At 38.4% G+C, this 131,841-nt stretch overlaps 1 protein-coding gene and 1 long non-coding RNA gene across 5 annotated transcripts; one reads left to right on the forward strand and one right to left on the reverse strand.

Moving 5' to 3' along the window:
- Nucleotides 1–67,882: 67,882 nt before the first annotated feature.
- zbbx (zinc finger, B-box domain containing) lies at nt 67,883–119,830 on the reverse strand. The gene is made up of 18 exons (XM_058386899.1): nt 119,758–119,830; nt 119,385–119,474; nt 119,002–119,115; nt 115,681–115,759; nt 114,233–114,284; nt 113,501–113,604; nt 104,495–104,590; nt 99,279–99,461; nt 94,536–94,713; nt 92,929–93,040; nt 86,384–86,496; nt 83,954–84,072; nt 83,735–83,790; nt 81,407–82,815; nt 79,147–79,364; nt 77,247–77,412; nt 74,242–74,388; nt 67,883–70,573 (listed from the first exon to the last, which is right to left on the reverse strand). Exons 2-18 carry the CDS (start codon nt 119,438–119,440, stop codon nt 70,344–70,346), a joined length of 3,432 nt encoding a protein of 1,143 aa, XP_058242882.1. The 5' UTR covers nt 119,441–119,474; nt 119,758–119,830; the 3' UTR covers nt 67,883–70,343.
- LOC131351493 (uncharacterized) lies at nt 90,791–107,718 on the forward strand. Of its 4 annotated transcripts, XR_009204412.1 has the most exons (6): nt 90,822–91,154; nt 94,618–94,728; nt 95,681–95,893; nt 97,419–97,689; nt 99,311–99,447; nt 104,299–107,714. It is a non-coding gene; the product is annotated as an uncharacterized LOC131351493 (long non-coding RNA). The 4 variants fall into 4 exon arrangements; XR_009204411.1 differs by having other exon boundaries at nt 90,791–91,154; nt 95,681–95,900; nt 97,419–99,447; nt 104,299–107,718; XR_009204410.1 differs by having other exon boundaries at nt 90,791–91,154; nt 97,419–99,447; nt 101,853–107,718.
- Nucleotides 119,831–131,841: the final 12,011 nt, after the last annotated feature.

Below are 131,841 nucleotides of genomic sequence, written 5' to 3' on the forward strand. Positions count from 1 at the left end.
ATATTTTGATATTTGAATATAATTAAAGTTGGCATAATAATAATTATGTTACTATCCTTGAAAAAAAAAATTACAGATTAATTTTTATTTGTTGAATTTATTTATTTTCAAAACATCATCTCACTATTCACTTTGAACCCACTATCATGTTTGATGGTAAAATTATAAAACTTTTGCACTTTTACATGTTTCCCCTTTCAAGCAGTAAACATATTTTGTATACATTTTTGTACATGATTACATCATCAATTTGTCATGGATAGGACACCTGCAGGCAAAGTACAGTAAAAGGCCAATGAAACTGTATTCATGCATTCATCTATGATATGGCTGGGTTACCTTTATCCTGAGCACCAGAAATCAAAAGTTTATGCATAGTGTCAACTGACTTTATTGTTGCACATTGTGATTTCAGAAGAGCATCTAGTGTCAAATAGGACATAAAGAAATATAGTAGGTAGAATTTTCATGAAGAAACACACACCCCTTCCTTTTCTGCTTATGCATTCTGTTAGTGTGAGACCAAGCTGCATGAGTTTTTTAACATGGTATGGGACACTGGGTAGTAATGAATGTATGACTAACACGACAAGTCAATTCAGTGCAATTCAAAAGCATACTGCCTGTCTCATGTCATTCCTGACTTCATCTGTGAAATAGCCATTATAAACTACAGTTCCCAGGAGCCCCCAAAAAATCAGATGACCTTGTCATATGCTATTACTCACACCCATTTATACAAGTTCTGAGTTTTCACCCCTTAGTTTCTGAGCATTTGGTGTATTTTACTCATGCTCTGTTCTGGTTTTGCTTACAGTTCTCACTTTGCTTATTCTGTGGTTCATGTCTTGACTTTGCTTGTTGGATTTTCAATAATATAGAAAGGTTGCACAAGCACCTCTCAGTATCTGACTAAAAGGTTTGTTTTTTCCACCTTCTTTCTTAGCCTTTGCTGTTTTGTTTTTGAATGTAGTTGTTTTGTGTTCTTGATCTGTTCTGGTTTTCATCACAGTTCTCACTTTGCTAGTTTTATAATTTGGCTTATTTATTTATTTTTTTGGGAAAATTTTGTTCATTTTATTCAGAGTTTTGCTAATAAAGAAAGGTTGTTGTGCATTTGACTAGGTTGCAGTGCATTTGACTAGTGATATTTGCACTTCTTTGAGCCTTTTGTATAGGAGGAAGACAAGACTAACCACATGATATATATGATATTGGTTGAAATACTAGGTGTAGTGTTTGTGACAGACCTTGGCAAGACTGTGGAGCCAGGCCTTATGGAAGAAAAAGTGATTGCCTGTAAGGTGTTATAACTTGGAGTCAAATAGATTAGGTGTGCCTCTTCCTCCTTGGTATTTTATTCCAGTTCAGGGTAATGCATGGATGGATTTTCCTTAGACAAATTTCAAGCTCCATTTGGTATTCTTTTCTTGGAAGGTAGAATAATGCCAAATCATATTGGTTGAAGGATTGTGTCCTTAAAGACATTTATCCACATGGTTTGGTTACTTACTGTCTCAGACTGGGTTTTTACCTCAGTTATTCATAGGAACAGGATGGTGAACAATAACATCATTCCTGGCAATAGAGCTTCTGTTTTGTTCTTGTAATCATTATCCTGTCCTGGTTATCAAGAGTGGCCTTGCCATAAAGTGGTCATTATGTTTTGGATTACTTGGATACAACGGGATTGAGGTTTGATGCCATGCAGTCAAAGGAGTAGACCCATGAAATTCGCATTGGTCTTGCACTATTGTTCATTGTTGAATCATAGTTCCAGCCATGTTCAGCAGATTTAGGACATTCTATTTCTTTCAGGTGGTCACCTTTCGTGTTTTCTTTTTTGTGTTGTATTTTGTAGTATAGGACATAATCTGTGTAGATCAGATTGCTCCTTGTTCTAGCACCAGGGTACACTTTGTTCAGGAATATGTTGAACTGCTTGTAAGTTGGAATAACCAGAGGTACATCTTTTAATTGATGGTTGCTTAGTCTATGTTGTTGGGGACCATGACATGCAGCAACATCAAGAACATCAAATGCATAGTGCCAGACTTCCACCAATTCATTACATGGCACACCAAGGGTAAAAGGATCCTAGACCGTTACTAAACTCTGTTTAAAGACTCGTTCAGGTACAGCTCTGATGATCTCAACATTTATGGAAATGGTTGTAGGATTTATCTGCAGCTACCAGTGCAAACGGCAGCATGCATGCAGAGAGCGCCATAGTATGAAAAATGTTCATCATTTCTGAATACGACTTGAGAAAGGCTTTCAGCAATGCACCTGCATTGACCAGCTAGCATGGGTGTTCTGAGATATATTCATCTTCTCCCTGGAAGACTTAGTTATCCCAACATTCCTCCTTCTGATATTTGATGTGAACATCATCTAGACCCGATCTGCTTGATCTGTATCTGCATGACCTGTATATGCATTTTGCTGCTGCTAAATGATCACATAATTGCCTAAATGAGAAGGTGTATAGATGTTTTTATTAAATTGGATGGTAAATATCAATAAATAAAAGTCTTTTTTCTTTTCTTTTTTTTAAATATCTGCTAATTTGACTAAGGACATATAATTTATAAGCATATTGCATAAAGCAAGCACAAGATTTATGGTCAAATGTAACAGGGTCAGCCCCATTACTATTCTCATTTTCATCATTTGACTTAATGGAAGCAATACATTCACAGATGGAGTGGCATGGCCTCCACAGGGTGCAGTAATGCCTGAGCACTCTTACTGTAATTAGTCATCATGTTCTTGCCATTCTGTGCTGACACCTGTTCCTGTTGTACTACTGGAACAGAATGAGTGATCCAGTGTGTCACAGTCAAATCTTTCCCGTGGGCTTCACCATCTATCTGTCCAGTTAATATTGTGGTATGATAGATAATGCAATATATATTTCTGTATCTGCAGTATATACTATAATACTAACTACTAATAGTGTACTATTTTTATACAATCTCTATCTATCTATCTATCTATCTATCTATCTATCTATCTATCTATCTATCTATCTATCTATCTATCTATCTATCTATCACCAGATATTAGTAACAACCTATGCAATCCACTAATGCAAAGAAATCAAATCAAACCATAGATGTCCATAAATTATGTATAATAATGTGAAATGACACAGAGAAAAAGTATGAAACACGCTTACTGAAATTTAATTAATACTTCATACAAATGCCTTTGTTGGTAATGACAGCTTCAAGACACCTCCTGTATGGAGTAACTAGTTGCATGCATTACTCAGGTGTGATCTTGGCCTATTCTTCCACACAAATAGTCAAGTTTTCAATTGGATTCAAGTGATTTGATCGGCTGGGCCATTCTAGCAGTTTTATTTTCTTTTTCTGAAACCAGTTGAGTTTCCTTGGCTATGTGTCTGGGATCATTGTCTTGCTGAAATGTCCACCCTCATTTCATCTTCATTATCCTGGTAAATGGCAGCAGATTTTTATCAAGTCTCGGGACATTTTTCCCTTCCTTCAATTATATGAAGTTTGCCAGTATCATATGCTAAAAACAGCCCCACATAATGACGTTCTTACCTCCAAACTTCACTGTTGGTATGGTACTGTTGCCATTTGTTCCCCAAACATGGTGTGTATTATTATGACATCCAAAGAGTTGGTTTCATCTGACCAGACGAATTCATGAATATATATTCTTCCAATATTTCATAGGCTTGTCCAAATATTATGCAGCAAACTTTAAACAAAGTTTTTTCTTCACATGTTTTTTCTTCAGTCTTGCATGCACACAGGCCATGGTGGTTGGGTGCATTACTTATTGTTTTCTTTGAAACAATTATACCTGCTAATTCCAGGTGTTTCTGAAGCTCTCCACAAGTGGTTCTTGGCTCTTGGACTTCTGATAATTTCTTCACTCCTCTGTCAGAAATCTGTTGAGGAGCACCTGGGTGTGGCCAGTTTTTGGTGAAATGATGTTCTTTCTACTTCCAGATTATGGCCCCAACAGTGCTCACTGGACATTCAGAAGTTTTGAAATCCTTCTGTAACAAATGTCATCAGTATGTTTTGCAAGAATAAGGTTGCAAAGGTCTTGAGAGAGCTCTTTGCTTTTACCCATCATGAGATGTTTCTTGAGTGACACTTCAGTAATGAGACACATTTTGAGGTAATGAGATCTGGGGAATTTGGAGGTCAAGTCAACACCTCAAACTTGTCATTGTGCTCATAAAAACATTCCTGAACCATTTTTGCTTTGTGACATGGTGCAATAACCTGCTGAAAGAGGCAACAGCCATAAGGGAATACCTGAAAAGAGTGTGCAACAATGCTTAGGTAGGTGGTACATGTCATCTATGGTGGTACAAGTAACATCTATATGGATGAAATGACCCAAGGTGTCCCAGCAGAACACTGCCCAAAGCATGACACTGCCTCCGCCAACTTGCCTTCTTCCCATAGTGCATCCTGGTGCCATGCGTTCCCCTGGTAAGCAACGCACATGCACCTGGCCATTCACCTGATGTAAAAGAAAACGTTATTCATCAGACCAGTCCACCTTCTTCCACTGCTCCATGCATTATAGCATGGAGCAGTGGAAGAAGGTAGTGTCAGAATTTCACATCATGATATATATATATATATATATATATATATATATATACAGTATATATATATATATATATATATATATATATATATATATATTGCCAAAAGTATTCGCTCACCTGCCTTGACTCGCATATGAACTTAAATGACATCCCATTCCTAATCCATAGGGTTCAATATGACGTCGGTCCACCCTTTGCAGCTATAACAGCTTCAACTCTTCTGGGAAGGCTGTCCACAAGGTTTAGGAGTGTGTTTATGGGAATTTTTGACCATTCTTCCAGAAGCGCATTTGTGACGTCACACACTGATGTTGGACGAGAAGGCCTGGCTCTCAGTCTCCGCTCTAATTCATCCCAAAGGTGTTCTATCGGGTTGAGGTCAGGACTCTGTGCAGGCCAGTCAAGTTCATCCACACCAGACTCTGTCATCCATGTCTTTATGGACCTTGCTTTGTGCACTGGTGCACAGTCATGTTGGAAGAGGAAGGGGCCAGCTCCAAACTGTTCCCACAAAGTTGGGAGCATGGAATTGTCCAAAATGTCTTGGTATGCTGAAGCATTCAGAGTTCCTTTCACTAGAACTAAGGGGCCAAGCCCAGCTCCTGAAAAACAACCCCACACCATAATCCCCCCTCCACCAAACTTTACACTTGGCACAATGCAGTCAGACAAGTACCGTTCTCCTGATAACCGCCAAACCCAGACTCATCCATCAGATTGCCAGATGGAGAAGCGCGATTCGTCACTCCAGAGAACACATCTCCACTGCTCTAGAGTCCAGTGGCGGCGTGCTTTACACCACTGCATCTGACGCTTTGCATTGCACTTGGTGATGTATGGCTTGAATGCAGCTGTTCGGCCATGGAAACCCATTCCATGAAGCTCTCTGCGCACTGTTCTTGAGCTAATCTGAAGGCCACATGAAGTTTGGAGGTCTGTAGCGATTGACTCTGCAGAAAGTTGGAGACCTCTTCGCACTATGCGCCTCAGCATCCGCTGACCCCGCTCCGTCAGTTTACGTGGCCTACCACTTCGTGGCTGAGTTGCTGTCGTTCCCAAACACTTCCACGTTCTTATAATACAGCTGACAGTTGACTGTGGAATATTTAGGAGCGAGGAAATTTCACAACTGGATTTGTTGCACAGGTGGCATCCTATCACAGTTCCACACTGAAATTCACTGAGCTCCTGAGAGCGACCCATTCTTTCACAAATGTTTGTAAAAACAGTCTGCATGCCTAGGTGCTTGATTTTATACACCTGTGGCCATGGAAGTGATTGGAACACCTGATTCTGATTATTTGGATGGGTGAGCGAATACTTTTGGCAATATAGTATATATATATATATATATATATATATATATATATATATATATATATATATATATATATATATTTATATATATATATATATATATATATATATATATATATATATATCTTGATTTTGTACTGTTTTGGTGAACTTGTAACCTCTGTATCCCCAGATTCCTAATCTTGGCAGATGGGAATGGAACTCAGAGAGGTCTTCTGATGTTGTTGCCCATCCACCTCTAGGCATCCACCAGATTATTCTCTGCTCACCATGGCTATAAGTCTACCTGTAAACCTGAACTCATTTGTCCATTCTCCATTGACCACTCTCATCCACAATGTGTTTCCTCCTGCAGAACTGCCACTCATTAGTTGTTGTTTTTTTGTTTGTTTTTTTTTGCTCCATGTGTGTAAACTCTAGAGACTATTGTTTCTTTTGTGTCAACTAGAGATCAGCAGTCTAAACACTTCAATATGCCTGGTACCAACAATCATGCCACAGTTGAAGTCACTGAAGTCACATTTTTAATGTTCCCCTTATGATTTGTGATCTATATATCAGCTGCAGCTGCCTCCAGAGCTGAATTCAGGGAAGAGATGCTAAAGAACCATGCAGAGTCAGTGACTGAATAGCAGAACTCTTCGAAATTCAATGAGTTGAACAGGGAGTATTTATACAAAAGAAAGGTATAACCTTCATTATTATCTATAGGTAAACAAAAGACGTCAGCAGAAACAGACATGGTGGTTTACTGGCAGTTTTGCAAGTTTACTATCAAAATGATAAGATATGGAAGATGGAACTGTCACTGTGTGTCTGTGTTTGGCACAGTACTCAAAACAAAATTTCTAGGACAAACATATCAGTTATAAAAAAAAAAGAAGAAGAAGAATTCCACTAATGAACTCTATATCCTACTCGAAAAAGTATTGAGAAAGGTAGAAGACAAACAGAAAGACAAACAGAAATTAGGCATGTTAAAGTGTTTCAGATGAGGAGACTGTTACCACCTATTAAATATGTTGTGAAATGCATTTTTAGTGATTAGCAGACTGAAGCATATGAAAGCTTATAGTTCAATTTCAGTGCTGCGGGAACCCTTCACAGAACCAGTGTCTGAAGCATGTGTGAATACAAGGTAATATTATTGGCTAATTTCTTAGGTATCCATGACAATATTCTATTACTACATTAAACATTGTAGGTTTAAATGTACTGTGTAATTAAATTACCTTCCTGTAAAGAAGCAATATTCTCTTAAGGGCATTAGCAGTACCTTCCAGAATGTAACAAAACAACTGTGTTCTATGTGCTTGGATCTCAGATTATGTATGCCAACAGTATATACTGTAAATGTCAGTGACAGTATGTTGAGCTGACATGAGAGTCAGCTGCAGTAGTGTTGCTGGTGTTTTAACACGTGATGACACTTCTGGTTATAATACGGTCTACCAAATAAAAATATTTAATCCAATGTGGTGCTATTGTCAGAAACTGACAATAATTAATGCTAATGGATTATTAGCTATAGTCCTAAACAATACATTATGAAAGTTAGATAGGATAAAAACCTTTCATGAACCTTCCAACAGGACCAAGGCAAAGCCAAAGGATGGTTGTTGTGTGGCAGGGAAGCCAGGCATTTTCAGGACTAGCATTCTCTCATGGAAGTGGTAGTACTAATCTGAAACCTTGAGGAGGCACAGGCCTCTTCCATTTGAAAAGAAATATACTGTGTGTCAGTGAGTATCCACATCAGGCCATAGTGGAATCAGAGTGTAACCAGACCACCATTCACCAAAGGCAAATTAAATTGTAATGCATGTAAGGTGTGTGAACATGGATGTTTGAGTAACCACTGGTGCCAAATATTTCAGAAACAAAAGAGATAATGTAGAAGCAGTGGTTAGTCCTTACCTCCCCCATTCAATTCATGGGATGAATTGACCCAATTTTCAGATATTAGACAATGTAACAGTACCCAGGGAATTCCCATTGAAGTTATGCAATAATATTTACTTGGGCTCCTGTTTACCTACACACAATACTCAGTGGTTCTATTGTATGAAGGATACCAATGTGTGGATTACATGTTGGTTCACGGGCTGGTGGCACAGATGTTGGTGGCCGATTATCTTGCAATAGTGGGAGTGGGAATTGGCTGCAGGCTGAGCGGTGGTGGGGTACTTGGTTGAGCATCAGCTGCAGACAGAGAGGAGGCAGGTTGACCTGGGAGGTAGTTCATGATGATTCTCGCCTGTGTGTAATCATGGTTAGTCAAATGAACGTTCCTGTCAAAATTTATTGTTTCTTCAGTGCAACTATGAGTTACTGTTGATATATTATAATTACTTAAAGCAAAGTACTTTTACTCAGTCATGTTTGTCCACTTGTCCTGCAGATTTCAGCTCCAGCCCTGAAAAAAAAAAACTCACCTGCCTGTAGCCTTAGTGATCCTGAAGTCCTTGATTAGCTTGTTCAGGTGTGTTTGATTAGGGTTGGAGCTGAACTCTGCAGGATTGCGGCTCTCTAGGACCGAACTTGCCTACCCCTGCTGTAGAATCAAGTGAATGAAGCCTGGATGGATTTTATCTAGCATGTAAGGCTACACTGAGATCAGAATTGAGTCACTGACCTTGACTTGCAATTTAAAATAAAAATGAAACACCCAAGTTGACCTGTCTCCCAACTGAAAGCTCTTATTTCCACACAAGACTTGTTTAATGCGATACTTACAACATTGTGATTCCCAGTAGTTAGATGGATTAAGAGAGCTGAATGGTGACTGTCTGGGCCTCACATCATAAAGCTTCAAAGGCATTCAAGTATCCAAGGAAGGATAGGAAGTGCTTTCTTTATTTTTATGTTTTCACAATATCTGTGCATGCTTTCAATTGTTTGTACTTACATTTGCCTGATATTCTTATTAGTACAATATTTCAAGAACAAATGATCAAATGTAACTAACAGATTTTACACTCTTGACATGTTGTGCCGGTTGCCTTGTATAATAGTCAGTGTTTTACTTATTCAGGACTTGTCACTGTGTACTCAAGATTCAAGATTCAAGATTCAAGAAGCTTTTATTGTCATTTCAACCACATATAGCTGGCGCAGTACATAGTGAAATGAAACAACGTTTCTCCAGGACCTGGTGCTACATAAACATACAACAACACGCTCAACAACAACATGCTCAACGCAACAACAACTCACGCTTACTCTGTAATAATAGCTGGTTAAAATGAAAGAAGGAGAGACAAATATACATATTAAATTGTTCCATGTTGTTTCAAGTTGTGTCATGTTGTTATATGAAAGTAATCAATCCTTGGTGTGATGCTGATACAATTTGTCATGTTAAGCCCTGCACCCTAAAAACCTGTCTATAGCTTTTCTTCTGATGGTTATAAACCTGTGATACTGGAATCTCCTTCCAAAACTTCCAAAGAATTATAAAAGCTTGAACACAGCCCTAGTTTGTACATTTTTACCTAAAAGATTATTCCCAGAATCAGTAAATACATGTATAGAACACAACATTTTTTTCATACATATGCAGGTTTTATTTTATTTTGAAAAAAACATATTTAAAGTAATAATATAAATAATACATATAACGGGAAGAGATAACCAGTTCATATACAAATGTAATAAATAGAAATACTTTTAAGTCAAAGTGTTTGCATAGTATAATTTTAGCTTTATGCTCATGTATGTTATATTAACATTCTGTCTGGCACACACACGCATGGGTGTTGAGCTTGGACTAATTACTGAGGCAAAGGCCACAAGCTTATTATTATTATTATTACCACTTGAATGAAGATCAGACATGTTATTAGTGATACAGTAATCACTAAGGAACACAAACTTTTCTTGCATCTGCACTTGTGATGTGTAAGGATGGAATGCTAGAGCATGGGGTATTAAGATGAAGAGATCTTTGGAAGGGAGCAGATATATACTGGTAAAAGTGCACTGGAAAATCATTACTGCATTTCTATTGGTACAAACTATATTGTATTCGGTTTTATAGGAAACATCTGCAAAATTTCTATGACACCATATAATTCATTCATTTTATTATTTCTATTAAAGAAGAAGGATACCTTTCATTCAACAATTAAGAAGAATATGTGATTAAATTAATGTGATTGAACATGTGATTAAAAGTAATCTCACTTAAAGTATGTGCCCGTTCATGTTAAACTTGTTCATTCAAATGGTAAAGGACAATTCACATAAGACACAAACCAATGCTTGACCCAGAGAAACCATCATGTTAGACCATATTTTTGAGTACATATTCTCATTACAATAGGTTGTTCTGCACATTTCTGGTTTGACTTTTACATGCTGCTTTTATTGTTTGTTTTTTAATTTGCATTTTTTAAGTCTAGGTTGCCAGTGTAAGAACTGGTCAGGGACAACAGATGAAAATTCAGACTAACTCTGACTCATTTACAGCTCTAAATAAATAAAGCTATTTTTCTAACATTAAAGCACATTTGGCTTTTTCATATTTCATACATTACTGAATTTCTGATTATTTTTGGAAAAGCCATGGATTCTAGATATTGTAGAATTTGTAAACTAGAAACAGGCATTTTGGTAAGAAAATGCAATACTGCTTTTCCTAGGTTGCCTCCCATCCCCTTTTCAAGGCGTGAGGCTGTTTCAGCCCTGGCTCAGGAGCAAGGGTTATGCATTGTGGGCTTCATACACCTATTATGTGGAGAAGACACTGATTTTTCACCTTGGGTTGTTGCAAAACTCTTTCAACAGACACCTCTCTCACAGGTTGGAGCACGGTCATAGATAGCCACCCAATTCATTGTGTGTGGGAATGCAGTCATTTCACATGGCATATAAATTGCCTTTAAAATGAAGTCTGCATTTCTGGCATTGAAATAATTTATCCCACAACTGGTGCTATTATGTGTTGGTCTATACAGACAATGCTACAGTGGTCTCCTACAACAATCATTCATGGCCTCTGTTCAGGTTGGCACAGCAGATCCTGCTCCAGTCAGAGAGCAGGCTTTTATCACTGAGAGCATTTTACATCCTGGGGTGCATGAACCAGGATCTAAGGCCCAGGGAATGGTGTCACCACTTGCAGGTGGTGCAACTCATATGACAGATTTTGGCCAAGCAGAAGTTGAAAATCTGTTTGGAGTTGGGCCACAGTCCCCTATGGTTCTTCCTCTACCCTCCAGCCCCTCTAGAGCTAGACACCATGGTATAGATGTAACCGTTGCTCTGCATGTACAACCATTGCCAAAAGTTTTGAGAATGACACAAATATTAATTTACACAAAGCCTGCAATGTTTTTAGATCTTTTTGTCATGTGTTACTATGGTATAACACCATAAGCAGCCCATTCTTGCATACTCAATGCTTGGCATTTGTCAGCATTTGTGGGTTTTTGTTTGTCCACCTGCCTCTTGAGGACTGACCACAAGTTTTCAATGGGATTAAGGTCTGAGGAGTTTTCTGGCCATGGACCCAAAAGTTCAGTGTTTTGTTAACTAAGCCGCTTAGTTATCACTTTTGCCTTATGCTAAGGTGCTCCATCAAGCTGAAAAAGGCATTGTTCTTCACCGAACCATTCTTGGAGGATGTTTTTGTACAATTCTTTATTCATGGCTGTGTTCTTAGGCAAAATTGTGAGTGAGCACACTCCCTTGTCTGCAACCCCACACATGAATGGTCTCAGGATGCTTAAAAACTGTTGGCATGACACAGGACCGATGGTAGTGCTCACCTTTTATTCTCCAGACAAGCTTTTTACTGGATGCCCCAAATAATCAGTAAGGGGATTCATTAGATAAAATGACTTTACCCCAGTCCTCAGCAGTTCAATCCCTGTACCTTTTGCAGAATATCAGTCTGCGCCTGATGTTTTTCCTTGAGAGAAGTGGCTTCTTTGCCGCTCATCCTCCAAAAGTCTTTGCCTCACTGTGCTTGCAGATGCACTCACACCTGCCTGCTGCCATTCCTGAGCAAGCTCTGCACTGGTGGTGCCCTGATCCCACAGCTGAATCAACTTTAGGAGATGGTCCTGGCACCTGCTTGACTTTCTTGGGCACCCTGCACCCTTCACAACAACTGAACCTCTCTCCTTGAAGTTCGTGTTGATCCGATAAATGGTTGATTTTACTAGCAACAATATCCTTGCCTGTGAATCCCTTTTTGTGCAAACCAATGATGACAGCATGTGTTTCCTTGCAGGTCAACAGAGGAAGAACAATGATTTCAAGCACCACCCTCCTGTCAGTTATTCTAACTCAATCAGCATGACAGAGTGATCTCCAGCCTTGTCCTCATCAACACTCATAAGTATTAATGTGAGAATCACTTGATGTCACATGATGTCAGCTGGTCCTTTTGTGGAGGGCTGAAATGCAGTGGAAATATTTTTTGGGGGATTAAGTTCATTTTCATGGCAAAGGTGGACTTATCAATTATAATTCATCTCTCTTCATAACATTCTGGAGTATATGCAAATTGCCATCATAAAAACGGATGCAGAAGACTTTGTGAAAATTAATATTTTTGCCATTCTCAAAACTTTTCACCACAGCTATACACCTTACACAGGAGCCCTAGCCAGAGTGCACCAGGATGGTCCTGCAGGGGTTGCTAGAAGCCCCAATTCAGCACATGGAGTCTCTGAGAAATTTCTTGACATCTTTTAAAAAGGTTGGGGACCTGCAGGACCTTTCAGTTACTGCCTCCTGTGTGGAGTTGCTCCTGGAATGGTCAAGGCTAATTTTTATCCCAGGGTGGGATATGTTTCCTAGGTGTCCATAACAATCCAACAACAATCATGATCATATTGTATGTGTGGTGACCTGAGAAAACTCTTCAAGTGCTGAAATTTGAAATTATCTACTGTATGAAGTTTTTAAAGCTACTTAATCTTACTTAAGATCTGTGAAAGTTAAAAGAGAGCAAATGCATAGATTGTGGAGTATATGCTTAAAGTTTACCTTCCAATTACAGTCAGAGACACCAAGACACTAGTTGGATAAGCCTAACTGCTTAATTTGTTTTTCATTTAAAATTATAAATATTAATAGAAATTATATACATTTGGTTTATAGAGAAATGCATCTAATTTAATTGAGAGAGACTTGCATAATACATCAAGGCAATGACAGAAAACATACAACACAACAAATGACTTAATCTGAGAAAAGAGTGAAAGTTTTTAGACTGTTCCCATACTTTTGCTCATCTATATTTTGGTCTATATTTTGCCACTAAATGTCATATTCATGTTTAAAACTTCTAAATATAAATATCAGGAAAAGAAACCTAACATTCTGATGTATTGCCTTATATTTATCTCAAACCTGCAATGTATAGCAAAACCAAAAGAATTGGCCTTGTAATACTTTCAGAGAGAACTATATGTGGTCCTGCCCTTATTTTGAAATGACAAAAGATAAAACAATTGTTTGTTTAGTTGTTTCATGGCTAAACAGTAAGCAGATAAAAGGTCTAGAGTTGATTCCAAGTGTAACAATTGCTTTTGGAATTTCTTACTGAACTCTTGTTCACTGCTGGTAAAGTAAGTCATTGTTAGGCTGAAAAATGAAAAGAAACCCAAATAAGCAATTAAAATATTAGGTGTTGTCAAATCAACTATTTGGAACACAAGAAAGAGCTCATTATTGGTGAACCCAGGATTGCCAATAGACCATGTAAAGCAGCTATTATAGAGGACACAGACTATATGACTTCATGTTTTGACCTTGTAGGGACATTGGCTGCTACACAAGCAGATTGTTTTCTGCAACTTTTATTATCTTAAAATGTTTCCTTCTGGTTAATGGGGTTACACTCTTAGGATTAGGGCTAGAGTTACACTCTAAGGTTAGGGCTAGAGTAAGGGATAGATATAGCATTAATTAACCACATTAATAATTATGTCAATGAAAGGTCATCACAAGGATAGTATGAAAATTTTGAGAGATGATGAGAAAAAAACGAATGCAAGTCCACCAAACAATCAGACCAGGCTTTAAATGCAACATTAAATTTGTTAATTTCATGATCCAGTGGCATCACAAAAATCAGTGCATTTGTCCTAAATTGATGTTATTTAAGGGCAGCCATTAACATACAGCAGAATTAATTGCAATATCTGCTGGACAGAACAGATGGGAAGAAGGTTCAGGCAACAATTCAAAGCATTAAACATTTTTCATCACCAGATGCCAGTGAGGGGGTCTATAAATGCCTTTATATCAAAAACATTTTGTGTTTCTAACTTCTTCATTCTTTCCCTGTAATTCAATTCAGATTAGCTGTACTGGTATGACTATTTTGAGTTGTTTTATTATCTAAGCAACATTATCCACAGCTCCACCACCTAGGTGTAATTCAAGATGTGAATGTGTTTAAATATACAGTATATGCTCCTCAGTCACCCTGAGAAGGGCTACCCAAATATAGCAGTTTGTTTGTAGTTTGTTGTGAATGCTTACAGGTGGTGCACACATGCTCACACACACAGACACATTACGTTAGCCAAATGTTGCAATATTAGTGCAATGTCTTGTGTATTTGACACATACTATTTGGTGAATAGAGCACACTGTATATCTTTTTGTTACACCATTCACTGGCCGTAAGTGTAACTTGGTGTACACTGCATTCTTTTTTTTTTTAAATGCTAATAGACTAATATGTCAGCAAGCTAATATGCTAGCATTCTGTCTGGTGAAAACAGCATGATTGGAAAAGAATGTTTTTAACCCCCATAGCCTCTCCTGAATTCATATAAAGAGGAATGGAATGTGGGCTTCATTAAGTTCACACATTTATATCACCACATGTAATTTAACCTCCTACAACCTGGCGTCCGCATATGCGGACATCACATTTTTGGTTGTGTGCAACATAATACTTAATTCTTTGTAACTGGAACCTGTTGTACATGAAAGAAGTGGCTTCATGTTCAAAGATAATATCTGGTTATTATAATTATTGGTTCCTCCTGACCCCAAATAGGTAGAATAAATCTAAAATGCAAGCTCAGGTCTTATGAGGATAAGCAGTATTTTATGGAAAAAAAATATATATATATATTAAAGAATGTATTTATTATTGAATGTATTTTGATGCAAGATGCAAATATATTGAATCAAGAGTCCTATGTTGAATGAATGGAATGATGTGTATCATTACACCTATAGTACCTGCCTGGCTCATGTGATCCTGGCTCATTGAGTAAACAATCGAAGTGCATCATGTGTTATAAATAGATGACATGTAAAGCTGTCCTTTTTGACCTCCAATTTGTTTAACATTTATTCCATTTTTCCCTTGACATGGTTATACATATAAATGTGACTGTTTTATAATGTCAGCCCATTGATGCAAATACACATTCAAAGACACTTAATGGAATCTCATTTAAAGTGCGGACTTGTATTTCTCATATTAAATATTCATAAACTGACCTCAAAATGAAGAATGATGAATCACCTAAGGTTAGAAAATAAATCAAACTCATTTATTCCTAAGAAGTCAAGAAGCACTTTAGCAATATTTCATCAAACATTAATTTCTGAATCCAATGTAGAGCGGTGTTCGTAATTCTGGTTGCAGAGAGCACTCTGGTCTTTTTACAAGAAAACGAGGAAAAATGACACTGAAGGATATTTGGAAGCCAATTCACACAGTTAATCCCTAATGAATGGGACCTGTCCTCTTTATTTCTGAAGATTCCCTAAAGAAAGTCAAAAAAGTGTGTGTACTAATCAGCTCCTTTTCTGGTGAATATTCTGAAGAAGGCAGATACAGTGCTTCATAAGGTATTGTTACCAGCTCGAAATTAATGTCCAGCTTAATGTCTTGAATCATGCAGTTTCTCTGACTAATACTCACCATGCCCAGTCAGTCAAATTTTGTCAGAAAGCCTGAGACCATGTCATAGCATATGTTCCATTTTATTTTGTATTTTGTCCAGAGAGAGCAAATTCCTTTTTCATATTCCTGTGTCCTTTCAGATTAAGGTTGTTTTTGTTAACAAAGTAGTCATAACTACATAACTATTTAACATAACTCATATACAGTATAATTCATAACTATGTAGTGCAGAGATGGATTTTGCACAGCTCGAAACCAAATTCAAGAGTTTTGGACATAAGGTCTTTAAATATAAAGTCTTTTCACTAAGCAAATGAAAGAAAAGAAAATCTAGTATCAGTGAAAGGGGTCTTTAGAATGTGTTGATTCCATGGTGAAAGCCTCTACTCCTGAAAGAGCACTTTGTCCTCCTCATTTACACAAAATTGTGAAATGCTTTTCTCTACATAGCACTTTAGTAACCACTAATCTCAGTGGCCACAAACAACAGCTAGAGTCACACACGCACACCATCTCTGTACTGTTTCATATTTTTTAACCTTATAAGGTAAAAGCAAAAGAGAAAGCAAAGGAGAAAGTCTGAGAGCCAAAGTAGACTCCCTTTTGAAACAAAACCTTTGAACTCTAACTTAGAGACAGGACAAAAACTCTTTTGCCCTCACTCTATGAAGAACACAGAGACCAGTTTTTATGTGTATCATTGTATTAGATCACTATAATCTGGCCATGAGGGTCATAGTCCAGTGACTTCTGTGCCGGTTCCACGCCTGGATAAATAGAAAGGGTTGCATCAAGAAGGGCATCCGGCATAAAACAATTTAACCATAAAAACCATAAAAAAATTTAACCATGAGAATTGTCAGTACTCTGAATTTCATACTAAATCAGTCAAGGCCCAGGTTAACAATGACTGCCATCGGTGCCATTGACCTACAGGGCGCCAGTGGAAATTGGGCTATTGTTGGTCGTAGAGGAGGGAGGAGAATGCATAGTCAGAGAGAGAAGACAAGAGGTAAGAGTGTAGGATAGATAGATAGATAGATAGATAGATAGATAGATAGATAGATAGATAGATAGATAGATAGATAGATAGATAGATAGATAGATAGATAGATAGATAGATAGATAGATAGATAGATAGATAGATAGATAGATACTTTATTGATCCCAAAGGAAATTCCAGATAATTTCCAGATAAATTCCAGGACTGAGAATAGGAACTCTGAATGTTGGTACTATGACAGGGAAAGGTAGAGAGCTGGCTGATATGATGGAGAGAAGGAAGATGGATATACTGTGTGACCAGGTGGAAAGGTAGCAAGGCTCATAGTAGAGGAGCAGGATTCAAGTTGTTTTATTATGGTGTGGATAGTAAGAGAAATAGGATAGGTGTGGTCCTGAAGGAGGAGTTTGGGGAGAATATTCTGGAGAGTCAGACTAGGTGATGAGTCTGAAGTTAGAGATTGAAGGGGTGATGTTGAATGTTGTTAGTGGTTATGCTCCACAGGTAGGTTGTGAGAAAGAGAGATTCTGGAGTGAATGAGATGAGGTGATAGAGAGTATTCACATGGCTGAGAGTGTGGTGATAGGAGCAGATTTTAACGGACATGTTGGTGAGGGGAACACAGGTGATGAGGAGGTGATAGGCAAGTTTGGAGTTAAGGAAAGGAACCTTGAAGGACAGATGGTAGTGGACTTTGCTAAGAGGATGGACATGGCTGTAGTTAACATATATTTTTTCTGTTTTAAAGAGGGAGGAGCATAGTTTGACTTACAAGATTGGAGTTAGGAGCACACAGGTAGACTACATCCTATGTAAAAGAGGCAATCTGAAAGAGATTAGTGACTGTAAAGTGGTAGTGGGAGAGAGTGTAGCCAGACAGCATAGGATGGTGGTGTGTAGGATGACTTTGTCTGTAAGAAGAAGAGGTCACAGATGAGGATAGATAAGAAAATCAAGTGGTGGAAGCTGAAAAAGGAGGAATGTTGTGAGGACACAATGTCTTGTGATTTAGACAGATGTTGAGGCAGGCTCTGGGTGGTCAGGTAGTGTTGCCAGATGACTTGGAAACTACAACAGAAGTGATCAGGGAGACAGGAAGAAAGGTGCTGGGTTTGTCATCTGGAAGGAGGAAAGAAGATAAGGAGTCTTGGTGGTGGAATGAGTAAGTTCAGGATAGTATTCAGAGGAAGAGGTTAGCCAAGAAGAAGTGGGACATGGACAGAACTGAAGAGAATAGACAGGAATATAAGGAGTTACAGCCCAGAGTGAAGAGGGAGGTGTCTAAGGCCAAGCAGAAGGCATATGATGAGTTGAACACTAGGTTAGACACTAGAGAAGGAGAGAAGGACTTGTACAGGTTAGCTAGGCAGAGGGATTAAGATGGGAAGGATGTGCAGCAAGTTAAAGTTATTAAGGATAGAGATGGAAAGGTGCTCACAAGTGAGGAGAGTGTACAGAGGAAATGGAAGGAGTACTTTGAACAGCTGATGAATGAAGAAAATGAGAGGAAAAAAAGAGTAAAAGGGATAAAGTTGATGAGCCATACAATGAAGCTATGTGTAAGGATGCACTCGAAACAGGTGTAGCTGAATCCATATGCAGATCTTTATTATCCAAAATGGCAGGCAAGAATCAAAAGTCAATGTGGCAGGCAAAAAGGGTCAAAACTGGTAAACAAACACTATAGGACCAAAACCGAAACACAAACCGAAACTCTAGGTTAACCAGGAACAGGCAAGGGTCATACACGGAATAATCAAGGCAATCAATGGAGAAACGCTCTCTATGCAATGCAGAGATCACGATACTTCGCAGTGAACAAAGCGCAGCATGCTGTTTAAATACCCGAGTACACCGGAAGTCAGTTCATACTCGGGCGATGGCTCCCTCTGGTGTTCTGGTTCAGCATGCTTCGTTACACTATGGGAAAGAGTAGTGGAAACTAGCTTAAGGAAGGTAGTGGAAATTTGTGAGCAGCAGTATGGCTTCATGCCCAGAAAGAGCACAACAGATGCAATTTTTGCTCTGAGAATTTTGATGGAGAAGTATAGGGATGGTCAGAGAGAGTTGCACTGTATGTTTGTAGACTTGGAGAAAGCATATGACAGGGTGCCAAAAGAAGGTGCTGACTTAAATTTTTAATGTTAACACAGTTGAAAAAAGTAGGCTAACAAATGTATGTTGTATTAAAATGGAGGCCCACTGTCTTTGATTCTGAAAAAACCCTGACATAAAGACCCTTTTGAATATTATTCCATACCCAATATGTACAAAAGCCTTAAATTAAATAACCCTAAAGATACACTATATTGCCAAAAGTATTTGCTCACCTGCCTTGACTCGCATATGAACTTAAGTCACATCCCATTCCTAATCCATAGGGTTTAATATGACGTCGGTCCACCCTTTGCAGCTATAACAGCTTCAACTCTTCTGGGAAGGCTGTCCACAAGGTTTAGGAGTGTGTTTATGGGAATTTTTGACCATTCTTCCAGAAGCGCATTTGTGAGGTCACACACTGATGTTGGACGAGAAGGCCTGGCTCTCAGTCTCCGCTCTAATTCATCCCAAAGGTGTTTTATCGGGTTGAGGTCAGGACTCTGTGCAGGCCAGTCAAGTTCATCCACACCAGACTCTGTCATCCATGTCTTTATGGACCTTGCTTTGTGCACTGGTGCACAGTCATGTTGGAAGAGGAAGAGGCCAGCTCCAAACTGTTCCCACAAAGTTGGGAGCATGGAATTGTCCAAAATGTCTTGGTATGCTGAAGCATTCAGAGTTCCTTTCACTGGAACTAAGGGGCCAAGCCCAGCTCCTGAAAAACAACCCCACACCATAATCCCCCCTCCACCAAACTTTACACTTGGCACAATGCAGTCAGACAAGTACCATTCTCCTGGCAACCGCCAAACCCAGACTCGTCCATCAGATTGCCAGATGGAGAAGGGCGATTCGTCACTCCAGAGAACGCATCTCCACTGCTCTAGAGTCCAGTGGCGGCGTGCTTTACACCACTGCATCCGACGCTTTGCATTGCACTTGGTGATGTATGGCTTGGATGCAGCTGCTCGGCCATGGAAACCCATTCCATGAAGCTCTCTGCGCACTGTTCTTGAGCTAATCTGAAGGCCACATGAAGCTTGGAGGTCTGTAGCGATTGACTCTGCAGAAAGTTGGCGACCTCTTCGCACTATGTGCCTCAGCATCCGCTGACCCCGCTCCGTCAGTTTACGTGGCCTACCACTTTGTGGCTGAGTTGCTGTCGTTCCCAAACACTTCCACGTTCTTATAATACAGCTGACAGTTGACTGTGGAATATTTAGGAGCGAGGAAATTTCACGACGGATTTGTTGCACAGGTGGCATCCTATCACAGTTCCACGCTGGAATTCACTGAGCTCCTGAGAGCGACCCATTCTTTCACAAATGTTTGTAAAAACAGTCTGCATGCCTAGGTGCTTGATTTTATACACCTGTGGCCATGGAAGTGATTGGAACACCTGATTCTGATTATTTGGATGGGTGAGCAAATACTTTTGGCAATATAGTGTATATCTATATAAAATATAAACTGTTAAAGTGCTAAGACATTACAGTCTGAACATCATGACTTTCTATTATTCAACTAATGCAGTATTTAAGTTAAAATACAGACATGGCTTAAGCGAACAATGGGCCAGAACAGACTCAATCATTCAGCTGTTCTGTCAATTAAAAAAGGAATTCTCAGCACAATAAATACTAGTATAGTAATGAACCATTTTGCTCAAGTCAAGTGTCAGAGATACTCTGTGATTCCACCCTCAAATAAATAGGATAGAAAAGTCACCAAGAGCATGAAGTAGACAAGATACAAGTAGCATGGCAGATGAGAGATGAGAGAACAACAAGAGGAGAGAGGCTGTAAAATAAATAAACAAACAAAGAATAATACATACAGTAGTGACAGCATAAATGAGGAATGAAATAAGAGGTGCAAGTATAATGTAGATTATTGTAAAATGATAATAATAAAAAAAAAGGATCTACATGGCACTGATTCACACACAAGCTGTAAAAGAGATAATATTGCATGGCATACCTGTGTGTGAGAGAAAAAATGTAATGAATTTAATGAACTCCTTTTTTAGTAGCAAGAAGCTGAGTCTGCTGGGCATCAACACCTCCCTCTGCAGTTGGATCCTGGATTTCCTGACTGGAAGACCTCAGTCAGTCCGGATCGGGAACAGCATCTCCAGCACCACCACACTGAACACTGGAGCTCCTCAGGGCTGTGTGCTCAGTCCACTGCTGTTCACTCTGCTGACTCACGATTGTGCAGCAATGCACAGCTCCAATCACATCATCAAGTTCGCCGATGACATGACCGTGGTAGGTCTTATCAGCAAGAACGATGAGTCAGCATACAGAGAGGAGGTGCAACAACTAGCAGCCTGGTGTAAAGTTAATAACCTGTCTCTGAACGTCGACAAGACTAAAGAGATGGTTGTTGACTTCAGGAGAACAAAGAGTGACCATTCTCCACTGAACATCAATGGGTCCATCATAGAGATCGTCAAGAGCACCAAATTCCTTGGTGTTCACCTGGCGGAGGACCTCACCTGGTCAATCAACACCAGCTCTATCACCAGAAAAGCCCAGCAGCGTCTCTACTTCCTGCGAAGGCTGAGGAAGGCTCATCTTCCACCTGACCACCTTCTACAGAGGGACGATCGAGAGCATCCTGAGCAGCACTACCTTGTTTGGGAATTGCACTGTCTCGGATCACAAGATTGTGAGGACAGCTGAGAAGATCATCTGAGTCTCTCTTCCCTCTATTACAGACATTTACTCCACACGCTGCATCCGCAAAGCTAACAGCATTGTGGATGATCCCACACACCCCTCAAACACACTCTTCACCCTTCTGCCATCCAGAAAGAGGTACCAAAGCATTTGGACCCGCACAACCAGACTGTTAAACAGTTTCTTCCCTCAGGCAATCAGGTACCTCAACAGAGAACTGAACTGAACTGGTCACACACACACGCACTCGCACACACACATCCATGATCTGATCTCAACAGGAGAACTGAACTGTGCTGGACACCTGGACACGTACTCACACACACATACATAACACACATGCACAAAAGCTGAGAACTGTGTTCCAAGAAGAACTGAACTGTGCTGGACACACACACACACTAAATTGTCCTGTTTGCATGCACATGTCACTTTACATTTTTTTTATATTAATCCTGTTTATGTGTCACTTTAATATTTGCATTCACTGTATACACTGTCCTTTGCACAAAATGTCAATTTCTTATTTGCACACACTGTATACATTGCTCTCTGCACAAAAGTCTACATTTTGTTTGTCTGCACTGTCTTGTCTTGTCATCCTGTGCACTTCTGTTGTATGTCTAGTTATTTATTGCACCTTATATATAGTATAGTTTAGTTTTTACTGCACCTTAAGTATAGTTTAGTTTTTATCTCTATGTTTAGCTCTGTGTTTGTCTGTAAAGCATCCTTTCATGCTCTGTGGTGTATTGTGGTTGTATGAGTCTGTCACTGAACGTGCTCCTCAGACTGACCAGCATGTTATGGAGTGGATGGAAGGAGTTGCCCAAGATGGAACATACTTTGGTCAGCATCCTCCTTTCGGACACTATCATCAGAGAGTCCAGCTACTCCCCAACAGCATCGCTGGCCTAGCAGTCTGTTGAGGCTGTTGGTGTCTGCCCCTGCCATAGCACACAGGAGAGCACTGGCCCCCACAGACTCATAAAGCGTCCTCAGCATCATCCAGCAGATGTTGAAGGGCCTCAGCCTCCTCAGAAAATAGAGGTGGCACTAGTCTATTCTGTAGAGTACTTTGGTGTTCTCAGTCCAGTCAAGTTTGTCTATGTATACCCCCAGGTATTTGTAGTTCTACATTATGTACACAATGACACCTGGAATGGAGACAGGTGTCACAAGTGACTTCCTCCTTCTCAGGTCCACAACAAGCTCCTTTCTCTTTGTCACATTTAGCTGCAAAAAATTGTCCTCACACCATGTTACAAAATTCTCCACCACTGTCCTTTACTCACTCATCACTGTCACTGATACATCACCCACTACCGCAGAGTCATCTGAGAACTTCTGTAGATGGCAAGACTCTTCACTATTATCACTTCGTAAAATATCACCAATTTAAAAATCCTTGTGTGCAATATTACAGTTCTACACTATTATTTGTACAGTATTTGTATTTACTTATTCCATTTTATGGTTTATTTTTACTTGTTTTTTTCTTCTCGTATAGAGTATATATTTCTTTCTCTCTTCCATCTTTATTAGAGCATGGCAAAGAAATATCCCCCTGGGATTAATAAAGTTCTTTGAATCTTGAATCTTAGCTCAAGTGTTGCGGTTGTCCGCCAGAAGCGGAAGCGGCCGGATCCATGAGCAGGGGGGCAAGCTAAAGGCGTAGTAGAAGACAGGCAGAAAAGTTGAAACCGGAAAAATCAGACAAACGGGCAGATAATCCAAAGGGGAAAAGGCAAAGTCACTAATGAGAAAACAGTCCAGGGTCAGAATAACTAGAACAAGCAATATCAGAGTCTAGGCAGAAAATCGTAACGAGAAACAGTCCGGGTAATCCACAAAAAGTAATCCACAATGAATGAACACAATGCTTAGTAAGTCCATCAGAGACAATACCTCGCGTCATACCAGGTGTGTATTGTCCTTTTATGTCTGAGCGGAAAAGGAAGTGGATTAGAATTTGGGTGAGGGCTCCCTCTCATGACCAGCCCTAGGAGGTGATGTGATAGAGCCCCCCCCTCTAGGAACCCCTCCCGGGGTTCTACGACATGGACGCCCCCTAGTGCGTGGAGCGGGTCTATCCGGGTGGGAGCAGTGGAAGTCCTTCATAAGCGATGGGTCCAGTATGTCAGCCGTGTCCACCCAGGAGCGTTCCTGAGCGGTCTGTATCCCTCCCAGTTCACCAGGTACTGAAGATGACACCTGACAGGTCTGGAGTTCAAGAGAGCACTCACTCTATAGGCAGGAGACCCATCAACATCCAGAGGAGGAGGAGGTTCGCAAGCCGGCGGGGCCCCACGGTGAGAATAAGCAGGCTTGAGAAGAGACACATGGAAGGTGGGACATATATGGTAAGATGCAGGGAGCTGTAGCCAAAAGCAGACAGGGTTGATCTGATGGATGATAGTAAAAGGTCCAATGAACTTGGGACAAAGCTTATGGCACAGCAGTTTAAGCTTCAGATTTCGGGTGGAGAGCCAAGCACTTTGCCCCACTGTAAATGAAGGGTGAGGACATCGGCACCGATCAGCCAATCAGTCTCCTGATAACCCTCTGCAGGCACACATGCGCACGTTCCCAAACCTCCTGACTAAGCCGAGACCACTCTGCCACTGCTGGGACGTCAGCGGGTTGACTGGACCATGGGAACAGCGGAGGCTGGTACCCCAACACACACTGGAATGTGGTCAGGCCCATGGAGGAGTGGGTCAATGAGTTCTGGGCATACTCAGCCCATGGTAGAAATTCACTCCACCGTTGTTGTTCCCAGCTGCAATAGGGCCTGAGGAACCGGCCGATGTCCTGATTCAAGCGTTTGGCCTGGCCGTTGGACTGGGGGTGATAGCCCAAACTCAAGTTCACCTTGATGCCCAGATGGTCACAGAAAGCCCGCCATACCCTGGAAGTAAACTGAGGGCCTCTGTTGGACACGATCTCTTCCGGTAACCCAAAATTACGAAACACATGCTGAAACAGGGCATTAGCTGCAGGGCCGTGGTTAGCCCTTTCAGAGGTATAAGCTTACAGGCTTTGGAAAACCAGTCGATAATCACTAAGATGGTCGTGAATCCGTCAGAACTGGGCAGGTCCGTAAAGAAATCCATGGAAAGGTGGGACCAGGGCCGTTGGGAAACTGGTAAAGGTTTGAGTAATCCTTCAGGGAGCTGGCGATTGACATGAGCCTGGGCACACGTCGGGCATGACCTCACATAATCCTCACATATCCTGTCTCAGAGCGGGCCACCAGAAACTACAGTGGAGAAGCTGCATCGAGCGAATAATTCCAGGGTGCCCTGAGCTTGGGGATTCATGAACCCACTGAATGACTCACTGACGAAAAGTGGTAGGGACATACACTGTGGCAGAGGGGCAGTTCACTGGTGAGGGCTCGACTGGTGTGGGCCTGTTGGATCTCCTCCACCAGATTCCATAGAACCGGAGCTAATATGGCAGTCTGAGTCTGGCAGAGGTTTCGTGGTCTCGAACCATGTTGAGAGGGCATCCGCCTTACCATTCCTGGAGCTGGGACGATAGGTCACCAAGAAATTAAACCTGGTGAAGAATAATGCCCACCTGGCTTGACGTGAGTTCAGGTGTTTGGCTCCTCTGAGGTACTCCAGATTGCGGTGGTCAGTAAGTACTAAAAATGGATGACGTGCTCCCTCAAGCCAGTGTCACCACTCCTCCAATGCGACTTTTATGGACAAAAGTTCTCTATTGCCAACGTCATAGTTTGCTTTAGCTGCCGTGAGCTTTCTGGAATAAATGGCACACGGATGAAGTTTGTTGGAAACTCCATGTCGCTGGGAGAGCACCGCTCCGATACCACAGCTGGACGCATCCACCTCCACCACGAACGGCAGATCGGGGTCAGGGTGTAGCAGTATAGGGGCTGTGGTGAAGCTAATTTTTAGTCCGGCGAACGCAGCCTGAGCTTGATCTGTCCATGCCAGTTTCTTAGGTTTGTCCCTCAATAGGGTCATAAGCGGGCTAGCTACGGAGCTTTAATTTCTAACGAATCTCCGGTATAAGCTGGCAAAGCCCAGGAAGCCGCAGTTCCTTAACTGTGGCGGGCTCAGGCCATTCAGTGATGGCACGAACTTTCGCCTGATCCATCTCTACCCCCTGTTGTGAAATCACATATCCGAGAAACGTTATGGTGGTGCGGTGAAACTAACATTTTTCCAGCTTTATATACAGACAATTGCGGTGTAGGCAGGTGAGCATGGCTCGAACATGACGTACGTGCTCGTCAAATGAGGAGTAGATTAGTATGTTGTCGATATATGCAATGACATATTTGTCGAGCATGTCTTGAAACACATTATTAATGAGACACTGAAATACCGTCGGGGCGTTAGTTAGTCCGAAGGGCATCACTAAATACTCATAGTGTCCACAAGTGGTATGAAAGGCAGTCTTCCACTCATCCCCCTCCTGAATTCGGATCAAATTATAGGCACTACACAAGTCCAGCTTCGTGAAGAACTTTGCCCCTCTTAGCTGTTCCAAGGCCACAGGTACAAATAGCAGATCGTGATGGCATTAAGGCCCCGGTAATCAATACACGGACAAAGACCCCCACCCCCAACTCACCGCTGCCGGAGACATTGACAGTTGAATATGACCCGCGGCGAGAGCTTCATCAATATACTCATCCATGTCTCTCGATTCTGGTAACGAGAGAGGATAGATCCGGCCTTTGGGTGGCATGGTGTTGGGAAGGAGGTCAATGGCACAATCCCATGGTCGATGCACAGGGAGGCGGGTGGCCTTCTCCTTACTAAAAACCTTGTGGAGGTCCAAATAGCAGTGAGGTATGTGAGTGGGTGTAACATCGTCATGACTTTCAGAAGTCATGGTCATACATGTGCATGGAGGAAGGCCGTGGAAACACTTATTAACACAGTGCGGAACTAGCTCTCCCTGATTCCATGAAATTTGAGGGTCATGCTGCCGGAGCCAAGGAAATCCCAGTATAATAGGGTTAGCAGGAGAAGAAGTAACATAAAAAGCCAGGGTTTCACTGTGAAATAATCCCACTCGTAACTCCAGCAGCACAGCTGGTGTTCTTGTTCAGACACCCGTGACCCGCCATTTCCGCCTGGAGAGCAGGATTAAGTTCTGCTCAAAACACGGCCCACAGTGCTGTATCATTCCATCCAGACTGAGCCGCCAAGGTGCAAAACTTAATAGTGTAGTTAGCAGCCGTATCAGAACCCCGACGTAACTCCATTAGCTGAATGGAAATGTCCTTACCTCTGGCCAGGTATTCAAAAACTTCACACACTGTTCTTGTGAAGTAGGTGAATGAAGTGCAAATCTTGGGATCCACGTCCCACACCGCAGAAGCCCAATCTAGCGATTTACCTGTAAGTAGCGAGAACATGAACGCGCATTTTACGTGCTCTCCTCACAATATACATTGGGCTGATGAGCAAAGAAGATTTCACACTGGCGCAGGAAGCCACGGCAGTGATCAGCTGAGCCATCATATTTTTCTGGTAGTGCCATTCTCTGTGACTCACCGCGAGATGCGGGCGGGGCTACAGGTGGAGCGGGCGGGACGACCGGCGTTGCCAAGGCAGCCTGGCTTTGTAGCTCCTCAACTTGATCCTGAAGGGAGCGAATGAGAGCTCCTTGTTGTATGATGATGGTACGCAACTCTGCTGGATCCATAGGAGGCGAGGTATTCTGTTGCAGTTGTCCGCCGGAAGCGGAAGCAGCCAAATAAGCAGAGAAGAGGGGGGCAAGCTAAAGGTGTAGTAGAAGACAAGCAGAAAAGTCAAAACTGGGAAATCAGACAAATGGGCAGATAATCCAAAGGGGAAAAGGCAAAGTCACTAACGATAAAACAGTCCAGGGTCAGAATAACAAGAACGAGCAATATCAGAGGCTAGGCAGAAAATCGTAATGAGAAACAGTCCGGGTAATCCACAAAAAGTAATCCACAATAAATGAGAACAATGCTTAGTAAGTCCATCAGAGACAAATACCTCACGTCATACCAGGTGTGCGTTGTCCTTTTTATGTCTGAGCAGAAACGGAAGTGGATTAGAATTCGGGCAAGGGCTCCCTCTCATGACCAGCCCTAGGAAGTGATGTGACATCAAGGCAGACAGTACAATTTGGAACACCAATCCCATTTTTACTGTTTTCATTCTTTAAGTTCATCTGCAGAGAAGCTCACATTCAGAATGACCCTAGCTTCATTCTTAGCTCATCTTAGGGGTAGCAGCTGAAGCAGTGCACTCCCAAAAACTCCCAAAGAGGCTCATCGTCTCACAACAGAGCTTTCTCCATCAATTTTCTACCACTGTAGGGTTTGCCAGCAACAAGCCATATGCTAATAGTCTGCTCAAGTAGAACTATTTTTATCTTTCTAATGTTTTCATACTAATGTTACTAATGTAACTTTTATCTTAATAACAATTTCTGATTCTCTAACCACCTCTGACAATGTTTTTTTTTTTTTTTTAACAACACTGCAACATTAAAGCGCACATTTATAGTCTGACATTAATCTGCTATTTTAATATCAAAGGTGACAAGACATGAACCAAATCAAAATGTACATGGCTATATATAGAACACAAAAAACCTGGAAGCATTGCCATTCCAACTGACAGCACACTGAGATTTGAAGGATGCAGTGAGATGCACAGTGTGTGCTGAAAAGAGTAAAACAGTTTGCAAAGCACCAAACAGCTGGGACCTTTAAAATGACAGTTTAACATTTTCTTTTTTTCATCAGTAAGAGACCATTTACTCATTGACAAATCCCTGCTATTGTGAAGACATTGTTTGATGCCTCTTGTAATTCACATTACTATCCAAAGAAATTTAGTGAGCTTACTAATTATTGTTTTCCAACTGCCTCTAAATGTTGGTTTACTAGTTAATAAAATACATATTAACATCTATTGAGTATAGAGTAGTTTTAATGAAAAGTGCTTCAAGGCACAGCAACAGAGTCATGGGTGCCCAAGGCTCCTTGATGCATGTGGGGAGTGAAGGCTAGCCTGTCTGCTCTGAAAAAGTGTTACTGTGTCACAAATTTATGAGAAAATGGTGTCTGTGATATATAGGCTGCACATGGGTCTGCAGAGCCACAGACCAGTCAGAGTCATGATCCCTGTCCATAGCTAAAAGTACCCACAATAATGGGCATGTGAGCATCAGAAAAGGACCATGGAACAATGGAACAATGAATCCTGGTCTGATAAATCACATTTTCTTTTACAACATGTGACTGGTCATGTCTTTTAGCTGGGGAAAAGATGGCAGCACGACACATGTTGGAAGAACACCGGTCGGATGAGAGAAATGTTCTGCTGGTAAACCTTGGCTCCTGGCATTCTTGTGGATGTTTGATTGACATGTATCACTGACCTAATTATTATAAATTTGCAGTTGACTCTGTTGCTGATGTGTGTTTTCATGTGTTTGTCATCTCATTTATTATTGTAGTCTGGTGGTGGCTTTCTGGACCAGCAATTACCATAATATGGGTTTTACAATTAGATAACAATTTTAGATAATGTTTTGTCGAGTGAACAGATGAATGCTATTCAAACATGAGCGCTTGACGTGAATGCTGCTCTATTAGTGTTCTCTCAAAGGATTATTAAACTCTTTCACTGAGTTTAATTATTCTCCAGCTCCCCATGGTCCTAATTAACTAGCATTAAAATGAAGAATATTTGATGTGCTCTTGCTTTCTCTCTCACTTCTAGCATTTCCATTGCTTTCTTTTTATATAAAAAATAAATAAATAAATATCCACTCTCCTTCCTAAGATGGTGGATGACCTTGTTCCTGAGGTTTTTGCACACCATGAAATTTGCGAATTACCATGAAATGCATGATATATAAAAGATAGAAATTTGCAGCAAGGGTTTTCTACTGCTCCTTCAAGTCACTTGTGTATGAAAAAGTTAATTTAATCCCAGTGGGTAAGAGCTGCACACATGCTGGTAGTAAATGAAGCATGAGAGATATTCTATGCAATGATCATATGTGTTGAGCTCATATAAATATAAATGCTCCCTGAATGCCTTCTCATGAGAGCAACAATGAATCATTTATTAAAATAGATCTTCAAAGCTCTCCAGTAATCTGAAATCCAGACTGCATTTTTACCTCAGACACCCTTAAATCACAACAAAACATCTTCCATTAAAAATAAGATAGAAACAAGGTCTAAAAAGCAAGGTCTAAAACATACATGCACACACACACACACACAAAATGAAATTAAAAAATAAATAAATAACATTATACAAAATGGGGATCTCCTACCAGACCTGGTTTAGGGCATCAGTGAGCTCCCGGACAGTCTGTGGTACTACTTGGTGGTTTCACATGCTCTGAAACATAATGTACCCAGTTGGATTCAGGTCTAAGGTGCCATCATGGAGGAGCTGGGCTACCTGTGCAACCTCATACTACAAGTAGTAACAAGAACCCTAGCAAAACACAAAACTGCCTGCTACAAAACCATTTGCTTTTGGGAGGTTGTCTTGCTGTTGCCTCTCCAGTGCATCTGTGGTCATGTTCATTAGCACCAAAGCAGGTGAAACTAATTCATAATCATAAGTCAAAATCTAACTGAAAGATTGCTATCCCTGAAGAGTAAATGACTTGGTGTTTTACTGTGTTTGCTCCAATGAGCAAACACAATGAACAAAAGTGCCACTGTGCTATGAAAAAATTGTGTTTTTATTTTATTATATTTTATTTTATTTTACACTTTCTACAGCTGTGTCTCCCATGGTAACATGCTAAAAATGGAACTCTGTTGTTGATCTACAGTACACCTGCTAGACTTCTGATCAGTATTTGCAGTATACCATCCTGTCCTAAATTCACTAGCTGACAGTGAGTTAAATGTTTTATTATTTGTTTTTAAAGCAAATTGTATGGTATCAAGTGTTAATTCTTATTGTATCTCTTCCAAATTTATTCTGTTTTGTCCTGTCTTGTAATCTGTATTTTTTGTTTCCCTTTTATTGTTTTGTTCTTGAATTAGTTATTTCATTTTTAGACTTTTTTTAATTGTGCAGCACTTTGGCTGACACTCGCCTTATAAATGTCCTGTGAGAGATACTGGTTCTACTAGAATCATACTAATGTGTTCTACAGAAATAAGTTATTCTTGCCTTAATTTACAATGCATGATACATGATATGCTTGTCAGAAATGGGTCTTCAATTCAATTGTTATTTAATGTTTTGTTATGTGAATGTTATTTGTATAGCAATTTTTACAGATATTTTACACTGTCAGGTTTCGTTTTCAAAATCTTTACTTGCATACTGCAGTTAATTGTTCTTTTGTTTTCTCTCGGGAGAAGCTTTATTTTCCCGGTTTTCAAACAGCAATTGGAGGAAAATCCTCAGGATCTCTTTATTATCCGGGATAAATTCACTCAAATGTATGTAATCATACAGTATGACTAACTTTCAGCATGTACAGTGTGTGAGCTGCAGGATGTTTAGTAATTCTTCCTCCATCATTAGTGTTAATTTTACTTGTGATAAGTGTATGCTAGTTAGCTCTCTGTCTGAGAAGATATTAGCTTTAGAGGTGCGCATCCAGACACTAGAGAGGGTTATTGATAGTGAGAGCAGTGTAGTATTTGTGGGGGGAAGTCTGGATGCCTTATGTGGAGTTAGTAATCCCCCAACTCCTGCATTAGAGCCCTCACAGCGGGGTGAATGGGTGACGACTCGGCGGCATAGTCGCAAAGCCAACGCTAACACTAAGGCTTGCCCACGGATGCACCACTCCTCTCCGCTTCACATGACCAACAGGTTTGCTATCCTCAGTGAAGCACTGGCTGAGAAACCTGAAAGAGCTCTGGTTATAGGAGACTCCATTTTAAGGCATGTGAAATTAGCTAGGCCTTTAGTGGCTCCAGCAGCACAAGTTAGGTGTATACCAGAAGCCAGGGCCCCAGACATAACAGGTAATCTTAGGGTCCTAGGCAAGCACAGGTTCTCAAAGATAGTCTTCCATGTAGGAGCTAACGATATACACCTTTGTCAGTCTGAGGTTACTAAGAGTAATATTTTAGAGGCGTGTAAATTAGCGAAGGCGATGTCCGATGCTGGATGTCCAACTGCTTGATGTCCAAGTGGTGTTCCGAAAACAATGTGGGCTTCATAGACTCTTTTGCTCTTTAGCTCTTTTGAGGGCAAGGCTGGCCTGTTAGGACGGGACGGTGTCCATCCCACTTGGGAAGGTGCTGCCCTCGTTTCTTGCAGCATAGCACATAGTCTTAGAGCAGGTCTAGTTAATTGGTGACAATCTAGGGCCAGGGAGCAGACAAGCAGGTTAATCCAACCATCTGCTAGCTGCAGTGAGTCGTCACCCAGGATTCATAACATTGAGACTGTGTCTGTTCCCCGAGCCAAATAAGGTTGTTTTAGTAACCTTATTAACATAAAACTAGATCATAGTGAATGCACAGCCAGCACCTTTGATCTGAAGCTAGGACTGTTAAATATAAGATCTCTTTCAACTATAGCACTTATTATTAATAAACTGATTACTGATCAGGAGTCCAGTGTCCTTTGTTTAACAGACACATGGATGAAATGAAACGAGTACGTAGCATTAAATATAGCTTGTCCGCTTGGTTTTAGCTATATACATCAACTGTGTCTAACAGGCATGGGTATTGCAGTAATTCATGATAATAAGCTAAGTGCCACACAAAAACCCAAACATCAATTCAACACTTTTGAAGTTCTTTATACTAACCTAACTACAAATAATAAGTTCACAGAGTCAATTCCACTAATTGTTACAGACCCCCAGGGCCAAATTCTGAATTCCTCAGTGAATTTGGAGATTTTACTTCAAACCTTGTTGTTTCTTTAGACAAAGCATTCATAGAAGGAGACTTCAACATTCATTTTGATAAGCTAGAAGACCCTCTGAGAACAGCAGTTGTGTCCATCTTAGATTCATTAGGTGTTAATCAAAATGTAGGACCCACTCATAATGGAGGTCACACTCTGGATCTCATTTTTACATTCGGATTAAATATAGAAAACGTAGTCACTCTTCCACAGTCAGAAGCTATCTCTGATCACTATCTTGTTTCATTTTAAATGCGTCTTAGACACGAGATGTGCAATTTGCCACTGTATTAAGTGTACATTTACGTCTGCTACTGCAGAGAGATTTACCAATAGTCCCCCAGAATTATCACGCATGATTGGTTCACCGTCTGACCCCACAGAACTTGATCGGGCGACTGATTACCTGGAGTCAATGTAATTGACACACCCTAGACACTGTAGCTCCACTTAAAAGGAAAATAATTAAAGAGAAGAAACTAGCAACCTGGTACAATGACCACACACGAGCTTTAAAACAATCAGCTAGGAAACTAGAACATAAATGGTGTCAAACTAAATTGGCAGTATTTCAGTTAGCGTGTAAGGAAAGCCTTCTGAGATACAAAAATTCTCTTAGTGCTGCTAGATCAGCATATCTCTCTGCCCTAATTGAAGATAACATAAACAATCCTAAATTTTTATTTAGTACTGTAGCAAAACTAACTTGCAGTAAAACCACTGTTGAAAAGCGCAAACCATCTATATGTAGCAGCAATGACTTCATGAATTTTTTCAATGACAAAATTGACAATATCAGGCAAAAAATTCAGGCTATTAATTTAAAATCAAATTATTTGATAGATAATTGTTTAGATAATATAACTATTTCTGATCAGAGCTTAGAATCCTTTACTCCACTTCAAGAGCCTGATCTAATTTCACTAATTTCCTCTTCAAAACTTTCAACCTGCATTCTAGATCCTCTACCCATGTCTTTCCTTAAACAGATATTACCAGTAGCTACCGAACCCCTTCTAAAAATCATTAATTCTTCCCTTAGCACTGGCTATGTGCCTAAATCTTTTAAGCTAGGAGTTATCAAACCCTTGATTAAAAAAACGGACCTTTGACCAATATCAAACCTGCCCTTTATTTCCAAGATCCTAGAACAATTTCATTGCCACTTATTTTAAGCTAGTGCGCCTGCACTATTGATTCTGAAGGCCTTAAGGCAGATTTTCACTCTGGCAACACATGATGTCAGCCACTGGCTGAATTATGATTGGATAAATACTCTTATCTTAAATATTCACTACTGGAAGCAGCGCAACCAAGAGTAAAGCTATGAAATGTAGAGAATAGACTATTGGGAGTAATTTAATACACATTCATGGATGAAATATATTAAATATATTAAAATGCAAGTCAGTGATTCTGATCACTGCTGTTTAGGCCAGCAGAGAAGGCCTTGCTGGCCCTGATGGCCCACCACTGCCCAAATGAGGATGCGTTCCCTTCTGAGCCTGGTTCCTCTCAAGGTTTCTTATTCATATCATCCCAGGGAGTTTTTCCTTGCCATCATCGCCACAGGCTTGCTCATTAGGGATAAAAGAGTTTAATAATTTAATTTAATAATTTACTTTTATTTCTAGTTATTTAGTTATTTTTTATTTTCATTTTTTCCCCTCCCCTTTCTCCATTTCTCTTCTTTTGTAAAGCTGCTTTGAGACAATGTTCACTGTAAAAGGTGCTATACAAAATAAATTGACTTGAATTGAATTGAATTGAATTTTAATAATATACTTTGGCACAGGACAGCTTTACAAAAATTCAAATGTAGATTTATCAGGAAGAGATAAAACATTAGTCATTTTAAATCTGCAGTGTCCAGGTGTGATTAGCCTCTGTACAAAGTTAGGGGCCAGTATTTATTGTGTGTGATCCATGTGATTTACATTTAGGGTAAGTGGAAAATTCTGGTGGGTATTTCTTTTTTTTCTTTTTTTTTTTTACTGTAGCTTTAAATCATTGTTGTTTGAAAAATACAGTCCCAAATAGGTAAAAATAGCTAAATTCCAGTTGAACATCAGTTGATTTTACAACCATGTTTACAGAAAATAACAGAAAGCTTATTAATTATTTTCTGGAAGATGGTTTTAAAGAATTTGGATAATATTAAAACAAAGCAACCAAGGTATGCTAAATGGCTCACCATATTTTTCCATCTTTTCTCATCTCAAATATGCTAGATTTTGCAGTCCAGCACAGATAATACTAGTGTTAAATTGTTATTGTCTCAATAGAATGTCCTCAGGAGTTGTCAAGTTTAAATGGTTGTACCAAACCTCACCATTTCTTTTTGTGGTACCATAAAGAGTACTATATACATTACACCATTTAATATGTTTATTTTACATGTGAGCAAAGCTTTGAACATTCATCAGTGAGCTTTAAGGTGTAATTATTTACCCTGAATTAATTTCAGAATCAGAATGTGCTTTATTGCCAAGTATGTTCACACATAAAAGGAATTTTCTTTGGTGCTGGAGAATACATAGACATAAATTATAGAAAAATATAGAAATACAGATATAAGCAGGGTGAAAATATAAATAGGGTACTCATGTACAGGATACATATACATGTGCAAAATGGGCAGCTCAGGACTAAGGTATGAAGTGTGGTTCAATGAAATAAGATGTAACAGTATTGCACTTGTGCCTATATACATACATGTATATATAGATTATTATATTGCACTGGGGGAGATGGCAGACAGATTAATTGTTCAGGAGATGAATGGCTTGAGGGAAGAAGCTGTTCTTGTGTCTGGATGTCCTGGCGTTTACTGCTCTGTAGCACCGGCCAGAGGGCAAAAGTTCAAAGAGGGGGTGGGCCGGGTGTGTGGGGTCCAGAGTAATTCTACCTGCACGTTTACTCATTCTGGATGTACAAAGCTCTTGGAGAGTGGGCAGGTGGGCACCAATAATCCTCTCAGCTGTCCTGACTATCCATTGTAGTCTTCTTATATCTGATTTGGTGGCTGAGCTGCACCAAAAAGTAATAGACATACACAGGACAGACTCCATGACAGCTGAGTAGAACTGTGTTAAAAGCTCCTGTGGCAGGTTGAACTTACTCAGCTGGCGAAGAAAGAACAACCTCTGCTCCACTTTTTTGACAATGAAGTCAATGTGTGTTTCCCACCTCAGGTCCTGGGAGATGGTAGAGCCCAGGAATCTGAATGACTCCACAGTAGCCACAGTACTGTCCATGATGGTGAGGGGGGGTAATGCTGGAGGGTTCCTCCTGAAGTCCACTACCATCTCTACTGTTCTGAGCGTGTTCAGCTCAAGGTTGTTGAGACTGCACCAGACAGCCAACTGTTCAACCTCCTGTCTATACGCAGACTCGTCACCATCGCTGATAAGGCAGATGACCGTGGTGTCATCTGCAAACTTAAGGAGCTTGACAGAGGGGACTGTAGCAGTGAAGTCATTCGCATACAGTGAGAAGAGTAGTGGGGATCCCTGAGGAGTGCCAGTGCTAATGGTGAGGGAACCAGATGTAAGCTTCCCCAAACTTGCTTGTTGCCTGTCTGTCAGGAAGTTGGTAATCCACTGACAGATGGGGTGGGCACAGAAATCTGCATCAGTTTGGTCTGGAGAAGATCAGGGCTGATGGTGTTGAAGGCCAACCTGAAGTCCACAAACAGTGCCCTTGCATAATTTCCTGATCTGTTGAGGTGTTGCAGAATATAGTGCATTTCCATATTGACTGCATCATCCACAGACCTGTTTGCTCGATAAGTAAACTGATGGGGGTCCAACAGGGGTCCCATGGTGTCCTTCAGGTTTGCCAGAACCAAATGACTTCATGACCACTGATGTGAGGGCGACAGGTCTGTAGTCATTGAGTCCTGAGATTTTGGGTTTCTTGGGGACCGGAATGATAGCGGGGCATTTGAAGCAGCAGGGGACTTCACACTGCTCAAGTGATCTGTTGAAGATCTGTGTGAAGATGGGGGCCAGCTGGAAAGCGCAGACTTTCAGACAGGCAGGTGAGACACTGTCTGGGCCTGAAGCTTTCCTTGTCTTCTGTTTCTTGAAGACCTGACACACATCCTCCTCACAGAACTTAAGAATAGGCTGTGTAGCAGGAGGGAGGCAGATGGGGTTTGCAGGAGGTGTTAATGGATGTGAAGGGTGTAGATCTGGGTGGGTGAGAGGTGTGATACTGGGCTTTTCAAACCTACAGTAAAACACATTTAGCAAGGTGCTGATGTCTTGTGGTTGGTGATGTTCTTCAGTCCACTCCACACAGCTGCCAGATCATTAGCTGAAAACAGTTTTTTCAGCTTTTCAGTATACTTTCTTTTAGCCACTCTGATCTCCTTATTCAGTGATTTTCTGGCGTGATTTTACAAGATTTTGGAATGTCCTGGTAGGGATGCACATATCCTCACAGAAGCTGATGTATGATGTTACTGTATCTGTGAGCTCATCCAAATCTGTATCTGCAGCTTCAAAACCATCCTAATTAGTGCATCAAAGCAGGCTTGTAGTTCCCACTCTGCTATGTTGGTCCATCTTTTAACAGATTTAACAACAGGCTTAGCTGTTTTAAGTTTCTGTCTGTAGGTTGGAAGGAGATGAACCATGCAGTGATCAGAGAGTCCTAAAGCTGCACATGGGACAGCACGATATGCGTCCTTTACAGTGGTGTAACAGTGGTCCACTGTAATAGTTGTCCAGTGTAATAGTGTCTTTGGTTGCACATGAGATGTGCTGTCTGTATTTTGGAAGTTCACGGGTGAGGTTAGCTTTATTAAAGTATCACATAATAATAATAAGTGAATCTGGGGGTTGTTGATCCGAGTCTGCGATGTGATCATCAAGCTGTTGCAGCATAGTGTTTAGGCATGCTTGTGTTGGGATGTAAACACTCACCAGAATAATTGAGGAAAACTCCCGCAGCAAGTAGAAAGGCCTGCAGTTAATGAAGAGCGTTTCTAAGTTTGGACAGCACTTCTTCATCAACGTTGTTACATCAGTAAACCAACTTGATGTAAAAACACGTTGCAATGCCTCTCGTTTTCCCCAATGATTCAGCGTCGCGGTCCGCTCTGAACAGCTGGAAACTCAGCAGATGTAGTGCGCTGTCTGGAATGGCTTTGTGCAGCCAAGTTTCCGTGAAACATAAAGCAGCGGAGTTAGAAAAGTCCTTGTTAAACTGTGTCATGACAAGTAGTTCGTCAGTTTTGTTAGAAAGAGAGCAGACATTCGCCAGATGTATGCTCGGCAGCGGAGATCTAAAGCCACGTTGATGGAAGCTGCGCCTCCAATTAAGATGTCCAACAAAACATCTGAATAGTCAAAAACCGGTGTAAAATCATCAGGTATGCTCTGCTGAAGGTACAGCAGTTCTGTAACTGATCGGGAAAGAGAGACATGCCATCCGCCATCAGCCATCTCGGAAAGATTTTAATGTTATAAAGATACATACTAATGGTACAAAAATATACTATTGATAGAAAGAACACAGAAAAAATGACTGTTCGGTACCTTTATTTCTGAGTCTAATTCCAAATTTCAATTTTTTCTGTTCACTATCAACCTTTCACAGTGACCTCGTTTAACTTACTTATAAATGTAGCAGAATAAATGTCTGCAGTCTCAAATGTCAGAGGGACATGTAAATGAATTAATATATTTCCAGACACAAAAGTCTGACTGAACATGGAGGAACTTGTAGAAGCTTATAAAGAGACAACAGAAAAATGTGACAAATTTGAACAAAAACCACAGAGGCCTGTCGAATGGTTTCACTGTTTAAAAGCAGTACATTTGAAAATCAAAACCAAAAAGTCTGTAAGTAGATGCTCCATTCCCACACATCTTTGATTCACTCACACTTCCACACAGACCCCTGCTTGCAGGAGGAACATGAGCATGGTAAAGACTTTTGGACCTCCAGTTCCAGCAATATTGTTGTAAATGGGGTACAGACATGGAAAAATATCATGACCTGGAAAATGTCATACATATATCACATCAATATAAACTGCAATAGAATGCAGTCAAATATTCCAGACTAGTCTGATTATGCAAAAGAAAGGAAGCACATTTTCCCCTCTTTGTTCAGAAGCTTGATTTTGTAGCTGCTCCAGCATTATTTACAAGTCATAATTAAAGGATTTGCACCATGTGACAAATGCCAAGGTAGTTTTTCAGCCTTTCAGTTGAAACGCCTTGCTGTCAGTACAGAGAAATAAATTAACTCAGAGCAAAAGCTAATGGCCACTGTGTCGCAATAGATCATGCCTATAAATGTCAAGTTTCATCCAATATCCAATTGGTGTTGTATTGTCATATAATAATTTAGTGGCGTTATAGTAACTGTTGTTAGGGTGATATTGAGTGAGACTACTGGAGGCATGATGCTGTCTATTGTTAGTGCAAGTAATCAGCATGGCAAGGACTCACAAATACAAAATCAACCATGAACTGGAAATGTTGCCAAACAAGGTGATGAAATATTGTCTTATGCAAATGTTTTTATCTGCCCTGAAAAAAGTGGGTTTGGATAAATAAAAAAAAACTGATATATTCCTGGAAAACAGCAGCAGTCTGGGAAAGAAGAATGAATCTGTCAAAGTATCCAATTAGTCTAAGTGATGCAGCATGCTGGACTGAACTGAACTGATTGTTTACTCCTGAAGGTTTTTTTTGTTTGTTTTTTTTTACTGCATAACCTACCAGGCCTAATGGAAAACTAAATGAGAGATGATAACAGCCCAAAATTGCATTCATGCTTTCAATACGGACTTTCGTGTTCAGTAAGATTTTTTTTCGTAGCACTGTCAGCTTTTCTTTTTCTGATCAGGAAGAGTTAACTGAGCAGTCTTCCTGTCTCCCCTTGAATTTCAATTACTTCCTGTAGTTTCTTGTCCTGCCACAATGGGATCCATTATCAATGCTGTAGGGACCTGCAGGACGTTTAATGACGCTTAACAATCCTTCTCACACACCAACATACCAAAGTTGGGAAGATGGCGAAAGGGTGTATCAGTAATTGTACTGCTATGAGGAAAACTGCAATAAAGAGCTCTAATTACTAGGTATACAAGGACTTTCTCTAGGAACAGTTATTTAAGAAATTTAAATATATGTAATAATAATATTCATAGATTAATCACAGATGAATAAAGATGGTATAAAACAAAAGAATAAAGGCATAACAGATTTTTAAAACCAGAGCTACATATGGTTGATTAGGTCAAGTCAAGTGACTTTTATTGTCATTTCAACTGTATTTAGGTGAGGCAGTACATAGTGAAATGAAAGCAGGTTTCTCCAGGACTATGCTGCTACATAAAACAACACAGAGCTATGGACTAAAGTAAGTTATCTTATTCACATAAAGTGCATAGTGTGCAACCTAGTTGCTTCTTCCTGATGAGACTGACTGTGTTCATGTCATTTGCGATCACTGCACCTCTGCAGCAAATGCAGGACCCAAACCATAAGGCACAGATGCCCGAATCACTTCAGATTCATTTTGCAAGAACAAAGCCATGCGGAAACAAAGCTTTTTTAAAGAAAAGCTTGCAATGCACGCATCAGCCCCTTCAAGGAATGACCATCTGTGCTCCACTCCCAAATAAACAACACAAAAATTATGTGAGTCATCCCCAAAAGAAAGTAGGGACATGGGAGCACACATCTTCTAAATCGTTTGCTTGCCGTAGTAGTGATAAATCGCACAAGATAGATGGAAAAACACTAAATAAACTAATAATTCACAGAGACAGACAAATGGCATAATAAAGACAAAGAAGCTGGGGACGTAGATTCCATTTTAAAGTCTCACTGACATGCACCACTTTGAATTGTTGTGTTTTCACACAAGCTTTAGACACCAGTCCCTTGAAATGGAACCATTAGATAACATTTGCCGCAGCTAGAAGATGGCAGGGCTTTGCTTAGTTTACATGGATGGATTTTAAAAAAACTATTACTGTGGGTATATCTACTTAAGGTAAACTTATAGTTTAAATCATTTAAATCAACAAGAAAACTGGCAATTGGTGGTATGAATATGGTATAAACTTTTTCACTGTACTGAACATCATATGGTGACTGTGTGAAACACAGTAGATATTACTTATATGCCTTTAGTGTGAACTTAAATATTTTTTATATCAATGCATGTTTATTGAAACCAGGTACCGCCAGCAACCTCGAAGTGCAATATGAATGCCCTAACCCGTGCTGAAAAAATATGCACAGCTTCTGCACTGCTAATGTGACCAGTGTTAATCAGTAATGCCGGGTTCATACTGCACGACTTTTCAGTCAGCGACTAGTTTTGCAAATCAAGGCAAAGCGGAGCGCGTGCACACCAGAGACAGTTGCGCAGTGTGAAGGACCAAAAACTCGATCTGACTGAGTCACCGATGCACTGCTGATGAGTCCTGTGAAATATTTGGCATGCTAAATATCTGGACCTGTCAATGACTCAAAGTCATGCAGTGTGAAAGGAGCTCAGACTGAAAAATACAGTGAGGGAAAAAATTATTTGATCCCCTGCTGATTTTGTATGTTTGCCCACTGACAAAGAAATGATCAGTCTGTAATTTTAATGGTAGGTGTATTTGAACAGTGAGAGACAGAATAACAACAACAAAAAAATCCAGAAAAAAGCATTTCAGAAAAGTTATACATTGATTTTTATATTAATGAGTGAAATAAGTATTTGATCCCCTATCAATCAGAAAGATTTCTGGCTCCCAGGTGTCTTTTATACAGGTAATGAGCTGAGATTACAGTAGGAGCACTCTCGGGGAGTGCTCTTAATCTCAGCTCGCTAACTGTATGAAAGACACCTGTCCACAGAAGGAAGCAATCAATCAGATTCCAAACTCTCCATTATGGCCAAGACCAAAGAGCTGTCCATGGATGTCAGGGACAAGATTGTAGACCTAAACAAGGCTGGAATGAGCTACAAGACCATCGCCAAGCAGCTTGGTGAGAAGGTGACAACAGTTGGTGCGATTATTCCCAAATGGAAGAAACACAAAAGGACTGTCAATCTTCCTCGGTCTGGGGCTCCATGCAAGATCTCACCTCATGGAGTTTCAATGATCATGAGAACGGCGAGGAATCAGCCCAGAATTACACTGGAGGATTTTGTCAATGATCTCAAGGCAGCTGGGACCATAGTCACCAAGAAAACAATTGGTAACACACTACACCGTGAAAGACTGAAATCCAGTAGCGCCCGCAAGGTCTCCCTGCTAAAGAAAGCATATGTACAGGCTCATCTGAAGTTTGCCAGTGAACATCTGAATGATTCAGAGGAGAACTGGATGAAAGTGTTGTGGTCAAATGAGACCAAAATCAACTTTGGCATCAACTCAACTCACCGTGTTTGGAGGAGGAGGAATGCTGCCTATGACACCAAGAAGACCATCCACACCATCAAACATGGAGGTGGAAACATTATGCTTTGGGGGTGTTTTTCTGCTAAGGGCACAGGACAACCACACCACATCAAAGGGACGATGGACGGAGCCATGTACCGTCAAATCTTGAGTGAGAACCTCCTTCCCTCAGCCAGGGCATTGAAAATGGGTTATGGATGCAAAGAGGAGTGGGCCCAAATTCCTTGAGATGTGAGATGTGTGCAAACCTGGTGGCCAACTACAAGAAATGTCTGACGCCTGTGATTGCCAACAAGGGTCTGCCACCCTTGTACTAAGTCATGTTTTGCAAAGGGGTCAAATACTTATTTCACTCAATAAAATGCAAATCAATGTATAACTTTTTTGAAATGTGTTTTTCTGATTTTTTTTTGTTGTTATTCTGTCTCTCACTGTTCAGATAAACCTACCATTAAAATTACAGACTGATCATTTCTTTGTCAGTGGGCAAACGTACAAAATCAGCAGGGGATCAAATAATTTTTTCCTTCACTGTACCTCAGCAATGACCAACAGCCAATGAGAGAGCGAGATACAGGGCAGTGGGCAGTTCGGGGAGGAGTTATAGACCACAATATTAGCAAGCATGGCTTCGGTTGGAGCATAATATTATAGTTTAACAGAGTTTATAGGTTTTTATTTTTGTGGGATAACATTTCCAGTCCTGGCATAAGTTATACCAAAATACAATACAAATTTGAAAAATAGTTACAATTTTACAATGTAAAATTATTTTTGGGGAGTTCAGGATGATAAGGAAATTAAAATCCAAAGAGGAATAATTAATAAAACACAAAAGAATCTGATTAATGTATCGTTTTAATACCTATCAAAGCACTCAGAGAAAAAAAAGATACCTTCTGGTCTACTGGCACTTTAGAGTGTTAAAATTTGCATGACATGGTACAATACATTAATATAAAAGCAATATTATCAAATACAAATATGTGATTCACTGAGCTATGGATACATCAATAGCTAACAATAGAGTCCTGAGTAAAGAGATTAATAATTCTAGAGAAGTTATGGCATACAGAAATGTCACTTTTATGTGCTTTTCAGGTTTAAAAGAAAAAGCAAAAAGTTTAATTGTTCTAATTTTGCATTCTGAATTCTGTATAACATTAACAAATACATTTAGAGTTCAAAGAGAATAGTTAAGAAGTTCACTATAGACTGAGGTTATGAGATTGTGTTTAGAATCTTAGTGTCTGGTAGTTCTTGTTTTGGTCATTTTGTATTATTATTATCTGTAATATACTGTAACATTGGTAATGAAGCTTGTGATCCAGTTGCAGGTGGATGCTGGTACAGAGAGTTGACTGAGTTTGTAGTGAAAGATGTCTGGACTGATCATATTAAAGGCTGAGCTGAAGCCCACAAAAAGATTTGTGTGTATGTCCATGGTGAATCAAGGTGTTCTAGGATGTAGTGCAAACCCATGTTCACAGCATCTTCCACAGACCTATTTGATCTGTAGACAAACTGGAAGGAGTCCAGCAGTGAGCCTGTGATGATCTTCGAGTGTGCTAGCACCAGTCTATTAGAGGATTTCATTACTACAGAGGTAAGGGAAACTGGTCTATAGTCATTCAATCATTCAGTACTTTTTAATTTATTTTTTTGGGGGGGGAGATTATGGTGGAGTGCTTGAAGCATGATGGGACAATGGTCATTTCCAGTGATCTAATGAAGACCTTTCGACACGGATGCTGGATCATTCGCTGAGACGTTTCAGCTTCTCTGGGTAGTGTTGTTTGGCAGGTTTGATCTCCTTTTTTAGCATGTTTCTGGCTTTGGTGTATAGTGACCTGTCTCCACTCCTATAAGCTGCACCTTTATCCTTCTGGAACATCTCTGCTTCACAGTAAACCATGGTTTGTCAATGTTGAATGTTCTGCAAGTAGTGGTAAGGATGTAAATGTCTTCACAGAAACTTATGTATGTGATAGTCGGTGAAAATACACTGACTAAAAAAAGCCAACTACACTCCAATCTGTGCAGTCAAAGTAGTCCTGTAGTTCAAATTTGGCTTCATCTGTCCAACTCTTCACTGTGTTGACTGTGGGTTTGGCAGGTTTTAGTTTTATGTTTGTATGTAGGAAGTGTGCAAACCAAGCAGTTAATAAATAGTGCATCCAGAGAAGGTTCACACACTGATTTTAAAACAAACACATCTGAAGGCAAATCTATGTACTGATGGACATGATAGGTGTAGATAGGAGGAGATGAGATGAGGAAGAGGAAGAGATGAAATGAGAAATAAAAATGGAACTATAAAAGAATAGAGACTAAATTAAAACAGACATTTCCTAACATCCAAAACACATTAAACAGACTTTTGTGACACTGACAATTGTACAAAGATGGAATGGAATGGAATGCTATTGTCAGTTTAATTCCATACTTTTATAAATTAGATACCTTTACCCATCCATCTTATTTATGAGCTAAGCTATTAATGGTGAAGAGAACCTGCTCCTCCAGTCTGTGGGAGAATATTTTGATAGTATATGGGAACACAAGTCCAAAGAAAAACAGTGGCTAGAGTTCCTACTGTACTGCCTCATGGGCCAAGCCCGCTGCTTTGCAGAGATCCATTATGGAAAGTCCTCGTGTAAGCATGATGTTTGGGAGACAAGGAATGAACCTAGAGAAGTTACTGGGGAGCCAAGTTACAACACCTGTTCCAAGGCAAGGCCAATGTGGCAGCCTCCCAAGCCCTGCTCCCTGCTGAGGTTGACAGGGTGGCATCCCAAATCCTGATTCATGCCCTGCCGTATGTCCTGCTCCTCATCCGGCCCCATGCCCTGCTTCGGCCACCCAATCTTGTCAAGTCTGCCTCTGATTCACCCACTTCTTCTAGACCAGAAACCCCATATGAGCAACTATGTGTGCCTTGTAACATTGAGTTCAGTGAGTACATTCTGCCCACAGAATTGGATTTAATAAGAAAGATAAGCTTTCCTGCACTATACCAGCCTCCACCTTTTTTTACTGCATTATTATGAGCCCCTAGAAGTAATGTATGGCAATTAATTTGAGTGCAATTGGATGGTAGTCATTGAGGCATGACACTGACAGACTTCTTCAGCACAAAGATGATGGTAGTGGTCTTGAGGCATGTTGGAACAGCAGTGCTGCTCAGGGAAATGTTCAGATGTCAGTGAAGACATCCTTTAGTTGGTCTGCACATTCTCTTAGCTCTTTGCCAGGAATGCTGTTTGATCTAGCATCCTTCTGTGGGTTAACACTGTGTAGAGTTTTTCTCATATCAGCCTTAGTACAACAACACACCTGGTTGTTTGGGATGAGGGGTATTCTTCCCATGTCTCAAACCAAGTGTAAAAGTTGTTCAGTGCACCTGGAAGGGAGACATCACTGTCACAGGTAGGTGAAGTTGTCCTGTAGTTAGTGATGACCTGGATGCCCTCCCACACACAGCAGGTGTTGCTGCTGTTTTTGAAGTAGCTGTGGATTTTCCTGGCATGTGTGCACTTTGCCTCTGCCCCACACCCTGATCTACGTCTTGCTTCAATTATCCAACCTTGGCAAGCCTCTAAAAGAGTATGCTTGCCTTGTGTGCTCATTGAGTACATTTTGCCCACAGTTTTGAGCACATTGAGCTACTCTAATAGTCAGTTTGAAGCAGTGATGTGTAGCCTCAAAAGATATGGAATTGGCACTATGCATGAGAAGTGTGTCATTGACTGAAAAAAACTTTTTTAATATTAAATTTAATTTTAATATACATCCACTATCCACTACTTCCAAAGAGAATGGCAATATACTTGTGTGCTCTCAGCAATGTGGTCTAAAGGGGCAGTATATTCCTTGATAGGAGAATGCATGAGGTACACTATATAGCCAAAGGTGGCCATATGTGGACACCTGAGAATCAGACCCATATGTGGGCCTTCCCCAGACTGTTGTCACAAAGGTGTAAGTACACAGTTGTGAATGTATTTGTATGCTATAGCTTTAAGCTTTCAGAAGACAGGGATTGCCAAAGTGGCCATAGCTGAAGTGGCCGAGCCCCCAATCTCAGCTCCAGTAAACAACATTAGAAAGTATTGGAACAAAGAATGTGCAGCAGGCCTTCTCATTTGAGAACCAAAAGGATGCGTCTACATTGCCAAGAAGATGCAAGATGTGCAAGTGAAGATAGTACAGGACACTGTTAATAACCATCATTCTTGAGCTTAAGATTGAGCTTAACATCACCCCTCTTGCCACATTTCTTCTTTCTTATGCATTGCTTCTGTCATCCTGTTATCGATCCAAGATGGTGGCATGGCAGTAGCATGTAGTTGCCACTCCAGATCGAAAATGGTGCTATTGTTGTGTTTATCTTGACTTCACAGTATATAAACACAAAGGAAACTAGTGTTCATGTATACATTCACCAGACACTAATACCAGCACAACAATGTCTGAAGGTTGTGTGAACACACACCAATTTTCATTGGCTATATGGGGTCAGGTAATATAGTGACTTGTTCCTGGGAGTTCTAACCAGGGAGCACCAGGACATTGTCTAGCTACTACTAATGGCTTCACACTGACCCACTCGTGTTTGATTTTCAGACCCAATATCCCTTGGGAGAGTCTTGTTCAGTCTCAGTCTCACAGGGTGCCATTACTGACCCCTGACCAGAAATGTGGAATCTTTGGGTCTGGCCCCTGAGGGGCACCAGTTCTTAGATTCCAGTCTCTTGACTAAGGCTATAGACACTATATTGAACAGGAGATCTCCCTCCACTAGGAAACTACATGCTCTAGACTGGAGGCTGTTCTGTTCATGGTGCGAGCAGCACCACTTGGACCCAATTAACTGCCAGATTGGTACAATGATGGATCCCTACAGGAATGCCTCTCAGCAGGTCTGACCCATGTGACTCTTAATGTGTATGTAGCAGCAGTCTTCACTAACCATGCAACCATCCTCAAAGCCTCAAATAAGGATGCATCTGTTTATCTTTCTCTTTTACTGCAGTGCCAGACAGCTTTAGCAAATGTAAATAGATGAATGCAGTTGTATACTTCAGCCAAGCCAGAACAGACAATATCAAGGAGCATGAAAAATATGCAGGAACTAATAGAACAGGAAAAAAAGTATCAGAGCTGTTAAGCATGGTTATACTTATGGTCTATTACCCTGTTGAGCTACATGTTATCTCTGCAAACTAATGAGAGTAGTGACCTGTCCTAAAGGTCTACTCTGCCTGCATCTTTCATCACCTGGGAATTGCTTGCTACTGCTTAGAACTGCCCCACATGTATAGTTGAATGTTTTTCATGAGATTGCTGTGGATGGGATAAGATTACTGTGGATTGTCTAGATCAGGGGTCAGGGGCAAATTTCAGTCACCTTATAAGGCAAGGTATTAAAAGAGGTGGAAAAGGGAGGGAGATTCTGATGCTCAGACATCAAGGATTTATTTCTCTATTAAAATATATTGTTCCATTATTAACCTTTGATGGTTAGTTTGCAGTGAATATGAAGCATATGTTTATGAATGAATTTATGGATTCATTTAAGATAATTGGGCATAATATTGATGAACTATGTCAGTAAAAATAAGTTCACAAAATCATTCATTTGTATAGCACTTACAGTTCTCAAATTTTTTTTTTTTTTTTTACATTTTATTTACATTTTACTTATTTTTTTATTTTTAATTTCAGACATAGTTCACACAATAGTTACTAGGTTAGTAAGTGTTATAAAGTTTGCATGTGTTTTTGCACATGGTATTTAGTTAGTCAAGAGCATACTTTTTGGGCCTAGTATTAAAAAAGTAGAGAAAGTATCTCTTTTTGGTGCCAGTGTTACTGAATGTCTGTCCTACAGGTAAAATTGGCAGGATTCAATTAAATGGACCGAATTACAGCTGCCTTTTTGTCGATATTGAATCTTTTCCTGTCGCCTGTGGAAGCCCAGTGGAGTTTTTAATTAGACTTCTTTTTTCCCCATGGCCATGTAGAGTGAAAGTCTGATTGATTTTGTGAAGAAACTTGGCAAGATAGAATCTTTGGATCATCAATGCATCCACTGGGAAGACATTGGGAACAAAGAGGAATGGTGATCAAAAATGATACAAATTAAGTATATTAAATAATCTATCCAATCTGCAGAGGAAAAAAAAACTCAACCCATATAATTTACTTCTTTACTTTGGCATTTAATTGTATGTTTAATTTTAATAATTTAATGAACATGCACCAGTATGTAATTGTAATATAACTATTTGACTTTGATATACTTTTGTATTTCATACAAACTGTCTTTTTATCACTTTATAACGAAGTATATGTGCTAGCTAGTTCTAGTGAAGGAGATGTGGCCTTTGTGTGTTAGTCTCAGTGAGGGGCATGAGGTATGGAATCACCTTGTATCATCTGAATACATTAATGAGCCATGTTGTAGCCTTAAATCAGCCTTAATGCTTTAGGGTAGAAATAAATAACACTTGTGCAATGTAACTGACATAATATATACAAATCTTGAACAATATAGGTCAATGGCTTTAAACTCATAGCACTAGTGCACTATTATACTATTTACTTATAATAATTATATTAGTAGTAAACTAGTTCCAGTAATATGTTAAGAAAATAAGAAAATATTTTATAAAATAATCTTTTGTTGCCTGTCATCTGTTGTCATATAGAAGTCCTATTTTAAATGTAGATACTAAAATGGAGTGCTGTATTAGGGCCCCATCTCTATGGACCACAAATTTTAAACCCATGAAATTTGGCATACAAAATACAGACTGAAGTGTTTCATTGTTTTTCTTTGCTCTTTAGTATAATATAATATAGCTATGAAAACATAAAATCAAAAAAGATAATATATGAATAGAAATAGGGTATATTGCTGCATTTGCACAATTATTGACGCCTCACTGAACATGTGTAACTCTGATTCTGCCCTTTAGAGTGTCTACCTAGCTCATGAAATCTGTTTATACTCTGAGAAAAACATCATAACTGAAAGTTATGACTAAATTTAAATCTTAAATTGTCTGCATATTAATTGGTCTAGCAACAAACCCCACAAACAGGGTTTTTTTATGTTTAGTCATGTCTTTACTCTGACAAATGCTGTTTAGTTTCCATTTTGTCCACTTATCATATCTTCCTTAGTTCCCATTATTTTTATTTTTTTTTAATATTTGGGGGCCTGACCCAATTATAGTTAAGATGGCTGTATAGCACTGCCTACAAAATTGCAAAAATTATTATACATCCATAAAATTTAAAATAAAAACAGTCATACTAAACAATTTTGCTCCACATTTCCTATTGTTCACAATACTGGGCTCTAATCAGTTGAACAGATTTTTGTACTTATTCTGCACCATTTACCTACCCACAAAATACAGTATCCTCATGCTGATTATAGTTACACTAAATTCCAATGTATTTACTTGCTTTTTTATATGTTGTCAGGAACAGCTGGACAGTTCCCTGCCGGGACTGGGGAGGGCGCTGGCACATGAACCCTGGAAGCCTGCTTCTTTGTGTGTCTTTCGTGTTAAGCCTTTCCTATTTTTCTAGTCCTGATTGTGTCGCCTGTATCCCATTAGCCCTAATGTCTATCCCTATAAATAGGGATCCTTGTGTTCGTGCCCTTGTCCATGATTGTTACCTGTACCATGGTTTCTGTTTGTTAAGTTCCATGCCCAAGTTAAGCTCTAGGTTTTGTTCTTGTTTTGTTTTGTAAACCACGCCATGTCTTGTGTAACGTTGGTTTCCCTATGTCGTGTCTTAAATGTAATAAAAGCAGCACTTCACTGAATCCTGCGAATGGGTCTTATTCCACCGTGTGCTGGCGTGTGCACACACACCACGGGTGTCCGGGTTCGAGCCCCACATAGGGCGGGGCTCCCGGATGTTACATATGTATAGTCACTATAGCAGTAAGATAAATATTACTGTATCTTTCAATTTTCAAGGAATTATTTTCATGCTAATAAAAATTTGTTTTAAAGCTTTAAAGCATTTTAGGGAAATTGAAAAACGCAAAAACAAGGTTGTGTATTCTTTTAGTTAAATGAGGAAAGTGAGCACAGAGATTAAGAGATCTCAAACATCCTACAAACTTGTTTAAAGAGGTAAAATCATTTTCAATTCCACAGTGATGTAATTACAGTTATGAGGAGGCAACATGAGAAGCTCTCTCTCTCTCTCTCTCTCTCTCTCTCTCTTGGTTAGGTCTGTGCATATATAGTGTCAAAATTCATTACATCCTATACTAATATTACAGATGTATCATGCCACACTGTCATAGGGCACTGGTGGCTCAGTGGTAGGTTTCTCGCCTACCATGCGGAAGGCCTGGGTTCGCACCCTGGCCACTGGATGTAGTGCCAGTCCCAAGCCTGGATAAAAATGGGAGGGTTGTGTCAGTAAGGGCACCCGGCGTAAAATCTGTGCCAAGTTGTTGTGTGGACCAGTGTGCTGCTGTGGCAACCCCTCACACACATAGGGAGCAGCTGAAAGATCAATATCGTGTTCCCTTCAGGATGTGAATAGCTAAGTGTGTGGCATTTTTTGGCAGTATTTATGTAGAGTCTGTCCTTTTATGGGTCAGTTTAACAATAATTGTGTCATTATTATTATTATTATTAGTAGTAGTAGTAGTAGTAGCAGTAGCAGTAGTACATTTTCTGGTAGCAGCAATGATGTGAGCAGAGGAGTATTGTACTGTTGCGATCTGAAACTGTAAGAAAGAGGTTAGTGTTGAGCTGAGCAATGCATGTCCTTGGTGCATGTTGTGACTTCCAGATGAACCCATTTATTTTATCCCTGAGGAAACATTGCCATCCATTTAGATTTCTCTCAGACAGGGAACTGACACTTATGGGGTCACATGTGAGAAATTGATTTCTGCACCTTCTCTGTGATTTCTGGTCTCTAAATTCATGCTTATTATATTATTGGAGTGGGATTTCAGCATAAGAAGAGCACTGAGTATTTCTGCAAAAACCTTTGGTGGCATTTTTAAATCCAGGTTCATTAGTGAGCTTGATCAATGGTTTTCTAGCGTAGATGCAAGCCAAGTAAAGGTATTCAGACATGCAGACTTAATTCAGAGTACTTCATGAGTGAATCAGTCAAGGTGTGCCTTATGTGACATGTATGATCAGTTGCTGTGTGTGCGTGTGTGTATGTGCATCTGTGTGGATATACTGTCATGTGAAGGGGAACTGAAGGGATTTAGTTGTCATTAGAGAGGAGGGCATCTTGACAATATTTCATCGCATTCTGTTGATGGTGGTTGGATAGTTGTATTAGATTTGTGGCAAATACAAACAAAATTTATTCTAGATATAAATTTTAGATACAAAATCAAACAAAATCAACAAAATATTATATAATAATTTTGTTGAAAATTTGAAGAATAAAAAATAAATTAATTAAATACTACTCTGAAAATATATATGAACTAATGTGTTAAGAAGATAGCATCTATCCTGATTGTTAATTATCTACTGTGTTAGAATATTATACATTATAAACAAAAGCATTTAAATGTAGAAAATGGTCATGAAACAGCAAATAATGTGCATTTTTTTTTTTGTATGAAACGGTAACAACTCCAAATTAACTCCAATCTTGTATCTGTAAAATGTTGGCAAACAATGGGGTCATATTCAAAGCAGAACCTAGAGCATACATTAAAGATCTAATACCAGAATTGTGTACAGCAGTAATCAAACCTCAGTTTGTAACTATAGACTGGCCTAACTTTAGAAAAATAAACACATTAGTCTTTCAACCTTTCAGTGGTAAGATGACAAGAGACTATAGAAAATATAGTGTCTATTGTGAATTTGCATAGCCATAATGCTTGTGCCAGTTAGTTTAGCCCAACAATTTGACAATTGATTTTTTCAATCATTCTAGTAATGGATAGCAAAAGTATAGTATAGTATAGTATAGTATAGTATAGTATAGTATAGTATTTTGTAATAAAGTCATATGCTTGTTTTCCTAACATATATCAAATATATGTGAATTTCTAGTAGCTTTAGGTTGACTGGATGAAGAGGACATGAAATTATCTGATAGGGTGTTAAAGTAAACAACTTGGAATTGCAGCAAGAATGCTTTATTGGCACTTAATAAAATGTCTCTGAAGCCAATTGTTACAGGTTGATCAAAATGTCAAATTGACCCTTTTTAAACAGGAAAATACTAAAACTGACTTTCAAATGAAACATTAATTTGATCATCAACAGTGTCTTTTACAAATTCACCTGTGTAACTTGACTGCTGTGCTCCCTTTACGTTTAAGTATTAGCTTTATAACACTGTGACTTGCTGAAAAATCCCTGTAATTGATCAGGCCCTTTACCTAATGCCAGTACTCAAATCCTGCACTTTGACTCTATCTACCACCCTTCAGGGACTTCTGGCGTTTTTCCTTGCTATTTTCAAATGCAGACTGATGACTGATGCATACGTACTTAGCACTAATAAGGCTCTCATGATCTGTGTCTGTTAATGTAGGCATATAACACTGCTGACACTTGGTTCTGGCAGTGCCTTAGATTGTTGCTATCTTTTAGAATAAATTTCACTCATTAAATTGAACCCGTATTATAATAATTAATTCAAAGTTTTAAAAAATTACATTTATTATTGTAGGTTTTTTGCTAAGTGACCTTTGGCTTTCAACAAAGTGAAGAACACTCCTGCCACTAAATTTAGCTGGAAATCAGGCCAACCACTATATTTTCACCTGAAACTTAAAGTGCCTAAGACATAGCTAGCATCAGGAATATGTGTACTATAAGCAAATGCGTAATAAATAATATGAAACATTATATTATGATCAAATTATAATATATTTTTAAGTTAAAATGAAAGTTATGCCTGTTTTTAGGTTCTCATGTTCTGTGGTATACACTGCACAGAAGTGGCCAATGGCTCTTATGAAAGTAGACATTAAGAATTTGCAATTCTTCAAAATTTGTGGTCCATTTGTATGCTGCATAAAGCTTCAGCTGTGCTGTCCATTTTATCTTGTACCAGTGTTATTGTAGAGAGATGTGAATTGTTTGCCCAGCTCACACCACTCGCATCTCCCATCACCCTGTTCACTAGCAGGTAAACACAGTCATAATACTTTACACACAGAAACATAACAGTGTCCTGGTTAATATTATAACAGCCTTGTGTCAATAAAAATCATTTGTTTAAACTAATATTAAAATATCTGATAAGTCAACTTTCATTCCATAGATGGAACTCCAATGATCTTCAAGAAAGGGTTAAAAGAAGGTGGTTCAGTGATACCATCTCACAGCCCCAAGGTCCCCATTTTGGTCCATGTTTGATCCTTGCCATGAATATTCTGGTAAATACAGGTACTGCCCATTTGCAATCCATCAAACACTACCTTTGATGTTTTTTTGTTTTGTTTTGTTTTTGACCAAAACAAAAATCCATGGGGTCAAACCACTATACAATAAAGTGTGTAGTCAGGAGGGCTGCTCTACACCATGTCATTATCCATCCTTATTAGTTTATGTAAGATCAAAGCTGAATCTAACATTTGAAAGTAACTGTACAAATAAGATAGAGAGAAAGAAAGGAGACAGATAGGAAGTGATGAAAGCGAACGAATGAGAGATGAAGTCAGATATACACTATATTGCCAAAAGTATTCGCTCACCCATCCAAATAATCAGAATCAGGTGTTCCAATCACTTCCATGGCCACAGGTGTATAAAATCAAGCACCTAGGCATGCAGACTGTTTTTACAAACATTTGTGAAAGAATGGGTCGCTCTCAGGAGCTCAGTGAATTCCAGCGTGGAACTGTGATAGGATGCCACCTGTGCAACAAATCCAGTCGTGAAATTTCCTCGCTCCTAAATATTCCACAGTCAACTGTCAGCTGTATTATAAGAACGTGGAAGTGTTTGGGAACGACAGCAACTCAGCCACGAAGTGGTAGGCCACGTAAACTGACGGAGCGGGGTCAGCGGATGCTGAGGCGCATAGTGCGAAGAGGTCGACAACTTTCTGCAGAGTCAATCGCTACAGACCTCCAAACTTCATGTGGCCTTCAGATTAGCTCAAGAACAGTGCGCAGAGAGCTTCATGGAATGGGTTTCCATGGCCGAGCAGCTGCATCCAAGCCATACATCACCAAGTGCAATGCAAAGCGTCGGATGCAGTGGTGTAAAGCACGCCGCCACTGGACTCTAGAGCAGTGGAGACGCGTTCTCTGGAGTGACGAATCGCGCTTCTCCATCTGGCAATCTGATGGACGAGTCTGGGTTTGGCGGTTGCCAGGAGAACGGTACTTGTCTGACTGCACTGTGCCAAGTGGAGTGGAGGGGGGATTATGGTGTGGGGTTGTTTTTCAGGAGCTGGGCTTGGCCCCTTAGTTCCAGTGAAAGGAACTCTGAATGCTTCAGCATACCAAGACATTTTGGACAATTCCATGCTCCCAACTTTGTGGGAACAGTTTGGAGCTGGCCCCTTCCTCTTCCAACATGACTGTGCACCAGTGCACAAAGCAAGGTCCATAAAGACATGGATGACAGAGTCTGGTGTGGATGAACTTGACTGGCCTGCACAGAGTCCTGACCTCAACCCGACAGAACACCTTTGGGATGAATTAGAGCGGAGACTGAGAGCCAGGCCTTCTCGTCCAACATCAGTGTGTGACCTCACAAATGCGCTTCTGGAAGAATGGTCAAAAATTCCCATAAACACACTCCTAAACCTTGTGGACAGCCTTCCCAGAAGAGTTGAAGCTGTTATAGCTGCAAAGGGTGGACCGACGTCATATTGAACCCTATGGATTAGGAATGGGATGTCACTTAAGTTCATATGCGAGTCAAGGCAGGTGAGCGAATACTTTTGGCAATATAGTGTATTTTTCCCATTTCATAGTATTACATCTTGGGAAAGAATATTGACTTAGATTAAATTATTAAATCCAAAACAAGGGACAGAAAGGGAAGTGAGTATAGTTTGCAAAATTATTTATAAATTCTGGTGCAATCAGTTGTCATCAAAAAATCATACTGATTTAAATCAATTAAAGTGATTTAAATATAAATACACCTGTTCTTGGAAGAAGCCAGGGTTTGTTGGAAAATACACCCAAACAACAACATGACGACCAAGCAGCTTTTTAAACAGAGACAGAGACGTTCTTGAAAAAAGCAGTTTCTTTTTGTCCTAGGTATCCAAATTATGATTAAGCTGTTTAGATTCATTCAAATGACAAATTAAGTCATTGTTACTACAGTACAAGTTTAAGGGGTGTTAACTGTGTTATACAAAGTACTGAACAATCTGTGAACCTGACACATATGAAAAGAGAAACAAGACACAAAGTAAAAAGGAGTATAGATGAGATGAATGTGATGAGATCTATAATTGTTTTTAGAAATATAAGGATTGAATTGGAATAAAAGTAATCATTAGTGTAATTCGTTAAATTCCATAGTGAATCTAAGCTCTTGAAAATAGTGCTTTTAAAATTATTTGCTTGTATTTCTAAATTGTAACGTATACAGTTCTATTTTAGATATGAAAATGCTACATTTAAAAGTAAGCTAGTTACAGTGGCTGGTGACCTAAAATGTTCATTTTAAAGCCCTGGCTCTTACATTTGCTGTTTTTTAAACTGGCTGATGCACTAGTCTGGAACAAAAAAAAATCACATGATTTAGGGATAGAGCCCATGATGATATGAGGATGAGCCCATGATGATGTGAGGATGTTGTTCCAACAATCAATAGCACATGCTCTTTTACAGTGTTTTAAACATTGCATAAGCATTTACAAAACAATAAGTTGGAAGAGTCTGAAAGATTATTTCCAAGAAATTCAAAGAAAATCAGGCATGATAGCAAAAAACATCCATGGAAGATAAGGGATGTAAATGATGAGTTATTGAATTTAGGAGGCCAGAAACAAGTTATTGATGGACTCAGACATGTCAATCTATCTGCAATGAAGGATTTTCTCCAATCCTGTTTAGGAAGCTTAGACATGCTAATGTCTTTTGACTTTTCACATATCTGATGTTTCACCAGGTTGTCAATATAGAGAACCAGCAAATCAAATTAAAAAAAATGAAGTGAACATTATGTGAACAGGATAGTTATATAGATTTTTGTTTATTTCAGGATTTCTCCAAGGAGCAGAACTTTTATAGACGTTTTACAGAAATTAGGGCCATAAACATAAATATTTGAGACCTACTGTCAACACCAGAATTATTGCTACCCTTGGTGAAAATGAGCATAAATTAATATGCAGTATAAAATGGAAAACAAATGCAATGAGTCACATTTTCATCTGATAAGTATGCAGATACTGTATAGCTTTATTTCACTAAATGACTAAATGGCTGCAAAAAAAATTATTTACTTTTTCAAAAATACTTAAAATTCCCCATTAGTCTTAAAGTTTGTATTTATTTACAGTAAGTATATACAGTGTTTATTTATACTGGGTATATTTATCAAACATTGAAAAAAAAGCATGTATAACACATTTAACAATGGACATTAAGAATAGAAATTACAGTTTAATATTAAATTTTCATTTAACCTAATGCAATGAGCAATGTTGGCAAGGAAAAACTCACTGAGATGATATGAGGTTGGTGTGAGAAGCCTGGGACCACTGAAAAAATAGTGCATTAATGTTTGATGACAGCATAAATAAGTCATGTTTTTTACTAGTGGACAGAGCCTATTGTTTTTTGTTTAATTTCATGTTTGTGTTTGTTTGCATGTTAAAGGAAAGGTTCATTAAAAGAATTTTTTTTTTACAAATCTCCTCTAAACCCAAATGTATTCAATCAGCTAAGGCTTGTGTCCTTCAAATTTTTTTCCATATATTTTTTTTTTTTTTTACATTTCTGGACAATACCTAAATGATGTTGGAAAAAGGCAATCTAATCTGAGAATGGTGCAGGTGTTTATCAGCACTTACATGGAATATAGCATTGAGAAAGGCAGCAGAATTTTCTTTTTGAGTCCTGCAGGTTCCTCACAGTCTTTCACCCCCAATGACAGACTGATTGGTGTAATCATGTACATGGTAGCAATTAAGCAATTAACATGGTAAAGCAATTAAGTTCACAGAACATTATTATATATAATTATTTATCATTTTAAGTTAAATATTAATATTATATTATAAATATTTAGTAACATTAAACCTGCAATGATGCAAGTTTTCTATCATCAAGTTGTAGTGTATTAGTATTCTTCTAAAGACATGGATCAGTAAAGCACTAATAGCCAGACAATGAATTGAACAATCAGGTTAATGGGTTTAAGTCAAATGTGTACTGTGCCATGTGTTTGATTGTGAGAAAAATTCACATCCAGAGTAGCTATATTTACCTAACACAGGATACAATCTTCTCTGTAGCATGAGGTTTAACAAAGGGCAAAAACCTGATTAATGACTCAAGGCTGGCTGAGAGAGGGGGGGCATTAATATTTAAGCATTATTATTTAATGTTCAGATCCAACCAGGTCAGATGAAAATGAACAGGGACTTCTGCTCATAACTCAGTCTGGTACACCAGAACATCACCTTTTCAGTCTGTATTACCCATGGTTTTCTTTTCCTTTTCGACACAAATTATGTTCTGTGTTAGGAAAAAAATTAATGCTTAACTATGCAAAGTTATGTTAAATTTTCACTATTTTAAAAATAAAACACAGCAACCTATAAAGCTAAATTCAACGAGTGAAATGTATACCAGTTTATGAATGTAACCCAGTTCCCTGAGAAGGGAAAGTGGCATCATGGCTGATGCTATGGGAACGCTTTCTTGCCATTTCCAGGGTCAGAAACTCCTCAGAGTCTGACTCCATTAGCTCAAAAAGGGCTTGGAGCAACCCCTGCTGGACCACTGAGGGGTCCCAGGAGAACAGACAAGTGACTCGCAAAAATGGCTGTCACATGACTAATGCTAATGGGAACACTTTCTTGCCATTTCCAGGGTCAGAAAATCCTCAGAATCTGACTCCATTAACTCAAAAAACGCTTGGAGCAGCCCCTGTCGGACCACTGAGGGGTCCTAGGAGAATAGGCAAGTGACTCGCAAAAATGGCTGGCCCTTGAAGAGACATGTCTGCAGGAATTCTAGCACTGTACTAACAGGGCAGTGAACTGGATCCTGAGGACGGCCATTGTACTAGAGGCAAAAGATGCTCTACTGCAGGGTGTACTATCTAATTATGGAAGGCACCTTAGCATTCAACATAGTCTCCAAAACCTAGGAACTGACTTAGAGGCCAGATACAGAGGTTCCAAATCTTGGGGCAGAGGTGGAAAATCTGCCCATGTTTCTGAGATAGAAGGTTCCTCCTGACTGGAATCTCCCTAGGAGCACCATTCAGAAGGGAAATTAGGTCTGAAAACCAGACTAGGGGGACAGGAGTAACAGGCAGACTCAGTAGTGGCATACCATCGCCAGGACCCTCATGAGCATAGCTACTGGGGAAGCCACAAGAGACAGTTAGTCAACTTCTCAGAGGCAAACAGAGCCACTTCTGCCTGGCCAAATATTGCCATATGTGTTCCATGACATGTGAGTGGAGACACCATTCTCAGCAAGAGAAATCTGGTCTCTGCCCAGGGCAAGATGTGGTGTGCCAACCTGAACAGAGGACACAAACACAGACCACCATGATGAATGATGTAGGGGACCACCAAAGGTAGCCCCTGAGCTTTGGGAGAAAGTGTTTCAGCACTAGAAACATGGCCCCCATCTTTATGCAGTCTTTGTGGCACAAGAGACAAGAGCCCTCCCAAATGCCATGGGTGGGGCAGCCACCTAGGACCTCTTAATCACTTCCTGAAGGGGCAGGCACCTTAGACTAAAAAGAGACTAAAGACTAAAAAGAGTCTTGCAATGGTGACACACCCTAAGAATGGGACCCAAGGTGAGAAACCAGGGTCTGTACACATAAGAAATGTACAAAGCTCATGAGGCATAACTCTTGTGAGCCTGAAAGGGTGCCTGTGGGGGTGAAAACCCCTGCTCCTGAGACAGAGTGTAGCTGTGTGTAGCATTATGTGTAGCAGACCCAAAGGAATACCTTTAGCTGTTACTACCATGTGCTGGGTAGCAAAGAGCATGCATCTTGAGCATGCAGGTCCAAAACTGGACATAGCACCCATTCCTTATTGATACCCAGCAAATACTGGCTGTAAAGCTGGAGCTTCAATCTGGGAGGGGAATATGCTCTAAGGCCCCTGAAGTTCATCCTGGAGGAACAAGGTTTGGTCTGTGCTAACAAAATGGGCAGCACACCTTGAAAGACAGAGGACTGAAAGAGATTCTGTATTCTGTAGTATCTTCCCACAGTATCCAGAACTTACTACGATACACCTGGCAGAAGCTTCCACACTGCCAGATGGTCTGAGAGAGGCGTTAAGCTCTCTCTGTTCTCACTTCGCAGGGTGCCCAGAAACATGACGCTAAAAGGAGAGCACTAGAAACCCTAGACCTTGGGCATTAGAATTCCTTTCTGGACAGTCTGGCTAAGATGATGAATACTAAGGTCCACTCTCATCTGCTTGGCCTGCCCCTAAGTGCTGCCTGGCCTCCCTGGTTTTACACAGGAGGGTCGTGGGCTGCAACACTAACCTTCTTTTCTTGCCTTAACAGGCTAGGCTGGGACTGGTGGCTACTGGTGCGGCAAGGAGGTGGAATGCGACATGATGTTAGGCAGCGGTCATCAAGCTTAGAGCGGATAATGCTAACCTTTTCATCAAGCCAATCTAAGATAAGCTTAGCAACAGCATATATATATATATATATATATATATATATATATATATATATATATATATATATATATATATATATATATATATATATATATATATTTATATATATATAAAATACACCAAACTGACTGAGCCTGTGATCAAATTTGTTAAAATCAATAATGATTTTTTTAATAGTATAAAACATTTGGCAATGATATTTATTAATTTAAAGGCACTATATGAAAAGAGTACATTAAGATAATCATTTGTTTCTGTGCTGGCAACTCTGTATACTGTGGCCAATCATGTATATAAAATTTAAGCAAAAATATTTTATAGAGGACTAATCCTGTCCTTTATTAGTTAAACTCCTGTGTCTATTGTCAGAATATCAGGGTCCATATTTGATTTTGATACTGCATATTATGGTGCATTTTTTTCCTCTTCGCATTCCAGTGTCTCCCTCATATACATGACTCAATACAGAACAGTTAATAGTGAAGTGAGTAAGGACACCATTTTAGACAAGTGTCCATCAGGCACACATACATACAGTGCACTGAGCTAAACATGTTTTTGAATACATGAAGAGCCACACAAAACTATTCATAGAAACTATTCATTAATTTTTTTATGGCACCATGATCTCTGGCAAAACTTTAAGTTTTTAGAGTTGCTTCTTTTCTTCCCCAACATTTCACAACTCATTTTCTCCTGCTCTTTAGCACACAGTAATGAAAGGCACCTGTTAGGTACCCTAATTAGAAATCTTTTCTTCAGGGCCCATTAGGGTAGGATGGGAAATTTGCTCATCAGAATTTTGCCATGCTTCATTAGCTCTCACTGTGGCACATTATTTGACAAAGAGTGGACTAGATCTTCCTATAAACACGATGTAGATAATAAGGGACACGGCTGCTCATCTACCTAGCAGATAAATGGATTATTTTGTTTGTTTACATGACCACAATAATCATAAATGTATTTCTCACATCATTAATTTGAATCTATTTTTCTAGGTAGGACTGACATGCTCAGAAAAATTGATGATATTAAAGGACTTGTTTAGGAGAAAATTTCATTTATTTAAATGTTCCACTCAAATGTGTTCAAACACCCAAAACATGATTGGTGTACAAATTCTGCTTTTTTGTTTCTACTCTGGAGATGTGAGGCTCATGAAATTAACCAGTAACTGAAACCTATATTAAATTACATAGCAACATCAGAATCTTGTTTTTATTTATGCAGCTAGAGCTATGCACACACATACCATGCACTGATCAACACTTTGGAAATTGTGTATCATGTTCAAACATTTCAATTACCTTATCTCAATTAACATTGAGAATTTCAATTAACCTGAATTCATAACACTCTACTTTCTGACTGATGTTATAATCATATGCAACATGAAAAAATATGGTTCAATATTCCTAATAAATACAACTAAAAATGGGGCATTGACATAGCTAAGTTTGTATAACTTCATACACTAAATTGTTAAAAAAAAAAGTGAATTCTGCAAGCTCAACATTATAACTTGAATGGATCCTCCAGGGTCCTAGGTGAGCAATTAGTGCTGATAAATGTAATGAGACCCATTAACATTACTGATACTATTTTAAATCAACATGTGATCATGCTAAATAACCTGTTTGGCTTCATATTTTCATTTGTAAATTGCATTTACAGTATTTATATATTTACCAAAATCCAGTGGCGGGCCATGCTTTTCACACCTAGGCCTTCACTGGTGTCCTTCCTGAATTAATCCACCTCTATAGCATCATTATGATGCCACGGCAATAGATACTAATCAACTGTTAAATAACAAAGTAAAAAAGAAATTAGGCTACAGTATTTCACACCTCACAAGGAATAGTCAATTTTATTACGGTTACTTTTCTCAAAAAAGACATTCTTGATGACGTATGCAGCAAAATGCAATCTCCGGAGGATGCAGCATCCGAAATGAGACGTAGCGAATATAAAAACAATGTGTAATAGTGTGTTGTGTCACAGACTCTTGTAGCGAACATGAATAAAATTACATTACATATAGCCCAAAAAAAAAACAAATTTACAAAATTTAGTCTCACAAGTCTCCTTTCACTGCAGCAAAAAAAAAACCCACAGTCCACCCCGGGGATCTGGAATGAAGGCAAACTGTTTGTTTTGTGCAAAAGAAACCACCCAAAAGCATAAATGGTTCTTGAAAAAGCTTACCAACTATTTTGAAGAATCAAAAGATTTTCTTGAAAAAACCGCCTTGAAAATGTATTTGTAAGGATGTCTGCGACCAAATCAATTTCTTCTGCTCTGTCAGCCATTGTAAGTTAAAATATATATATTATTTAGTTTGTGTGGTTCGCTAGATGGCCCCAGTGACGCCAACTCGCAATCTGATTGGTTAATGGAACAGTTTCATTGCCACTTATTTTAAGTTATGGGCGCCTGCACTATTGATTCTGAAGGCCTTAAAGCCGGGCAACACATGATGTCAGCCACTAGCTGAAATATGATTGGATAAATACTCTTACAATAAATTTACACTACTGGAAGCAGCACAACCAAGAGAAAAGCTATGAAATGTAGAGAATAGACTATTGGGAATAATTTAATACACATTCATGGAACAATATATTAAATATATTAAAATGTCAGTGATTCAGATCACTGCTGTTTAGGCCAGCAGAGAAGGCCTTGCTGGCCCTGACGACCCACCACTGTTAAAATCTGTAAACCTGCTGTTAACCCAGTTAAAGCGTTATGTGATTTCATCATCAACGTATGCTACTAATTGATGTAAATACATTTACTTCTATAGAACAGTTTCACTTATCCTAACTATTACAAGCAGTTTGATAACTTTGGTTGACCTTTGAATTAGATTTTATCAAAGCGAGTGACTTTGGCAGTGCCTCTTCTGAGAAATAAGGTAGCAAGGCTTAGTAGTTTTCTTAATGGTAACAAGTAGTGTTAAGTTTTAAATGTTGTGCTTTCAAATAATGTGTTCTTATTATTTGAAAATGATAGGGATAATAAACCAATAACACATATTGGCCAAAATGGATTCCTGCTCACTATTATCATGGATATTTGGTACAAGACCAACAAATTTAGTTAAACCCTTCATCTTTTGTGTCATATATTTCCTCTGTTGATTGTGCTCAACTGTTCTGTGGTTGTTTATTTAAGCTCCTGTTTTTCCTCCGGTTTTCCCACTATCTTTGTCTAGCTTCTGTTGATGTTTGCTGTTCTACAGTCCTTTTCTAGGCTTTGTGTTTGCAGCCTTGATTCTAGTTGTCACAGTTTAGTTGTTTCTGTTTCAGAAATTCTGCACTTGCACCCACCTTCACCTTCGGCACGTGACAGCTATAACCTACAAGAAAGTATATTATGGGAGTGACAACATTTGGACACCACCCTACTACAATGCAGATGTAAATAAATCATAATTCATCATTCATTAGTTGGCCACTAGCAGGTAAAAGCTCTAGTATCCTCCCATGTTTTGGTTGCCTAAAAACTTAACTGAATAATTAAAGAAGTTAAAGAAGTGTTAAAGAAGTGATAAAATAATAATAAAATAATACAATATAGTTACAGTTACCTAGACAAACAATACACACATACTGAACAGTGTACTCAATTTTTGTTACATCTTGGTACCAGATGATCTCCTTTGTTAATTTGTTTTAGTTCCAAAGAGATCATTTCAAAAATAATAATGAAAACCACTGATATTTGACCTAAATAACATTATTTTGTTGCGGTGGCACCTGTCATTGGGTGGGATATACTGTATTAGGCAGCAAGTGTTGGTAGCAGGAAAGATGGGTAAGCACAAAGATGTGAGCATTTTTGACAAGGGCAAAATTATAAAGGGCAAAATAACAGGTTTTGTGGGGTGTTTCTGGTAGGTAGCAGTTAGTACCTACCTAACTGTGGCACAAGGCTTATATTAGGCTTATGGTTTTAATGTTCTGTTTGTTCAGTGTATATATTACCACCAGCCTCCATTTGTCACAATTGTATCAAGGTGCTGCCCCCACTCAATTTCAGTGACTATATAAATATATTACTACATGTTTGCAGTAATGGAATGGAATTCCATGTTTCCATGACTGTAGAAAGACTGTATTTGCTTTTCCTCGCATCATTGCTGTAGACATATTTCAGATTTGGCTAACAGGGTTTGTAGGAGTGTTGTTTTATTCTGTCAGCCTCAAGGAGCTTCACTAGATTCATGCAAGTGGTGGAACAAGATGTTGCTCTCTAACACATAAGCACAAGAAAAAAAAAAATCTTAGCTTTTTGATCTCTTCACTCTGTATGCCCATTGCACTGAGCATTTTATGGACTGGAGGACATATGCTGAAAGTCAAACAAATGTGCAAGCTCAGCCCTGACAAACTTAGGCCAATTGTCTGAAACCACCTCATCGGAGCTTGCACATATAGCAAGCACTGCTTTTAATTTAACAGCAACTTGTGAGAAGGTCAAGACCTTACACCAATGTAAGTATGTTTGTTGCATTCACACAAGTCAATTGGCTGTATCTTCCATGGTCTAAAGGGGTGATGAAATCTTTTGTCTGTCTCTGTCTGTCTGTCTGTGTGTGTATGTGTGTGTGTGTGTGATATCTTGTGGCAGAACTGAAAATACTCAACTTTCTGTATTATTGCAGAAGAAACCCCAGGCCACCACACTAATGTTTGCATAGTCTTGACATTTGGCCAAACCCTGTGGTCAATCATGTATCTTGACAAGCTTCTTCTAGCCCACAGCTGCTATCATCGGCTGTCACTGCAGTAGCCTGCTTCACATAGTAGACTTTCAGCACTGAAAAAGTGGACAGATCTGTTTGATGTATTGAAAAACTGCCTGTTGAGAATGTTCCAATGTGCAAGCTGTATTTGACTGAAGTAGCTCAAACAATTGCTAGCACACTGTTGACAGATTAGAAATGTACTTCCCAACATAAGTGACCATGCCAAGAATACTTCTCTTTGACATTCTGTGGTGGTATGAGTACATGGATAGCTCATTTCTTTTCTAGGTCTGGTCTCAACTCCACAACTCACTACGATTAAGGATCTGGAGTCATTGCACAATTTTCTGTGTTCAGCTTCAATGGCTTTTAATGCTAAATGAAAGTTGCTTAAAGGTATGTGTTCAAAAGGGTGTTGTGAACATTATTAGTCTATTTCTTGCTGCATCTAGTGATATAAACAGTGACATACCTTTTGGTTTTTTGCAGGTAGACATTGTTGAATACCTTTTCTGTAGCTTATTTTTCATTTTTCCACATCTTCCTCTTTTAAGTTTTGTTTTTGCATCTGTTTTTTTTTTAGATTAACTGATCTGGTTTGCTGCTGGCTTCATGGTGAGTGCATAAAATGACACAATTATTACAAGGTCTAGTAGTAGCTGATAACTGATTGCTGCAGATGACCTAATAATAACAGATTTTAGGAATGTTTGTATCTGTTTGTTTGTATCTGTCATAAACAAGATAGCTACCTTTGAAAGATACTTGATTTTTTATTTTTTTTTTTAAATCTTTTTCTCAGTCACTCTGTTTTCAATCAGACACTGTCTGATTGCTCTGGGATTACCAGACATTACACATACACACACACACACACACACACACTACCAAGTCATTAACAAACTCCTAAATAAAACACTTTTATAGCTTGCAGTAAGTAATTGTACATCAAACACCTTGGAAAAATAGATGTCTCACACATGCACACAAAATACTTATAAAAATACACACATCTAACACAGACAGAAACAGACATGATTTCCACCATGTATGTTCAATACATACTAACATCTTAGAATCCCTTTATTCCCGTTGGAAGATAGCATTCTGGCTGCTTTCTTATGCTACTAATATTAAGGCATTTTAAAGGACATGACATTAAATGTATCCATGTTAGTAAAGCCAATCCCATAATTCTATTCATCAGGGCTGCTGTCAGATGTCGATGTTGCTTATATGACAATCCTATATCAGTTCACTTTTGTTGTATACACAACTTGTGTAGTCAATATTAACAGTGGCAAATGACGTACAGACAGAGCACCACTTTACAACACTTGCAGCTATGCTCTGAAATCTAGTGGAAAGCCTTCCTTCAGGTCAGGTGTCCAAATACCTTCACATAGCTTTGGTAATAGGTAATACAGTGTATATAAAAAGTTATGCCTTCTGCATGTGTAGAAGTGTACGATAGGCACCGTTGTGTCTGCAAGTTGCCAAAAGGGCAAGACAGTGTGTGTGTGTGTGTACGTGTGTGCCTGTGTGCGTGCCAGGCTGAAATGAGCTTAGCACACCACGAGAAACAAAGCAGCAGGTGAAAGGAGGGGAACACAAATCTGGTAAACACACAAACACACACAAACTATGCATGCCTGCACACTCACACAGGTGATAAACATAAACCCAGGAGGAGGTTTTATCAGCGCGAGAGCAGCCTTGTTCTTCCTGCTGCCATAAACACAATTTATCACCTGCATAAAAATATGCCTTCACACTGGCTACATCTAATTAAGAAGGAAAATTTGATGACAACAGAGAAACAGACTGAGCATGAGACTCCTGAGGATGAGGCTGGCAATAATATAATGACTGACATCCCAACCAATGTCCGTCTCTCCATTCCTTTTAGCTCATCCCCCTTTCCTATGATAATATATTTACATTGGCAGCAACATGCTGCGCTAAAAAGTCTGGTAGTCATTTGTTTCTAATAATCCTAGTCAATTTCCATCAAGTGTTTGCATGACAGTGAAAACATAACTTTGCATGACAGTGAAAACGTGACAGATAGTAGTAAAGATGATTTACTTTCTCCTGTTAAAAGACAGCACAAGACAGCAAAGGCATACAATATGCTTTTGTTTACTGACACACTTACAGGATAGACACGATGTGTGAAAAGGCATGTGGTCTCATGCGCTATATTCTTACACTTTAATTTAATATCTGGATTTATCTACGATGATAATGTCTCAAATCAAACACTAATATTTTAACTGAAAACTAAACTGAAATTATGTTAAAATGTACTTATAACTTTAATGAAACCTTTTTTTTGTAAAGCTGCTTTGTGTTGTAGATTTTTCACAACAGACTTGATTTTGAAAGAATTCTTTGGCCATGAGTTAAAATCTTTGGTCTTAGATTGCTTGTTTCGATGTGCTCACTGGCAAATGATCATGTAGTGTATGAAATATAGGTTCAATCTATATATATATGAAATATATTAATATATACAGTATATATGTCTGTATATTTTTTCAGTTGTATTTTTTTTTGTTGCTGCACCATAGGACTGAGTGAAACACAATTTCAATCCTCGGTATGTCCTGTACATAAGAACATGAGAAATTCTGGTGTGACCTCTAAAGAACCTGATATTGATACATTTAGTACACTCCTCTACAATAGGTGTTGTGTTTTGCCATCTATACTTCTTTCAGTCAGTAAGAACACACTGTACTGTACACTGCAATTCATCAATAAACAGGATGTGAGCTATCAACAAAACACTGGTGGTCAAAAGCAAAGTTCAGAGATCACATCTGATGCATCATTCTTAAAAAAACAAGCTCAAGCAGAGGTGGTGTAATACGAGACCATTATTTTCTTATAAGACAAGCCTAGGCAAGCAGCAATAGCCCTCTAGTGAACAGAGAGTGGACACTTCTGAGGCAACAAAATATTCTTAGAGATGGAGATAAAAAGATTAAAAAATAGAGAAATATGGGGGAATATGTGGAGCGGGGCATACAATTAGGGGCAAATTAATTTTTTTCTTAACAAAAGCCTTAAATCAAATTATTTTGGATTTTTATGGAACAGCACTACAGATGGTCATACACAGGCTGGGGTTGATGGCTTTCTAGCCCAGATTGCAGATCATGCAGTTGTGCAGATTCAAGTGATTACACAGAGTAAAATTCCTCCTAGATTTGTCATAATTTTTGATTTATATTTGATATAGCAGGGACTGATAAAGTGAATATGAAATAGTTGCAGAGGTAATGATTGAGAAAAAGATAGAGTATTTACTCTAATATCCTTTTTTCCTTAAAATGTCTTTTGAGAAAGAAAACTAAAAGTAGACAGACAAAGCAAAATGTATTTAATTACACATACTCTACAGGGTAAATGTACAAATTCAAAATGTGCCTCTGTCCCAACCATTATAGAGGGCACACTATTACGACATTGATGTTGAGCTTGTGATATAATTCAATGTTCAGTGCTAATACATTTACTGAGCAACTGATATTAGATTTTAGCCAAGTCTTCACGGATGTTGAGATAGAATGAAAAGAAAATAAGAGATAACAATCCCAAAAAACACAGCAGAGTATGTTAGTAAACTAAAAATAATTTTTAAACATGAACCAGTTCCATTCAGCAGACAGACAGACAGGTAGGTAGGTAGGTAGGTAGGTAGGTAGGTAGGTAGGTAGATAGATAGATAGATAGATAGATAGATAGATAGATAGATAGATAGATAGATAGATCCAGTTCTTGGCTGACAGGAGGGGAACCTGATGTATTGTAGCTAGCGAGTGTAAGTATAAATCATTGAATCATTGAGAAAGAAAGAAAGAAAGAAAGAAAGAAAGAAAGAAAGAAAGAAAGAAAGAAAGAAAGAAAGAAAGAAAGAAAGAAAGAAAGAAAGAAAGAAAGAAAGAAAGTGTTTGGTGTAGCATAGCCTGTTGGAAGAGCACAGACTGGCACACTCTTGTTACACATCATACAGCAAAACTAATACAGCAAAAGAGACACACTTCAGATCACATGCCTCAAGCACAGATTTGGCCCTATCATTACACACACATACTAGAAGACACCAAATTATTTAGGCTTGCTTACATTTTATACCAAGTTACACACATAATTTGGGACACACGCACACACACACACACACACACAATAGCCCTAAGCCTATGCACATGAAAATGCTCAATGCTATTATACTTAACTTGTCATGGTAAAGGGATTTACAAGCATGTATTCAACTTGAGCTGAGAGAGGATATGCAGAACATGAAGAAAGAGAAAAGGATAAAGACAGGGAATGGGAAGAGACACAGGGACATAATCAGGGGACTACTGACATTTCAAAGCAGCATCATGTTCATTATTTATGTGTCTTCAGTTTATGGATTTAGCATTTTGTTATTTTTATTGCTAATTTCTTGTTAAATTAGTCAAATTTTGTTAGATTCCAGGAAATGCGGTCTTGTATTAACTTAACGTATTAACTTAGCAAATGACTAAAGCAATATATATTTAGCTATCTATCATGGAGTCACATGGACAACTAAAATCATAATATAATAAATATTATAGTATTCTAGTATGGTATAGACAGAACCACAATTAAATATATAAATAACATTCTATTAATCCCTGTCAGGGGTTGTAAATATCACATTAATAGTACATGCCCTAGGACTAACAGAAAATAGCATATTTAGTGCAGACATCCTGGAGCAGCATACCTCTATGTAATGCACCTGAAGAGTGTGACACATCAGAATTGTGGCCAAGCATCTGGCTCACATGTAGACCATGGTGATGATGGTGATGATGAAAATACCATAGGGTGTGTACCTGGCATGACAAGGAACTGTGACTCCAGCACAAGGAAAACACCCCATGCTGGGATCTTGCATGACCATAGGGGACGAAGGTGCCTTATCCCTTCATCGACTTGAACATCAACTCAGATAAGTTCAGGAGCCCTCAGTGATACACCAAATATGATTCTGCAAAACATGTGATGTAGACCGGAACCTTTCACTGTCTATCAGTCCCTGCAGGCAGGCTAATAAACTGTGCAGTGCAATGGATCCAAATAATGGACTGAAAACCATTTGCAGAAGTTTTCACCTGAAGTCATACAAGCCATTAAAAAAAAAAGATTTGGGAAGTTTCCACATCCAAAAGTAGTCTTGTCTATTGGCTAATGGCCATCATACCCATGTACTATGGGCTAGTTTAAGATTATTGCTTGTTCTGCAAAATCAGTGGTGCAGGTAAGCTGAACAAGGGTGCTTAATCTGTCCATTTAGGACACCACATCTACCTGAGGAAGAATCTGCCAGGGTGTTCCAACCATTACTAAGAGCATCCATGGAAACAGCAGGACTCTGCTGACTAATGGCTAAATTCTGTGCGATGTTGGCAGAAACAGCAATGAAGGCAGAAGTGTTCTGCTGCACAATTGTGCCATTCTGGGTCATGTTCCAAAATCTAGTAGAAAGCTATGAGGTTTATATGTTAACTGACAATGTATAGTAAACCCCTACTACATACTCACTTCTACAGCTTTTTGTTTAACTAACAAGGTACATTTTTCCAGTCATGCTAAGATGAACTAAAGACTAGTTTTTGCTAGCAGTTGCAGGCATATTTTATAGTGCAAATAATAGTTACATTAGGGTTGAGCATATGAATTCATATCTGCACATGAAAAATTTATTCCTCTTTTATCATTAAGGCTAATTATGTTGCAGAAAAAGCTACTACAACTATATGGTTGCAAAATTTTAAAATATGTTTAAAAAATTAGCTGTCTTCAGTTCCATCTAATATAAATAAATTTGGCTCAGTGTTCATCTGTTTGAACTCTTCTTCCAAACAGGTGATGGTGAGCAGATCCTCCTCATCCTGTTTGAAGTGTGTGATCTCAGCTTGCTCCACACTCTGAACCTCCAGGATCTCCAGAGCGGCACGAGAAATGGGACGAGATGCACACAAAGGACGAGAAACACTCTGAGTCACTGGAGCAGAGAGACCTAAAGGGAATGAGAAGATAAACACACATGATTTAACATGATTTAAGGACTAAGAATGTGAAAAAGCAGACAAGAGTGAAAGTAGGTGAGATTAGAAAAGAAAATCAAATACTGGATATGACAACGATAAAAAAAAAAAGAGAAGGCAGGTTAAAAATAAATAAGGAAACATAGAAGCGACACCCTGAAAAGGAAAAAAAAGACAAGAAAATGGAAAAAGACATTAAACACAAAAGAGGTGATGGAAAGAAAAGGAGTAGAGTAGTGGTAGGATAAGAAAGAGAAACAGAGAACAATGTGGTATGACAAAAATATAGAGAACAGTATAAGAAACTGAGAAAAATTATATATATATATATATATATATATATATATATATATATATATATAATTTTTATTTATTTATTTATTTATTTTTAATGGAAAAAAAGAGAAACCTGGATTGAAAGAGTAAAGAGAGGGGAATAAAGGCTTGAATAGAGGGGATAGGGCTCTGCTGTGAAGGAAGTAATAGTAAGTAGAGTGTCAGGGAGACAAAGAGATAGACAGACAGTATGGAGTAGGAGGTAAACGAGTGACAGAGGGTCAGCTGTGTTTTTGCCCCTTAGATCTAATCAAATAGAGCAGCAGGAGACTTCTGCCCCCCTCAGGCAATCACACACACACACACACATGCACGCACACACACACACACACACACTGTACTACAGTACAAACTTATTAAAAAGAGAGAGAGCAATGAAGGATACACTGCACACACATGTACTATGTTGAACATGTTCTAGATACACATAATATATAGGGCTTGCACTGTGATCAAGTTGTCTCTTATTAACTGTAGGACTATTAACTTTAGGTCTATTTATTTATTTAATTTTTAAGCTTGTGACTGTCTGCATCTGCACTCTTGACTAAACATAGATATACAACCACACATAGAATTTTATTTGAATTTTTACTTCCTTCTCTTTTTTGTGTGACATTTTACAGCACATGAAAAATAATTAAATTAGCAAATCCAGCACAAAATCCTGCACAGCCAGATGACAGTATGAGTAAAGTGTTTATGAACAAATTTGAGTGCCTGGTGGTTTATTTAGGAAATGACATCTGATGGCTAAAATGAACACTTTTCCTGCCAAATATAAACATATTGTTGAACTTTTTGTTTACTATTGCCTAGTATCTTTGGCCTGGTTTTGAAGTTGAAATTAGTTGCTTTTGACAGATTTGGAAATGTGATCACACATCAGTAAAGATGTATTTTGAAGCACATCAAAAATACCAGGTGTGTATAAATGTAAATAATTTTATGCAGAAGAAAAGTAGTAAAGGATGTAGAGATGCTTTGTTCCATAAATATGACATTTCATTTCACACCTGATAATGTACATTCCTAAACCCAGGCACTGCATATTTGTGCTGTCAGCAGCAAACATGATCAGATAAATACAGTTTATGACCACTTTAAACAATGGCTTGTCTTGCTTTTTTGAATCAGTGAGGAAAAAAGCACAGATCTTCCATTCTGCACCTAAGTAGGTATTATTATCTTTCACAGCATTCTATTTTTTTGGCCTTTTTAAGTTTGTCCCATATTTGACCAGGTGTTTGTTGCCATAATTTTCTCTTCTTGGTCTCTATTCTGCTGCTGATTCAGGATGTGTTCTTGAATCATTGAGCAATAATGCCTCTAAAATGGATGCTCCATGGAGCAATGATGCCTCTTTGTGTGTGTGTGTGTGTGTGTGTGTGTGTGTGTATGTGTGTGTGTGTGTGTGTGTGTGTGTGGTTTGGCTGATGTATTAATCTCATCAGCTCTGCTTTAATCACAAAGTGAGGGCTGTAGAATGTGTTATAGTAAATCACATCTACGGTGAACATTTATGTGTTTCCAGCTGTTGTGTTTGCTGTTATTAATGTCATCGGTGCAGTGATCAACATTCTGCCAGACTAAGTGGATGAAGCATCAGGTAAACAGTGTGTACAGCCTTGGTGAAGAGCTGCTGCATGAAATATTAATCAGATCTTGACACTAAATCCAGATTAAGTATCATAGAGTGTTTAATGTGTCCACTGGAGGAGCATTTTACTTTTCTGTCATACTAAGTTACTTTGGAAAGATGTAATTTTTCTATTTGCCTGGAGAAAGTCATGTGCTTTCCTTGGGCCTCATTTCTCCATCTTTTAGTGCAGTCATGTGTAAATGTTTGCGTAAGCAAAACTGAGCAAAAAAATTCTACTGGATTTAAAAAGTTTCAGAAACGCAGTTTTTCTTGATGTTTTGTTTTTGTAACCAAGTGAATATGTTGATGAATGCCAATTACATGTACAATACCAACCATATGTACAAAACACAGGTGATTTGCATTTGGTGGCATCACAAAAGACAAAGCTCATACAGCTAAAATGAGAAGCAAAAGGCAAAAAAAGAGGTAGACCTTGACGTTATTTTGACTCTCTTCTATGACAATGAAAAATATATATTTTTTAACAGTGTAACAACATTTCAAAGCCAAAATGTATAGCCAAATTATGGAACAGATTAATTACATGTGATTTAAGTGAAGTGAAAAGAAAATGCTTCATATTAAAATAGTTTGAAAATGAAAATAACCTATACTGTACAGTGCTGTGAAAGGGTTTTTGCCTTCCTGTTTTTTTTTTTTTTTTTTTTTTTTTTTTTGCATATTTGTCACACTTAAAAAGATTTTAAATGACGATTTCATTTATTAAGGGAAAAAAAAACTGTCCAAACCCACCTGGCACTACGTGAAAAAGTAATTGCCCGCTCCTGTTAAATCATGAAAGAACTGTGATTAACCACATTATTTTAGAAAGCTGAGTTAAATTTCACTAGACACCCAGGTCTGATTACTGCCTGTTGAATCAAGAAATCACTTAAATAGAACCTGTCTGAAAAAGTGAAGCATGCTTAAAGAGCAACACATCATGCCGCGATCTAAAGAAATTCTGTAATATAAAAATTTGTTTGATGATCTGAATCTTTTAAGTGTGACAAATATGCAAAAAATAATTAAAAAAAAAAAAAACAGGAAGTATTTTCTGTAAAAACCTTTTCACAGCACTGTATATCAACTTTAACCAGGTGGCCCTGGACACCAAGCATCTCACACAGAGAGATTGTCATGTTTAATTGCTTTTTGCATTTTTAGTTTGTTTGTTTGTTTGATTTCAAAGTGACTCTTTGCCAAAAATCCCTTGATAGCAGTAAGCGAATGGTCTGCAGTATGCTTGGGAGTACACAACACGCTGTGGCTTGAGATATACCAGAACAGTCACTTATCAGTCAGAGAAGATGCCTCAGCAAATAAACTTATATACTGCCTTAGCCTATCTACCTTTTATACTGCAGCATTTTTAATTGAATGCCTTGAATTTGCTTTTAGATGCCACTGTGTGGAGTTACAGTTTATTATTTTGCTGAAACTTGAAGAAGATTTTTGAATTGGCCCCGCCCTACTCGCCTCAATTGTCTCTGACATCTCAGCTGTAGGGAATCAATTCAAAATATTTCAGCCAAATGCTGCAATTACATGCTTTGAAAGCATAGTTGTTTTTTGGGGGGTTTTTTTGGTTTGTTTCTTTCAGTTCAATTGCTGATGTTTCCATTAAAGTGTATAGGAAATACATAAGATATATCACACCTGATTGCCTCTGAGATGGCTCCACTTTACTGATTTGTGTAACAGATCTTGAGGTGATGTTGATTGGCTGGTTGTTATCCACTACACCAACAAGCTTTGCCTCTGAGTCATGTTGGAGGCTGCTCTCTGGCCTCCAGATGCTATCAACTACAACGAGAGAGAGAGAGAAAAAGCCATAAAGATACAACACACTCAGATCCGACCCTTAGCAGCTCTGCATGTTACAGCCAAATACTCAAAGTGGAATACTGCAAATTGTGCATAACTTAGATTAACATTTGTTAATTATTTTATTTATATAAGTCATGGACATACTATAGTTTTTCTTGAGTTTTAGAAAGTTGAACACAGAGCCAGACACTACACATTAAAGGAGCAGAACAGTGTACCTTCAGAAGAGGGAGGGAGGGAGGGAGGGAGGGAGGGAGAGAGGGAGGGAGGGAGAGAGAGAGAGAGAGAGAGAGAGAGAGAGAGATGCATGCAGAGAGACATGTCTCTGGGGTTAACACATGTCTCCTTTCTCTGTCTTAAACACTGGCTATAATTAAGCCATTTTCCAGCTCAGTGGTCACTGCCCTTGTCACTGTGCTCAGGGGAATGCGAGCTAGAGTGAAAGACCAATAAAACCCATTAGATCATGGCACTCTGAGGAATAGAAAAGGATGAGGAAAAAGAGTGATTGATATATGCTGAAAAGAAAAAAGAGAGGAGGAAAAAGCCGACACTGCTGACAGGGAAACATCACTCATCTGACCTTTCCTGCCTCTCATTAAGGCTGTGGTTTGATACATAGCATCTAAAAATGAGGCCATTAGAGTTCTGTTTGTCTCCATTGACTTTCTTCATATTGTAATATTGGCAATCGTAGAAAGTACTAATGGAAATATTAGTGTTTACATTCTAACTAATGCTCTCTTAAGAGTAGCTCATTAAGCGTGCGGAGAAAGGAACAGGGGAATAAATGGATATTTGAGAGCAGTATAATCTGCACAGTGGCTGTTACCCTGCAGTATTTTATTGGACAATTCATCTAACCATGGAATAATTAGGGTCTGAATAGCGCAGTGCTATAAAAAAAAAATAAAGGTTTTAATTATTAATTTATTTAAAGAAAAAAAAAGCTTATAAAAAAACATCATCTGAAGGAAAAGTGGCTTGATATCAAATTCAAAGAGCTGATTTAATTTCAGTTATGAAATACTAATATAAATATTGCTTGAATGCTTTATTAAAGTATAAAAGTAGCATGGCATGGAGTGCTGTGGATATAAATTTAGGGTACTTTATTCCAGTTCTCCTCATACATATATCAAAACATTAGGCAGTAGGTGGACTGGCTATTCTACAGTGCCTTTAGGTATGAATGTGTGCATGCCTGGTTGCATTAGTTTGCTGCTTTAGTATGTGTTTATTTAGTTTAGTTTGTACAAAAGCATACTGCTGCAAAAACAGTCACTGTTGTAACTAAATTTACAACTCTTTCAATAAACTGGCATGGCAGATGCACGCAGATGGTTAATTCCACAAAATGAAAAATATATTTTGAGTCTGCCATATGCCTAAAAGGAAAGGCTTTATACATAATCAAAAGTCATTGCAAGTCTTTGTTGGGGGCTTACACCTAGGACGAATGTGTCACTTACAGTCACCTTCTTATTCTCAGTCTCTAAGATTTACAGAATATTTACGATTCACATGGCAGTGAAATGTCAACCTTTTATTGTTCAGTCCACTATGTGATGGCTGCTAGCTGTACCACAGTTGACTTTTCTGTAGGTTTCCCTGGTAACACCTAGTTACAAGATACATAGCTATTTACAAAACCATAAATTTTTTTTATTGTGAATAACAAGTGAGCCAGCAGTGAATAAGCATACAACAACCATAGCATAGGGTGGCCATTTCGTGTCTTAATTTTGTTGCAGCATATGGTTATTTTGTAGAGTTAGGTGCAAAATTGCATCTAACTTTAAGAGATATTTGTTGTAAACTAAATGTTTTGAAAAATGTATAAACATTAAATATAACAGATAGTCAAGGTTAGGTTTCAGTAAAGAATGGTTTCATAAAACTATTGAAAATCTAAAAAAAAAAAAAAAAAAAAAGATTGATACTTTTCATACACTCTAACACTAATGTTTGAGTAAATGGGTGCTGTGGGTATGAAACAAAGTATTAAACAATACAACATGTCACCTGAATCAAGGTCTACTTTGCCTCAGGGCTTTGGGTGAGAGTAATCTTCCTTAAGTTTTATGATTGATGACAGTTATAAACACACAGAATGAACACATTTAAGCACATTTTAAAAGATGAATGAGAATCAGACCAATAACAGGACCTCTGGGTTAAGAGACAGAGTAAATCAGTGATAGGATGATATGTGCTGAGCTTCCTAGACTGAAAAACGTCCATCAATATTGTATTATTGTCTCAAACCTCAAGTCTCAGATGGACATAAATTCTCTATTATCTCATCCTGTACCATTTTGGCCAAAAATAACATAAAGCTTAAGGACAGAAATAGTGTAGTAAGGAGTAAAGAAAATCCAGCTTGTACCAAACTTCACTGAGTTACAATCTGATTTGATTTTGAACATGTACCTACACACACACACACACACAATAACATGAGCACAGGAAGTGTAGAAGTGCTTCCTCAGCTAATGCATCCTCTGTTTATATCACAATATTGCCTACAGTCTCCGGTGGACATTATGTGTCCCACTCGACTGACAATAAATGACTTTTTCTATATTACTTATTAAATGGCTCCACACCATACAGAACAATAACACCAATGAAAATATAACACTATTGGCAAAATGGTAAGATTTTCTACTCAGTATCTATAATATAAACTTATTTAATAAGCTCATTATAAATTAAATGCTCTGTTTTTCTCATACACCAGGTGTGATGAAATACTTTGTACTGACTGATTATTGACATAGAAAAAAATGTAATTCAGCAGAGAAATTTGGACTGGTTGTGATAGTACTGACCTGACATAAAGGCTTCTGTGTTTGTGGAGAGTATCTCTGAAGAAGTGTGTGATGGAGCCGGACTGAGGGGAAAGGACCTGGAATTTAGCCCCAATGTGAAGAAGCCATCTAGGCCTTGGTAGTTTGTGGAAACACTGGTGTGTCTCTGCGCTAATGAGCTTACAGCCTGTAATACATGGAAATATATTAATAATCCTGATCACCTTCATTATTTTTACCGTATATATTTTCTTACACATAAAAGTAACACTAATACCATGATTAGAAAAGTCATTTACTTGCACAGTGTTGAATGTAATGGTACAGAAAAAAATTATATGGGTACAAGATGAAGAAAACGTAAAACCAAGCTGAATAAAAGCTGATGCAGTTGTGTGCATAGTTGTTTTTTGTTCGTTTTTGTTCTTTGTACATAAATAAACTACGATACATAATTTGTACTTAAATGAATCACTTAAAAAAAATTCAAGCTACCAAATTTGGCACTTTCAGAATAGGAGGGATGAAATTTTCTTTCCCTCCCTCTCTCTCCCTCTCTCTCTCTCTCTCTCCCTCTCCCCTATCAATCACAGTTACTCTAGCTTAATCTAACCTAGGTCTAATCTTGTGCATCAGTATCTCATGTTTTCAGAAGAGGGTACGTCCCGGAAGCACATTAGCCCTCACAAAATTGTTAGCTGTCATATCATAGGTTACAGCTGGCTGATGTGTGAGACATGGCAGGATTTTGTGCTCAAAAGCCTTCACCAGCTGGATGTATCAAATAAACCCTTTGGATTAATGCAGGCTATATTAAATTTCTGCTGTCATTGCAATATAGCAGTTTTATACTGACGTGAATTGCTGATTCTTTTAAAAGGCAGATATTGAACTACATACATACTGTAGGTTGGGTTTAAATAATTTTTTGGGGGAATTTTCGTCAACAGAGTGACACTATTGTTTGTCACTGACCTAGGTAATTTATTCAAGATTAACACAGGCAAAAATCAACAGGGTGCTCTATGAGAGTGGTGCCTCATGTCGGTGATTTAAGGAAATGAGAATTGTCTACTTTGTCATTGTTACCAGGCTGTTGTCAATTTGAAACAAAATAGGCTTGGATGAGATAAAAACCTAAAGAACATGAGCTAGACAAAAGAGTAGAAATGAATTGTCCCTGACTAGATATTTAATTATTATTTCAGTTTTCAGTAGAAATAAAGTGATCAAATATCAGTAATATCAAACTGGTAGTTTCACTATATCTAAAATAGTATCACAATGAATCTCTAAAGAAAATGAGATAACATTCGCAAATAACAATTTAAAGCACACTGAAAATTGAACTGGACACACCCTCAATATATCTTAGTAAGCCATGCCCACAATCCATACCTTAAGGGATACCAAAAGTACTTTTGAGTAGTAACCAGAGTTAGACACCAAAGAAAACTATTTATCATTGAGCAAGAGACACCCAAACAACTTTACAGAATCAATGAATGAAAGATTTGAAATGAAATGAAATGAAATGAAAATATTTGCATTAGGCTACATCTAATAGAGTCAGGTAGAGCAAACACAAAAGTTAGAAATAAATCATAAATCCAAGGGTTAGGGTTAGGGTTAGACAGACATCAAAGAAAACTATTTATCATAGACCAAGAGACACCCAAACAACACTAAAAAATCAATGATAATAGTTTCATTAGGCTACATCTAATAGTCAGATAGAGCGAACACAAAAGTCAGAAATAAATCATAAATCCAAGATACAACAACTTAAAGATACCTCAAAAATAAACAATGTTTCTGTCTGCCATTTCAATCCAGTTTCCTATCTGTACATTCTCCATTTCTATAAACATAGGAGATCTAAAGTACATTGCAGTGAAACAAACACATTTGCTTTGCTCACCAGGCACGGTTTGGTAAAGAAGCCTGACTGATCTTCAGTCATGGGGCTCTGAGAGGGAAAAGTAATGGCTGCAGTGGGAAACAAAGATGGAGGGAAAGAGGATGTGTTTCTCTCCTCTTCTAACTCCATGTCATGCAGTGCACATCTCCTCATTTCTTCATCAGAAGTGTCTTTATCAGTGGGTATCATACCAACACTATCACTTGACATATCTGAATCTGAAAAAAAAAAAGTATATATTAACATTTTTAGATTTATACTACGGGGGAACTTTTCACTGAAACAAGAACTGTACACTTTCTTCAGTAAATGTATTCCTTCAGCCAAGAAATGCTTGGTGTTTGAAATTTACTGTAGCAAAGGTTCACTAAACATTTCTAAAATATCCCATACTCAGGTCAAAAAAAATGCTTTGAGAAACAATTGAATAAATGTGTCCCCCTTGTAGTAAGCAACATTAAACTTGTAGATCCAGATCAATTGGCCGATATCTAAAGAACCAACCATGTGTATAATGTAATTTTTGCCAGATTTATCAGTATAATGATGTAAAGATCAGAAAAAGTGGTGTTTCTATATTGTTCTGTGTATTTGTAAAAGGCAGAGTTTCTCTAGCAGTTTCCTCCAGTCAAAACCAAACCTTTACACTCTTTGAATTTTAATGTCATATTCTATCTTAAGGAGTAATCAAATAGGAATAGGAAGCAATCATTAGTATAGAAGAAAATCATTAGTAATTTATGTATCATATATATCATATTTCCAGCTTTAAGTAACTTTCATCAGCGAGGGCTACCACCAGGGAGGATCTAAATAAGAGGTTTATTTAACAAAGCCTGGTTGTATATATATATTAAAGACTATCACTTTACATCAGGCTGCATCACACCACCTTGTTATGAATAATTTTTCAACAGCCTGTCCCATCATTATGTTTTATTCTTTACTTTATTATTTTCATTCACACTTTTACAAGTGTATTCATGCTTCCACATATCACATGACCTGTAAAGCAAACAGCCTATATAGCTAATATAGCAATTACAGTATCACCATTATGAAATTATATGAACTATTATAACACTAAAATATATTTTTAACCTTGTTGTCTTGAAAACCATTTCAGGATGGCATCATCACACAAAAAAATGAAGACAAAGAAGAAGGAAAAATCCTATGGGATTGTGTTGTAAATACTGTTTTGTATTGATTAAAAGCAAAATTGGATTATAGTTATTTTTAGTATATATATTAGGATTAGGATTTTATGTATATATCTTAAAAGCCAGCTGTTGAGATTTTCTCTCTCTCTCTCTCTCTCTCTCTCTCTCTCTCTCTCTTTCTATCTCTCTCATCTTTCTCCCCAATGCTTTAATAACATTTATAATACACAGCTTGATGCCTGCATGGTTCTGCTAGTCAGCAAGTAAAGCTTAAAGTTCCCGCTGTGTGGGAACAATGTAGTGTATGTGTGATTCCTATTCAGAGCATGTTTGAGTATATGTGTGTTTCCTTGCATGTCTCAAGTCAGCAGAGTCCCTGCTGTGCTGTGTGCATATCCGCATTTCAATTCCGATTATTGGGAGCCCCAGGTGATGGTGGTGATTAGGTTCCTGCCTTGTATTCCTGTAGTTTTCCTCAGTGTGTAATTGCCTGGCTTAATGCTATGGTGCACTGGGTATTTATTTAATGCTCTAATCGATATCTAAAGAGAAAGGCCTTTATTGCTCTGTCTAAATTAACTTTGGCAAGCAAGCAGGGGAAGTGAAGAGGGTATGTGGAATCCAGGACACTAATCAAAAATGATGCATAACCTGATTTCACCAAGTAAACAACAGCATCCCAGATAGCTACTTAAATTAGCTCTAGAAATTATATATATATATATATATATATATACTACAGAACTAGCCATATTTTCTATTAAGCTAGCTAATATGAAGTAAGCTATTGTACATCAGGGTTTTTCCAGTGCTTTCCGGTGTTTTGTGGTAGTGGTAGGCTTCATTTTATTTTTATTATTTTTAAAAAAAGAAAATAATAGCCCCAATCTTGTTTAGGCCACACCCACTTTCCCTGTATTTACATCTACATGCAGATACATATAGTGTTATCACATTACACAATTTATATAATCAGAGGTATTTACACACATTTTATTTGCTGTTTTTAGCTCAAGTGTTCCACAATAAAATGCAAAGAGATGGCAATGGTACAGAATGCTAAGTAGTGAACACAACAGGAGGCTAATCATACTCACCTGATGAGCTCAGGCAAAGAGTAGGTGAGATTTGCAGGATTTCTGACTTTGTCGAAGATGATGATGATCCTAAAGGAAGAAAGTATGGTTCCTCGTCATCTGAGGATGGCTGCTGTAAAGGTGGCTGAGACTGTGATGGAGTGTTAACACTTTGGGCTTGAGAGAAAGATTTAGTATACGATGGGGTCAGAGTTTTAGCTCTAATATGATAGAGTTCTGAAGGTGCTGGGCTCAATTTTATCCTGGGGGAAATGGAAACTGCTGGTGAGAGGCATTGAATTGATGTGGAAGGTGATGTGCCATGGGAGGAATCAAAGCTCGGTGTTGATGTGGCTTTCAGAGAAGATCTTGGAGTTTGAGGTTTTTGGTCAGTAGTTCTTGGTGATTGAAATAACTGAGTAAATATTTTTTGATCCTCTTCTACTTGAATAGATGTGCACAATGATGGGTTGGGAAGTTTGGCAAATACATTGGTACACTCGTCTTCTGGAGATATGGGGCTTAGTTTTGGCATGAAGGAAGCATCAAATGCTGCTGATGAGGAAAGCAATTGACAATGGGGTTGCAGAGAATGAGATAGGGAGGGATCCCAGTCCACTGCTGATTTGGATATTGCTGAAGATGGCTCTTTGGGGGAATGTGGATTGTGAAAATCATTGTGTCTTTGAAGAGTGTGTTTCCCCTGATGATGTGACCTTACTGAGGCAGGTGCTGAGCTGTTTAAAATAGCTGAAGTAGCTGTTTTTTGACATTCATGAGGAGTGAGGGATGAAACTTTGTCCAATGGTGGTGATTGTAAGAACTGAATTAGCATTGTTTCATTATCAGATTTAAAAAATCTTTGTGAGAAACCAGGTGACTTTTTTTGACACTCAACCACTTCTTCTGACTGGACAGGCATTGTGAGATTTAGAGTGTTAGATTTCATTTGATAGCATTCAGGATGAGTGAGACTCAGTTGTGGGCTGCAGGAAACAGGGAACGCTGGTTGCTGACACTGAACTGATGTGGAAATTAATGGACTATAGGTTTGAGGAGAAGTAGAAGAGCAGGAATCCGAAACCTGTGTTGTACAGTTGAGTGCTGACTTGGACTTTGACGGATATTTTGATACCTGTGGTTTTAGAAGTTTTGGTAATTGTGGTTCGTGAAGTGCATGTTCCTTACAATGTTCAATGGTTTTAGAGTATTTTAAAGTGGAGATATCCCCAGATTTGTGAAGATTATGGTAAGCGAGTGATGGCAAGAGCTGTTCAGATGGTATTGATTGTGGGAATGATTCTACTGACGCATTCAGTTTTTCTTCATCAGCCAGTGTTTGAGTTGTTAGTGAGTAATCCAGTGGCTTTGCTGGATGCAGAACTTCTGCATGGGAAGGCATCGCTAAAGCATCTACTTCTCTGCTCTCTCTGTGGGAGAATGTGAACCCAGAACACAATTAGGAAATGTAGGAAAATAATATTACATTTATTTATTTTGGCTCACTGGCTTATCCACTTTTTGAATGACCCATTTTGTTTCCACTGTGTTATAAGTACATTTTTCATCTCCTTGCCACTTATTTATTTTCAATTAATTATTGTTAATTGAATGTATTATTATCTCCAACTGATTTGTTTACCACACATCATTGCCCAAACTGCATCCACTGTGCCATTACCCAAACTTTGCCACACATGTCATTACCTGATCTGGGTCCCAGTGTCATAAATCTGATCTGCAGCCTCAGTATCATTACCCTTTTGCATTCTTAATGTTATTTTTTATTCACCATTTCAGTAGCTAAACAAGCTACGTTACCCAATCTGTATCCTTTGTCATGGTCTGATCTTTATCCCATGTGTTTTTACCTGATTTTCATCCTTGTGTGGTTACCTGATATCTGTACTGTGTGTCATGTTCATGCATGCAAGCATACACATTTTTTGTGAATCAATATTTAAAAATAAATAAATAATTGTCCACTGTATACAGTATATTTTCATTAATCATTTCATTTTTTCATTACATTATTAGTTTGTTTCATTTGTTTGTTTCATTATTTGTAAGTTTGCATTAAGAAGTATTCAGAGAAAGATAAGTAAATTAATACATCAACATAATTAATAAAACAAATTAATAAAACAAAATTCCTGCACAGGTTTCCTGTTTTAGTTTTTTTGTTAAGTGTGTTTGGGTTTTCATTGTGGTGAACTGCTATTTCATTTACAAAATAAAAAATTAAACAATACCACTAAAATAGAATTTTATGACACATACTGAAATGAGACATACTGAGAAGTTGTTTCTGCTTTTGGATATCTCTTTTCTATATGTAGCATGACTCACTTTTTATCTCTCTGCTTGACTCCAAAGAAAGCATCTACCAGAGGGTCTCCTGCTGTCTGGATAAAATGTAAACCACAAAACAACTGCTGGAAAAAATCTGGACTTCAGAAAAGAGATTAAAATGTAAATGCACAGCTTAAAGCCATACACTAGTTAGATAGCGGATATCTCAATGCCTACAGGTGATATGGGCAGTAGCCGCAGAGAGCACAGAATTACCTCATCTATCTCTGTGATACTCAGGCATGGTTTGAAAATGTTATTCACTACTTTTGCTTCTGCTGAGCTGGAGACAGCGAAAAGAGAGATGCAGTAATGGTGTAGATCCATCTCCTCAGCTGCAGGACATATGAAAGAGAGAAAGAGATTATGTGACAGGTGGAGTCTGAAGGATATTTCATCAAAGTACAAAATGTAATCAGTGTAAAACAAAAGTAAGAGCATGTTTCAGAAAATGCATTTGAGATAGCAAGGATTTAATTATGCAAAAACTTGTAGTCAACTATATTTACAGTGCATAAGTGTTCACCCCCTTGAACCTTTTCACAATTTGAAGTGTTAGAATTGTTCAAATTGATATTGATTTAATTAGAATTTTTACCTTTTGATTTATAAAATGTGTCTGAAATTTGAGGGTGGAGCATAGTTTTTACTTTTTCCAGCCAGACATTTGATGGTTGCATATGTCTTTACTTATTGTTCATCTGGATCCTCATATTTTTGCTGATTCATTTTGGTAAAATTGCAGGTCTTACCACAGATGTAACTGGGCAGTTCTAACACATGGTCTTGGTTTTAAACCACTTCATCAGTGTAGCTTAGACAGTAAGCTTAGGTACAACATTTGGTGACTCTGCTTAGGTCTCAAGTCTCTTGCTGACTAGAACAGGTGTTCTAGTATTGCCTTGTGTTTGGGTTCATCAATTGTGCCCTCAAACCTGTACATCTGAGCTTTAGATCTTTACAACTCTTTTAAAGTTACTCTTAGCCGGTTTCTTGTTTCTCTGATTAATGTCCTCTATGCCCACTCTATGACTACATCCTCTAGTTATATTCTTTATTTTTTTAATATTGGCTTTATAAGGTGCTTTATGGGATATTTGGGATTTTCTAATCATTAAACCCTCACTGATACCGATCCAGCATTGTTTTAGAATGTATGCAAGTATGCATTCAACAAGTCTACTTTTTGATGGGTATTGGTAATTAACCAATGTTTATCAGCATAAACTGACTAAAGCAGTATGAAATATTTTTTAGTGGAAAAGCCAAAGAATTGCAACTTTACAACACTATTTGACATAGTATCAAATTGACGTTTTCAATCAGTTAATAGTGCATGATAATGGTCAGATGAAGAAAAGAGTTTAGCATACACATACATCATATGAGGAAGCATTGGGGGTGATACTGAAACCCAAAATGAAGGAGTTCAGGAGTGATGCAAGCTCAATCACTCTTTTCTCCACACCTTTCTTTCTCTTAACCTGCAGAATCTCAACATTCACTTGTTCCTGAGCTGTCAGAGGCCTCAGACAAGCCATCAGACACCCTCTTCACCGTAATAAAAGCCCTGTGAGTAGCCTTCAGTGGTGTAAGTGTGATGGATTGGCAGCACATGTTAAAGGAATTCCAAAGGCCTGAGCAGCGTGGGGGTGAAAAACAAACTTTTTTGAAGTGTGTTTGAAAGTCTATGCGAGGATATCCAGGCATGGTATGTAGGATTTTTTTTATTTATTGACTAAATCACAGCCTGTGGTTAACACATGTATACAGTCTCCTTCAAAACTATTGGCACAACAATGTCAATTCTTTTGTTTTTGCTGTAGAGAGTTTTGTAGATTTGCACATTTTGTATCAAACCTCCAGATCTTAAGAAAATGTAAGGAATGTATTGGAACGTAAATATTGGAACATATTGTGACTGACAGGTTTTTACTTTTCTTTAGATGTGTCCTGTTAGATTAATGGTTTGAACAATAAATAGCTTTCAGATCTGGAAGCCAGATTAACCTCTACTAAAGTGATGGAAAGGCCAAAGTATAGAAAAAGAAAGGACATGCTTATGATCCAGAACAGCTTATCTGTGAAACATAGTAAAGGTAGTGTCATGGTTTCAGCTTGCATGGCTACTACAAGAACAGGCTCACTAATCTTTATTAATGATGTTTGTCTGCCAATTTATAGAGAAATGCATCTAAATTATGCATCAAGACAATGAAAACGAAACAAACAACAGCCTGAAAGAGGTAGAAGTAAAAGTTAGGAAGTAAAAGTCTGAAAAACTTTACAAAAACCAGAAACCAACAATTTGGTGATGTCAGTGAGTCATAGACTTGATGCAGTTATGGCAAGCAAGGGATATGCAACAAAATATTAAGTGCTATTAACTTGAATTTAGGTCAAGACTTTTCCTATACACACCTAAAAATTGGGTAGTCCAACGCTTCTAGATATAAATTCCTGAAAATAAAATCTGAAATCCTAAACTTTTGTCTCATATCCTTTTTTTTTTATCTCAAAACCAAATGTCTTTGGCATACAAAACAAACAAATGAATTGGCTTTGCTGTTCCAATGGTTTCAGAGTGGACTGTAACTGTCTCCTTTTCAATCTATGCATTTGTGTGTAGAATTAAACATTGCTGACCAGTTAGTTCACGAGACTCATGAATCTCTTCAACAGGTTGTACACGAGTGTCTGTAATCAGTTCCTGTGTAGATCTTGGGGTGGAAAGCAACTGGAAAGATTCAGTCCGTGTTCTGAAAAGAAAGAATGTGAAAATCAGAATATAATCTGTTTTTAATTATCTTATTATTACTACTGTGTAGAGTCACTGATTGTAGAGTCACCAAAAAGTCATGGTTCTTATGCTACAGTTCATCAACACTAAGAATTTTCTAGTTATTTAAGAATGACATGTTTTATGCATATATAATCCACTTTTATTTGAATACATTTTTAATGTTGTGGAATATCTGCTAAATTTATTTCATGATATCTGCAGTGTAATTAGAAATGACACATATTTTTCAAATCTACCCCCTCTTCTTTAAAAAAAGATGTAAAAATGCAGCTTGTCTTGTTTACAAGAAACCGGAAAGGCCTCCCTAGAGATTTCCCCATTTTTTAACTGTTAGAGGTAGCTTTAAAGCTGTCACTGGAGAAACACTGGAGAAACAGGAATGCTACTCATAGAAAACATCACCAAGAATTACACATATTTTAAATCCATTTACTTAGAGATAAAACTAGACTTAGATAAAATTAAACTTAGAGATAAGACTCTCAGCAATAATGATAGCAGTGAACTCCTCTCATGCCAATGTCAGTGAATGTGGTATACTAAGATTTGTATTATACTATGACCTAGTCGGACAACTATAATGTTGCTTGGTAATTAACTTGAACAAACAGGAGGGATTTAGGTTAGCTAACTGTCTGTATGTACACCAAGTTCACATAATTAGCCAAATTGAACACTGAATTATAAAATTGCAGCCAACTGCAAAATCCTTCAGGTACGCAGCCACACAAATTGCTACAGATAATAGCTAAATAGAAAAATCTGTTATTTGATACACTCATTAGATAGCTTAGGAAACATATTTATCTTCTTCTTTCGGCTTTTCCCTTCAGGGGTCGCCAAAGCGAATCATCTCCCTCCATCTATCCCTATCTTCTGCATCCTCAACACTTGCACCCATTAGCTTCATATCCTCATTTATTACATCCATATACCTCCTCTTTGGCTTTCTTCATTGCCTCCTGCCTGACAGCTCCATGTCCAACATTCTCTTTAGGAATAATGTTATAGAAATCCAAGATAATAAGACTTTCAGTTTTGACTTGATGTCCTTTAGTTCCCAGATTTTAGCCCATACCCTTATGTGAATAAAATGTGTATGTTAAAGGTGGTCATAAAACATACAGTAAACAAGAGCAAGCTTTCCTGAATTCTTCTATATTTTAATGATAGATAAATTAACAAGATCCAAATGCATTGTACTAACTTACCTACAGAGGACTGTTTAGAGGCTACAGACATTGATTTATTCATAGAAGGCACAACTAGTATTTATGAATACACATACTTTAGGTTAGGGAACATAACACATGGTTTATCACTGAGATCCACAACAAAATCAAGGCTTTTAAGTCTGATAGCAAATCACAACAGAGCAGCTTGCTATGTTTTATCAAAGACCTTCAAGAAACTAAAATAGCATCGTTAAGGAAAATTGAAACCCAATACCCGTGCTGTAACAACCACAGCATGTGTCAGGGAATCCAAGCTGTCACAAACTATAGAGCAAAAAATACCACCATCAGAGAAACTGACAGAACTCTCAAATTAAATTCCTTTTACACCCACTTTTTTGCTACCAGTTATGACATTCCCAGCAATCTCCCCAGCAAGCCCAGTGAAGTCAACCCCCAGAAAAGCAGCAGAAGGAAGCAGGACTTGATGATGTTTTACCAAGGTTATTAAAAACCTGTGCTGCAGAGTTGGAGGGAGAAGACACATTTAATATAAGATTCAGACAAGAGACCACTGCACACTTTTTTAAACACTCTTCTATAACCTTGAACAAAGCCAGAAACTATCAGAACCCCCAAAAGCCTCTTGCCAAAACATATCTGTAGATGATACAGCAGATATTGCTCTTCACTCTTCTTCAACTGTTCTTACTATACGCACATGGTTACTCATCACTTCATGACTTTAACCTAATTATTAAATTTGCAAATGACATCAATTCTATTTGGCAGTACACACGAAAATGACTACATGAGTTCATAATTAAAATTAGACACTGACCTAACAGTCTACAGGATGAAGAGAGTGAAATGTCTTCTTTATTTATAAGGCCATATAAGAAAGATTTGCATAAGGAAATCATCTCTTGTTAACTTCTGCCCTGGATTGATCCATATAACAGGATAGTTTGGAAATGCCACACAGAAGAAAAGAAATGTCCTCCAAAAATCATATAAACAGAAGGAAAATCATAGGCACAGCTGTCCATTCCAGACCCTGCAGGAGAGCACACATCAGCATCAGTGACCCTAATCAGGGTCACCATATGTTTACCTGGAGGGATACCAAACACAGCCTTAGGAGTCATAGATCTGAAAGTGCCAGCACCCACAGAAACCCCTTTACCAACATTTTTTCCCTTTGAAGGAATACAGGAATACAGGGATGTCATATTCCAAGCCATATCCATGACTGTGTGCATACCACACACAGTGTCAAACACACCTGATCATCTCTTATTTAATATACTGAGGGACAGAGTAAAGTAACTTTACATTAACAGTACAGTTTAAAAAAATAATTTTTAATAAATGCTACCTTGCTAATAATCTTTACTTGATCAATGACATTTTGTGCTACCTAAGTAAAAAGCTCACTAGAGTACAAGTTTTCCTCTGATTCCACACACAGTAAACCAGTGTACATGCTATGTTTTCTATTTCAATGTTGCACCAGGATAGATGCATGTTTTAAGTTATAACCTAAGACTAAAACTGTTAAAACTATGCTCCTTGCTGAAAGTCAGACATTGTAGAAATTATACATTCAAACTAAGCCAGGAAAGAGTTTGACTGATTCATCTGTTAAATCTAGTGTGTTAGGGAAATAACATATTGAACACATATCCAATAACATATTGGAAATGCTACATAAGACACAGTGACCAAACAGCCTCTCAAACACACTCTAACCCATTTTACTCTCATGAGGTGTTTGTTAATGAGCTAATGAGTTAAATGAGATATGCTCTGGAATGAAAAATGTGTTTATAGCAAAGTGGATATGAAAAAGTGATATGTGATTCTATTATTATGGAGGAAATGAGAGCTGTAGTGGCTGAGAGTGTTAGAGGCAGAAATCAAAATTTGATTCACTACATCCTCTTCTTACCCTAAAACAATTTTACACACAACTGTGTTCATCCTTCTCGCTCATCTCTCCTTTTTTTTTTCTTTATTTGGCCCTATTTCAAGCTACCCTGGAACTCTTTTTACATGCACACACACACACACACATTTGTGCTTGTGTATGTATAAGAAGAGAAACCAAGGCCAAATAAAGAGCTCTGACCTATCAAAGCATGGACTATACAAGATCTCTGAAGATGTGCTGTGGCAACAACACATTAACAGCAGAACCTTTAAGTCTGTAAGTTTCAAGGTGGGGCCTCGATGGATGTTTTCTCAGACTGATCTGGGGATCTATTAAATTGGCAAGGTGTATATACATTGTGTAATTTGTTGAGAACAAAATGATATGACAGTAGAAACCAAAATCATCAACCCACTGAGGGCTGGATTCAAAATCACACCAAAAATCCAAGTAAAGAAATAAAATTATAGGCAGGTCCAACATGCATGAATTTCATCATGGCAACTAATGAGTAAGTCAGTTGGGTGTATGGCTGGGTGACTGTTTGCACTCCTGACAACGTCTGGGCATGCTCCTGAGGGCCAGTCAATGGTATAAATGCTTTCATCATGTAGAAACTGCCTATACTCTGTCCACAGGGGACTGGGCATTGTCATGCACCAGGAGGAACCCAGAGCCCACTGTATAAGCTATGGCTCTAAGGATTTGTTTTCTTTTCTTTTTTTACAAACACATAAAACCTATTAAATAATATGTATATTTTGAAACAAACACATACATATATACATGCATACATACATACATAAATACATACATACATACATAAATACAAACAAGCATACAGAAAAGAAAAGAAAAGAAAAGAAAAGAAAAGAAAAGAAAAGAAAAGAAAAGAAAAGAAAAGAAAAGAAAAGAAAAGAAAAGAAAAGAAAAGAATATTAAAATAACATTAAAGTAACAAAAACATTTTTTGTCATGGAATTAGCCAAACTCCCCAAAAGGGCAAAACTGTTAGCTATTCCTATCTTTCTGGGGACACACACACATGCATGAGTACTGTGGGAACACAGGGTGTTCTTGTTCTACAGACTATAATATTGAAATAAAAGGCACTTAATGGGCTTACAGCTGAGACCCTTTGAATAGCTGACCTAAAAACCATGGCAACAATAAAACTCTTATGTAACCCTGACACGGCTCAAAGAAATCAGCAGATTTTCCGCCTGGCTTTGGTGTTTGGTTAGACAGTTTTGAAGCAGACAGGCAGCATTGCATCTAACAAATTTTCCATTTGGTAGTGGCATTTGATGGTGTTTGATCTTCCCTAACAAGCAGCTAAACCAAAATGTTAGGTTGGTGTACTTTCCTGAGTTTGGTTTAAAGAAAATTTCCCACTTTTCACACTGGTTCTTTGATTTCTTTATATAAAGCTACACAAAGTCATAGGCCAGTGAAAATTGTTTTAACGAAGAGTACTGCTGTGTTTTGAATGTTGGTGCTTCATAGGTAAGTGTCAATTTTTCCATCTAACAAACATTATCAGAATACTTCCAACTAAATTCTGCAGTTATGTTATGAAAATATTGTTATGTTCTGAAGATATGGTGTAATAATGGTTTGCTAACTGTATTCTTACAGCAAAAAGGACCAAAGAAACATAACATAGACAACATGAAATTTCAGCTTTGCACAGAACATAATTTTGCTCAGTTCCTGAATCTGAAAAGTTATGGAAAACCTTACAATCATCTGTGAAGGTTAATTAATCTGCCTAGTAAAACCCAATAGTACCTCAGACACAGGGCCTCAGTTATCAAGCTGGATACGAACAGATTTATACGTAAAATGTTCATACAAACGTTTAAATTGAAATATGTATTCTACTTATAAACTTATGTGGAAGATTAACTCATGTAAACCTGAACTTGATCAACTTCAAGTCAATATGAATGGAGCGTTGTACTTTTGCATGGAATATATTTATTCTTATAAGCTTAGAATTCCTTCTGATTTTTTTTTCCAAAAACGCATCCTCTTGCTAGTTCACTAGGACAGGGGCAAATAACACAATCAAGAAAATGTTGTAAAAAACAGTCATTTTATACGTTTCATAAAATATAAAACATATAAAAAATAAGGAAAGCAAGCCAATACCAACCCATAAATGTAGAAAAACAAATCATTCAGTTGTGGCAAATGAAGTGACAGTTGAGAAACAGAGGATGGGCTGATGTGTCCGTACGTAGGTGTAAAACATAAACAAGTGCCTCAGCTGATGGAAGATTTAGTACTTGCTAATTATTATCATTTATTATTAATTATTTTATTGGCATACAAGTGAGTCAGAAAATGTACTTCTTATTTTCATTTTTTGCCCTGATATTTCATTTTATGCTTTTAGATGTCTGTGCACTTGAATTCTTGTGGAGTTTTGAGGGCATTGCTACATGCAAATGAGTTTTTTAATAAATGCACTTTGTACATTACAGGGAACATCAACATATAACAGTACTAAAAAAACAGCCTTTCCAAAGGAAAAGTTGTGTTTAGTTTGGCTTATGCAAAAATTTACACATTTTACTAAAATATTTATAAACTAGGCTTACTATGTGGAGTGCAGGGGATTTCAAAATCTAGTTTTGTGACAGTCAATAAAGTAGTAGGTCAAAAGACATAAAGACATGGAATCTGCTTGTCCTGAGCACCGTGGATAGTGAGTTGTCCCCCCTTGTATATCAGGTCAAAAACAACAAAACATTTTAGTACACCAAACCCAGTTATGAGTCTAATGGCCCTCACGCTAACAGGTCCTCTTAATTATATTGTAGTAATAATTCATTTTATTTATCCAATGCCTACCCTACACTATCCAAGGGCACTTTTATCTGAAAAACAGCTAATGACATTCTTAGCATTCTATGGTTCACTCTGCAGTTTGGGTTTTTGGAATTAACTAGGCATCTCCAGTGACGTCGGTGGAAAATTGAGCTATTATTGAACTCAGTAGGGAGATGAGCAAGAGCAAAATCACATTGTCTGTCAAGAAAAGCCTTCATGTTGGAATTACTTTCAGTTCTGCCTTAACTCTTAATATATTAGCATCAATGCAGTATCAAAGAACACTGTTACAGGTTTGATTTCCATTCCCTAAAGGAAAATGCTAAACCATTAACTGGTTTGTTTTAATTAAGGCCCATGAGGTTAAGTGATTCTGTTTAGCTATTATATAATGGCTATTTCCTAGAACAGTAATTTATAGGCTAAAGAGAGCCCTCCTGACCTGCGGTGTTTCTTCAGCAGCAGCCGTTCCATGTAGCTTAATCCATGGTCCTTAAACTCAATACGTATGTGAGTTCCTCCTTGAACCTGAGTCCCCATCACCTCCATGCTTACTATGAGAGAAAAGACAAAAAATGTGTGAACAGTTGTTTTTTTGTTTTTGCTGTTTCATTTTGTGTTGTTTTAACGCAGTGATACCGTTTTACCATGAGTATATGCGTTTTGATCATCTTTGACTCATCTATACCAATGCTGATACTGATACAGAAATGATTTTCCCTAAAATAGGCAATCATGAAAAACATACACATGCATGCCCATGCACCTATAGTATTAGGCTCATTCTTTATAATATAGTTACTTTTAGTTAGTTAGTTAGTTAGTTAGTTAGTCAAATGAAGTGCATTAGCAACTACAGTAGTTAACCTGGACTGAATAGGGTTGCAATTGCTTACTGCAAATACATTTTACCTACATGTGCTGCTTGTAATGAACTCCCCTTGATGAGTTTTACGTTAAAGTCTTCTCAACTTTTTCATGTTGAGTTTCACTTCATGTTGTCTATTCATTATATCACACTGGCCAAACTTTATGGCCAAAAGTATGTGGACACCTTATCATCACACCCATGTGTGGGCATTCTCCAAACTTTTGCCACAAAATTAGAAGCACAAAATTATCTAGAATGTCTTTGTATAAAGTAGCAAAACATCCTGTCTATAATGACAGGGTTACAATGGAAGATCTCAAGTAACCTGCACAGAGCCCTGACCTCAACACCTTTGGGAAAAAATCTGAAATACAAACTGCACCCAAGGCCATATCTCTGAATATCAATACCTGACTAATGCAGTTATAAATGAATAGGCAAATGTCTTCAACCAAGCTCCAAAATGTAGCATATAGCCATCCCAGGACAAACTCTGGGGATGTTCAACAAGCAAATATGGTTGTGCTGTCAGGTGTATGAACAAGTATTGGCTAATAATTATGTTATAGGATTAATCTGAGATACCAATATTGATATTGCTGCATCCCTAAAATTAATGTTTTGTTTGTTTGCTTGTTTGTTTGTTTGGGTTTTTTGGGGGGAGGGGGTGTTTGTATGATTGTGTTTGTTTTTGTATTTTTATTATTACTACAATTTTATTAGTCATGAATGGTTACATACTGTATAAATTAGATTTTGGTAATACAGGTTTATTATTATTTAGGAGGGAAACAAGACATAGGGTGAAAGATGGAATAAGAAAGTTAACAAATTTACCAACAGGGAAAAAACGAGATGACAGAGACACATTAGGCACATTAGTAAAATTAGACACATTAGTAAAACCCTGTTGGCAGGATAGAGAATAGGTGATAAAGTAACAACTGCTATGTGGTGACCAAAGCAGATGATTTATTCAGGAATATGAAGCACACAGGTTCATTAGTGGATTTACATTTGTCTATTTCCCAACAAATTTTTCATTTGTGCATAAGAGAAATGGGAAACTATTACAAAGTGATGTATCAAGGATACCCTAGTCTAGCAAATAATGGCATATGATTTAGCCTAATATGCATAAACATAATATAGCACTGTGGTGTGTGTGTGTGTGTTACCTGGTCGAGCAGTTTGTACATTGTGGTTGGGTTCTTGATGTTCCCTGTCACCATGTGTGTTGCTTGCTCTCCACTCATTCAGAGCTTGCTGAAAACATCTGGAAGATTCCTCTTCATCAAAATTGCCTCTCAGTAAAGAGTCTTCATTCTTCTGATCCAGATCACTCACAGTCAACACCTACAATCAGATGTGGTTAGTAACACACTCTATGGAATTTACTTAATTAACTTTTTAAATTCTGAGCACAGTGGTCCATGGACCAATTAACCAGTTAGGTACATGCAGTATGGATTTAATATCAAAAGTTTGATGAAAACAGAACCACACACAGCCCATCCTTGCTGTCACTGTTGATACAAAATATTTACCTTATTTATGTAGGAAAAAAATGCTAGTTAAAAAAAGTTATTAAGTTATTTACAATGGTTGTGTGATTCCCATTTGTATATTTGAACTATATTTTTACTGCTACATCATATTGCAGTAGCTAGCAAAAGGGAAAAAAACACTCTGCATTGTCTGCATTTTTATCCCCCCGACTTTTTGGGGCTTAAAGCACAGTAGTTGTGTTTAAAAGTGATTGTCTTAAATGATTGTTTTATGAGCTCTCTGCAAGAAAAATTAATTAAGAGTCTGAATAATGTTCCCAAGTCAATACTTATGTAATGCTCAAGCAACTTACATTTTCTGTGGCATTTGGCAGACAACATTATCCAGTGCAACTTACACTTATCTCAAGGCAGTTGAGGGCCCAGAAGCAGCAGCTTGGCAAAGCTGGGATTTGAGCTCATGATCATCTAATCAGTAGTCCAGGCTCTTAACCACTGAGCTACCACTACCCAAGTCATCAAGACTGAATATGTCCCTGTTAGAGTAGCCTAAATATGGGGTAATTATTCTCAAATAACTTTCTGATAACAAAAAGATCCCACCCCTTTTTAATGCAAATTCCAAATATAGTTCACTATGTACTGTATAATGATAATAATGTATTATTTAAGTTTAAGATATTCATTACATTATACTCTGCAGAGTAGAATTGAATCTCTGTGTGTGATTGGATTTTGCCCTAGGGTTAGTGGCTGTGCCCTAACCATTAAGTGGTTTTTTCTTCTTTGTTAGTTTTTATGTGTTTCTTTGTTAGTTTTAAATATGAAGCCTAACACCAGGGACAGACTGGCCATCGAGAGCACCGGGACATTTCCCAGTGGCCTGATGGTTGTTCTGGCCTGCCACCGCTAGGAATGAATCTACGGACCACTCAGTCTACGAATCAGGAAATCGCGGAGTGAAAATGACATCACCACATGACCCAACTTCAGCAACACACTGCCTAATTTGCTATTTCCAGAAGCAGGTAAGAGGTATGTTCAACTTGAAGCAGAGCTGTGCAGACCAATCGGTATATGAAGTCAAAGTACCGCGAGAGTGACTTAAGAGTGTGCACTCGAATATGCGCTAGAGTCGCTTTCGCAATACTTTGGTGTCTTCATTTGGCAGACGGATGCTTTCATCCTAAGCAATTTACAATAGATAAAATCAAACCAACAAGCAACAATATGTAACTGCTGTGCTGTGACAAGTCTCATTTAGTCTAACACAGCACTTGTAGCATTTTTTATTATAATAATAAATAAAAAGAATAAAAAGTAGATAGAATAGAGAGTGTAAGTGTTAAGTGTAAGGGTCAAGATTTTATTTTTTTTAACAAATAAAAATTAATTACCTTCACATGCGCATCTACAGCATGGCTAACTGCAAGCTAATGATGATCACAAAATATATTTTTTTTTAAATAAAAGAGTTTTAAAAGAGCATGTTGCAACATCTTAGAAAATGACAAACTAGCAAACTGTTTTAGAGATAGGGATAGAGTATATTCTAGTGCCAAATTTGACCAGAAATGTCTTTTTTTTTCTTTTTCTTTTTTTTTTAGTTTAAGATAAGCAAAACTAAACATGCAGGCTATACTCTTAGACAAATATGTGCTTTTATGATTTATGAGATAGTACTGTAATATACAATTAATATAAGTATATATTACTGAATGTGTTTATTTCATATTGCAGAGCAACTAGATGTGCAGAGAGAGAGAGAGAGAGAGAAAGAGAGAGAGAGAGAGAGAGAGAGATAGATCGATTGATGAAAGAGACAGTGAAAGCCTTGATAATCCATTTGATTATTTTGCCCATCCTTAGTTCAAGGATTTTGATTTATTTACTAGTGCTAATTACTTACTGTTTGCTTTTATTGGTCTGTTCATATGCCATTGAGTGAACATTGTTATGTTATTTACACTGTCGTAGCTTTTGTTAAGTTTGTGTTTGTGTTTCTGATACTTTTGATATACTGTACTTGATCATTGGAAATACATAAAATATATATTTTAACATTTGAATGTGTATCTGTGTAAAAGTGTAAGCCAATTTTATATTTGCCTGTGGTGTGCTAGTATACACGGTGTATTCCTAGTGAGTTTTTGAGGGTTCCGTTTGGTTTTTTTTAATTCATTTATAATTGGTCTGGTACCTGTTACATCAACTAATAGGGATAGCCTGTTAGATTAGCAGTCTGGTGGATTACATGAATAGGGTGGCGGTGACAGCAGCAGCAAAGGTGGCCTGGGATGGAGTCATATTCCCAGCCTGAATTATTGTCCCAATCTGCCACTGCCTAACACTATGCCACTTATTATTTTGATTGTCCACAACAGCAGCGTTGTCAGTTGGTTCTATTTCCCAAATTCTTAACAAACTAGTTTTTAGCTTATACAAATTTATACTACTCTCACAGCTGCCCCAGCCTCTGATCCAGTCCATTAGTCTCCTATTTCTTGTTCCCCTTCTGCTGCTTTCCAATCTCACACGTTTCTCTCTCCACAGGTAGTCACTCAGGGAGCCAGGGGTGCAGGAGTAAGGCGTGTTGGTGCAGCAAGACATTTCCAAAAACAGTGTTCCATCATTGGAGTGAGAACATTGAGTACATCCCTAATCTCCAATTCTCTGATCACGCTGGGGTGTACAAAATATCTGTAAAGGGAGTACATACCTGAGTACATCATGCACTGGTGGATTCAGGCTGTAATCAAATCTCAATCCACAAACTCCAGAGTCACAGCAAGCGATTGGACAGGGCACTAAGGTTGACGGTGAGGTGTGTGCACAGGTACATTCACAAGTATCTGCAGGTGCCTATTCATATTTATTTCTTGGGTCAAAACCATAGTGTGGAGGAAGAGATTAATCCTCTTCTCATACATCCGCTGATACTTGTATGAATTGGTCAGATTTTTGGATATTAGTAAAAGGACTATTTGTGGACGGGTCCAGCAGTAGCAAAAAACACTATGTGAAACATGTCTCTTTCTGACTAGGGAGGCAGTGCCAGAATCATTAATGTCAGTACCATGTAAGACACCTTGAAGCAAACTGTTGACCAAGTAAAAGTAATTGACAGTCATTCCATCAAGCGTCAAGAGTGATATTCAGCTTAAAACCTGTACCAAATCAAATATATGGATCAGAGGATCTGCTGTAGTGAGCCCTAATAGAAGCAACTGAAGGAAAGCAGTATTTCTGTATGCCTCATCATAACCATATAGCTGGGCATCTAGTTTCTTGAAAATGTTCACCTTCGGACAAGGCTACACTCCAGTGGTTCCACCACATGAAATATGCCAACACACTGATCACACATCATTGGTATCTTGGCCATTTAAGTTCAGTAACAGTCCACAGGTTGGGGGTGCAAATGGTGGTGGCAGATTTCCTCTCTTGCCAGGGAGGGAAGCCCAGATGGATACCCAGCCAAGCTTTAGGCAGTGGGGTTATATGGTGGCAGGGATGTGGATAAATAACATTTTTGTGAATGAATGGGGATGTCCAAGAGAAGAGGTGAGTAATTCCAGGAATCAGCATGCAACTGTGGATTCTTTTTGTTTGGTCCAGGAGGATAGAAAAATTTGAAAGCACATGGAACAAGCAGAACTTGTGTGTTTGTGTGTGTGTGTTTTTCCCTGAATCTGGTGCTGAAAAGACCCCAGTAAACAGAGCGAGATAATAAAAGAAAAAAGTCAAGTCATGCTATCTAAAGCCTGCCTCCTGTGTCCTAATTTATTGACAGACTTACCAAGGGCTTGACAGCATTCATTTACAATTTACTACCTACTGCACAATGAGCATATGTAGTGAAAAGGAAACAATTTGAAATTCAGCAAAATTGTGGGCTTATGAATAATATAGCATGAAGATAAATAAAGGGAGGGAGGCTAGTGATTGTTGGTGAAAAGCCTTTGTGATTAGCCTTTATACCATTTTGTGGTTTATGTGATAGAGATTTATAGTGTAACACTGGCAATGTTTGTCTTTGGCATTAAAAAATACTACTTCATTAATATTCAAATGCAACCTGAAAATGTAGCCTACTTTCTATAGAACATAATACATGTTAATGTGTACAATTCAAATCAAGGAAAAGTGGGTGATATCGCCTCTACTTGTGCATTTGAAAATGATTTTCTCCACTCCACCCACCTCTGTCTTAAACATATGGATTAAACACTTTTAGCTAAGTGCCTCTTTAAGCTAAGTGTATTTATCTCCTTTACTCTGAGTGTTTTATGGCTGTTGCCTTTTTATTTTTCATTGTATTTGAAGCACTCTAAGATTTTACTGCAGATAAAATGTTCATAAACATATTTTCTAGACTTTAAGATGCATAGTGTGTGTGTGTGTGTGTCTCACTTCTGTATTGTGCATCTGGTTATCACAAACAGGCTGGAGAAGTGTAGATGTTGCTCTGCATTCTGGATCTGTTCCCATGTCACAACCATGATTCGACCAACAATCTTCCTCTTCTTCACTGTCACGCTTCTTCTGAAAACGATTCACCACATCCACTGTGCTGATGGAGGTATGTAGCTCAGCCTGGATAGAATTATTTTGTACAGTATTAAGACTCTTTACTAATTTAACCCAATAATGAGGGCTAAATAATGAGAAAATTTCTGGATTGGATTTCTGTTTATGAGTACTTAAACATTTGCATGCAAGCCCTCCTGTAAATTCTGCCCTGATTTTGTCAGTGTTGACCGCTTCACATGTCGCATCATGGTCATAGAAATAATGATTTGCAGTATTATACACTGTTTCAGCACATTATGGTAAACTGCTTTGAGAACATAAAGTCCCATCCAAAAGTATTGGGTTTCTTTTTTTCTTTTTTTTTGGACATATTGTACTCTCCATCACCAGTGCTTTTGCAATGGCTCTGATCAATTGTCACAATATTCCAGCTTGAAAATGGCTTGCTTTTCCCCCATAGACAGCATTTTGGTCTTAATGTTGGTTTATCCTTTTTTAACAACAAATGCAGTCTTCACAGGTAAAACCCAAGAGTAGATATTCAAAGCTATTAATTGTTTAAACAAACAAAATAATAAGGCACACATCCTTGATCACACATAGTTTCTTGGCTGCAAATACAACAGGCATTACAAAGTTGAGATACATTCCAGGCAATTAAAGGACTCAGTTTGTCTGTCACATCTTTCATGACAACAGGAAGAAAAGAATGATATAAGCTAATAGCTATCTAATATAATCTATCTGGCTAACAGGTTACTATATATTTACTCTATATATAGTAAATACCTAAATAGTTACCTTATTATGTAATATTTGTTATTTGTTATTACTAAATAAGACAGGGTTACATAAGATTATCAACCCATTTCAACACTGTCAGTGGACTGTCACTGGGGCACTAAATGACTATAAGGCTGTTAGTTCAAATCTCAGTAGTCCTAAAATGCCATTAATTACCAGTAAATTAAGAATTCATATTCATGGATTGCCACAGAGCCACTAGCAACTGGCAGTTGCATGTTTAAATCCCAGATTGTTAGTGGCCCTGGTTGTGGGGTTGTACACACAGAACTAATAAGAGAGTCTCTGGTGACTGAAAGGTCATGGGTTCAGTTCACAAGACTGGAAAAGAGCCATTAGTCATCAAACGGCTATGAGGTCAAATCCCAGGACTAACAGTTAGTGGTGAAAATGTTGAGAAATATCAGAAATGTCAGAGAGTGAGAAGTGACCAGCAGGCCAATATGACTAAAAGATTGTGAATTTTAAATTTGCCATATAGCCAACTTCCAGTTATAACCAACTATAACTAGAAGGTTATAAGAAGTTTACACCCAGAAAGCTGTAAGTGTGAAGCTTATGAGTTAAAATCATCCACAGTGTCACAAATGGCTGGTAGATGCTAGGTAAATGTCTGTCATAAGGCCACTAGTGATCAGAATGTTGTAAGTTCAAATACTAGGAATACCAAAGTTTATTAGCTTAAATCATAGAACAGTCAGAGAGTCACTGTTTACTCTTTACTGCTCAGCTCTGTGCTTGGACTGGTTTGCATTTTGCCTCAGTTTAAGTGATAAAAGTGTCTGCAAAATATGCTTGAATAAATGCAGCATGTAAATGTAAAACGGCATGCAATCTAAAGAGAAAAAAACTGATGTGAGGAAAAGGCCTGCATCTCTAGAGAAATAGGTCTCACACCACAGGGATCGAACTTGAGAGTAAATCCATGAGTGTTGTGATGATTTTTTTTCCACTTTCCTTTTTCTCATTTTTGATGAAGGCAAATCAAACAGGATTAGGAGCACAGAAACCTGCCTCAGTGGTCACATTCCTCTAATCCAGATTCAATGTGGCCTGCCAAGCATTCACCTTTGATTCTGGCTAAGCTTTCTCTCTCTCTCTCTCTCTCTCTCTCTCTCTTACACACACACACACACACACACACACACACACACACACACACATACACACACACTTTTACTATTCTTGAGAGGATCTTCTATTGACATGCAGTATTAATGCAGCTAATTAATGCTATGCTACACCAAAATATAACCCTAAACCTAAGCTAATGTGGCTATATTTTAAAAGCCTTGTACAACTAAATGTTTGAAAGCTGTTAAGAAAGCCATCCAAGCCAAAATAGTACAGCATCTGCCAATGCCACATTTATTTTTGTAGATAATTTTTTATAACAGTGTTGCACTCATTCTGGCTTTATGTTTGCCTGAAGTGTTGGCTCACTTGCAATAGAATTCTGGTCTCTTATCAGTCCTGATGATATTGTTTTATTATGGATCAGACAGGAGTTCTGGGCAGAGCACACTGATATGGCATTCCAATCTTTGTGATTAGTTGCCATGGTGTGACAATCAAAGCACCAATTCTCCAAAGAGTGCTTCATTTGAACCTTGAATGCTTCTAACAGAATTTTTATTCATTCATTTTCAGTGATTGCTTTACCCTCGTCTGGGTCCCGGTGTATTCAGCACATTTCCCAGGAATACAAAGCAAGACAGGAAAGCAATTCCAAGGCTTCATGCACAGTACACACATGACCACACACTGACATCTAGGGGCATTTTAAAGTAGCCAATCCATCCCACATCAAGAATTCTGTGGTGACAGAAAACAAGGATATCTAGAAAAAAAAACCATACAGACACAGGGAGAACTATACTCTGCACAGACAGTAATGCAAACCCTGTACCCTGGGGCTTTTAGGAAGCAACCTGCAGTATGCATACAGCACATATTTTTATGCATTTTGTATGCATTTCAGTAATTCCCCAAGCCAAGCCTTCCTCAAATGTAGTTTATTTAATGCCTGCTAGCGGCTTATCTAGTTATGCTTGTTTAGTTTGTAAAATGAAGCTGTCACATTGCATACAGTCCCATTATCTTTTACTATAAATTGTTATACACACCCAGTGACTATAGAACTGTTTGCTTTTGAAATTGTGATTGATTTCTATGCACATTTCATTTGAAAGGACACAGGGGTGCTTTATGACAAACTTACGCTACTGTCGAGCATACATATTGGACATGAATAGATAACATATTTAATTTTTGGCTTTGGCTGGAATGTGCTGTATTTTCTGATGCTAAGAAAGTGATCCATTTGGAGTGTGTGTGTGTGTGTGTGTGCCTGTTTACCTGTATGTCTGTTCATGTTTGTATGTGTGAGTTTATCTGGAACACTGAGTATAATAGGAGCTGACGCCTTCCTCCACTGCAAATGTGTGTGTGTGCGTGCGCGTGTGTTCAGTGGCTCTGAACTAGAGCAGCAGGAGGAGAGCAGCTCATTACAGCCACCTCACAACTAGCACAAGCACAGCCTAATCCTTTACACACACACACACACACACACACAAGCCCTGTCATCACCAGCAGCATTTGTGCATTTTTTTGTATTGTTCTTCTAACAATGTCACAAAGCTTTTCAGAAATATACAAATTCAGTATATAAGTTTAAATGTATAATGTAACACTAATAAGCAAGCCAGAGGCTTAGAAAGGAAAAACTCCCTGAGACAATATGTCTCACTAAATTAATTCTAGAAATTCATTCTAGTTTTAACATGAAGTCTATTTTGTTAGACTGTTCACTGATGGAAACCTGTTTAGGGCAATTGTTTTAAGTGCCCATTGTGATCCCACTGGCACAAACCTGTTTAGGGCAATTGTTTTAAATATATCACAGCAACTGTAGTCTTAAGCCATTGTAACTATGTGTCTGAGACTGAGATTTTTTTTAAGAGTCTCTCTCTCTCTCTCTCTCTCTCTCTGTTCTATTTTTCAAATATACAGTTCAACTATCATAGGTCTTCATTATCTCAGTAACTACACACATATTTAAGAACACTGCTGTAAAATAAAACACACACACACACACAGGTAATGGAGATGTAATAAAGGAATATTTTAGCCTCCCCTTAATTACCGTTTTAAGCAAATGTTCTAGCAAAGCAAGTACATCTATTTATAGTGCTGATTTAGCGATTTAAGTCATGTAGTTACTGCAGCAACTGCCTTTTGGCATAATACCAGCTTCTTTAATGCCTTACTTTAATGAACACTTTAATCTTTTGTAGAGTAATCATAGCTTACTACCAAGATAGTTAGGTATTTATAATCAAATACTGCTAATACTAATACTACTAAATTGTATATAATGTATGAAAATGATGTAAATCATGTGATACAGCCTTCATAGTCAGCAGTCCTCAACTCAGCTGAATACCTCTGAGCTATTTTAAAGTGACATGTTAGACAGTGCTCTCCACCAACAGCATCCAAACATCAGCTAAGGGAATATCTTTTGGAAGAATGGGGAACGAACTCTACAGTAGAGTTCCAGACATTTGTAGAATCGCTGCCATGCCAAAATGAAGCTGTTAGTGGAGGCCCAACTTTTTGGAAGTAAACCCTCCCACCCAGACAGCATAACAAATTTTGCTCTCTTGACTAAATTTCATAATAAAGATATGAATAATTACATTTTATGAACTCAAATGATAAACTGAATAAAACCAAAAGATAAGCTAGCTTCAAGTTTAAGATGTCCGATCAGTTTCAGTTCAACAATGCCACCTGGTGATCCCCTTCACAGGGACAAACTAAAGTCTCCACAATGTCAGAATGTTCCTGCATTCATATCAATATTAGGCCATGTGAACCTCACAAAACGCAAAATACATGTTTGTGTCAGGGTTGGACTGTAAACACACACACACAAACACAGTCACAATAACTTGCAAACATATGTCAATAAATGCTTCGGTTCAAATGCTGTGCAGCTTCTGCAATCTCTAAAACAAATGCCTGTGTGTTTGTGTTTGCACTCATCTGTTCCCCTCTGATGGCCATGACTGTCTGTGTGTTTACTCTCCAGGCCCATATACAGGTGTCCGTAATCAAAGCTGGACGCAAAGAGAGAGGCTGCTAATGGCAGAATGAAGAAGGACAAGCACAATTGCTGCTGGTGTCAACACAAAGACGTTAGGACGTGTGTCTATGTGTGTGTGCATGTGCAGTATGTGTGTGCGGTATGTGTGTGTTTTTCTCTGTGTGTAAGAGCTGTTTCTCACCTTCATGGGAATGATGTGATGGAACCTTAGTGCCCCCTTCTGGTGGAATTTAGCAAAGCAGCCGACACAGTAATCCTCAGCGCATTCTGCACACACCTGACCACACACGTGAAAATGTCAAATATGAAAAATGTTTTTAAAACAGCAACATTTACATTGCAATGGTCATCAAAATGTTCACAGATATCAATTTGATCTTTTATACTGTTCGACATATTCTAGAATGAGAAACATATTGCCTTAGTATAAGCCTAATACGAAAAAGATTTTTTTTAAATGTGTTGTATTTTAACAAAGAAAATACATGTAATCATTGGTATGATGAACCTTTCTGATAGGAGACAGAAGACAATTGTTATTTATGCTTGAAGTTTCAGTGCGAGCTTGTTGTAACAGTCAGTAGGTTTTCCACCACAGGAAAGTCTTCAGGATGGAGGATTTTTCTTTTTACTTTCCATTAAGTATAAATAACTGTATTCCATTGTGGATTGTTTTCCTATAACAGTACATCTCATCATGTGCTATTTCTATACATATTCAGTAGTCTCTTCCAGGATGGTTATGCCCCAATCCTCAGTGCAAGATTGGGACTTCATGGTTTGATCAAATAATTTATAAAATGATCAATCATATGCTGTGAAATTCACACAGACCAAAACCTGAAACCAAACAGGAGGGAAACTCAAGCTTGTGATGTGATTAGACAGCAGCAAGCAAGGTGTAAACACATACTGCCAATGAGCCACAACTCTCAGGTGTGTGTGTGTAGGGGGGGTTTGTTTGTGTGTGTGTGTGTGTGTGTGTTGTTATAATGATACATTAAAAATCAAGCTAACAAGCAGCAAAAACTTCATGCAGACTTCATGCAGGGAAATATTTTGCTTTCATTCTGGCTTGGCCTTAATAAATATTGAAATGAGGGGAAACACTAGATGTCTGTATCTTCAGGGAGCTCATTATTTGTTTTGAAATAGGAAACGAGTGAAGAAGACAAGATGAGGAATGTGATTTGCGACAAGGCCGAAATTATTATAAAAGAAGCAAGCCAATACCAAACCACCCACCCACCCCTCTCTCTCACTCTCTCTCTCTCTCTCTCTCTCTCTTCAAAATGAGAAGCTCTGGGCATCTCAAATCACACACACACACACACACACACACACAAACAGATACACACTCAGACATACTTGTACATCCCCCACTAATAAAGCAAACATATTAATAGAGCCATAATAAAAGTCATTTGAACAATTACAGCAGAATATACCAGACCTACAACTGAAGTTATGGTAAGTAAATACAGAACAGTTATAAAAGGTAGATAACTTTCCTATAGAGCCAGAGCATTTAAGCTGATAAAATCATGCAGACTGCAGATTGATGCAATATGCATGGAAGAGTGCCCAGTGTGATCCCAGTCTTTAGATATTGATTAGATACTGCATTGATCTTGTGATCTGTTGACATAAATCAGTATGTGGAGTGTCAGTGATTATTTTCATTCATTCATTCATTCATTCATTCATTCATTCAATCAATCATTCATTCATTCACTTACTCACCCATTCATTCATCTTCAGTAATTACTTTATCCTGATCAGGGTTGTGGTAGATCCTGGGAACACTGGGATGCCAGTCCATCACAAAGCACAATGCATACACACACACATTTAAAAAGGCAAAATTTGCAAGCCAATCCACTGACTGGAGACTGAAAAAGCAAGAGGTAACCAACACAGACATAGGGAGAATGTGCACAAAAACTTCAGTAAGCTATACTTAGAACTAGGGACAACCCTGGAGCTGTAAGGAAACAATGCTTCCCACTGCATCACAATTTCACAGCTTAGATTTTCTCCTAAGATTATTGGATCAGTGGATGGAGTTAAAGGTTTGGTTGCATTCAGAAACCAAGCCTGTGCATTTTGAATGGCAAGTGAGACAGCAAAGAAATGGCATTAGTCTTATCGATATGAGCATCTTTACTGACCTTATAGGCAATCATTAAATTATCAAAGTGGAGCCCATTGATTGCTCCCAAAAAGGCCAGCGATGATAATAGAGTATAGCTTCCACAGGTTTTAGTAGTTGACTGAAGGATGATTTCAACAAGCAAATGAGAGAAATGCTATCTTGGCTCGCAATGAGATACAAAACTAAAGCAATATGTTAAACATCATTTGCTGGACAATGTTTATAAAGGGACTGACAAAGTGTTACTGAGGAGATGGAACTCAAAAGATTGGTACAAATTAGCAATGTTTTCGAAGCACCAGAATTGTTCCAAACAAGCCGTAAAGATGACATTATATTAACCTTGAGTGATCAAACAAGAAAGCAGAAGAAAGAACCTTTAGGGAAAGGTTCAGGGTGTGTGTGTCATAAAATGTCCTCTGGCTGGCTCTATAGGAATAGAATTTACAGGAAATATTTTAGGGATAGCAATAGACATGCATATGTTGTCTTTGTGATAATCATGGATTCAACTGAAGCAATCAATACAGGAGTAGGAAACTGGGTGTAAACTCCAGGATGGTAGTAGGAGGCTATTTGTGTGTGACAGAGCACACAGCGGCTTCTCTGGTGTGTGAAAGCAATGTATACGTGATAGCTTTGGAATGAACAGAAGACATATGCTTAGGAGTATATAGAGTGCAGGATCTTAGAGAGAAAGGACAAAAATTGCTTTTTAAAAGATTAAAAGTTGGCAAAGCAGTAGAGTGGGAGATGTTCTCATGCTGGAGGTGTGATGTAGTGATGATTTAATGGGCTTGTTGCTATGGTGATGTTGGCTATAGGCTGAGCTACATGGCTAAACGTTAAGAGGTAGACTATTAGCATAATGCAGTATATTCTGTTGGCACTCTTGGGACAAGTGAAAGCAAACATACAAACTTTTCAAGCTGTGACATCACTGAAAATATGAACATCAATCATAATATGTAAAATTATACTATGACTACAATTAGCATTTGCTGCAAACCTAACTACTGAGGACCTGCCATAATATCTTGCAATCCTAATTCACTATAGTAAACTAGTGAACACCACAAAACTGCACCATTAATGTGAGACCTTCTAAACAATATAAACTGATTTAATTCTAGCTGGAGGAGGACTAATTGAATTGGATATTATAAGAGTCCTTGCGTAAGAAAAAATAATGGAAATGTTTATTTTTCACATGCATTACATTATTAATATATTTTTAAATGATTCATTAAACTTGTATGTATGTACCTTATATGTGTTCTAATAAAAATAAACATAGTATACTAATTGCAAAAATACCTCAGCGGTGTTAATTCACTATTTAAATTAATCTATATTAAAGCTTTCAAGCTTTACTCCCATCTTTGCTTAATATCCTCCTACTTCTATGGAAGCTTTGGAGTAGTTTTTGGAGCTTGGCTGTAGGGAATTTGTGCCCATTCAGCTACAATAGCTTTATTGATATTAGGCACTGATGTTGGGCTAGGTGGCCTAGTACATAGTGTTTTAGTTCATCCCAAACATGTTCAGCTGACCTTGGCAAACCATGACAGTGCACAGGGGCACATTGGTATGCTGAAACCGGTTTGGGCCTCTTTGTTACAATGAAGAGAAATTGGAATGCTACTGCATACAAAGGCATGCTTCCAACTTTGTGGTTTGAGTTAGACCCACATATGGTTGTAAGGTGTCAGGTGTCCACAAACTTTTAGCCATATTGTGGAGTTAGGGAGTAAATCAGCGCAATTAAGAAACAAATGTTGCCAGTTCTCTCTCTCTTTCTCTGTCTCTCTCTATACCTATCCCTCTCTTTCTCTGTCTACAATGATTCTAAAGCGTCACACTGTACAACATGATGTTGCGCAGCTTAACTTGGCTTTATGTGTCAAATCAAAACTGCACTGCTTGTCTCTCACTCACTCAAACACACACACACACACACACACACAGAGGACCAGTGAAAAAATGTGGTGACAGGTTTTAGACAGAATAGAAAAACTGAGCTCACAAGAGCTATGAGAGAAAGTGACAGGTATTGAATAAGTAGTCTACAGAAGGAGGATGTATTGCGAAAGTATGTGTTTAGAGAAAGATAAAAGAGCCATCATCATGGCTGTGTGTAAGTATGCATGTGGGTGTAGTAGTAGTATTGGAGTAGAGAACACAGGCCTCATAATACCATAATCCAGCATGACGATGAAAAAAAGACAGTGCCATATCTCTCTCTCTCACAGCACACACATCAGTCATCCCATTTCCTCTGAGTCAGACAGTCATAGAGTCCCTGAACTTTGCCAGAGTGACTCACACAAAGACTTATCACTGTTACTTATATATGTGAATTGCATTGGCAGTTGGATGGATGAAGCAAATGGATGGATGGCTGGTCTAGTAAAAGTAAGTCAAGGCAACTCTGGAAACTGTGTCTCTGCTCCTATACAGAAGTTTGTTCTCCTTGCTTTTTTCCTTCTTCTTTGTATACTTGAGAATTCTAAGTAGTTTACTATAGTAAAGTAAATAGGTGAACAGATAAATAAGAACATAAATAGAATTGGATAAAATGGGTTGACATTTTTGGATGGATTTAGAATTATAGTTTAAAAATGCTAAATGTAATCTAAGCCAGTAAACTGGGAAATGTTTGTGACCTTTTATTTTATTGTAAACAGACTAGAGTGAATTAAAAAGGCCTAAGTCATTATCACTCTAATTAAATATTAATAACTCCAATATTTGTTTTGCAAGTTTGCTGTGCATTTATTGGCATTTTACATGAGTCTTTTAGCTATAGCCTTAACTGATTTACTATTCAAGTGTATCTGTCTTTATCTAATGTGAGAGGCTCATTTAAAAGATAAGTGAATATGAATAAGCAAGTAGATGGTTGAAAAGATATCTAGGTGAATATATGGATAGTTTGATGAATGATTAGTAGAATCTACTGTTCCATTTTGTTGACGCTATGGGAATGCACCTGTGAGACCGGTGTCTGAGGCACCTGTGGAAACATGCCAATTCTACTGGCCAACGTGAGGTCAGGTAACATAGCAGGTCACGTCAACGAGACCGTAAAAGGCCTTCTATGTCACAGAATCCCCAGCTTCTTTGTCCTTAGGAAGCCTTTGTCTGTTCAGCGTGAATTGTTTGTCTTTATTGTTCATTTAATCACTCCATATAGGTGCATGGCTAGCAAACAGTACAAAAGATATGTGCCACCATGTCCCCACTTTCTATTCTCCCCTTCATCCACGTCATTGTGGAGGAAACACGCTTTGCCTTCAAATCATATTGAGTTGGTCGGTAAGGATTATGTGCACACTATGGCAGTTCTGCAGGCCTACCAGGCTGACCTGCTGAAGGATCTGGATCAGGGCAAGGGATTGGATCCTGAGGCAGTAAAAGAACTCCAGCAGGCTACAGATTTAGCCCCCTGTAGTTTAAGTAAACTCTTCAAGGCATCTGCCATTCCATGGCTGCAATGGTTGTGACAGAGAAACATCTGTGGTTCAACCTTACAAAAATAAAGGAGAAGCCGTCCACCCCCTGGCTTGTTTGGCAATAAAATTAACAGCATTATTTGGAGGTATCATGGAGCTAAGTGGCAGTCGGTGGTGTTCAAAGAACTGATCCCTTGGCTCATCCAGGAGCTGATGGCCTCCACCAGCTATTCCTGGCCAGGGCCTAGCTGGCACAGTGAGGAGCAGAAAGACAGTGTGACTGATCTCACTGAGTTCTAAATACTGTAAAGAAAGGTTACAGAATTCAGTTCATCTCTCATCCTCCTCATTTCAACAGTGTACTGCTCACCGTAGTACACAGAGCAAGTACCGTTTCTAACACAGCAAACTCTTGGGTGAAGGGGCCATAGAAATTGTAACCCTTCCAAAGTAAGTGAGGCTTCTACAGCTGGTACATTTTAATAGCTAAGAGGGACAGGGGCTGCATCTAATTTTAGATATACATGGCCTGAAACATACCCTGCGGACATACAGGTTCAAGATATCACAGTCATTTGGTTGTCATGATAGATATAAAGATCTAAAGATGTACTTTCATACTGAGATTCTACCAGAACACAGTAAGGTTCTCCGGTTCACTTCAGGGGTAAAGCTTACCAATATCAAGTTCTTCTTTTCAGTTTAGCCTTCACAAAGTGCATAGATGCTTTGGCTCCTCTGTGACTCCAGGGCATCAATGTACTAAATTACTTTGATCAGTGACTCATCCTAGCTCATTCAAGATGTTGTGCCCATTTCAAATGTTAGTGCACAGGTGTGCTATCTCCCACTCATAGAACAATTTTTCTGTGAGTAGTATAGGATTCAACCACAATGCAGGCACAGATGTCTCCTGCTCAGGTAGATCCTTGCTGCTATGATTGACATCAGGCTAGGTCAAGATTTATCAGTCATTTTTCAGAGGCTCAGGGGATGTTGGGTCTGATGGCAGCAGCAGCCAACATTATTCTTTTCGGTCTACTGCACATGAGGCCATTCCAGGTTTGGCTCAAGAGCAGAGATTTTCACATGAACCACCTGCCCAGGGTCAATGAGGGACACACACTGGAGGCTTTATACCCTTAATTTGTGGAAAAGACCCCAGTTTCTGACCATGGGTCCCACTCTTGGAGTGTGTTGCTGTCTCACCAGCCTGTGGCATTTTGGGGAGATCCTCATCTTTCATAGCACATAAACTGCTTAGAGATGAGAGCAGTGTTTTTAGAATTGGAACACTTCCACCCACAACCGAAGGGCTACCACTATGATGATAATGCTCCTGCTCTATGATGTTAGTGCAATTTCTCTGGGAAAAAAAAAACTGCTTTCCCAGAGGGCTACTTACATTCTGGGGCTTGGGGAATGGCAACTCCATCTGCAGGTGGTGGAGTCTATATGACAGATGTATGATCAAGCAGAAGTGGACTTGTTTGCCTTTCAGGATATGACCTATGGTGCCATCTGGTTCGCCCTCATCCTTCCAGCTCCATTAGGGCTGGGCACCATGTAACAGATGCGACCCAGACTTCATCAGTTATAGCAAGGGTTCACCAAGACTGAGTCCACCTATTATTAATGGCTCTGTACTGGCCAGCCAGAGTCTGGTTCTCAGATCTAATGTTTCTCCTGGAAGACACTCCTTGGGAGAGCCCATCCTGAAAGACCTTCTGTCTCAAGTGCTGAGTTCAATCTATCACACCAGCCAAAGATTTGGGAACTTATCTGAGGTTCCTTTTGAGCCCTGAGATTCAGGCTCCAAAAAGTTATAAACTCTAAAATTGGCTTTTCTACTAGCATTAACTTCATTCAAGAAGAGTAGATCTCCTTAAGAGTAGGGGATCTATAGGCCCTATCATTAGCTTCCTCCTGCTTAGATTTACTCCAGGAATGGTCAAGCTGTTTTGCACCACAGAATGGACTACATTCAAAAGGTGCCTCCAGGCTTCCAGGATCTAAGTCCACCTCATCTTGGTGGTCACAACAGAGGTAATGTGGTCACCAAGCAGCACATTTCTAATTGGATGGCTAGGAGTAAGGGCCCACTTCACTAGGAGTGTAACATCTTCCAGAGATATAGCCAGGGGTGCACCCTTGCATGATGTCTGTGCTGCAGCATGCTGGTCCTCTCAGCAAACATTCATCAGGTTTTACCATGTGGATATGGAGTCAATCCCAAGTTCACAGATCCTTCAGGTTTGATCCATTCTTGTCTTCACTTCTCAAATTGCCAGTGCAACACAGGCATTTTTTCGTGTGGCAGCATTGTTAGTAACGTAACCATAGCCCATGGTGTCATTATACAGCAAAGACTTCCCTCAAAAGAGTTCCCTCTATACTCACTCTATTGGCAAAGTTATATTCTCACATGGGTTATTTTACCTCTGCTATGCGATGATACTCAACTTAACTTATCCTTCCCTCCCTCAGATACCATGGCTTCTGCTCAGATCTCAGCATGTCTGGCGGACATATGATAGCTCATCAGCTGCAACTCAATCCAAGCAAAACTGAAATGCTGGTTATCCCAGGTGATTCAACCCTAGACCAGGATCTTGCAATATTCCTGAACAACTCTCTGATCCCCCCTACGTCCACTGCTCGCAACCTTTGGTTAACCATTTACAATAAATTGTCCTTTTCCACCCATGTTGCTAATGTCACATGCTCATGTCGGTTTCTTCTGTAGAACATCTGAAGGGTTCAGCCATTTTTATCCACACAGGCTGCTCAGGTGCTTATTCAATCACTTGTCATTTCAGGACTGGATTACTGCAACTCTCTACTGGCAGGACTACCTCTGAACGCAATTTATTCTCTGCAAATCATCCAAAATGCAGCTGTGTGACTTGTTTTAAACCTGCCTCACACACCACCCTACTGCTGCGCTCCCTCCACTGGCTTCAGGTAGCTGCATGCATCAGATTCAAAACACAGATGCTTGCCTACAAAGCCAAAAATGGACCAGCACCGTCTAACCTCTTCGCACTGCAACACACTCCCTCCAATCTACTAGCACTGGTTGACTGATCTACTAGCTTTACTCATCTAACCAAAAAAGAAAAAAAAATCCTCCAAACACAGTTTAATTAATGGTATCCTAATTCTGTGACCTATTGAACCAGTGTTAATGTATTCCTTGGTAGAGACTTCAAAGCACTTTTGTATGTCACTCTGGATAAAAGCGTCTGCAGAATGGCAGAAATGTAAATGTAAATGGGAACACTGCATTGCTCTGAATGCCTGAAATATTTTCCTTCAGACAATTAGAATCTGGGGATTCTATGAATTAGATGCCCTTTTGTGGTCTCACTGATACTCTACATCACCTGACCTCATGTTGGACAAAAGAATTGGCATATTTCCACAAATGCTTAAGATGCCAGTTTCACAGAAGCGTTCCCATGATGCATGATGCATCTCAGGGAACAAGGTTACATACGGAACCTGAGAAGTTCCATGTGGATGGATGATGGAGGAAATTATCCAACTGTTTCAATATAGATGAATGATGACTCACAAGTCCAGCGGTTTGAGCTTCACATTGGCCACAGGCTTTTCCTTTGAGCCTGGATGTTCTGTTCCATCCATTCTTTGGAGGTGGAGGCACAGGCACCCTTTGAACTAGAATACACACACACATATCTTAAATACTTTAGAACTCTATACATTATTAACATAAATAATAGTACTGACGCAAACAAATTCCAAACACAGACCTTCTTCACAAATTTAATATTCATCACATTACTGATTTATTTTCATACATGGTATCTGATTGGAATGTGACCAATCTGCTGCTTTGTAATTTATCCTACATTAGAATCATAACTGCAAAGAACAAACATCTGGTATTCTATACTCTCCTGCCATGGTCAAAACTAACTGTTTTGAATGTCTGTGGAGTTCCACAATGCTCTCTATCCCAAATTATCAGTTCATATGGGGTATACAGACAGCACATTTCTTTCTTTAGTAATTTTATATTGACTTGAATAAATTAAATAAGTAACTTATTACATACTAAATACAAAAAATACAGACATTTATTAAAAATAAGCAAAATAGATTAATTAAATGACTACATCTGGCTCTATTGACCAAGGTGCTATGATAAAGTCATGGAGTAACTCTGATTGGATATTAATTCATTCAGAATGTTATTGGGAGGTGGTAGGAGAACCTGAAGGAAACCCACATGGACATGGAGAGAACATGTGAACATGTAACTACCCTGTTTACACACACTTACCTGGCAGAGGTTCATCCTTCAGCACCTTTATTTTCATCTTGCTTCGGGAAGTCTGCCCGAAAACACACACGTACACACAATTTATATCAGTAATAATAACATCTAAACTTCTATTGTAAATGAATTTAGTCTTCATTAATTTAATACCTTTTGTGCTTAAAGCTGTCATATATTGAATTCTTAAATGCCCCAGTGCAACACCAAAAATTGTTTTAAGTCAGCCTTCAACTTATCTGATGTTTTCAATCATTAAAAACAAATTAATTACTTCATCGCTACAAGTCTGTTATAAGATTAGTCAGGACTAATCAGGGACTAGTCAGGGTTTCTATATTTAGAGTAATACAGTTTTTTAAGTATTTAAGATTTAAACCAAGTAGGCTAGGTAAAAAAGGTTACTTTTGAAAAACTGCAGATTCTTACAGGCCAGAAAGTCTGCTTTCATCTAAGAAATAAACCACAGTGTGACATAAAAAAATAAATAATAATAAAAAAAAATAAAAAATAAATGGACATGGGCACCTCCAAAAATTCAGAAATACCTTTATAAGTTTGCTTTTACCCCTTTTTCACCCTTTTAACTTATAATTGTGCTTATGTTAAACATGTGTTTCTAGAAAGAAGCAAAATTATCTGCCAATAGAATAAGTAAATACACCTATCAGGCATAACATTATGAGCACTGACAGGTGAAGTGAATAACACTGATTATCTCCTCATCATGGCACCTGTTAGTGGGTGGGATATATTAGGCAGCAAGTGAAAATTTTGTCCTCAAAGTTGATGTGATAAAAGCAGGAAAAATGGGCAAGCGTAAGGGCTAAATTGTGATGGCTAGATGACTGGATCAGTGCATCTCCAAAACTGCAGCTCTTGTGGGGTGTTCCCGGTCTGCAGTGGTCAGTATCTATCAAAAGTGGTCCAAGGAAGGAACAGTGGTGAACCGCTGACAGGATCATGGGCAGCCAAGGCTCACTGATGCGCGTGGGGAATGAAGGCTGGCCCGTGTGATCCGATCCAAAAGACGAGCTACTGTTGCTCAGATTGCTGAAGAAGTTAATGCTGGTTCTGATAGAAAGGTGTCAGGGCTGTTTTGGCAGTAAAATGGGGTCCAACACAATATTAGGCAGGTCCTCATAATGTTATGCCTGGTTGGTGTATATCTTTCAATTTTGAAAATTTAATTTTTTTTACACAACAGGAGTTGCACTATTCCATAAATTCAAGTCAGGGGAAAAAAGTTCAGACAACCAATGTGTTTTAAAACTAGCAGTTGTCCTAACATGAGGCAATCATCTGTTGTTTTCATTTAAGGCACAATCCTACAAAATCCATGAGCTACATAGTCAAGTACATAGAGTAAAAAAATGGCAGTAATTAAAATATCCACTGCCTTGGAAAAAATCTTAATAATGACTTCAGATCTGACTGTAAGAGTGAATCCTTACTTTGTTGTTTAGCTTTTTCTCTTTGTCCCTTGTCCCATATTCGGTCTGAGCAGATTTCCAGTGAAAAGCACCATTCTTCCTGTTTGAAACATATCAAACCATGTGATCATTTAATGTACAGCCACTGAAATATTTATACTCTCATTGCCAGTTAAAAAATCACATTTAAACCAAGCCAAAAAGAAGCAGAGTGCTGGAGATTCTAGAGAGAGAAATCATAGTAAATGCAGAAGCAACAAGCGTCAAGAAATCACAATAACAATCAAAAACATTGACATCAACCGTGAATGAAGACAAAGACAGAGAGTTGCAGAGAGAAGGTAGAGAGAAGAAAGCTAGAAAACGTGCCAAAAATGAGATATAAAGTAGATGTGATGATGAGAGCAAGAAAATTGAGAGACAGGAGAATAAAGGATAAGCAGAGGGAGAGTAGTTGTAGAAAAATGAGGTCAAAAAAAATAATTATAAGAAAAGATGAAAGTGAAAACAAATAAATGAGAAAATGAGAAAGAGCAAGGAATAAGAAAAAGAAGGAGAAAGAGGTAAACTAAAAGAGTGAAAGAAAGTAACAAGAGTGAAAGCAAGAGGTAGAATAGGGAAAGAAAGACAAATGGAGACAGATAGTAGCAAGAGACAGAGAGAAAGAGGGTGAGAGACTTCTGTTTGTGTGTGTGTGTGTGTGTGTGTGTGTGTCCACTCTGCTTATCAGCTGGCCGTCAATGAGTAAGAGACTCATTTAGGGCTGGGGATTAAAGACACTCAGAGTTGAACACAGCAATGTGACAGTGTGCAATCATCAGGCAGATTAACACACACACACACACACCTCAATGTGCAAGTTGACTCAGTTCACCGTGTGTGTGTGTGTTTACTGCAAATGTATCCAATTAGAAAATGTTTGGGGTCTAGCATTTACTTCTTGCATTTACAAATAATGACTGAAGACTAGCACGTGAACACAGTCTAGCATTATTATTATTATTATTATTATTATTATTATTATTATTATTATTATTATTATTGATTCCCCTTTGTCCAAAAATGGTAAGTGCTCAAATGTAATGAACAGGCCACACACAGATCAAGTGAAGCTATATAGTTTAAATAAAAACATAAATTGTTATTGCATAAGTATTCATTCCAACACTGTGAAACCCCTAAATTAGTTAATTTGGGGTGAGACATTGTTTATTGCTCTCTGTTGAAAGAACAAAGCTCTTTTTTCCAATCTGTCATTTAATTAAACACCACAAGATCAAATTAAATTAGAACACATTTTAATTTGGTGTGCTGGATAAGAACCTAAATGAGGTCCATTTATTTGACACCCCTGATCTAAAAGTTCTTTAGGATTGTACAAACATAAACAATACTGTTAAATACAAGGTCATGCTGTGATTTAAACAGGAAGCACATTATGCCCAAAAAGCACCCTGCCTATCTAGCCTCTTTCTTAAAGAATAACAGTGAACAGTAAAATACAGCAGAATACCCATAAAAGCTGCATTTTTTTTTTTTTTTTACAGTTGCTAAGATGATGCATGAGGCCTTAATTGACAGTGTGCAACCAGCGTGAAGTACAACATACAGAAAACATCTTCATTTCATTACCCTATATTAATTTTCCACTGTCATTACACCAGTTTAATTCTTGGATGAGCTGCAAAACACACAGGACGCCAAGATATTAAGACATAGGAAAGTTCATCCCAACCCTCCGTTCACCTCAGCAGTGATTCATCACGATTGAGTGTGTACACCACAAACATACCTCTCCTTCACACCAGATGAGTTATGAGCTCATATATCCTGATTTAAGCTCCTAAAAGGGCCACACAATAATTCCACACCCAGGTCACATCTGAGTGTTATTAATGAAATTTTGCAAGGGGTTACACGGAGGAGCAGGGACCTGCCTAAGTAATAATTGCAGAGTTTTTAGTTGTTTGTTTGTTTATGGAAATCTAATTTTCTGTCTAATTTTTCCTCCATTTAATCACTGTTGCTTTACCAATCCACAAACCCACTGAATTTTTAACGATTTTGTACTTCTGAGAAATCTAGGTGTGAAATCCTGTTGTCTATTTGGTAGACAATGTGACAGTGGTATACATGTGTTACATTTAAATATTCATAAATTCATTCATTTATCTCCATGGACTTCTCCTAGTTATTGTCTCAGTGAAGCTTCAGCCTGGGCACCAGGTAGGATTACAACTTAGAACAGTAGTTCCAGTTCATTGCAGTTCCAATGCAGAACACAAAAATATACACATTTATACATGAATTTCTGACTAGGGCTAAATCAGAGTAGCCAATCCATTCACCAACAGGTTTCTGGGCAGTGAGAGGAAAATGTAATACCCAGAGGAAACCAACATGATGATAAGATTTGAGATGATATGAGGAGATGATAAAATTTCAGGATCGAACCACAGACTATGGAAGATTGAGGCACCAACACTACTTATTATTAAATGGATTGCAGATCATAAAGAAACATCTGAACACACTTTTGCACATGTCCAGATGTTCCAAATTCATGTAGCGATGTATGACGTGGTATAGCATGATACAGCCATTTTACCATTCTTCTTTTTGCCTGTGCATATGTTAAACTAAATATGATGAAATATTCAACTGACGAAGGGCCTTTTTCCAGTTCCTACCATCTAGCAGGTATCAGTTCCAGACTCTAAGGGTTCTACGGCTCTAGGGTTGGAAGATGCATTTTTGAATGCCCTCTCTCATATAACATCTGTTCAAGTTTGCAATGCCACAGTGCAAGAACTTTATTGGCAACCTTCAAGGAGGATTCAGGCAGACCCCAGCTCACCCATCATCTACCAGCTACAACTGCAGCAGTTCAGAATATGTCATGATGACCCGTTATATCAATGGTCAGGGGCAGCACAAGGTCCATGAGAGTCTCAATGAGAGTAACTCAATGGTGTTTCAAAGGCACTGTCAAAGCAGTGCATATATTCAGGGGAATGGCATACATTATCCAGTGGATAGGTGTTTCACATCACCTCTGGCAATTAAAAAGAAGTGAAATAAAACTCTGGGGTTCAATTTTAAACTACCTACGGATAATTTAGAGAATTCCCTGGCATTGTTGTAAATGTTGCATTATGCATCAATACACGGCATTGTTGGAAGATCTTTTGTGTTAAAGTGCTAATGTATCCATCACTGTATTCATGAACTGTGTGTTTTACATTGTCAGCAGCATGCTGGTTGAACAATGGCGTATTAGATATGTTGTGGTTGTATCTTCACAAAAAAAGGAAGCAATATATCAAGCTATGTGTTACTCACTCTCTCTCCTCTTTCTCACGGCTCATGACCTCTCGGAGTTGGTGCAGACGGTTCTCCATGTCCTTGTTGTCCTGGCTGAGCTGCGCCGTCTCAATATGCAGCTCACGCAAATTCCTGCAAAGTACACAACACGCTTTAGACACATAAAAGCCATATCACAGAAGCAATGTGTCAGGCAGTCTCAGGACGAAAAGCATCAAATCTGACAAATTAATTCATGGCAAATTGTTACAGTGGGATGAAGATCTATCTGCCACTTTCCAGTGGCACTTTATCTGCCACTTTAACATAACTGCGACGAACACATCTGGTTCAATACAACATTTTCACAAATAAAAAGGTAAAAACAAAACCAAGGAAGCAAAGGGGAACAAATACTCAACCTGACATTTAGCTTTACTGATTTGGGCGTTTTGGGAAGGACAACAAAGTTGTTCATGGTTGTTGACTTGGTTTCCCAATTTGGCTTTATCCTTGAAAAGAGAAAATAGTAAACATTGTAAAAGTGACCAGCAATGCAAATAGAAGAAGACAAAGAAGAAGATAGGAGAGTACAATATTACGAAACACAGTGCAATATATACTATAATACTATAATACGTTATATAAACACATTAAGATGAATATTGCACCTAATACTCGTTTAGGTTCTAGCCATAACTAGCGACCTACAGTTATAGATAATATAGTATCTAATATATAACGTCTGTAGGTGTTAACTGAAAGATGTGAAACTGAAATATAACAAAAACTTACCAAAAAAAAGCGACAATTGTTTTCTAAAGCGGGTTTCTGACTCACAGCATACTCACCGGTCACTTCGATTAACTGTATACAATAGTACCATGGTAACGGCAGCTGTCGCGAGAGTAGACACGATACTTCCGCTACTCAGAGAAACACTTAAGCATGATTGGCTAATAGGAAACAAGCGGTTAACAGCGATGCATCTGACTAGTTGGATTTGTTCCAAATATATTCCGTTAAGCAGTTTATTAATGTACTGATCGATTTGCATATTAATGAAATGATTGCTTTTTTTCCTGTGCATTTTATCTGTATGGCTTAAGTGTAAGACAAAAAGCACCCTTTACTCTTTATCCTAAAATTGCTGAACATTCGCAGTGCAAATGTCTTAGGTGGATGCCAACAAGTGCAATATAATTAAATTAAATATTAAACATAGAGAAACTGCTGATCTCCTGGGATCTTCACATAAAACAGTCTGAATAGTTCACACACAGAATGATACAAAAAGAAAACAGTGGAAATGCCTGGTTGATGGGAGAGGTCAGAGAAGAATGGTCACATAAAGAAAGAGAATGGGCAGATTACTTCTGACAGGAAAGCTTCGACAACACAAATACTAAGGCCTTTTTTTCAAAGATAAGAAAAAGTCTTCTTATAAATAAAAGAGGGGAGAAAAGACCAGAGATCAAACTTGTAGCTTTGTCTCTCTGTAATATTAACTGGACTCTAGCAGTGTTGCTTTTGTATGCTGATGTAAAACTACACAAATGAGCCATAATTAGGTCTTACTAATTTCCCCAGGCAACAATAAGCCATATTATTGAAGTTTGTACCTAATTAAGAGCCCACTGCTGCTGCAGACAGTGTGCTGGAAATGAGGAAAGAGATTCTAGACTTTTTCAAAGAACGCAAGGACTTTTCCCACAACGTATGGGAATCTTTTACAAAGGAAATGTTAATGGACCCATTCAAAAACCTTTTTTAGAATAAGGTTTAATATCTTGATTTAAAATGAATGAACAGAGCCATAGAGCGATGAGGAGCTGTGCTAATCCTCTCATCTTATATGAAACAGATAATCAAATAGGAGATCATACAATGTAACGCAGTTAATCCTAGCCTTTTTCTTCTTCTTTCATGTTCCACTTAGTCAACTTTATTTCCAAATAGCTAAAGAAACTCTGACTGGGAGATGTGGTGGACATATTTTAAAATAATGCTTTACTTGGCTAATACTTTACTATCCTATGAGAATTGATCACTCAGTGATACTGATCATTTTTAGCCACCTTATTTCAGATAGAGCTGTATTTTCCGTTTAACATACTGTGGTCTCACCCTGTTGACCAACATGTGGAAGGCTGTGATAACAAAAGAATAATGGATTCTGATACAACGTCAGTGCAAACAGATCCATGTGGTTCAGGAAATAAATTGCATTTAAAATGTATTTTAAATATGAAGTTAGTCTCTTTATAAAAAGAAATGCGAACACTAATATTAAGTATTTTAATCTGAAAGTTGATTAAAGCTCTTATTACTCCTCGCACTGCACCATGCTCCCTCTGATATACTAGCACTGCTCGACTGGTCCCACCATCTCTCAGGGTACAAGGTAGGTATACATCTATAATCTTCTGTGTTCTGGCACTGAGGTGGTGGAATAAACTTCCCCTAGAGGTCCAAACAGCTGAGTCACTGTCTGTCATCAAACAACGGATGAAGACCTACCTCTTTCTGAAACATTTAAACTAGCTCTTATTTTTCCTTTTTGTTTTATGTATTGTTGTATGTTGTGTTAAAAAGAAAATTCCTCCCAACACAGTTTTTAGGCTAATGGTATCTTAAGTCTGTGCTCTATTGAACCAGTGTTAATGTATTCATTGATGGAGACTTCATTGAATTATGCTCTAACCTCTGCTTCTCTAGAACTGTCACTCAGTGGAATTTTTTCCCCTCAACATTCTGTATAAACTCTAGAGACCATTGTGTGTAAAAATTCCAGGATATCAGCAGTTTTTGAAATACACAAATCACCCTGTCTGCCATCAGTAACCGTTCTGCAATATTGCAATATCAAATTGAAGCATATTAGAATAAGTTGTATCTATTCCTTTCGAAGTGACTATCTACAAAAATGGAACTAAATGAAGTAATTAGATGGCCTCAGAATTATTTGCAAAAAAAAAAAAATAATCGAAAAATTGCTTAACTGATAAGTATTCACCCCCATTGGAAATTGCCTTTCAAAGCAATTACAGATTTACATTGTCTCAGATGTGTCTGATTTTGGTATTTTATTTCAGTCTTGAATGCAAAGTTTCTCCAACTGTCAAATTAAATTGGTCTGTTGGTAAATAGCAATTTTCAGGGCATGCTACAGATCTTAAATTGGGTTTAAGTCTGAGCTTTGACTTGGCCATTCCAAAGCAAACCATATCCATTCCTTTGTAGTTAATGCACTGTGCTGAGCATATATTATTTTCACCTTAAATGCAGATATCTGACAGATTGGAACAGGTTGTCCTCAACAATTGCTTATACATATTCTGTATGCACTCACTATGCACTTTATTAGGAACACCTTTGCACACATTTGCACATTCATGCAGTTATCTAATCAACCAATAATTTGGTAACAGCAAAATGCCAAAAATCATGCAGATACAGGTCAGTCGTTTCAGTTAATGTTCAAATCATTCATTGAAATAAAGGAAAATTTAAAGGATTTCTGTGACTTTGATCATGGTATGGTTGTTGGTATCAGATAGGCTGGGTTGAGTTTTTCAAAAACAAAAAACATTGAGTGAGCAACAGTCCTGTATGTGGAAAAGCCTTGCTGATAAGGGAATTCAAAGGAAAATGGCCACATTAGTTTAAGTTCCCAGGTTGTATATAGTAATTTAAGTAAAGACTCTGTGCAACTGTGGTGAGCAGAAAAAACATTCAGGATAAACAAAAAATTCAAATTTGAGGTGGATGGGCTAATACAGTAGAAAACTACATTGGATTCCACTCCTGTAAGCCCTGAACCTGGGGCTATCATGGGTACAAACTCACCCAAACAGGGCACCTGTTTTTTTTTTGTTTTTTTGTTTTTTTTACAGTATTCAGCTGTCCAGTTTGTGCCCATGATAGACTCTGATTCTTGTTCTCCAGCTGACAGGTGTAGTACTGATTCATGTTATATCAAATCCATTGGCATGTCATCTGAACACGTGTTTTAATGGAAGGGATAAGATCTGACATTTTGTTAACATAGTCAGTATATATATGTGTGTGTGTGTGTGTGTGTGTGTGTGTGAGAGAGAGAGAGAGAGATTTGCAGTATGCAGTAAAATGTCTAAAATAAAAAAAATACCATTAGTGCATAAAATGCTTATTTTTCTTACTAAAATAGATGGCTGAGACGGAAGTTATGCACTTGCTTTTAATCTCCTCATTATATTTGACATCAAGATGATAAAAAGACTGTGGTCAAGATAAATAATCCATTACCAAAATACATTAAAATACTCATGACGCATAATCCATCTTTGTACATTTATAAATTGGCCTGGTAGCGGAAGCCCTTTCCCGCCTACTATGTCTTACTGATAGCTCATTCCCCATTCATTGAGCGGAAGAGGGGGTGGAATACGCTCCACAATGTCTTCTTCCCTTAGACTATACTGCTATATAAATTTGTATTGTATGTATGTATTTATCGATCTATGTCTAAATGTCTAACTTTTGTTGTTTTTCAGGGTTTGGGCTTGGCCCCTGAGTTCCGGTGAAAGGAATTCTTAATTCTTTAGCATACCAAGACATTTAGGACAATTTCATGCTCCCAACTTTGAGGAAAGAGTTTGGGGTTCGCCCTTTCCTCTTCCAACATGACTGTGCACCAGTGCGCAAAGCAAGGTCTATAAAGATATGGATGAGTGAGTTTGGTGTGGAGGAACTAGACTGGCCTCCACAGAGTCCTCCCTTCAACCCAATAGAACACCTTTGGGATAAATTAGAGCAAAGACTGTGAGCCAGGACAAAACTGGGACATCTGCCTTTACATGCACATGTATTTAATAAGGAGTTGGCCCACCCTTTGCAGCTATAACAACTTCAACTCTTCTGGGAAGGCTTTCCACAAGGTTTAGGAGTGGATACTTTTGGATCCTTGTTGAGCAAGGCCCTTAACCTTATCTGCTTCAGCTTGTATCCTGGCTGACCTTGCACTTGGACCCTAATTACTTAACAAGCTGGGATATGCTAAAAGAATTCCATTATGCAATGTATATATGTGTAAAATAAAGGCTTAGGACTTAAAATAAAGTATAGTTACAATCCTGCATAGTGCGAGCAGTAGTGCAATGATGCAGTTTCTCTTGTCTATGGCTTAAGCAACTATTAAATTTATTGAATATATTATTTACAAATAATTATGAAATAATTTCTGCAACTTAAAAAAAAGACAAAATTACACATCATGATACCTTTTATTTTCCCAAACTGTTGACAAAAATACGACAAAAATAATGAAAATGACAAAAAAAATATGTTGCCTAGCACCCACATCAATGTCCAGACTGAGCTATAACAAAAAATGCTGGATCATTTGTGTACATTTTTACAGGATGGGAAATAGAACTCTCCAAATGTTTCTTTCAGCAGAATGCAATTTCACAACACATGCACAACACAAGTAAAAATCCTATTACTGGTTTTCTAGTCATATGGGTGCAGCTGCACAGAGGCTGTTTTTAGAGTGTTTATTTTTTTCATGTTGTCCTGCACTGAATAAATACAGGCATTTCAGGCTATACTGAAAACATAACACATATTTTGGAGTATTTCTCTCTGTGCAGCAAAAAAAAAAATCTGTTTGTGGCAAAAAAAAAAAAAATTTGTAATTGATAACTATAGTTTCAGTTTGTTTCATTCTGTTCAATTTTGACAAATGTGCACATTGTTGTTCAGTGAAATGTAATTATTTTTATTGATTAAAACAATGCTATGCTGCTCAAAATAAAATGGACTAAAGATTAATCAATATGACGGGAGTAATGATTAATTACATGTCAACAAATATTTTTGTCAAGATTATAATTTATGACAATAAATGTGAAAATTAAAATAGCAGTGAGGGAAGCAAATGAGTTTCATATACACTTTCTGACTTTTACACATGCCGGCAGAGTCAAGGGAGAAAGGGTTCTTTTTAGGGAACTGCAGGTATGAGTGAAGGATTATGAAAGAGAAATATGAACAACATAGAGAGTAGACAAGCATGAAAGGCACTATGATCTAGGACTCAGGTTTATATGGCCTCCAGGATTGACATACTGGAGTCTTTCAGACAGAAGAGGCTGATAGCGAGATGGATTGGTGATATTGGAACCAGCAGGAGGGAAATTACTGCTCCAATACCAAAATCAGAATGAAGAGCAAGGGCAAGAGTAAAGAACGAATAGAGAAAAGAAAAATGAGAAAGAAAGAAAAAGGGAGAGTAAATGGGACTGAATTACATGAAGAATATGTGAAGTTCTTCCTGTGAATAGTTCTTCTTACCACAAAATGATCATGCAAAACTACACCAGGTTACATACAGTGAGGGAAAAAATTATTTGATCCCTTGCTGATTTTGTACGTTTGCCCACTGACAAAGAAATGATCAGTCTGTAATTTTAATGGTAGGTTTATCTGAACAGTGAGAGACAGAATAACAACAACAAAATCCAGAAAAACGCATTTCAGAAAAGTTATACATTGATTTGCATTTTATTGAGTGAAATAAGTATTTGATCCCTTTGCAAAACATGACTTAGTACTTGGTGGCAAACCCTTGTTGGCAATCACAGACGTCAGACATTTCTTGTAGTTGGCCACCAGGTTTGCACACATCTCACATCTCAAGGAATTTGGGCCCACTCCTCTTTACAGATCTTCTCCAAGTCATTAAGGTTTTGTGGCTGACCCTTCAGCTCCCTCCACAGATTTTCTATGGGATTAAGGTCTGGAGACTGGCTAGGCCACTACAGGACCTCAATGTGCTTCTTTTTGAACCACTCCTTTGTTGCCTTGGCCGTGTGTTTTGGGTCATTGTCAGGCTGGAATATCCATCCACGACCCATTTTCAATGCCCTGGCTGAGGGAAGGAGGTTCTCATCCAAGATTTAACGGTACATGGCCCCGTCCATCGTCCCTTTGATGCAGTGCAGTTGTCCTGTCACCTGGGGAGGTTGTACTTAGGGTCATAGGCAGCATTCCTCCTCCTCCAAACACAGCGAGTTGAGTTGATGCCAAAGAGCTGGATTTTGGTCTCATTTGACCACAACACTTTCACCCAGTTCTCCTCTGAATCATTCAGATGTTCACTGGCAAACTTCAGATGAGCCTGTACATGTGCTTTCTTTAGCAGGGGGACCTTGCAGGCGCTACTGGATTTCAGTCTTTCACGGTGTAGTGTGTTACCAATTGTTTTCTTGGTGACTATGGTCCCAGCTGCCTTGAGATCATTGACAAAATCCTCCAGTGTAATTCTGGGCTGATTCCTCGCCGTTCTCATGATCATTGAAACTCCATGAGGTGAGATCTTGCATGGAGCCCCCAACCAAGGAAGATTGACAGTCCTTTTGTGTTTCTTCCATTTGGGAATAATCGCACCGATTGTTGTCACCTTCTCACCAAGCTGCTTGGCGATGGTCTTGTAGCTCATGCCTTGTGTAGGTCTACAATCTTGTCCCTGACATCCATGGACAGCTCTTTGGTCTTGGCCATGATGGAGAGTTTGGAATCTGATTGATTGCTTCCTTCTGTGGACAGGTGTCTTTCATACAGTTAACGAGCTGAGATTAAACCCCCCCCCCGAGAGTGCTCCTACTGTAATCTCAGCTCCTTACCTGTATAAAAGACACCTGGGAGCCAGAAATCTTTCTGATTGATAGGGGATCAAATACTTATTTCACTCATTAAAATGCAAATCAATGTATAACTTTTCTGAAATGCGTTTTTCTGGATTTTTTTGTTGTTATTCTGCCTTTCACTGTTCAAATACACTTACCATTAAAATTACAGACTGATCATTTCTTTGTCAGTGGGCAAACGTACAAAATCAGCAGGGGATCAAATAATTTTTTCCCTCACTGTATGTAACCCGGTTCCCAGAGAAAGGAACGAGACACTGCGTCATGGCTGATGCTATGGGAGCGCTTCTTTGCAGAAATTGTGTCTGAATCTAGTGTATGTCATGTCATGGAGCAGAGCATGCCAGCAAGACCGTAAAATGGCACTAACATCTAGGACTTTTTACACTATGTTTTTTTTGTTTCCTATGTTCTGTAAAGCTGCTTTAAAACAATGTTCATTGTTAAAAGCACTATACAAATAAAATTGAGTTGAATTGAATTGTTTCAGCATACAATTCGGAGCACACAGGTCTAAAATTTGGCATAGCCCCCAACATTCATGGGAACCAAGAAATAAATGCCAGCTGTAAAGCCGGAGGTTTGACATGAGAAGGGAATACGCTCTACAGCCCTTTTCTCAGATGCGAGAGAAATTCCTCCTGGAGGAACGAGATTTGGTCTGGGCCAACAACTGTGGGCAGCACACCCTGAAAGAGGGAGGTTCTGTAGCCTTTTCCCACAGTATCCATAACCCACAAGCTTTTATGCTGCTAGGTGGTCTGTGTTAACCTCTTGCTGTTCTCACCTTGCCTAGTGCCCTGAATTTGGGGAATTTGGGCTACAATGCTAGCCTTCTTTGATAGCCCTAGCTCCTTGCTGCAGCAAGGGAAGAACATGCCATTAGAAGACATCAGGGCATCTAAAAAGAGGTTTTGTCCCTTTCTTTTATCTCTGTCAGATTGCCTCTCTGCCCCATGGCATGGGCCGTCTGCTTTGTGGCATAAAGGGCTAAATATGAGTTCAGACCTCAGTGATGAGCCCCTCACTGCAGACAAGCTCCTAACAGGTTAACTTGGTACGCATGCAAAACTGCTGTTGTGTGCAGCACCGGACTGGTTTAACCTGTGGGATTGTAGGTCTTCCCTATAAGGCCAACATGGCCCAACAAGGCCTTAATGGGAGTGGAGACCCTAGGCATCACCACATATCCATGTTCATCTAGGCCCATGATGGCTGAATAGTCAGCAATGGCTTAGGAGAACAAAAAGGCAGAATAAGGATTATTCCACAACCTCGACACTTCAGTGTGGAGGTCTGGGAAAAATGGAAGAAGTCTGCATGGAGGTGGAAGGCAGCGTGAAGTTAGGTAGCGATTGTCAAGCTCAGAGCGGACAACGCTAACCTTTCATCAGGGTGAGCTTAACAACAGCACATGTGATCACCTCCAGGAGCTTTTCAAACACCACAGAATGCAGTGGCAATTCGAGTGCTGCTTGCTCCTTGTTGCCCACATCGAGATCCTCAGAGTCTGATGCAGACAGCATTGTATCCTCTTCTGGGTCAGGAGAAATCGCAAAGCGTGCTACCAGAGCTGAAGCAGAGGTACAGTATTAGAGTCAGCTGAGTGATCCAAGTCGGTGTGCTGCCTCAGCAGATGCAGGACCTGAGCCACTAGGCGCTTGGCTGGAGAAAATAGCCAAACAAGAGTGGAGTTTACAGAGAGGAAAAGTTTCGCAGTGCATGCAGCCGGCCCCCTCGAGAGCCTCGCATGCACGCTCCTCTACCAAACAAACAACCCAGAAAAAGTGTGAGTCGTCCCCAGTAATGTATTAGGGCACAGAGGCATGCACTTTCTGAACTTGCCATCTTTCGGAATCTTTTATATATATACACAGTATTTTCTTCTTCCCTAGTCTAGGCTGACGGGACAAACAATTGACACAAACATACACAGATCACTTCCTGAAGACAAAAAAGCTGGAGAAATGGGATGTAGATGCCCTTTTACAGTCCTGATGGCACGCTTGACTTTGTCACATGACCTACCAAACCAATAAGATCTTTAGACAGAACTTCTGCAAAGAAGCGTTCCCATAGCAATTTGGTGTCTGAAGTTTACTTCTTAATTGTGGACTGAAGCCAAAAGGCTAGGTAAAGTGAGAAAAGCTTACAGCCACCAGTTTAGTCTTTTGCAAACCACATCCCCAAATCATCACACACTTATCAAAAAAGCACTGATTGGCAAGTTATACCATTTGTTTTTTAACAACCATTTATTCTTTGATTCATTCCTCTGCACTAACTGCTTTATCTTTTCCAGTGTCATGGTGTAATCAGGAGTCTGGATAATGGAAAGCCTGGGAGTGAGGTGGGAACTCATCATGGATGGGATACCAGTCCATCACAGGACACCATGCAGACATGCATTCACACACTAGAAGCAATTTCAGCCAAATCCACCTAGCAGATTCTGGGAGGAAACTGAAGCACACACAAGGGGTTCACGCACAGAAACTCCTAAGAGGCAGTTACCACTCAGGTTCAAACAAGGGATCATGAAGTATTGAGGCCACATTGCTACACACTGCACCACCTTGCTGATTAATATTTATATTTTTTCAGAAAATAGAAAACTGTATATCATAAATAAATTGCACTGTTTTTCCTGAACCTTCTGTCAATTTTTATAATTAACAGTATAACACAGTGTTTAAAACTACATTATGGAAGAATGGATTTTTCATCATACTATGAGTCTAATTTTAGCATAATTGTTATTAAAAACAATGTTTTCTTAAAGAAATGCTTCAATTATTTTCCTCTGATTAATATGTATCTCCTAATACTAATTAGTATGCAAGCCACACAAATATCATCCACTGGTGATGTTCGATTATCTAACAGAATGAAGCCTAATGTGAACACTGCAATGCATCGCTGTAATCTTCTTACAGTAATCTCTTAAATCCCTCATTAAGAATTATGTGCTAATTTACCTAGCAAAAGTAAACTGAAATAACCCAATCATTCCAGAAATATATCAGAGAATGTGTCTGAATAAGTGTACTGAATATAAAGATCCTGTAATTCCAGAGGGACAGTGTGTGTGTGTGTGTGTGTGTGTGTGTGTAGAGAGAGAGAGAGAGAGAGAGAGAGAGAGAGAGATGCTGACAATGCAGCACTTTCTCTATGCTGATTGGACTCAGGCTTAGACAGATTTAATCTCATGGCAGAGAGATGAACCCAAGTGGCAGAGGCCCAGCCTGTATTATTACAACCTGAGGAGAAGAGCAGGAGAAGAAATAGAGCAGGAGAAAGAGAGTAAAAGACACAGAGTTATGAGCTTTGTTTCTTTCAGTCAATAAAATAACAAGAAGACTGATGGAATATTGATTGAAAATCATCATTATAGGGCTCCACAAAGGCTAACATGATCATCCCAATTACTTTGCTCACTACTGAGATTATGGTGATTTATTCTAAATGGGTAAAGTCTATCTCTAGGATGATTTCTACAGTACTGAGAAAAAGGATGGGAAAGCTGTTTACTCGAAGCCAATTTATAACGGAATCCTAATGGCAGTCATTGCAGCACACAAAAGACATAAATCAGTTTTTTTGTGAAATGCCTTAATGAATTTGGCAGTAAACTGTATTCATAAATTAAGTTCTAAATCAGTATAATTGGTCCTTTCTGATGAAGCTCATCTTTCAGAGAGAAGAATATGTAGATATGCATTACAACTGTGTGAAGGTGTATTAATACTGTAGACTGTAGATGTTCTCTCATGTCTGTTGTGTTTTTAAACAAATACCTGGGGTATTTTTTATTTGAATGTAACAGTTGTTGATTCAAATGTGTTGTTTTCAGGGGTTTTCACATTATACATAAGCTAATAATTCTTTGCAAAATGTTAAACGAATGTTAAGCAAATGCAGTACATACATACCTAAATACAGCCAGTGCCTTGCATAAGTATTCACCTCTGAGAATTTCCAGTACTACAACCCAAAACTGAAATAGGCTTAATTGCTATGCATGTCATGAATAAACATAAAATAGCATGTAATATTGGGGAGGAAAAATCAATATAGTTTGCAATATTATTTACAAAAAAATACCTAAAACTACATCCCTGATGCTGTGCTCAAATATACCTCAACATACATAAGAAACCTATGGATTCTTCAAAGAGCTTGAAAATAAAAAGCTTGCTTTGGAGACTGACCTGGCCGCAGCAAATGCTAGAGTCAATGTCTTAATGGAATCTGAATCAGTAAAGGAGTGCAAAGGAAAGGCACAAGGCCAGAAACTAGCAATGTATGTCCATCTATCACTGAAATGTCTACTGAATACAAAGCCATTGCAACGATCCAAAACGCACAATCAAGACAAAAGGTAAACAAAAGTATTGTTCATTAACAATAGGGTATCCTACTCAAATACTGCAAGGGTCACACCAGCTTTTTTGTGAGACCCTGAAGTTTTTGTAATTGTTTTGGTTGTGGTGGTGGTATTATAGTTTTAATTTATTTGGATAGCAATAGGATTTATTTATTTTTTTTTTTAGGAAAAAACAAGGGCTAACAGAAATGCAAATACTAGCACTATTATTACTAGAGTTTACATAAGGCAATAACATTTATTATACTGAATACAATCAATGTTTTTTTTTTAATGAATGCATTCCTTTGGTTAGTTACATTTACCTGCTACCAGCTGCTGTGATGAGAAACAGCATTATGGAATGATGCAATTTTTCCCATTACTGTTTGAAAGCTACTATGCAGGTAACTACACTATAAGCAAGGAGATGTGGAAGTGAGGGCCAGTGAGGTATTCTGTAGTAGGTTTCCTACAAAAGAAACATAGATTTGGTTTATAAAAAATGGCATGTTTTTCCTTTTCATTTTTATACACAATTTTTTTAGGACCTGTCATAAAGGTAGTTGAGGCAGTGTTGTTAATATTGGAAGACTTTCTGATGGCAGACTGTGCCTTGACTTAAATGATTAAATAACACTTTGTGTCATCACTGCTCCCAATGTTGTCTGACATCCACCTGAAAATCATGACAGGGTTAATAATTTAATAATAACAAAATAAAATACCAAAGACGTCATGATCAAAATAACGGTTCTCAGTGATGCCCCTCTAAGAAAGGCAATTTTTTTTTTCAGTAAGATAAATGAAACAAATCATATT

This window comes from Hemibagrus wyckioides, linkage group LG04 (genome assembly GCF_019097595.1).
Source record: "Hemibagrus wyckioides isolate EC202008001 linkage group LG04, SWU_Hwy_1.0, whole genome shotgun sequence".
In the NCBI taxonomy this organism is placed as follows: domain Eukaryota; kingdom Metazoa; phylum Chordata; class Actinopteri; order Siluriformes; family Bagridae; genus Hemibagrus; species Hemibagrus wyckioides.

What these genes read in the sequence shown, in the direction of transcription:
- zbbx (XM_058386899.1), bottom strand. Translation starts at nt 119,440, where the DNA reads ATGAACAACTTTGTTGTCCTTCCCAAAACGCCCAAATCAGTAAAGCTA. An exon ending in ACCAGATGCACAATACAGAA is followed by an intron (nt 94,714 to 99,278) that starts GTGAGACACACA and finishes ATCTGATTGTAG; the next exon opens with GTGTTGACTGTGAGTGATCT. An exon ending in CTGCTGAAGAAACACCGCAG is followed by an intron (nt 86,497 to 92,928) that starts GTCAGGAGGGCT and finishes CTTTCTTTTCAG; the next exon opens with AACACGGACTGAATCTTTCC.